This window comes from Falco cherrug, chromosome Z (assembly GCF_023634085.1).
Source record: "Falco cherrug isolate bFalChe1 chromosome Z, bFalChe1.pri, whole genome shotgun sequence".
Taxonomy (NCBI): Eukaryota; Metazoa; Chordata; class Aves; order Falconiformes; family Falconidae; genus Falco; species Falco cherrug.
The window spans coordinates 54,582,134-54,726,312 of record NC_073720.1 but is presented as its reverse complement, the minus strand read 5'-3'; the positions used below and the strand labels follow the sequence as shown (position 1 = coordinate 54,726,312).

Sequence of the window (144,179 nt, the reverse complement as noted above, 5' to 3'; positions counted from 1 at the left end):
AAGGAAAATGAGACAAGCTGCTGCTGAAACATTCTTCTTCAAGCAACAGGGGATTAGATCAAAAGTCCCAACATTAACCAGGGAGAAAGGTCCACCTGCAGAGGTATCTCACAAGCAGAATGTGGGGTGCTGGAGGCAAACATACAAAACAATATCCTAGATGTAATTTCTAATCAGTTTGTCTAGTTTTGCTCAGTTTGTCCTCAAAGGCAGACATATGGAGAAAGCAGGGGAGGGAAGGAAAACAACTGAAATAGAAAGGATAGATAAAGATTTCTCACCCACATTTCTGTCCATACACCCTAGGCATAGCTGACTAGGTGGAATCATCAGAAATGGCCAACAGATTATCAGTATGGAAATGGAACTTCGTCCTCTGAAGTTCCTCAGAAAAATTCATTCTAAAAGTGGAACATCATGGATTATATCGGTGCTTCCTTTTGTGTGTTCCTTGAGAAATTATTTGCCTCCATGAGGGAGCTGGCAATTAATTCCTTTCATAAGAAAAGCCCTTCTACCCAAGTCAAGTTTTGAACACCAGGAGACATTTTGCAATTGCTGCTGTGATCATTGACAGAGCAGCTGTATTAGCAATATACAAGCCACCTGCAGGAAGCTGTTTACAACAGCAGCTGTGTCTCACTAACAAGGATGAAAACATGCCAAGAACAGATGGGAATGAAACACTAAGACTCAGGTCAAACTAAAAAGGCAGAGCTTGTACCTGTCAACCAGTGCCTGGTAATCGACTATTCTAAATTTAGTAATAGCCAAGGAATAGCAGCATCTTCCTAGATTCTTTGACCTAGTAGGAAAGCATTTTTCCCGGATCATAGAATGTTACTTTAAAGTTACTCCTACAGTAGTGGGTGTCACAAGGAATTAACTTGTCTCTAGACATGTAAGAAAGATGGGTCAGCCTGGAGGAGAAAGCCATAATCCGTTGTCATTGCTCTCAGCTCTGCTGAAGTGGAATGCCTGTAAATTTTACACAGGTCTAGACAGTCATTTTTATGTTCTTACTGTTTGCTAAAATTAGAAAAACTGGTAACAAGATGAAAAATGAGCTTGTATTCCACAGTTGTGTTTGTTTATCATTGCACAGCAAGTACATGTGAAGTTTCTACAGAATACACTGGATCATTAATTATTATTTCAAGACCATATTCTTTTACTTTTTCTAAGAATAATTTCTACCTCGTTTACAATAACATAGAGAGCTAATAAAGGTCCTAAGTGAAAGGAGTCCATTTAAAGACCAACACCCCCCAAAGTATAGACATCTTATTCAGCGGATTTCTCCATTCGCATTGATTAATTTAACCTTCTTTTATTTGCCTTTAAAAAAAACCCACACAAGCATCGGTAGCTTTTGCAGCAAAACATTAACGCTACAAATTTTCAGTACCAAAAGCAACCTGTGATTTACGCTTACAAAGACTGTTCTGTTAGCAGCTATACCCAATATGAAACTCCTTTCTCTGATTTCATTAAGCAGATGTTGTTAGCTGACTTGTTACTCTACTTTAGTCTATCTAAATGATCAATTGACACACCTAAATACTACAAGGCTGATAAATACAAACATAAGAATGAAACACCATGTTCTATCAATAATTCCTTTTTTAATCACTTTCAATACACTAAAATGAATTGCATGGAAGAAAACTGAAAAGGGAAAAAAACCGCAAACTGTCTTCAGAAAAGAAAGGCATTACTTTTAGTCAAAGGCTTCTCTCAGAGAAGCTGCATTTCCAAGAAACACAAATTCAGAAATTACAGAAACATTATAAACTGATATACTTTGAACAATAAAAATTAGCAGTCTTACTTACGTGAATTTAAATTTAAAACTAAGTTACAGCAAATCACTGCACAGTGAAATATTAATCTCCACCACTCAGGAGTAGTGAATTTTCTGAATTATATGAGATATAGCAGTTATTAAACACTTCTCTAAGTCAGAAAACTTGCTTTTTAGCTTGAAGGAATATGTCATCCTATAATTAAAGCAATACACTTGCCCCACATTGTCACACAATAAAAAATGGTACTAAAACCACAAACATACTTCAAAGAAACCCAGATTGACAAAGGATTGTACTGCACCGAGAGTGCTTTGTTCAATGGTGCAACACGAGCACTGAAGCCACTGGATTTCAGAGAGAAAGATACAACTAACGAGCCTCAGAAAAAATGGCCAGAAGCTGATTTTAAGGTGTGACTGACAGCTCTTGGCATACTAAGTTTCACAGCAGAAGAAGAGTAAGACATTGCAAATACTATTTCCTTGGAATTCCCTGAATTCTATTCAATGCAAAAATAGAACTCATCAAGGACTTTATAGCAAGTAACTACTTGCACAAATGAGAACATTTCTGAGCATTCCAAGGACTTTAACAAACTCAATTTCTTAAACTCAAACTTAAAAAAAGTAGAATAGACAGATCAATTTTGCTCCCTCTGCTACAGTTTCAAAACTATATTCAAAAAAGCATTAAGAATACCAGTATAAGAAAGGGTACTGGCATACCTTAAATACCTTAAAGCATTAATATCTGTGGTATTTGAGAAAGGACTGACTGTCACTGGTACATGCTGCAAAATATCATACCTCTTGCTTTAATTGCAATTGTGAAACTCCACTGTGTAACAGCATAAAGTTTGTACACAGTGTAATCTGATCTCATAAAAAGGATTGCAAAATAATTTACACCAGAACCTTTCTTAAAAGTAATGTGAAAATAATCACTTCTATGATCTTCATTACAGCAATAGGTATACCACAGTAAATACACATTTCAATTCCAATTTTAAATTATTAAAATTACATTGTAAATAACAATTTAAGTCTACACATAGAAGAATTTTATGAAACTTTATCTGAAAGTATGCCATAAAGAGCAAAACATTTCGAACCATAATTAATGCATGCTCTCACCTTCAGTGGAAGTCTGAAATTCTCAAAGATCTTTGCAATGGCAGATAAAATACCACACATGAGTGCAGAAATCAGCATCATCACTCCAACTGCTGTTAACCAGGACATGCTGCAGAAATAGCATAAACTTTCTGCTGATGTGCATACAATGACATGAACCGCACACAGCATCAGACACATCAAGTAAAACAGCAGAGAGAACAGTGGAGGGGAGAGGGGCACTTCAAATTCTGCCTGGCTGCTCAGAGCTTTTGGAATGCTGAGCAAAAGCAGCAGCAGAACCTGGAAAAAACCAGAAAATTAATACTTAAAGAAATGGAGTTAGCCAAAGCATACAGTGAGAACTCACAGAAAAAAAAAAAATCATAGCATTGTCATCCATGTCACTCTGCTAGTATACATACTTTATTACAAAAATAACCTGTGAAGAACTACGTTGGATTTTTGTCCCCCATAAGATATTACCATATGAATAGGAGAATCAAAGATGGTGGTTTAATTTATTAAGGGCTTGGACACACAAGTTACCAGAGTTTAATAAATTTATCATGTGCCTCCTCACCTGTGGTAACTGATGACATGCATGATCTTCACTCCCTGCAAAAGTAGTATCTTTGTCTCCCAGTATCAAAATAGTTCCTGAGCAAACAAATTTGACCCATCATTTGTCACCTGTGGATGCCTAGAGTTACATACACATTCTGTCCTGGGCAATTTATCTCACAACAAACATACACAGAGAACCTGCTGAGTTAAATAGCTTCCCAGATCAGGGGAAGTTCTCACGCTATCACAAAACTGTATGCTGCATTTCAAGCTTATGAGTTATCCCAGTGGGTTTTTTTGTACCTCTCCTTATCTTAACTTGATTTATTGGTTATACTTTCACTTTGATCTAACCTGCACACAGATCAGGCAGAATTCCAAGTTTCTTCTCTGGTAACTGTAGCAGTGGAGATGAATAATACCATTAATAATTTCTGCTACCCATGTATAAACGTTTACAAGTAAAGGGAAAATTCAGCCACATGCTAAAATGCTTTGCAAGTGGCACAAATGGAGCTAGGACTACACTGAGCTCAATCAGCTTGTACTAGGCAAAGATAAAAACGAATCAGGATAAAAACAACTACATCAGATGACTGCCAACCTGTAATCTTTCACTGTCACTTGTAAAGACTTCTCCCCCTGCCCCCCCCCCCCCCCCCCCGCCCAAATACAGTGAGGTATAGTACAGTAGACCAAAACAAATTCAATGCATTGCAACAGTCTTCCTTTTTCATACTCAACTTCACACAGTTCACTTGGTTATGAAAATATGAGGTTACACAGTAACAAACTGGCTTAGATCTTATCTTTTAACACAGCACTTACAATTAAAACACAGACAGCACTCATGCTAGGAAAATTATTTCATTGTCGTTAACTAACAATCTAAATTTAGCTCTTTTGAGTAAATGCACTGTTATCAATTCATGTCCCAGATGTATTCTCCTCATCTGAAATACAGGATAAATGGCATTTATAGCACAGTGTAGTTTGAAGTCAGCTGTGAGATTCCCTATTCTTCTTTACTCTGTGAGCACGAAAAACACAAATCAAGACAAAAAGATTTTTGGAAAGCAAGGCAGTTTGAGTACTGCACTGAAGGAAAAAAAATAAATTCCCAGTAGTTTTGCACCAAGTCTTACGGTGCAGCTGAGCAAGCTCTTCTCAACCTAAATTTTCATGGCTAATAGGTGCATGTTTTCTTTTGATGAAGGCACATTGAGTAAAATACCTAAGATTTGTTTTGTAAAAAGTGTAAACACCTGCATTCCAGGGGAAAAAAGCAAAAGAAATCAGGTTTCAGGTCCAAAGCAACTGTCAAGAGCTTGAATGCGTAGGTTCCCAAAACAAAAGAACAAAAAAAAAAAAACCAAAAAACCCAGAAGGACTTCAACTTTGTGCTGAGCTTTGTCCACCTCCAGATTTGCCATCTGTAGAGCAGGAACAGAATCTACCATCTCATCTACCATGGGTACTGTTGAACTAACTCCTGTGAAGTGGTTAGCAGAGTGATAAACCCCACTGAGCCATCCACCAGAAAGCCATTTCAGATGTAGTTTACACAGAGAACAGTGCACACAACATGAGGCATACAGCCCTGCCAGGACAAAGGAGACTCAAATACTGAACAGATGATCATGTACTCTTAGTCATTCCAGGCACTGAACAGGACCAGTGCTACAGTAATTACACAGTCCTGTACAGCACCACACACATGCAAGACTAAATTAAGCTTCTAGTATGTATTTCCATCCTAGGGAACAATGCCTATCCTTGAAAAAGTTGACACTTGTGTCATCTAAAAGGTCAGTGCAAGCTTCTGTAAATAAAAGTTCAGTATACAGGCATAGTATCCATTGAGCATCTCAAAGCATTACCACAAAGGATTCTTCCAGCATTTTGAGAATTGCCCAAAATACCAGTTGCAGAGAGCCACTTAAAATTCCAGACATGGGATATCTTATCCTTATTCCTACAGGAGATATGAAGTGGCAGCCCTGCACCTTACAGCAGATATTTATTTCAGGGCTCTACAACTATCAGTACAAAGAACAATTCTTGGAATTGTGAAAATTGCCCACACAAGGTATTGCCTGTTCTGAGCAGCGAGGTTCACTGTTAGACAAAAAGGAACAGGTAGGAACTCACTTACCAGATTTCTGAGGTTTCTTAAATGCATTAAGGCTACTCAAAAAGTAGAAGGCTAATTAATATGGGACTAATTCAAGCTGCAGCACATCTGCAAATTTATTGTAACTAGTTACACAAAAATGTAAGTAGTGTATATCAAAAGCTCTTTTGAACCATAAGGCCAAGCTATACTTTAAAAAGGATACTAACCTCACCCAAGCAGAAAGTCAGCCAACTCTGAAAGTTCATACTCAGTAATTCTGAAGACCAGTAAGAGTTTACACTAAGTAGTCAAAACCCAGAAACTTTCATGTTTGTGCACTTAGCTTTGTCACAGAAAGACATACTTTCATACCTCCATAATGATCACGGTCCCCACCATCATCGAATACATGTCATATTGTGCCACTTGTTTGCTTAGTGAAGAACTCAGAGTCTTCAGAGCCTCCAAGTATTGCTTCAGGACCTTTTTGCCAAGATTTAAGAGTATTTCTGAATTATTTCCCTCTAAATACAACTTGATCCAATTACCGTGGGACTTTTCTGCTATCTTAAAATGTTCATATCCAGGATCTAAGGAGGGGAAGAAAAAAAAAAAAAAACCAACAAAACACAAAACACCAGAGATAAGAGGATCCATGAACAAGAAGGATTAATTACAGATGTGATCATGTCTTTATATCTTCCTGTACAGTATTAGCAAAAAAATGCTATGGGGGTTGACACTTTTCATACCTAGAAAGTTACATTACCTTCCTGCAGCAAGACCACAATGAGCCAGTTACTCAGAATAAAAACAACTAATCCCTAACCAGATAAAATGTTAAGACCTCTAATGGTAACAAATGTAATAAAGCATCCATTTACTCTTACAAAAGGTTTCCAGGAAAAAACTATCTAAATGCTTTAAATCCTGAAAAAAGTCCTGTTTTACACTGGAGCCACTCATTGTCCAGGCCATACTGTACAAGCTGAGGGGGAAATGATCAAATAGCTGATCCCTGGAGGAAACACCAAAGGGGACACACACACCATATCAGGGACCTCCATTTCGCTGCAGAGCTAGCAAGAGTCAGTTGGCAATGTGAAGTCCAACACACAGAATGCAAGATTTTGAAGGAGCACTAGAAAAGTCAACAGCTGAAGCACACAGTCTGGCTTCAGACACGTGGACTATGAAGCTGGTGCAAAGCAATCCTCAGTGGTGAAACTTGGTAACTGTGCTATAATAAGGAAGGCCCACAGCCTAGCCAGATTAAAAACCGAGAAAATCTGATGCTGCGACCAACGTATGGAAGCAAGCCTCTTTGTGACAGAAGTTGATTTCATGATGGCCCATCTACATCTAAAAAACATTCTGACCTGAAGAAAAATAAAAAATAAACCAAAACTGAACAATAAATCAAGAAAAACCCAGAAAAAAACCCAACCTCCAGGACACATATTTGTTTTCTGTATGTAGGTAATATTTTCTTGTATAAATGTAGTTCCGATTAAGTCTTCTGATAAATCTATGTGCAAACAGGACTGCAGGTGAACACTGACAACATATATGAAGACTGTGGTCTGCTTTCAGAATTAGGGATGAGAGCAAGACTAGCATTACACTATGTCCCTGAAGGAAGTAATTTTAAATCAATAACTGAACTGTGCAGGTTCGGGTTTTAATATGAGCATCCTTTTTAATATAGGTACAGAGATACTACAGTTTCTTTCCTTTCTCTCTTATACTCTAGAAATACATCTGTATTATTCTGTTCTCTCTAAATTTATTTTAAAAGCTTGAGGACAACAGGAGACAGACTAAAAAAGCAAACAACCAAATCCTACATTAGAGAAGTCCTTTAAGTACAGTGGCAGTAGCTTTTCTCCTACATGTATTTCCCCTAACTAGTTATTCCACAGAATCCTTACTCTACACCACCTGTTCTGGTTCATACATGCCAAAGGGTAGGTGTGGAGAGACAACAGTTCAAATCAATTCAAAGAACATACGGAAGTAGTCTACTATTTTATTCTCCTGTCAAATACCATTGATTTTCATCATCAACTTTCCCATTACAAAACATTTACACAAAAAGCTGCAGCACAAAAGCTGAGTCTTGATAGCCTTTTTTCTTCCCAAAGATATATTCAGCAGTGTCAATAAACACATTCTGAAGGTGAAAACAGAAGAGCATAATTTTGTTCACACATGGAAAAAAATGTGAACACTCACTACAAGCACAAAGGTAAAAAAAATATAAAGAATTTCTGCCAAAATTATTATCGTGGGTCCTACGTGCACCTGCATTCTATTCATTTCATATAAGTTTGGTTTCAAGAGAGTTTATTTACAATAGAACAATTAGGTCAGTTTCTGTGTTTTACTGTAAAAGTGGAAAATGGTGGTGTTCCTGAAAGCACTTAAGACATGTCTTCACCCTTTATAGGTGCATCACCCCATACTCCAACATGCCATATATTTAAAATACTAGTCACCAAGCATAGTACGCAATCACAGCATAAATTCAGTCAAAAACACAAGAAAACCAAGAGCATAAATTTCAGAAATCTGTATTGTTATGTTATGTGTGAACATTCACATATATCTGTATTTTTTGGAAAAAATAAATGCTTAGTTTCACTTCACATTAATAATCCTTACTATTTCCCTATGATTTCTCTTGAAAGGGCACAACTTAAGGGCAAAACAGCCAATTTGGAAATTTTTATATAAGGAGCCTATCGTTATCTTCCCATGTTGCAATCCTTAGTTAAGAGTAGAGGAAAACATTTGCTGTACACTTTCAGACAACAAGGAATAAAGCAATAACTGAAGTAAATTCAGTGTCACAAAGACTTAAGTCACAGCTGATTTTTACTCCTAGTAGATCAACAGTATATCAGACCTGGAAAAAACGTACCATGTTCTTTGTTAAGCCTTTTTTAGCAAAAGTACATTATTAAATCCAGAAACATTTTTAATTTTATTTCAGGTGAATGAAGAGGAATAAATTATTTCTATTCAAGATTCTTGTACACTTATGAAAGAGTTGTGCTTACCATTTGTAAGCCCCTTATCACTACAAGACACTTTGTGATCTACTATAGGCTGAATTCAGAGTGAGAATCTTAGAAAGTAACATTTCACTCAGAATGTCCAGTCTGGTCTCCCAAGGCTTCTAACAGACTCCAAAGTATGTTGATCCTGCTGTGCAGGAGGCTTGCAGGTATCTGCTAGAAAGTACAATTCAGTCAGCAGAAGACACTTGTATACCAGTGGGCATGGAGACTTCCCATTTCCCTACTGTAGTTCTTTGAACAGTGAATTCCCTAAAAAATTCTTCTTCCAGTATATTTGAAATAAAAGTTAAATATTCATACTTTTGAGGAAATCCAGAAAGGATTGTCTAAAATGAGCTTTAATCAAACTGAGATTTGACATGACACTATTTCATTAAACAGAACATTGAAATGAGTTCAAGATATATTTTGAAAGCTAAATAAATTCTCTCCACATCTTCCACTCCTGTTCTGCTCCCTTTTCATGCTTTTTGCCCAGTCTCCCTCTTCACTCTTTTTAGCATTTTTACTTCATCGTCATCTACCTCCTTCCATGCTACTGCCCACCAAATCCATCCTGTCAATGTTACGAAAAATGTTTGTTTTAGTCAAACCCAGGTTTATATCTCTGATACATATTAAGTGAATGAGTTAAAGATCCTGAAGAAAGAAATAAAGGACTGCAGTTATTTCCTTTGAGAACCCAAAGATACAAGTTCAATGGCACATTTGTATGCAATAAGCATAAAACGAGAAGGGTCATAGACTCTGGGTTGTTGGAGAAGCATTTTGGTAACTGGAGAGTAACATTTTCAAGTCACTCCTGCATGGGATACTTATAAGTTAAACTTGAAGCAAAATCCAAAGCAAGCTTACAGAGTTACAGGTTTCCCAAAGCACTAGCAATGGTTTACTTGAGTAGTATTACATGAGCAATTTCTGCTTCAGCCTCCCTCTAATGTTATCACAAGCAAATGGCTATGCCTCCCAAGCATCTGCTCAATAACAATTTCACTTAGTTCCAGTCACAGGCAGCAATCATTTTAAAAAGAAATTGTAACTGTGAGAAAAGAACAGATAATGTAGAAGTGACTTCTCCAGTTTCAATGTATAAAACTCCTGGTAACAATCAAATTACTTCAATCAACAGATGCATCTAATACAAGTTCAGGATTAGTCCCAAACTGAAAAGTGGACACTCATTTTAGTAACAATATCCAGCTTGCTCTCAAGTGTGACTCCTCATTCCACTGTGAAGTGTCTTTCAAAGAAACACTACTAGTCCATCATTCAGATGCATGTTCAGAAGTTCAGAACATAAGGGAAGCATTGCTAGATAACTACAGCTGCCTACCTTACACTAAGGTATGAACTTGCTGAGAAACCCAAAGTGTGTTCCTAGATGCTTTGCCTAGGTACTTTTCAGCTTCATTTTTGCCAGCTCTTTCTATTCTCCTTTTCCAGACTTTTTTCAGTTGCATGTTTGTCTCTATCAAAAAACCCAAAAACCTTATGTCTCATGTTAGCATTTATTAGTATGTTTCAAAAAGTCATTCTCAAAATAATCAAGCCTTTTATTCCAAGATTCTCATTTAAAATTGAATTTACCTCAAGACAGGTTTAACTATGAAGATTCCTTTGAACCTCAATAAATCAAAACCTGAGTCCCATGAAATGCTCTACCACCTCTTGGTTTGAAAATGCATGTTTGTATGAACGAACATTGTGGGGAGGGGAAGTGGCAAGAGAAAAAAACATTACCAAGCTGCCTCCAATCTGCTCTTTATTAACAGATATACTTAAGCCACACTTGAAGGGGAAGGTATTTTTGTGTACTGTTCTGGTTTGTTCTTAACTTTGGAGTTGCTGAATCTAGGGAACTCCATAGCTGCTTCACATTAACAGCATGTAAAGGTCATTCTGCCTTCCCATCTGACTGTGATTCATCTCAATTGACTTCACCTTTTCGTATTAAAAAGGAAACAAACATTGCACCAAAAATGAATGTATGCATTATGCCATAACTTAAAATGCATGAATCTTTTCTTATTGTGACTTAACCACTATATTCAAGCTACTAATGCCTGGTGCCCTACCTCTGTGCTGCAAATACTCTCCACAGGAATTCCACGTTTTCCCCTTCAGAAGAACCTACTGGTTTTGAGTGGAAGAGTTGAAAATAATAATTGAAAAATAAGCATCAAGACTTAGGCTATCCCTGCAAGTACCCTTCACTTTAAATTGAAGACCAGTCATAGGGGGTTGTCTTAGCATTCAACTGAAATGTTATCATCCACCAGTTGTTACTAGCTGAGAATCTGCATTGAAAAGCTTGAATCTGCAGCAGCAAATGTGAGTGAGATTTGGGGTTATCTAATTGGGTTATCTTCTGGGGGCTTCTTTCCCTCAAAAAACCTGGCAGCACACATTTTCTGTGGAATTCAGAAATGGTACGGCCCAAAGACTTGCCAGCACAACTCTGATGAATGCCCAGATGGTCCACAAATAAAAAACAAAGGCTCAGAGCAGGGTGAGATACACAGATTGCTCAGAACTGTGTCCAGTCAGGTCTTGAATGTGTCCAGGTATGGAGACTCCACAGCCTCTCTGGGCAACTCATTGCAGTGCTTGACAACACTTACATAAAAAAAGTTTTACTTCATTTAAAAAAAAAAACTGTATATCATTTTCTGCCCACTGCCTCCTGTCTATTCACTAGGCACCACCAAGGAGACCTTGGTTCAATTTTCTTTATTCTGTCCCATCACGTATTACCTACACTGTTAAGATCCCTGCTGCATCTTTGCTATCCAGGCTGAACAGTCCTAGAACTCTCAGTCAAGAATCCTGTATAACAGACATTCCAATCTCTTCCTCACCTTAATGGTCATTCACTGCACTCACTACATTATACCCATGCCTTTCTTTTACTGGGGAGCCCAGAATTGGACCCAGGATCCCAGATGTGGTCTCACCACAGATGAGGTAAGAGGAAGGATTGACCTGCTGATAACTGTCCTAACGCAGCCTTGGATGCTGTGAGCCTTCCTTCCACAAGGATGCACTACTGGCTGATGTTCAACTTGATATCCCCAAGAAGGCCTTGTCCTTCTCCACCAAGTGCTTTCCAGCCAGTCAGCACCCGATCTGCACTGGTGCATGGGATTATTTCTTCCCAGGTGTAGTATTCAGCATTTCCATTTGCTGAATCTAAAAAGGTTCCTGTCATCCCATTCCTCCAGCCTGTTGAGGTGCCTCTGGATGGCAGCAGACCCACCTACTGGATCAGCCACTCCTCCCAGATTTGTGTTGTGTGCAGACTTGCCGAGGGGGCACTGTGCCCCATTGTCCAGGTCATTGATGAAGATGTTAAAACAGTATTAGTCTGTGTCAAGCCCTGGGGTTGATCACTGTTGACTGGCCTCCAGGAAGACTTTATCCTGCTGACCACAACCATATGAGCCCAGCAGACGAGCCACTTTTCAGTCCACCTCACTGTTCAGTTATTTAGCCTGAACTGTAACAGAATGGCTGAAGCATCGTATCAGTGCCATGGATGGTGCACATGGGGCTTCCTCAAATTGTCTGAAGACCTACTAATTCTTCCAATCAGATTGTCTGTAGCAGACACCCATAACAATATTGCCCATGCTGGTCTGTCCACTAAACCCTGAAGTTCTCAACTGTTTCATCATCCAGGCAGAGCTCCAGGCGCTGCCACTGTTCTCTCACGTAAAGGAGAACTCTCCCTCCTTACCTTCCAAACTTGCAATCATGGAATCACAGAATAGTTCAGGAAGGGAAGGTGCCTTTAACAATCATCTAGTCCACCCCTGCTGCCATGGGCAGGGACAGCTTTCACTAGATCACCACTTGTTACTGGTTTCCACTTGGACATTGAGCCACTGACTATAACTCTTTGGACGCTACCATCCAGCCAATTTCTTATTTATCTGAGTTCATTTGTCAAACCTGTATCTCTATAATACAACAGCAAGAATGCTGGGGGAGGACATATCAAAGGCCTTACAGAAGTCTAGGGAAATGACATCTGCTGCTCTTCTCTTGTCCACTGATGCAGTTAATCCATCATAGAAGGCAATTAGTCAGGCACAATTTGCCCTTGGTGAAGCAATGTTAGCTATCTCCAGTCACCTCCCTGTCTTCTATGTGTTTTGACATGTCTTCCAGAAGGATCTGTTCCATGATCTTGCCAGACACAGAGGGGAGGCTGTAGTGAGAGGTCAGTAGCTCCCAGGGTCCTCCTTTTTACCCTTTCATAAAACAGGCATCCCTTCTTGAAGATGAATCTGACTACTGAATGTAGTGACTTCTTTGCAAGATAATCCCTTTCCTATAGTGCAATAGGTGGGATGGCATTCATTTTCACTTAGAAGCCACCCAAAATAAAGGGCCATTCATGCATGCTTTTAAACTATGCAACATTATAGTCACTGAGCGACATTTTCTTTAGTATTCCTAGGGCCTGAAGTATCCACATCAATCAAACAACACTAAACAAACAGCACTTCTCTTTTCCCTGCCAATCTTAATTGTCCTAACCAAAATGTTAAGCTACATCCTTGCACTTCTACGATACTCTATGGAAAACAAGACCCTCTAAGAAGTTCACAGCAACAGAGACACTTTAAGACTCTGCAGAATAAGCTACCATGACTTGTATCTAGTTACATGTTACTGAGACTTTCCATTACTGAAAGGAGAGAAGCTCATCACAGACATTTTGCCCCCCAACCCCTTTCCAGTACAGTAGTGACTCTAATAGCAGTTTGCAGTCACGAGCAAGTAGCATAAAAATTTTTCACATTTCATTTCTCAGATGAAAGCTACAAGTTGAAATTAAGCTGGTTTTGGACAAAAATAAAATGAAAGCGAAGGTGTAAACCAGAAGCTGGTAGAAACTTCAGTCTGTTTTGCCAGTATTTGCAGAAATACTGTCAGACGGAGCTCTGTGCTGGAATTTTCAGTAACACAGCCATATCCTGTAACCACCAACAGGGCAAGTTTCCTCACTTGATACAAATGGGCTGAGGAAATCTGTGCAGAAAAAAAATCAGGATAGGTGGAGCATGGATACTGCTATTGATACATTGCTACCATAAGCGGCACTTCTTTTGGCAGGCCTCCTAGACAGGATTTTATTATGATTACAAGCCATGATGTTGAAAGATAATTAATTCTTGAACTACAATGATCATCTTGCTAAACTTTATGTTAGCTCCTTTAATTATTCATAGCTGTAACACAGCTCTGCATTCTCATCCAGTTATTGTAACGATTCAACAGATTACAAATCAAGTGACAAGGACTTCAAGCTTCACAGTTTAAGACAGCACCTTTTAAAGTCCATGGTAAAATGCTCTCCTTCATTCTCTATTTTTTTCACATAATTGTCATATTAACTTCCTTACCTATATTGCAGTTTTATCATGGTTCCTAATGAAATACTACATTTTGCTAGGTTTGGTTCATGTTTTCCACCTGTTTTTTATTCCTTCCTCCAAATACACAGACATATCTATGCACAAGTGTATTTTTAATAAGCAGCTTTGCAGTTCTCCAGGTTCCCTCTCCAAGCAGATTCATACATAAGAATAAAATAAAAAGATAACTCACCCTTAATTATTTCCCAGTTTTACTTCAAGCATCTTTTTATTTATCCTAAAAAATTCACTCCATTATGCTATTCCTGTAAATACCTCAGATTCAGTGCCCTATGTAGAATAACTCACAAATGGCAGATATGAAACCACTGAGACTAGCAATTCTACCTTAATCTTCCTCTTTCATCACTATTTCTCCTCTTTTGACCACTAGGTGCAGTAGTGGTCATTAAAAAGAATTTAGAGGCAGCACCGGAGCATGTTACAGTAAAGACTGAATGCAGTATCATTTCTCTGAACACTGCTTTTAACTGAATAGCTAATCTGCATGCCATGCTATACTGTTGAACCTAAATGCCCAAACAGTGTTATAAACAATCTCCTTTTGTATACATAACTTTTTTTTTTTTGTAGCTGATTTACCTTTTTCATATGCAGGTGTATTCTCTTGCAGCAGTCTGCTAAGCTGGAACCCATTCAAGTGCACAAAACGCAGTTGTTCTCTCATTGTCTTGCCTCCCACAACTGGCAATATAAGGTTCCCAACACTGTTTCTTGAAATTGGTAGACCAAGACCTACTGCCAATGTGCTAGCTAAATCAGTTTGTTGCACAAGTCCAGGCGGGGTTAGAGGACCTAGAAGCCAAAAAAAAAAAAAAAAAAAAAAAAAAAAAAAAAAGGAAAAGAAAAAAAAAGAGGGGAAAAAAGTATTCCAATAACAGGCCCATTCTATTTCTCCAAAGACAGCAGGCATGTTGTTAGGTTCAAAATTTTTTTGGTGTTAGATCATCTATTTCAAGTGATTTACAGCCCTGAGCAATCTTTTTCAGCTGCTGTCCTCTGCTGTTGTAAAACCAAAATTTATTCCATTCTCAGAATGTTATACAAGTAAGAAAAGAGATGGTCCAGATCACCTTAATATCAAGTTGCAGCCTATTTCCTAAGAGGGTTTGATAACTTTTACATTAGAAAGAACAGTAAGCACTACAGTAGCCTAATTTAATGCATAAACTAAGACAGAGAACCTAAAATAATGCTGACAGCATTCTAGATGCTTTTTGATATAATGACAACAGCTCAAGATTTAATTAATATCAGGTTGCTAGGGAAACAGAATTAGAGGTCAGGTAAAGAATCCTGAGGCTAAAATTCATGGCTCCATGCAGGAAAACCCAGTGATTTTTAAAGGGTTCTGTGCAGGATCCCATAACCTTACTGCAGTCATCAGGATTAGCCTTCAGTCCCACAGAATGAGGGAATGGAATCCCACATGTGTGGATTATTTCACTAACATAAGTAACCTTTTGTTTAAGATTGTCTTGCCAATTGTCTCTTTGTGTGCTCTGCTAGTTACATAACAGTGTTTTTCTATTACACTTTTACTTCCTTTTCTTTGTAACTCCAGGCATTGAGTGTTTTGATTTAAGTACACAATTCTATACAGTCTTCATTGCTCTCAAGGCTCCCTTTAAGAGCATTAGAACTTCTCTCATTTCTCATCTAGCCCTGATTAATCCCATACTTGTACAGAATGCCATCTATAATCCCCTAAAGCCTCTTTGCATGAGTGCCTGTATGTCAGCAGTTTTTAGATCTCATCTTTAAAGGAAAGTTCTTAACTGGTTAAAAAACCACAAACTACAAAATGCATTTAGCCAATCATGTGTGACACATCTCTGTAAAAAGGCTACACAAGCAATACTCTGACAGCATACTAAATGCAAAAGCCCACAGAATTACTATTTTGAGGTCTACCAAATTAACCACAGTACATTTTGTTTACAGTAGGACCATAAGGACCAGTCACTAGAATTCTGATTACCGCAGCAATAAGAAGCAAGCTGCTGGATATTTACATGGGCATCATTAGAAATCACAAACTGGATCCCAAAAGACAGGTGCACATACTGTAAAAACTGCATCTTCAGTTTAAACCAAACAGAAACTAACCCTAACAAACAGCAGTTTGCATTTACAGAATCTACATTCATGTAGCCTGGTTGTCAACACATAGAGGTGAAATCTATAAAGCAAAAACTTACCAGTGAGCTTTGGTCAGCTCTTGACTTTGTTTTGTTTTTATATCTGAAGAGTTCAATCACTCCTCAAGCAATGCTTTCTATTGCAGCTGTATAAGAGCTTTATAAATGAGACAGATAAATGTACTTCCACTGTGCTGCAGGAACCTTCAGCAAGATAAATAAGGCAAGGTTCTGCAAACAGGCTTTAAAAGCAAGGAAATCAGATGGAAATGAGCAAGAGGCAGAATGAAAGGCAGAGGGAAGTATTATTTTGAAGAAAATACTCTTGGTACAACTACATTTCACCAATTTGGTCAGTCAAGGAGTTATTTAAGCAAGACTCTACAAAGTAGACTAAACATCTCTACCACACCACTCCCTTCTTGCCTCTTACCTTAACTTCTACTACACAAGCAGAAAATGAGTTTCAGAAACAGCTAAACTCACATCACTGACTTAAAATTAACTGCCTGGCCAATACAGTAAATACACTCATGCTCTATATTCTTCCCTTAACACTTAGCAATCAACAGTCCTATTTTCACTGTTGTCATCTCTCACCCTTTCACAAGAGAAATTCTTCCTCTTTCCCGTTACTCTCAGCATGAGAAACTGTAATTTGTTCCTCTATCCTGGCTGTCTTACAGGGAAGAACAGAGGCCAGGGTAATATTCTGGCCAAGAAAGACAAAACTTAAAATTCACTTCAAATAGGGTTTTACTTCTAATCCTATTCATTTACCAGTATCCCAGGATCCTGACAACATATCTCATTAGCTCTCAACACTCAAGGAGGACAGGGCTGCAAAATGTTATCATCTGAGAAATACCCAGTTTTCCCAGTGGTTACAAAGCTTAAGTCATGGATTCACCATAACACAAATACGAACTCTGGCTAAAACCAGAGTTTTAGGTCAAGAATGGGCCTTGCCAGATATCTGCAGAACAAACCAAAGTACTTTTCAGGAAAAATTCCAGAGCTAATATAATTTAGAGATGGCAATGTATTCTACAAAGTCAAGCTTCTTTGACCCTTACCACTTCTCTTTTCAAAAGCAGAGCTGATAAACAGCAGTGGTGTGTGCACTTCTCCTTCTGAAGAACCACCATGACTACCTGTTTCAGACATCCCATGATCCCCACAAACAACTAGCAAATTGGGCAGAGAAGCTTCTTCCTGCAAGTCACAGAAATTTAAGTTACTGTACAAACAAAATGCATATACATAATGCTTCACGATCATTATCATTTTCACACTCTAATATTTCTCAGAGTAAACTCCATTTTTTAAATCGGCTCACAACACATGGGGCAGATTACAAGAGATGTCTGCAACTAGTGTTATGCAGTAATGTTTAACAGTTAAGGCACACATTAAGTACTTAACATACTTTTCAATGTTACAAAAAACATAAAAATGCTTTAAAAAAAAAACCCTCATTTACAGAGTCACAAGAAACTGACTGAAGGATTAAATAAAGGTCATCATACTGTGGGAAGAAAATCAGGAGTCCAGTAGCAGCAGAATTACCAGAGAAGTAATCCCCTCTCCACTTCTTCAGCTTCACTTAGTTATTAATACAATATAAATGCTAATTTATGAGTATTGTAAATATTAATATAATAAACATTTAATATTAAAATATGATCCTATTTCTAATAGTTTCTAGTCTCTCAAGTGCTTTTGGGGTAGAAATCTAACATGACTGATGTCAAATGACGTTTATTTTTCTGAAGAAAGAGAAACAAGCATAAGTGAGGCCTGTCCAACAATTTTGAGCTAACAAATCAGAGATGGCAGAGAATGAGTATTGTCATTCCATAACAAAGCAGCTTTTTGCCATCTCTAGTTATTACCAGTACCTGTTGTATCCAAAAGTTTGTTTTTTTTTATTTCTGTATTCTAAAACTGAGATAATGGCTTGTATATAGTTGGCAAAAGCAAAAAAAGAGTTGTGGCAAAACCACTGCATTGTTAATGAGATTATAACTTCCACAAGCAGGATTTAACCTCTATTTTCATTTAAAAAATGTATTGATCTAAAAATACTATTTAAATTTCATAGGTAGCTATTCTGAACTGCAGTTGCCAAAAACAAACAAGAAAAAAGCTTCAGGTCACTTGGAATATAGGACTTTATATTTCAACATCCAGACTATTTAGATCAGTGACAACCTATATTTCCAAATCTAAAAACAGATTTGGATTTAGTAAGAAAAACTGCTTTCTACAACCATCATTTCCATTTGAATCTTTTTGATATCTAAGAATTAAGTATGCCTCCACAATTGTAGAAATCAGAGCCATGGGCTATACATGTTCATTATTCCCTCTGCTGAATTTCATTAATAAAAAGTACACCAACCACCATTTTAATTCTTAAAGAGAATTTTGGCATGCATTCCTCTCCTCTTCCTGCACACCAAGGGGGAGTTATTTTCCACAGCTGTTCAGAAGAGACTTAACAGATGTTATTAAGGTCAGCTGGTAAATCCTTAAAAATGGTACACAATACTGTTAACTGGGGAATGGCTTGGAAGGAAAAGAACAGAGTATCTGCTTTGGTCTAGGAGTAAACAAGATATCACCCACAAACAAGCAAGCATTTTAAAGTATTGGTCTACAACTAACAGACATAGATCCAAGAAGGAGCTATATTACCTTTGAAAGAAGAGAAATATGAATCTTCTTCAGTATGTTATCCATTTCACGAAGTTTTGGTCCCACTAATGGGCTGTTTGGCCCAGTCATATGTCCAATATGGTCCAACCCCAGGTAATGTAGTATTAGGAGATCCCAGTCTTCTCTCTTTAACACTCTATCCAAATGCCTGGTAACATTATCATCAACCTCAGAAATAAGGAAAATGGTTAAAAGATAAAAATTATTTCCCTCTTGTAACAAACATAGAAAAATTAGATCAAGCTACTCATGAAAATTCTGAAGAAGCTGATGAGAATTGCAGTCACTCACAATATCAACAAGAAGCTAAAAAAAAAAAAACCCACAACCCACAACAGAAAAAAAACCCCACCTGAAACTCAGATTGAGTAGTTCAATGCCAGGCAGTCAAAAAACCTGTCTTACAAAACAGATTCTTCACCTCATTTCACTCTTTTCTGGTTATGAGGCATCAGATTACATACAAACAGAGAAAATGGGTTGCCACGCTTCCACAGATACTTTTAAAAAAATGTTTCGAGCAATTTTCAGTCACTTTCACACTCCTGATTTATCACTTCACAAGAAATAGGTACAGGGAAAAGCCTCTCTTTGGTGCTTGGAAGCACAGAGGGAAAAAAAACACCACTGCTCTTTCAACTCAGTTTTTTGCTACTGTGCAAACACAAAAAGATTGTACTTGCTGTAAGAAAAAGAACTGATGACATAGCAAGAAAGAAAAATTATTCGAAAAGTGCTATTTGGGGCCTAACTCACATTTTCTCCTACTTAAGTTCACAACCTATTTTTAGTTGCATATATTTCTTCCAAGATACAAAAAATCCTTACAAAATTTCACATGTAATGCTGCTTTGTTGACTCCAGATAATAACTACCTAAAAAAACTATAAAAAGCTTTCCATTTAATGGACTATATTCAGAAAGCACAAAGGCTCATAAGGAGCTTGAGAGCCACATAACTGCAGCCCCAGCAGCATGTTTGCACTTTTCCACTCCATGCTGAAGCTTCTGCAAGTCTTATTAAAGTAACCAATTAAAAGTATCTTCCAATTCACATGTTAGACCTAACTTCCTTAAACATGAAAATAAACCACAACGGTAGCAGCAGGTCAATGGCCTGAGGTTTTACAAACAATAAAAGTTCAAAATATGAATTAAAATTGCCAAACCATTTACTTTAAATTGTGAAAATTCTTATTGTAGGCACACTAAAAAATAATTTACTTTTTATGCTTCCTCTTTCATAACATACTGAAACACTACTCATACTGCAACTACAAAAGCGATTCGATACTATAGAATGTATGCCTCTAAGAGGCCAAGATTATATATTCATGGCCCTTTTAAAGATGGCACACACTTACATAAATAGCAAACTGGAAACATGGATAGTGGAAGTTTTAAACAAAGCAAGTTGTCTAACTTACTACCACAAGTCTTTTGAGAATATTGTATGTTTAGAAAACCCACACAATAACACACTGCTTGTTACTGTATCATCCAAACACTTCCTACAGCGTATGCATGAGGATGGAAATGCTTAGCTTCCACATTGTCAATACTAAAAACACATATAAATCCAATTTCTGTTTAATTACCAGGTTCGTGTTTCAGAACAAGAATACTTTTACTCATTTGTTCTTAGAAGTTGCCACAATGTGTTTGTGTGTAAATAACTCAGATTATTTAACTTCAGATTACACAAAGCCTCTCACCTCTGTAAAGTCTGACACAAAAAAGGATGTTGTTCCATCATGTTCCACAAAATGCTTTGGAAACAATTTAACCCAAGTATCATCACCATAAAAAATTATTCTTTTTCCAGTTGTTTTTGCCTGCCATATCAGATTGTCATCCAACAAGGCTGGAGAATTGAGGTTCACAATAACATCGATGAAGCCAGGTATGCTACCCGTCATCAAAGCCTACATAAAGCAAGAAAAGAAAAGAGACATATTAACAGAAACAAAGAAGTTTCCAGTAGTCAGAAGACAGTATTAGTGTAAGAGGAAGTAATGAAACAGCAGAGAAATTACACTTTCAATAAAGAAATATAATAAAGTAAAAGAACACGTGAGCTGCCATGTCATACTGCATCATCTGCCACAACACAGTGCTAGCTGATGTCAGAGAGAATAAGTGCTTTGCAGAAAGCTAAAAATAATGTTTTCTTAATTAGTGGACAGCAAAACGACTTTGTATGCAAGTTGAAATTTGCTTCATTTACTGGTCATTAAATCAGAATGGTTTGGGTTGGAAGGGACCTTAAAGACCACCTAGTTCCAACCCCCCTGCCATGCGCAGGGACACCTTCCACTGGACCAGGTTGCTCAAAGCCCCATCCAGCCTGGCCTCCAACACTCCCAGGGATGGGGCATCCACAGCTTCTCTGGGCAACCTGTTCCAGTGTCTTGCCACCTTCACAGTAAAGAATTTCTTCCTAGTATCTAACCTAACCTACATTTACTCACTTTCAGTTTAAAGCCATTACTCCTTGTCCTAACACTACAAGCACTTGTGAAAAGCCTCCCTCCAGCTTTCTTGTAGGCGCCCTTTAGATACTGGAAGGCTGCTATAAGGTCTCCCTGGAGCCTCTCTTCTCAAAGCTGACAACACCAACCCTCTCAGCCTTGACTTTGTAGGAGAGGTGCTCCAGCCCTCTGATCATCTTTCATGGCTCTCCTTTGGACTCACTCCAACAGGTCCATGTCCTTCTTATGTTGAGGGCCCCAGAACTGAATACACTGCTCCAGGTGGGGTCTCACAACAGCTGATTAGAGGGGAAGAATCACTTCCCTCAGCCTGCTGGTCATGCTTCTTTTGATGCAGCCCAGGATACAGCTGGCTTTCTGGGCTGCAAGCGCATATTTCTGGGTCATGTCAAGCTTCTCATCTACCAACACTCCCAAGTCCTTCTCCTCAGGGCTACTTTCAATCCATTCTCTGCCCAATCTGTACTTCTGCTTGCAATTGCCCCAACCCAGGCACAGGACCTTGCACTTGGCCTTGATGAACTTCAAGAGGTTTGCATGGGCCCACCTCTCAAGCCTGTCAGGGTCCCTCTGGATGGCATCCCTTCCCTCCAGTGTGTCAACCACACCACACAGCTTGGTGCTGTCTGAAAACTTGCCAAGGGTGCCCTCAATCTCACTGTCCATGTCACCAGCAAAGACATTAAACAGCACCGGTCCCAGTACCAACCCCTGAGGAACACCAGTCATCACTGGCCTCTACCTGGACACTGAGCCGTTGACCACAACTCTTCCGAGTGTAACCCATCCAGCCAACTCCTTATCTACCAAGTAGTCCATCCATCAAATCCATGTCTCTCCCATTTAGAGACAAGGATGTCATGTAGGACAGTGTCAAATGCTTTGCACAAGTCCAGGCAGATGACAGCAATTGCTCTTCCTTCATCCGTCAACACCATAACACTGTCACAGAAGGCCACCAAATTTGTCAGGCATGATTTGCCGTTAGTGAAGCCATGTTGGCTGTCACCAACCACCTCATTCTTTTCCATGTGTCTTAGCACAGTTTCCAGGAGGACCTGCTCCATGATCTTGCCGGGCACAGAGGTGAGACTGTGCTGGTCTGTAGTTCTCTAGGTCCTTATTTCCTTATCTCCCTTATTTCCCCTTTTCCAGTCAGTGGGAACTTCATCAGACTACCACCTCTTCTCAAATACAATGGATAGTGGCTTAGCCACTTCATCTGCCAGTTCCCTCAGGACCCATGGATGCATCTCATCAGATCCCACGGACTTGTGCTCACTCCCTCAGCTTCTGCTTCTTCAGTGCAAGAAATATCACTCAGATCCACCACTGAGAAGCCTGCCTGATCAAGTATTTTGATGACACGGCCACAATTCATCTTTTAGTTACCTGGAACTAGGCACAATTTTCTTAAGCTCTGCAAGAACATCCCTATGACAAAACAGATTTACACAAAACTGGACTTCGTATCAGAAGTTACAAGAACACAGGTAAATACCAACAAAAAAGTTCTTGGAGAGAAGACGACTGAAAAGTTTAATGCCTGAGAGGCTACTGCCTTCCCATCATTACAAATAAAAAAATTATGTCAATCATTTCATAAGCACTAGAGCCTTAACTGCCCTTAACTGATTCTCACAGACCTTCCTACCACAGAGCTACCAAATAAAAGAATAAAACAAGGCAAAGTGATTTAAGTGGAAGGTGCCACCTCTTCCTCTTACTCAGCCTCTCTACTCTCCTTTGTTCCCTGACCTGATGTTTCTTGCAGGAAGCACCTCTGGGCCATGGCAAATCAGGACTGTCACATGCTCTACTACAGCAAAGCAAGTTTCAGCCCAAATTTCAGTAACATGGCAAACCTGCCCTTCATGTCAACTCTGAGCATATGAAACAACACAGCCTTCAAAACTTTCTCAATGGAACAACCCTAAGTAGAAAAAAAAAACCACTTACCTTAATTCGAGGCATTGTCACAGTGGGTGGCTTCGCTTCAGCAATGAAACTGTAGGATGTCCCTTTCTCAACAACTTGTGTAGTATATGGCATGAACTGTTTACCCTTGGATCCAAACACAAAGTCATCTCTCAAAGCATCTATCAGCACGAGGACAACTTTTTTGAAAAGCGGTGGTGGAATTTTGGTCCAGTTAGAAACCATTCCTAAACAACAACAACAAAACAAGGGTATATAAAAGTCATCAGCAAATTTTAACAATGTTAGACAGAAGTTGAAGGACAATATCACAGAAATAAGTACTTCCAACTTCTTTATTAAATTTACATTCAGAAGCGAGAAGTTGCAAACAACAGCAAACACAAGAAGTAATCAGAGGAAGCTGAGTTTTCAGGCCATCCAGTACAGGAATGACATGACAACTACAACAAAAAGTCCAATACAGCTTGTAGGGTGGAAGACAAAATGTGAATGGAATGCACGATGTGCAATTGGAAGAAATAAGGAAAAGCTGCAAAATTGAGAATGTTCAAAGGAATAAGAAATGATAGCTGCTACCTTCTCTCTGTTTAATTTAGTAAAGCTGAACTACATATAACCAACAGACAACTTGTGTTAGAAAAAAGATGCAGCATTCACCTGTGCTAATACCCAATTTTGCACATCAGAAGGTATGTCAAGCAATGCCTCTCAATCAAATCCCACCAAGAGAGAACAGGAAAATTACCAAGAAACAGACGGTTTCACTGAAACATGAAGGGAAAAGATTTGTGTACACTTGCAGCCTTCAAGGTAGAAGGCTGTATGTCTGGATAGTTCAGTGACGGCAGCTGCAGGGCCAGAATCCAATTCCAAAATCCCCTGAACATGCTACATGGGTGGGCACAGCAAAATGCTGCTGTGCATCGGGTAGTGGGCAGTGTCATGCCTTCAAGTCCACGTCTTTCTCTTGTATGGACTTAATGCTGGCCACGGCAACTCTGCATTTGCAGTGAGCTTGGTCCACATGGTGACATTTAGCTTTTACAGCAGCAGTTATTAGCCCAACCTCTACAGGTCCCATATCTCTACCAGGAAAAAAAACCACAGAAGGACAAAATGGAAGCAGAACAGATTCTACCCACAGATCTCTCCTCAGACAGCATTGTGGCAAAGCAACTTCTCAGTACATGCATCATATAATGTTCGGTTAGTAAACACGTCAGAAACTGTATTTTTGAGTACATATATAAGCATCAATAAATTGACATTGACAGTGATTCTCTCAGGTAAGGAAACTGGGGAGGGGGGGCACAGCAAGGGAAAGAAGGAAATCACAACAACAACAAAATGCTATCTGATTAGCATTTTAATCAGCTACCCTGAGTTTTTTCCAGGATGAATTATCAACTTATTAGCAGGCATGCTTTGCTTTGGCTCTCAGCAAAAAACAAGAAGGCACAACTGGATGTACTGTGCTGTCAGTTTTATCCTCATAATTTACTGCTATCCACTTGCTTAGGGAAACAAACATTGCTGGACACCAAAAATGTTCAGATCACAAACACATATACCCTACTCACAACTCCCTCCTACAGCGTTATTCATCAGTAAGTCAAAGTACTGAGATGTGCAAAGGAATTAGGAGTCAATTACAGGCCATCTAAAATAGTTATAATAGATAAGTAGATAGATAAAATAGCTAGAGCAAACATTGTGCAACTCTTGGCACATGGCATGCTTATTTATCCCTGCTATGGTTATTTAGAAAACAGTTCTTTTAAATGAAGCTGAACTTCTGTAAGCACTGAAAAAACCCACAGGTTCTACCAAAAACTTACCACAACAATGTGCTGCAAGGCTTTATAATTATACAGTCATCCCACAGGCAATACAGCATGGATTCATTTTGGCTGTCAGGGCTCACAAAGTGAAACATTGAGGAAATACAGAAGCACTGAATAAATATTATTTTCTGAACAGATCTAAAGTAGGCTGAAAGTCTTATGTATAATGGTTTAGTAAGCAATCCCCTGCCTTTAGAGCTTATCATCCAAACCAAAAGATCACTCTACAAAGCTGTAACCCAAGAACTATAGAAAGGAAGTATTCTTCCACTGTCACTCCATTTTTGCCCAACTATACCTAGGATTACTAGCAACATGCCTAAATTTAAACTGTTTGTGGAGCCCTGTTGTACACATTTATACTTTTCAACTCAAACTAGTCTTTTTAAAACGCAGTTGTCTGACACTTCCCTCCCACCCAAAAAGCCTCCCTCCTTCCATGTCAGTCTCCTGCTAATAATCACATGTGAATGCAACATTTCACTCACAGCAGCCCATCAAATATCTCTGACAGTCTTGGTAATCTCCAGCTAAAAAGCAACCTGCCATTTGGCTGCATCTACTCAGGACTGTTACCAAATTAGATTCTTTCAGTTATTCATCTTAACTGGTATCAGCACACCACACTCTAGTTTACACAACCTTCTCTTCCCTCCACTGTTTCTAGCAACGTAAGTAAGCTTGTCCCAACACGCATAGTATCATACACTTTAGAAGAATTAATAATAACAAGCAGCTAAACACCCAGTTTGGCACTTGCAGCCCTATTCCATCAAGTAACCATAAGCAGATGTTCCAAGTGAGAGCTCTGTATGAGCAAAATACCACTGAATCCAGCTGTCCACTGAACCTGAAGTTTCACCCCACAAGCTCCAAACACTGGTGAAGAACACTCCATCAAGTACACATTTCTTCACATTATTTTAATACAACTTGCCACTGGACATACATATAAGATGGCTATGTATCAGCATATCCTCTACCAACTTTTCATTAAAAAGAAGTTTCACAATTTCAACTAAGGAGTACAGCAGGACCTGTAGAGACCCTGATTTCAGAGAAACAGTAACGGACAGTGCTATTGTGCATTCTGCAACCTGACCAGTCTGTGAAGGAAACCCGTATTACTACAGTTGCTTTCCTCACTACTGAAGCATTAAAAGTCTCACTAAAGTGGCATTAAGACACTCACACACCTCAGTGACCGTCGCAGAAACACTGATCCCCCAAACACAACACAGCCAGTAAGGTAACAGAGCAAGCACGAGAAGCGTTGCAACTGAAATGGCACTAATTAATGCAAACAACTTACCATTAGAGTATGGGTATGACGGCTGTACCGGATAGGGAAAGTGTAATAAAACGACAGAAAAGTGCACCCTACAGAGACGTGACAGGTGATGCTTAAGGCTTTTTGCTACCGCAAGCAGATACTGCTGGCAGCGATCGACAACTGCATGCAAAATTAAGAACTAGTTGCTATTATTATTATTATTATTTAGAATTACTTTAGAACTTAACAGTTCTAAAATATTTCGGAAATGGGTCTGGAAATACGGTGGCGCTACAGAAGCCCGTCCGGCAGCACGGCGGGCCCCGCGGCACAGGGCTCGCACCGGCTGCAGTCCCACAGCCCGAGACCCGGCACAAGCCGGCGGCGGCGAAGGGCAAAGGCGCCCAGGGACGCCGGGGCTCCGCCGCCCCGGCTCCTCGCCCGCCGGGCTCGGCCCGAACCGCGCGGCGCAGCCGAGGGCGGCGAGGCCGGGACGGGGGGTTACCGCGGCCACCGCTGCCCGTAGCTGCGGGGGGAAGGAACGGTGGCCCCGGTGAGCAGAGCCGCGGAGGAGCAGGGTGGCCTCGGCCAACAGGGGAGGGGCAGGCTGCTCCGGTTACCTGGGCCGGGCGGGGCCGGTTCGGCGGGAGGGTCCCCGCGGGCCTCCCTGCGGGGCAGGGACCTGACGGCCACCGGGAAGAAGCCGCGGAGAAACAGCGCGACCCCCAGGGCCTCCACCAGAAGGCAGGAAGCGGCGAACACACCCGACCGCAGCCGCATCCTGCCCCGCCGCCGCCGCCGACCTCCGCCGGCTCTCCGGGGCGCCACCCGCAGCGCTCCGCCCCTTCCACCTCTCCCCACCCCTGCCCGCCGCTGACCAACCAGCGCCCACCGCTCGGTCCGCCGAGCCTTACTATTGGCTAGCGGTCACCCAGCGCCTCCGCGAGAGGTGTGACTCTGAGCCGGAAGTAGGCCTCCGCAACTCGCACCAATGGGAAGCCAGCTGGGGGGAGGGAGCGGCCCGTACCGGCAGGGCAGGGTCTGGCTGGGGGCCGGTCCCCGCGTCCCCGGCGGTGGCGGAAGCCCGGAGGGTTAAGGGATGGCGTCAGCAGGCTGCGTCGGGCCAGCGGCTGGCAGCATGCTGCAGTCCGGCGATCGAAGGGCCCCAGGACGCGAGGCCCTGGCGAGCTACCCAGCCGTGCGGCCTCCTGCGTGCGGCCCAGCGACAGCGGGATGCTGAAGGCAGAGGGAAGTACTGAGGTGTCGGAGCTTCGGCTTCCCATGGGCAACCTGTGCTGCGACCACTTGCTTGTGCAGCCTGTGCTGAGAGCTGATGTTTCCTCCTGGAACTGGGAGTCCTGTGAGCTGCTTCCTGTAAAACACAGCACTGAAGCCTGAGCTGTGATAGGGGGGAGACTTTATGCGAAGTTCCAGCTAAGGCTGTATGGCAAGTGGGGAAGGAGACTGAAGTCGGTGACTATTGCAGGTGTTTGGCAAACAGAATTCTACCCCCGCCCCCCTTTTTAAATAACACAGAATAAGTAATCTTTTAACCTTTCCATTGGTTAAATGGACTGTAGCAGGTGTGTCATGGCAGATGAAAGAGGAGAAATAAGTTTGTAAAAGACTTAACTTTCTGAGAAAGGAATAAAAAAAAGTTCTGCAAAGTGAAGCAGAGTTTATACTGGTCTCGCTGTGTTCATTGCTACAGGAAGGTACCCTGAAAATTTCATTCCCCAAAACAAAACTGCTTCTCATCTGTACCCAGGCAGTTTCTTTATGTCCCACAAAAAAAGTACGTTTTCTTGCAACATAAGTAACCACTCTTCGGCTGCACCTGTGGGTGGCGCGTTTTCCTAGATCTGACAAGAGCAGTGTCCCACCAGCTACAGCCGGCCTGTCAGGCAGCCACCGTCCTGGGGATAGAAGAATTATTTACTTTAAGAAAAAGAAATATGTAAATATCTATAATGAAAATCAGGAAAGAATTGGAAAAACTGTTAACCTTTACAAACAGTTAACAAAACATGGCCTTCGGAGAAGGAATAGACACTGTAAGTACATCAGGCCAGGAAATAACATAAACTCAAGGAGAACCAAATGGTTAATGAGACTAAACAGAAAATTACTTGAACTGTGTGAGTTTTCAACGTCTGTGAAAGTTGGTATTCAGCAGTGAAGTGCAGCTGGCTATGGAAAGTGCAATGAAATTCAGACAGAACGTGCAAGGCTTTAAATCGGTAGGAAAGGGCGAAAGGAAACGTCTGGCTCTTACTGCAGACCATTGTATGTCTGCTTCAAGCTCTGAAATGTCTTTAGGTAATGTGCCTCAAAGTTACATTATTTGTATGTCCAGAAAAACATATTTGTTACTTTTTATGGGCATTTTCTGCTTTCCTTTAAACCTTGAACTAGTAAGACTTTCCAAGCAGAAAACAAGAAAGGTTAACTCCACTTACAAATACAAAACACCCTAATGTAGGTAGTGTTTATAAATCACAAAACAGCAACTAAAAAATTTCTGTCTTCTTTTTATTTCCTGGGCACATACTACAGCACTTTCCCTTTTAGCAATAAGGTTGAAATTTCCCAAACACTGCATCTTTCTCCATTGTTTCTACCTTCAGATTGCCACGTAAGATCATAATTTCTGTTTTCAGGCAAAAGGATTTCTCTGCAGACATTAATATACTAGCTGGCTTTGGTTCACACTCCGCAGAACTTGTGTCTGAGCATTTCCTGAGTAGCATCATTATTTCACCCCCATCATGATTTGGCAAGTTCTTGCAGCAACATGCTTTCAGGTTCATTATTATTGCACTTAACTGCAGTCATGAAATAGCTAGGAAAAAATCTGAGTGCTGCGCAAGACTTTAGATCTGACTGAGTAATTGTCTATGAGTCTACAAGGATATGATAGCATAATATACTCATAATCTCTGCCGTGCATTTCTGTGGCCATTTTACAAGTTTTTGGGTGTAACCTCTTCCACTTCGTGTGACAGGTTTATGCCCTGTGAGAGCTGGTCATTTCATGAGAATTCAGAGGGAATGTTCGTGTCCTCCCTAGTTTGTAAACACACGACCAGTGTTGTGTGTACCAATTTATGCCAAGGGGCACTGACTAACTTGAGTAGCCTTAGAAAGTTAAATGTTCACGTCAGAGTGTCAGGAAAGATTGTATAGTAAAATGCAATCCATGCCACTCAGAAGGCTGTCACTTCATCAAAGCCAGCAAGCATTTTAGAGCACAGTGCAACTCATCTACATGGGAGATGAATCTGCTTCGTTCTCTGCAGGAGCAGCACGTTGCTACTGCAGCTGTTGTGAAGAGTCACTGAAGCAAACAGCTCTCCGTCTTGAGGAAGAAGAAGGGATTTAAGGCTCTGTGCCCAACCCTCGCTAGAAGCATTGCTCCAAACCTACTGAGAAATCAGCAGACAGAAAGCCAACCAAACCTTGTCTTCTCCAGGCTTATCGCTGGTTGTACTAAACCAGTAGGAACACATTTTGGTGAAGCTCTTAGCAACCAACACTTAAAGGATCCAGGTGATGTTGATCTCTCTGGCATTTCTAAAGGCTTTTCTTTACCAGGGCAACAATTAAAAAACAGATAAGAAAAAAATTTTGTGTGTCCCATGAGGGAGAAGCACACCACCTTCCAACAGTCTCTGTGTCCTCTGCCAGCACTTAATGAAATGCCACACGTTAACTAGTACCCAGCATGCCCACTTCCGCAGCTCCCTTTCTCCTGATTTCACTTATGTTTCACATTGTGACTGGAAAATGAGGCCCAGTCTTCCCTTCCACTATAGTTTCAAATACAGCCAATATGCAGCCAGTTTCCTCAGTTTCTTTTTCTTCTTTCCCCTTCTCTTACTTAACCTTATTTTGACTGATTCCTTTGTAGTCTTGCTCTCAGGTCTCTTTAGCTACTGCCAAGTTAATAACTTCTGGGGATCTGCAGCTTACCAATTTGCTCTTCAAACTGCCTCAGGTATTCTCCCTCTCTGGTCCTAATATAACAATTTCACATTTTGGGTGTGTGTGTGTAGGTGTGTTTATGTGAAACCTGCACAATTTTTCCAAACTTGACAGGGTCAGGTATGTTAACATCTCATGCTGGTGGTTTAAACAAGCATCCCTTTTCTGTAATTGGAGTGATACTTCTTAAACTTGTTCCTAATACATTCAATACTGTATTGGAGAACACAAGAGGAGCAGGAATGCAGACAGTGGCAAAATGGGCTGGTATAAGTAAAAGCCACCACTTTTACGTACAGGTGTTGTGTAGCATATCAGTTAAGTCAGGCTGTAATTAAAAAAAGAAGAAAAAAAAAGACTTTCCAAGGTGATCTGACACTCTGAAAGCACTGCTATATAGTTAGAAATACAGGAAGACATATGGTAATATTTTGTCTCCCATCATTTCTCCGTTCTTTAGTACCTGGCAATTTGAATGTATGTCAGGTCTGTGCTGTATTTAAGCCATGGTAAAACATCAGAAAAAGTTACCAAAGACTGTCTGCTGAAGTGTGAATCTCCCTCCTCCATTCCAGTGCACTGCAGAATCTTCAGAGGTTTGTAGTTGCTGAGGCAAGAGACAATGCAGAAGCACTGTTGTTATAAACCCTGCTTCTCAAAGCTGAGACCAAATGGGAATTTCTGCACATAAAGGAGAATTAAACAGCAAAAGTGTATTAAAAAATGATACGCTAGCTTTATGCACATCAAATAATAGATTGTCTATCTTTACACACACGCACGCGTGCACACACGCGCAAAAGTCTACCTCTGGGTTTAAATACTTTGGGGACCATGCTTGCAGAGCTTATGGGATTTGAGATGGAGTCAGCCAGGGATCACTGAAGAAGATAACCCCTGATAACCCCTGAGGTGGTGAGCTGTAGGAAGCCAAAGTCTGTTTTGTTTCTGTAGACTGCAGACTTGCTCCCTGCTGCAGTATGAAATTACTTGCTTTCAAACGGGAAGCAAAGCTGCAGAGCAAGAATTAATTGAAGAAAGAGGCTGGTCATTAGTTTCCCCTAGAGCCTTGCACTCAAAGCTTATACTGCTTGGTAGCAATATCTGTGTCCCCCTTTCTATACTCAGGGTTGTACAGAAATGTAAACAGTCATTCCTGCTTAAGAAAGCCCTGGCTTTAGAACTGCATTTGTGCTGCCACCAAGTCCAGTTCCCTGCGAGCTGCAGGCATAGGCTGGGATTGCTGAGCCTGATCCCCACGCAAGCTGCTGATTAGAACAGATCTCAGGGTGCTCTAATCCAATGTTAGTTTTTCATTCAGTCTAAATGGGCTGGATAAAACATGAATGAGAAAGATTAAGTCCTCAAGGAAACTTTCCCAAACCACTTAAGTGGGTGGACTGATTTTGGTGGTACAAATGTCTGAAACCTCCCAAATGTCACCAGCTAGAGTAATGCCAGCCATTAGCCTTCAGGGCAGGCACTGAGAGAAGGAGCCAAATCAGGGCACAGCTGAGGCAACAGCTTTGCTTTACACGTGAAAACTGACCAGAATCCCTCCTCCCTCTAATTTTGCACCCTTACATTACTGTGTCCTCCTTTAACCCCATTTCCTTTCCCACCCTGCTTCTTATTCCTAAGGAAAAAGCTTGCACAGCCATGCTCTATGTCTGGCAGTCTCTCTCCTGCTCGTCCTGACAGCCTTAGCTTGTTTCTAGAGAGGCAGTGAACAGGGGTCCTGGTTCTTCCAGGTTTAATGAGCAACTGGAAGCAACAAAGAGACGCTATTAGTGCCCCCATCAAGAAAACCCTCTGTGGTGTAAACTGGCCCCTTAGCAGGTGCCAAAGAATCTCTGAAGTGGGAGAAAAGGGGCATGATATGAACCTCCCAACCAGAACACACGCAATAATCACATTTGCATTTTGGTCACCAGGGAATCCAGCAATTGCACCCCACAACTGCAAGAAATAAGACTGCCCCTTCTCCTGCTTAGCTACTCCCTCTCTGTGACATTAATACATTTGTCCTACCATGCAAGTGGTGACTTCAGCCCCCTCCAGCCCTCCTTGTCTGCCTGATCTGCCCAGTGCTGTAGGCCTTTCTTTAGTCACATGGTCTTTGTCCTACTGACAATTTCTCATGGTGCAAAAATCCTCTTTCCTGGGTCCCTGTGAACAGTGGTGATGGACAATGTCGGTAAGCAATTACAATGCTGAAGCAGGAAATGTAGTTACATTCTTCCATGACATATGAACTTACCGATATAACCTTCCTAAGTAAGGAATCCCAGACAGTCTTTTTATTACCTTTATAGCCTTCTTGCCTTACATCTCTCCCTTTTCAGAGCCCAAGTCTTCATTTTAAAATGAACTAACTTCAAAGTTCACCCACAGGTGCCAGTTGTTCAGTAGCACTGTCTTTGATTTACTTTAAGGTTAGGTACTTATTCATAGCTAAACACCACATTCTTTATGTTAAGAAATACCAACATGTAATGTAAGCACCTCTTGTTTTAGAAACAAGCTTCCTCTCTGACACTTCTTCCACAAATACGTGTATACAGGAGAAAGGTCTTTCTGTGTTGATTTTCACTGCTGGGAAATGCCACGCTGTATCAAGCTGGCATCATAAACCTGCTCATCTTAACACTCAGGCAGTATTCAGCTGTTTAGCTTAAGAAAGAAGAAAATGAGAAAGTCTAGCAGGCATAAAGAATGCAGGCTGTTTGCCCATTTGCTGACTGAAGTATGCACTTTGTCAAATTTGATGCCCAATAGCCAAGCCATCACCAAGGGAGAAGCTGAAGCTATACAAGGGTCATTAATAAGACGTGCCAGTGGATGCAGAGAGATCAGAAAATGCTGCTTGTCACGGTGCAGGCACAGGAAACAAGAAACTGTCAGCAGGCAAATTTTTAAAAGCAGGAGTATTTGTGAGGCGGGAAGAAAGAGTAACTTAGCTGTCTTTAGGCACCTAAGGTAATGAATCAGCATTGTCAAACTGCAGCATCAGTCAATTCTCAAAGAGGTTTTCAAGTGCTTGTATTTTCAGGATAAACCTCTTCCAATACCCTGTAGCTGGAACTTCTCACTTTGATAGCTTCATCACCGATTAACAGCCCGCCAGGCAGATGTACCCACTTGCCCCCCTGCGGGGACAGGCTAGCTGCTCCTGCATGGGCCAGCGTCACCCTGCATCAAACCTGGGTCCACTCTTCTCCATGCCCAGAATCGACTAGACCTCCAAGACCATTGCTTGGGGGAGGTGTCCCAGCTTGCTTCTGCAATGGCAAGGTGCTGTGTTTTTTATGGGGTGAAGCTGGGAGTCAGATGTTGTGTGCCCTGGGAAAGAGCAGAGGGTGGCAGAGGGAACTCAGCCTGCCTGGGTGGGTGCAGGGAGCCAAGCCAGGGACAGTGTCACCCGATGGAAGCTGGTCCCTGAAACAGACTAACCTGCATCACTGCGTTTCAGTTACCTGTGTTCACACCTGCCTGTTGCATGTGATTTGCCAAGCAGAAAAACAAAACCGTCCACGTTTTTTACAGTTTCATTTCTTAAAATGGGTGGACCTATTGCTTCGTCTGCCATTGGGGCATTTATGAAGCCTCACAGATTTCCAAGGTCTGATAAGGCAGACATTTGCCTTGCTGCTTCCAGCCTCTCATAGGCCTTCCCCACTTTACTCAAGTCATGCAGCATTGCTGCATGTCTGCCATGTTTCTTTGTAGCTGACAAGGGGATTAAAACATCAAAACAGACTGACATTGACATATAGACACTATGAGCCTGCAAGTTCTATTTCTAGAAGAAATCAGGCAAGGAGTCCTTAAATCTGGTTGCAGGCTGTTAAGCTTATCTGAACTGGTAAACTGACAAAGTTTCCTTGTCTGAGCTTTCTTTTCATTTCCAAAACAGCTTCTGACACATCCATCAAGCCAAAGGAGGATTAAGCAGGATTTCTCCCTTACTTTAGCCATTCTCAGTGCCTATTTTCTCAAAGTGTAGATGTAGAATCAGGTTTGGGTCATAGAAACACTGAAATTGGCTGAGCTTTCAGAAGATTTTTAAAGGTCACCAGTGTTCCTGATAGCGAGGAGGGGGGAAAGAGGACTATTTTGTGTCCCTTTTAATGACTTCTGAAAGCTTTCAGTGAGCACAAGAATGACTGTAACTAAGAAGCAAGAACTGTCAAGAAGATGAGATTTCTATATAGCACTTAGTAATAATGGGTTTCTGTTCCTTGAATGCCTCTACTATTAGGGCAGGCATCCTAGTGTTCTCTTTTATTGAAGCAGAAGTCTTGCATTACCCACTCCATTTTGAACTGCAGCAGACTGAACTGTGAGTTTCATTACCAGCGTACCCAGAACACCAGAACCACACAGTATATTTGCTACAAAAGGAAGGAGGGATTTTTTTCTTTGTTTTTCCCTCTGATTTGTGTGGGCGTTTATTTGTAATAGTAGTTAAGCTCCGACCCAAAAATTCTGCAAGGAAGAACTAATTATGACAAATCAAATCTCTTTTTTCAAGCAAAACGGCACAGGAAAGTAGGTGAAGAGGGCACCCCTCAGCCACTGAAACCATCTCTTTCCCATCATCTGCCTTCTATAAACCGGTCACACTCCATCTTGCTGTTCCAAAAAGATGACTTGCAGTTGCTAGAAAGCTGCTAATTTCCACCCTCAGCATATCGGTGACCCCTTGTTATGTGCCAGCACTGCGTGTCATCCAGCTTAGCTCCTCTCACTCCCAGCTGGTTTTCCACCCCCTTGCGCTGATGACTTTGTAGAGGACACTGTCATTGCACCTTGGCCCCTTTCGGCTGTGCTGCACCCACCCAGATTATAATTTGTCACTCCTGACCTCATTTCAATATTGCAAGTGACCAGCGCTGCTCGCAATGTTTCAAAGGACGCCTCAGTAGGTCACTTGTGACTCTGAGCATCTCTTTCCTCCCTGCTAGCAATGGCCATGACGTAGCTGAAGAGCTTCTCTGCAATTGTGCCCCACCAGTGCTCTGATCATCTTGTAACCACCTGGCATGCTGTCACATGTTTCATTTCTCCTACACCACCTCTGAGGTATTTCCAGCTGATAACAAAGATTCTGGCTGCTGGTTCTCAAGAGCACAATCTTACCGCTTTAGGTTACTGAAACTTATGCTGTATCATTGTTCTCACCTCCTTAAATAATCCAGTTCTAATTCTTGTGCCAAAAATCATTAGTAAAAATGTAAACAAGTTATGACTCATAGGACATCACAGATCGGTCCTGTCTCTGAATGGGCTACTGCGGTCAGCACCTACTGCCTCTGTCCTTCTCTAAATCAGTTGTTCCTCAGCAGCCCAAACTCAATACCAGTAAGTCTGTCTTCCTCATTTTGTTGTTTTAACATGACTTTACAAAACAGACATTTTCTTTCTTTCTGAACCTTACCGTTTCCCTTACTAGGTGAGGAAAATAATCCTCTCCATCTGACAACAGGTTTCACCACCACTATGCTTCTCTCCCTGGACATTTCTATCAATTGTGTTACCCTGGTTTTATCTGGTCCTATGTCCCCTTCCTGAGTACTGAAGGCAACAACAAAAAATATTCTTTGGCTTTTCCTCAAACTGTAGCTGTAGCAATCTTAGTTATTAACTGCTTAGAAGTCCTTTATTAGCTTGCAAGTCTGTCAGGAGAAAAATGTATCAAAGTTGTCTTGGTTTTCCTCAAGCAGTCGAAGTATGAGTTAACAATGGAAGCAGTCATAAAAAGGACATTAAAAGGGGGAAAGAAACAACACATCCTTGACAGCAGAAGTATGGAAATTTAGAGCTGCAAACAAAGATACCAGGTTATAAGCACGGTACTTCAGGATATGCCATCTATCCAGATGCAGCAGCATCTTGCTATCAGTTTCTTGCTGCCTGCAGTACTTGAAGAATATTCAAAGGTGAGAGAGGAGAAAATCTATTACAGGAGGAAGGGGTTTAGGGAGAACAGAGCATTATGAAATACTGACAGTCAGAAAGAATGAAGCCATTTCTACGAGGAAGGCTCCAAAACCACAAAGAAATAATCCCTTCACCAAGCCATGGTTCCTAGAAAGCAACCCTTCCTTCTATATGGGAGAATATACCATTTCTTCAAAGACTGTACACTGTCTATTAACTTAAAAAAAAAAAAAATTGGCAAACAAGAAAAAACACATAAATGGCCAAACAGTGCCATCTGGGGACTGCTGTCATAAAAATAGGATGAGAAAAAGGCAGTAAAGTTATCTAAGGACCTGCTTTTCCCACTCAGAATGAGCAGAACCTTGTTCTGTAAGAAGATTCAACTATTGGGACCAGCACTGACCAGCACACACTGCTGCGTTGACAGCCAGACTGCTCCAGGGAAGGGACACCAACACACCTCTGAAGTGAAGAGCTGTACTCAAACAGCAGCTTTGTTACATTTTCTCAATACAGAGAATTTTTTACATGGAAATCAAGGAAAGGACAACATGACGTAGCACCGAGGGAGAAATTCTTTCAGACCTTCGTGTTTTATTATGCTAATAAACAAGATTTTATTTCACAAAGCCTCCAGAGCACACTGTTCCCCCATTTAAACCAAGTATTTTCAAGTGAGTCTCTGAGATTTTACTTAAGGACTGTAGTGAAATGGCAACAGCTGACAGGTACCTTTTTAAGATTGTGCTAGGAGTCCTGCATTATTTTATCTCTGCTGATATTTGCTGCAATGAAGGGGTTCACCTCTTGGACAAGGCGCAGGTGTTTGCATCAGTGTATCACCCTATAGAGATGTCCCATAAAGATGGGACACAGCAAGCCCAACAATGCAGCTGTTCGTACAAGCAGGGGGAATACATTTGTTCTCCAGGCTGGTGCAGCTGATATGAATCCCGTTCTGGGAGCAGAGCTCTCTTGGAAGGACAGATGCATTGTTTCAGAACTGGCATGGGGCAAAGGCAAGTGCACGAGCAAAGCACCTGGTAGTGACTTCGATCAGCCAGAGATCCAGTCTGGGCTCTTGCAGGAATGCAAGCTTGATAGATGCCTGAAGAATGTAGGGAAAGTTTCCAGGCTTTTCAGCAGAATGTAGAAACCCCAGAGACGGACCAGATCTGCTGAGCTGGGTGTTGTGTGAACACAATACGGAGTGGCTGCTTTTATCACACAGTTGTATATACAAAAATAAGCAGGAAAGTAACAAAGGCGGTAGATTTTTGCATTTCTTTCAGAGGCCTTAGTTTTCTTTGAAGGATTATGAGTATTATGTCAACACTTTCCAACTTAAGCTGGATCAAATAGAAAAGAGGAACCAGAGAATGTGGGCTTCAGCAAGAAGCTATGGAAGCAATGCAGACTTTGTTTGTTAGTTTTACTCAAACTAACAGCAAGGTAGAGAGCCAGGTAAAATGAAGGTAACAAAACTAGACTGTATCAGAAGTCTGTGCAGTGTCTGGCTACCCATCTGTGGTATTTTAACATCTTCAAGCTTACAAAATATTTGGTACAAGTATTCTCTTCTGTTTTATTTATAGAATTTATATCACATGCTATTTATTTTGTTTAGTATTTGTAGTGCATGCATTTCAATTCACCTGCTGTAATATACTGTTCATTTTCAATACATTACTTCTAATTTCAGTTCCTTTGCAAAGTTTGCCTTCTCTTGAGTTAATCCCTGGAACTCAGTTCTCATCTAGAGACCAGAGGCTGGGAAATCTGCTGAATCAACAGCACACGCTCTGCATCCTCACGAACTTGCCTGATATTTAGGGTCACCACAGAGCTGACGTTGTGCCTGCTGAGTCTGGAGGGAGAACAGTAGGCACCAATCTCCTTCCCTCTTACATGTGCAAGGAAAGCCAAAGAAGTCACCCAACCATTTCTGCTAGAGTGAAGCCCATTTCTGCACCTTCTCACTCGGTCTGAGCAAACGTAAGCAATGTTTTGGCCATCTCTCTGTTGTGGTCACAGTCACCATAGTGCAGCCCTGAAGATAACGTTTATTAGAATGACTTGGCCTTATGACTTAAAAAAAAAAGAAAATTTCTTTCTGCCTTTACCTGTCCCATGTGAGAAGGCATATTCTGGACAGTCTGTGACAGTAACAAAGATCAACTGTTTTCACAGGAAGATTTGGCCATTGTACATTTCATGGAAAACTAAAATTATTTTGGAAATTAAAGACTGCTAAAGAACTTTTGTTTCTGTTTCCCAAAAAAGAAAACCTGTGCTGATACCCAGTGAGGTAACCAGATTCCTTTACCAACAGTGGTGGAAGGTATTTCCTTTGGAATAAACTAGAGTATGCAGATATGGGCAGATACACCCCAGCCCACCTCTAGGCTGCCAGGAGGCAGAGCACAGCATTTCCAGTATAGGAAAAGCTGCTTCCCAGGTCTTCTGTGAACAACTCCCAGTCCAAGCCACAGTCCTGCTGACTTGACAGCAGAGAGGTGTTCATAGTGAGGAGCTGCTGTGTCATGCTCAAAGGGACAGGCTGAGTAAATACTCAGACTCCTCCGTGTGCTGTTTAGCAACTGACTCTTGCTTTGAAGAGAGTTCTCCGTACTAACTTACAGGATCCTCTGGAGGGTCCCCTCCAGGTGAGAGCTGCTGAATGCCAGGGTTCAAAATGCCTGAACCCCTTGGTCAAGGAAAAAATGCTGTGTCTAAATTCATTGTCAAGCAGTTCCTCTTTTTTTTTTTTTTTTATATCACTTTATTTGATCAGGGTTCAGTGACTCTTGCAGTATATCATGCACTAGCTGCTCAAACACCAGCACAAACCATAGATATGATAACAGCATTTGCACTTCTAGGACAGTTTTTGTGAGTCTGCAGAGGAACAGCTGTGTCTCACCGTGCTGCAGTTTGTCCGTATCTCATCTTCTCACTGCCCTGTATTTTGAAGAAAGAAAAAAAAAAATCAAAACCAAAGGAAGCTTGTGATGCAGTCACAAGGGGGAGAACTGTCCAGATCATCTGTAATGTTGCATTTGGGTTGCCAAAACTGAGGGAACAACATTTCCACATCCCAGGGTGCACGCAGGGAGTGCTCTCCATTCTGGAGCTGTGGTTCACACACTTCTGTGCATTGTAACAGAGGTGTTTAAGCAGGGGTCCTCAAACTACGGCCCATGGGCCAGATACGGCCCCCCAGGGTCCTCAATCTGGCCCCCGGTATTTGCAGACCCCCCCGCCCCCCCCGCCGGGGGTTGGGGGGGAAACCAAGCAGCCGCAGATGGCTGCCTGCCACTGCATCCGCGCCGGCCCCTGGTTAAAAAGTGTGAGGACCCCTGGTTTCAGGAAGAACTGGTGGTCACCCTGGAGCTCAATTTCCTGAATGAATATCCAGCACTTCTGAGATCCTGTGGCAGCGATAGCTGCAGGTACCAGCTACCAAGGCATATTCAAGGTAGGTTTTTTTGTATTTTCTGCAGCTATACTGTCTGAGGACACACAGGGTGCCTTTGCATCTCCCTCTCTCCCAGTGGCTGTTTGCTGATGAGCTGTCTGTTGCAGATGTACCCAGGGCAGGAGAGTGTCATGTAGAGTACTGTCTTCCTACATCAAGATCAGGCCAGGAACTCATGCAATTTTTGTTTCTGTGCAACTACCTCCTACCCAGAAACCTATTGAAAAGAGGGAGAAACAAAACCTCTTTATTCTCATCAGCAGAGAGGAGACTTTGTAAGCTACTAGGTAACAGGTGTGAGGGGGTGGTGAGGAGTTACTACCTTCATAAGATTTTTTTTTAACAGCTGTTTGGCTTGCAGTGTTGCTTGGAACAACTGAACAAGAGTATTATCCCTGCTCCCTGGGGTTCTCATTGATCAACCCACACGCAGGGATCCAGATCAGAGCTAAAGACCTGTCTAACAGCTTCAAGCCTTTCCTGTATTATGAAAAGGAACTACAAGGCAGTTTTTCTCGGGGGCTATTATGCTACCAGTACAGCTTGACCATTTGAGACCTGCAAACAGGCCGCCACAGAAAGCGCCAGAACATCAGCTGGCCACAGAGCTTAACGGGAGCTCAGCAGAAAGCTGCCAAGTTAGAGAGGAGCAAGGCTCTGCAGGGCTGTGTCTTGGCCTGTGCTCTCCAGCTCCCCACTGCTCTCATTTAGAGATCCCTTTCCAAGAAGAACCTGGTTGTGTTTGGTGGATGCAGCAGCTTCCCACATCTCAAGCACCACCTTGGACACCTTGCTCCCCTGCCATTCTGCAACAGCATTTTAGGCATGTGGTGAGAAACACGCTGCCCTGGGTTAGCCAAAGGAGAGAGTCTCCTGTTTGTCTGTAAGGCAAATCTGAATCCCTGGGTCCAACACCCTCACCAAGCAGGGAGGAGAAGGAAGCAGTGGGTTTCCCTGGAGGTTTTTTTGCTCCACCAGCCTGGGACCCTTTTATCAGGAACCAGTTCCCAGCAGTAGAGGAGCAGGGTAACAGGCACCTGAGAGAAAAGTGCCACTCTGCGATGTTAGTTAGTGTAATACTCACCAACAATCCCCTGCCCCCCGCCCCAGCTTAGCTGGATTGAGATTCAGTTTATGAAGGAAGGGTACAGAGCTCCCAATGAGCCTCTCTGCAGAGGCCAGGCCCCACCACACTCTACCCAAGGCCCATCAGTTCCTTCCTGGGGTGTGCTGGGACTGGAAGAGACACAGCTCCAACCCAGAGTCTGGCAGTGGAGCACTTTGGGGGCTAGATCAGATGGGAGAGGCCCCTTTTCCTAACTCTGAGAGCATTTGGAAGAGGACCACTGACCCCCAGACCTGAGAGATTTTCTTCAGAAGACTTTCTTAGTGCCAAAGCCAGTTACTCCACTTTCCCATCAGTGCCCTGATGAACGAGCCTGCAGGAGCTTTGCAAGGTGGGAGGAAGCCATCACCCATCTGTGGTGTGAGGCTGTGTTTGGGACTCATGCTAGTAGGGCAATACCCTAGCTCCAGCCCCAGCTCAGGGGTGGCGTATTGTCCAAGGAGGGCAAGATGGAGCTAAAACCTACCTGGGATGCTCCCACCTCCATCCAGCCAGAAGGACATGTCAGGGAGGTAGGGCTGTGCCCAGTCTGTAGAGGACTCTTACAAGAGGAACTGGGGACATCAGGATACTACAGGAGCTTCAACTAAAAGTCAGTCACAGGGCAGCTGAGTCATATCTGTTTCTCACGAGTCTTCTCTTTCCCTGCTGTGATGAAGAGGAGTGGAGATGGAGTACTGATTAACCCATGGATGATGCTGGGACATGATCTTGCACGGGACTTTACCAGCTCTTCAGGACAGAACGTGGTGAAGGAAGAAGACGGAAATTTCCAGGTCACTGTGAGGGCTGGCTGGGTTTCACAGACCATTCAGAGATCTGAGAAGTGGCTGAACTTCACAGGGAGGGGAGTTTTGGGGATCTAGGGGGGAATAACTCTTGCCAGGCCAGCAGTGATCTGGCAACTGCATCAGTAATAGCATAAAGGACAGACTGTACGGATAATCATATCAGAAATACCAAACTTGGGTATGAATGTGTTATCCCAAATCTGGGTTCTTCACCCGGTGTGCAAGAGCCAGTCCACACACGGAGCTCAGATAAGTGTTGATGGCACATCTGTCTGGAGATGGGTGCTAGGTGGTGAATCCACAAAGCTGGCACCCCTTCTAATACGTGGTGAAACACTTTATACTCTTTGAGCGATTGTTTACAATTATGTTTAGTCACATGGGTGGATCTTTTAGTCTGCTAATTAGGACAGTTCACACACAGTTCCAGTAATTTTCTGTTTAGTCTCATTAACAATTTGGGTCTCCTTGAGCTTATCTTGTTTCTCCTTACCTTGTCGTATTTATGGTGTCTATTCCTTCTCCCAAGGCCATGTTCTGTTAAATTTGTAAGGGTTAACTAACAGTCTCCGTTTTTCAAATTCTTTCTTGTTTTTCACTATAGGTATTTACATATTTATTTTTTCCCTCTTTTTCTTTTTAAAAGTAAATAATTCTTTGATCAAATTGCCCCTTTGAGACTGTATAAGCAAAGAATTTATATTTCCCCCTTGTATTAGTCTCAACTTTTCATTAATCAATCTACCCAAGATAAAACATCTCCATGTAAATTGAATTAATACATATAGTTACAGATATTAGAACTCTTACAGTCACAATACATACTATTTTCTTTATCCACAAACTTAAATCTGATACCCAAGAAGTCAGCCATTTCCACATTTCAGCAAAGCCAATAGAATTGTCAGCCTTTTGTATCTCATGTTAGATATTCTATTGCTTTGGTACGCACACACCCCTTAGATGCGAATAGCATGTCAGTCTAACTTAACTGTTCCTTCTGGGGGATTGCATCTTTGGAAACAAGTGCAATAATTTTCTGGGAAATCAGGGATAGTTATTTCCCATTCCTGTTCTGTTCCTCAGCTTATAGTAGAGGATGTTATTTGTCCATAATTCTCCCCAAGGTACATTAGAAAGATATTCCTCTTTCCAAGGCTTCTGGGAACTGTGTACAGGCCCAGCAATTGGTTCTGCTTACTATTTGTATTGTTTTCTGCCTTAGTTTAAAAATGCATATTTTCCTCCCAAGGCATCCCTTAATGGCTGCCTCTCAGGGTTCCTGCATTGCTCTGTTGCTGAAACTAAGCAAAGGACAGCCGTTTTAGTGCCATTTCTCATTACAAGGAAGTTAATATTTTTCTGGATGCACTCTGTTACTACTACAGTTCTTATTACTAGCGTGCAATAATACGGAATTAATCCTTAAGTACAATCTAATTCAAGACATGTTTTTCCAGAATCCTTTGTACAGTTCATCGAACTTCAGTAAATTTCAGTTTACAGTCCATGGTTTGTTCAGTGGTCCACTGTTTTGTTATAGGTGCCTTCTTCACATGGGTATAATTATCCAGGAGTTGACTCCTAATTCCACTCCTGTGTAGGCAGTCAGTAAAACTCTGGATGGTCCTTTCCACTTTCCTTTTAGTGGTTCATCTTGCCAATTTCTGAGGTAAACTAAATCTCTTGGTTGAAACGATGTACTGGCAAACCCAAAGGCAAAAGAGCTCTTTGATTTACGTATTTATGTTAAGAATTATAAGATTCGTCACAGAGACGTTAAATATCTCCTTAACATTTCTTCTTTTTCAATATGCATTTTGTCCTTTGTTGTGGTTAGGCTGTTAACTGGGTAAGGTTTCCCGTATAAAGTTTTAAATGGCCTTACCCCCTTAATTTGTTCCAGGAGCAACCCTAAGTCTTACTAATATATTAATATCACAGATAATACCTCAATCCACTTCATATGAGTTTCCTGGCACAGTTTTGTTATTAGTCTCTTAACTGTTTGACTCATCCTTTCTATTTTCCTGCTAGATTTTAGTCTCCAAGGGGTGTGCAAATCACATTTAAACTGGAGGAATTTGGATACTCCTTGGATTATCTCTGCAACAAAATGGGGTCTGTTATCAGAAGAAAATATTTCCAGAATCCCAAATCCAGGAATTATTTCTTTTAATATAACCTTAACAACTTCTCTTGCCCAATTGGTACAGCAAGGGAAAGCTTCTGGCCATCCTGAAAAGGCGTCTACTAAAACAGGTAAATATTTACACTGATTGCATCTTGGTAACTCAGAAAAATCTATTTGCCAGTGTTCCGCAGGAGCAATTCCTCTGTTCACATCTCCTGCTGGTAATTTCTTTCGGATTTTAGGATTATTCATAGAACACATCTGGCAATTCTTCACAGTGATGTCCGCAAGGGTCTGCATTTTTGTTCCTAGTGCGTACCTTTTGATCATGTGTCACCCACCATCCTTCAGAATTTTTGGAGCATTTTAGTGTTGTGGCTAATTCATCTTCCTTTTCAGTGTAGTTTGGTTACCCCAAACTCATTTTTCTTTCAGGTGTCGGTGCTTCCAGTAATGAGCCTTTTATTGCCGTCCTTCTTGACACTGCATCTGCTTGTTGATTTCCCAAGATTAGATTCTTGTCCTGGCAGGGTCAATAGGGTGGCAGAGTTCAGGGACGTTACTGTTTTAAGATTGGTGTCAGCTCGTTCCAGCAACACGGCTTGGTATCTCGCTAGTCACTGTTCTAAAACGGCTATTACTGCATGAGGCACCAGGACAGTTACTGGTTGTCCTAAAGCTGATTTTCAGTTAGCAATGCTATAGAAGCTACAGATCATAGGCAAGCCTTTACTTACTTCATTTAATTGTTTAGAAAAGTAAGTGACTGGCCACTTCCAACGACCAGGCAGCTGAGTTAACAGCCCCAGTGCCACCTGCTGTCTTTCATGTACGTAGAGCTGAAGGGGCTTATTCATGTTAGGTAAGCCCAAAGCTGGAGCTTCCATCAATTTTGATTTTACTTCATATTGAAGCACAGTAATGTTGTGGTATTTACCTTGCTGTGGCTCCATTTCCTTTGCAGATACATTACCAAACAGAGTGGGGCTGTTCTTGAAACCTTGTGGGAGCATGGTCCAGCATAACTGCACTTTTCTTCCAGTGGTCAGGTTCTCCCATTCAAAGGCAAAGACAGTCTGACACTGCTCAGCAACAAGTATGGAGAAGAAAACATCTTTCAAAACCAGAACTGTAAAATAAACATTTGTCTCAGGTACAGTGTCTGAAAGCATATATGGATTTGGCACCGTAGGATGAACAACTACAGTTATCCAATTTATTTCCCTTAAGCTTTGAGCCAACCTGTACTCATGAGTCTTGGGTTTCTTGGGTCCCAAGACCTACCAGATTCCCGATTTATAGTCTTAAATTTCCACTTTTTCTTGTGTGCAAATCTGCATATGAGTGCATGCATAACCCTCAGCAGCTTCAAATGCCCGTGCAGGGAAGCAGGGAGACCTTCTCAGTGTGAGACACTCTTCAAAGATCTCTGGTTAGGTTGATCAGGTCAAAAGCTGCAGTGATACAACAAATGTTGCAGGTGCAACTTCAAACTGACACTCTAAAAATGGATTAGAAGAAAAATAGATACTGTTATCAAACTCATCAGGAAAGCTGGAACACAGAGGGGAGGTCTGCTTGCATTAACTAAGAACAGAAAGAGCAGATGACCAAAAGGAAACCTGGAGTCAAAGCCAGTTGATGAGAGAGGAAACTGATTATAGAATCTTTCTTGAATGAAAATGCAAAGTGAAGTGTGAGCAGCAGTAAGCACCTCTTTAAGTCAACCTTCAAATGTTCCTATTTTCATACACAATTAGCCTCACTAGAGCAGTAAGAGCTGCCTGAAGCCCCTTTAATGTAATCATTGCTTGCGGAAAATTTCCTCTTGCATCTTTGTTACAGTTTCTCCCACAACATTTCTCTCTGAATAGGTGATCATTTCAGTGAGTGGGAGGAAACATCTGGGCCCATCTGGCTCAATTAAAGTGCCTTGTTCCAAAAGCATAACCCGTCATTTTCTGTTCATCTTGTTGTATTTTAACTTTTGTCTGAAATTAGGACACACTTGGAAACGCTAATTATTTCATGAACCATCTAACATCAGAATTAATACATCTTTGTTGTTGTTGTTGTTATGCAGAACCCTTACTTTTGATTCTTTTGTCCACTGATACCCAGTGTAAGGCTCTTGGGCTTATCTCATTTCACAGCTCCTAAAGCCTTCCCAGCAGCAACACGGGCGGGCGGTGCGTACCACAGCGTGATCTGCATACCCAGCACGCCTCCTCACTAGCAAATTAAGTCTGTGTGCACTCTGGAATAAAGGAAGGCAGAGAGGAGAGGGCAGATCATGCTGTGCGGGTGACAGAAAGGAAACGTTAGCCAGTTCCCACCACCCAACAGATGGGGTGCATTGCACCAGGGCTCTACATCATTTGTAACCCATCAAGCCTTTCATGCAGACAAGCATCAAGACTCCAAAGTACATACCTAAAACCTGTTCTGGGGCCAAGGCACACTCATGCTAGGCACAGACCTCACCATCTCAGGCCCAGCCACCGGGCAGCTCCTCAGGCAGACGGTGGGAAGCATTAGAAGGTGCCCTGTGGCTCAGAGCAATCGTTGGATGCAGGGGGAGCAGGAGGGGAGCCTGTGGGAAGTGCAAGCCCCTCTGCAGCACTGAGGAAGGACCAGACTGAACAGCAGAGCCTCTTGTGCTGTTGTGTTAGGCAGAGTTGTGTCTGTTGCAGAAGGGCACGTAGAAGACTTAAGAAATGCAACTTGGGATCATGAGGAAAACATTGTGTCCCATGCTTTGTAGCTGTTGTGAGGGGAAGAAGAGCAGGGATCACCTCCCCCTCCTAGGCATTTGGGACAGGATTTACAGGGCACACAGAAGTAGATAGGTTCCTTTGGTGTCCTGCCCCAGCATGATGTATGGCATGGGGAAGCAGCAGAAGCAGGACAGCATGTGTCTCCACAGGGCTGGCAGATGGCACCCAATTCCTTTCACTCAGTCCCTTGCCCCATGGCACAAAAGGGTACGTTGCCATGACACGAGCCTCTGGAGAAGGGCAGATCCTCTCTCTGACTCTGAACCTGTGTTTGCATGGTTGGCTGTGCCAATGCTTCAGACTCACACCATCACAGTATTATCAGGGAACTTTCCAGAAACCCTGAGGTCTGATCCGTCCACAAGAGCAAATGCACCAAGACCCTGTTCCAGGGGCCCAGACCACACAAGGCAGGTGGTGTAGGACAGAGTCCCTGGGGAAGCAATGTGCAGATTTCCAGGCATCATATGATGTGTTTCCAAAATATCTGCCCTGAAGTCAGAGGTCTGAGACTGCAGCAGGTACCCAGCATCCCAGAGCCACCTTGCTCCCTGCAGCAGCCCCTGCAAGCCATAGAGCAAGCTCCTGCAAACCGTCCTCCCTTCAGTGATGTTAAGCCAGCTCCCTTGTCAGATTTCAGTGCTGAATCTGCAGCAGCAGGAGTAGAATCAGTTCTGCCTAGCAAGGTATTTCTGCTAGCCAGCAGTGGCTCATGCTGCACAGGATGTGCCTAATCCTGGTGACTATGCAAATCATGATGTTGCAAGCAGAAAGGAGGGAACTGGCTCATTCCACCTCATCCTCCATGCCTCTAGAGCTGAACGGTCCGTACTAGCATATCTGGAAGCAGGAAAGATGCTAAGTGGATGTGTTATTTGCTAGAGATCAATTGTGGACCAGGGTAAATAGCTGAAATACTGAATTCACTTATTATGCAATTTATTGGAGGATTATTCAGACAGCTCAGCTGGGTCTTACTAACGCTTCAATATTTATTCTGCCCCTTAGCAAAAAGCAGAACTGCAAAGCATAAGTTTCTTACTAAACTCTCCTGCTGGGAAGACAGCATGTTGCTAATGCCACAGAATCCCTCTCTGTCCTCCACAAGGGGCTATGGCCTCCCACAGACCCACCCCTGGGCCCAGCTTGGTTCACACAGGGACTGCAGCAGCACTGCTCCCACATAGACAGGCCCTGGCACCACCTATAACGCTTTCCTCGCACCTACGTGCCCTTTCCACAAGCTCTCCTATACAGGCTGCAGGGAATTTTCTTGCACAGGACTCAAGCTATTTCCAAGAAAAGAGAAGAAGAAAAATGTTTGGCTTTGCTCACACTGAACCCTAGGGACTCCCTGGGGGAAAGTGTAGGGGTGGCACAGGTGGGAGCTGCAGGGGTGTGTGTGCCTTCTCCTGTGCGCTCTCCAGCAGGGATCATTAAAAATGATGCAGCCTTCATCCAATTAAGGGATGCAAAGGTCACCCATGTTCTGCAGACCTGTGCATGGTCTTTTACCATCTCCTTCTTTGTACGCTTCTGCACAAACAACAAATGCTTGTGCTAGGAAAAGTGCCTTTGGGAAATGCATTAGCTTTTCAGTCTGTCTGCGGAGAAGAGTAAGAAGTATTACATGCCACCGTGGATCACAGCAATAGATCTTCCACCCTATGCTAATCTTCCAGCTGATGCTGATCTTCCAGCATCAGGAGTAATCTTCTAATAGTATTTGCATAGTGTTGAAATTAAAGAACTGCATTTATCATTTCTCAGTTGAAGCAGACATGTTACACTTGACAGCAACAGAATTAGAAGCTGAAGCTCATCTGATTTTATTTACCATACACAAGACACTTGATCATATTAAAGATGCAGTTTCCAACTAGTCCTCCAGGTAAAACTCAAAGTTAGCTTTTAAGGTCTTGGTATCAAATCTGTGTGAATTTCTGTCAGTTAGGCTGAGCGTAGGAAGTTCTACTTCCTGCATGTCAGGTCAAATTTGCTTTGAAGTTGCTGGCATCTTTCTTTGGGCAGGAAACTTCCCAGTGCAGAACTTAATTCAGCACTCTAAGTTCAGGTATTTAACATGCCAGCCAGAGGAATTTTGCAGCATTCATGGTGGGACATAGGAGCACTAGTGACATAGTGGGACATAGGAGCATCTTTTCTATGAGAGCATGTGTCAAGGGTGCCACCTCTAAGCCTTGTGCTTGACAGTGCAGGCAAGCATCCTTCACAGCCACCCAGGAGCAGGTGATGGCTCAACCACCTCAGCGTAGGTGAAGCAGCCTGGGCTGAACAGTCGGCACAGCTTCATTTACTGGGGGCTTCAAGCAAGTATTGGGACAGTATAGCAGACTGTGCCACCAAGAAGCTTTGGCTCCTGAGTTTATTCTTCCTCCCTTTGTTGCAGGCAACTATGTCTGAGTATCTGCACTCTAAATACTTGCACATGTGTACCGAGGGTCACATCTATTCACCATAGCCCGGCATTTCCAATCCACAGCCCTGTGATCTCCCTGCTTACCCCTTAACCCTCTGCTCTCCTACGCGGTTTTCAGTCACATCCCCACGCACCCCAGTTCAGTGACTCCTGTAGTGCACGTCTCCCCCTTTTCTCCAGCTCTAAAGATGACCAACAGCAAGGTAGATTACTTGCTCCTGCTTCAAGTAGTGGATGCCCTGTTAAACTGGGGTAGCAGTTAAAAAGCAGCAGTGGTTGAGCCTGTGGGCTCCTGGAGGGGGAGAACCAGCAGCAGTGCCCCGGCTTGAAACGGCACCAGCGGCACAGCATGTTCCCCAGCAAAGCTTGGGGAGATGAGCCGGGTGCCTCTGCTGCTCTTCCAGCCCCACAGACAGCTGTGAGTCTTTCCTCAGGCATCATCAGCTCTATGAATTCAGACATCCAAAACCAGCCCCTTTTTTTGCAGCATTCACACACAAAACACTGAAACACATGCAAAATGATTAGTGGCACAGGTTTTGTTACAAACAAACAAAAAAAAACACCCCACAAAAACCACAAAAAAACCCAAACCAAAAACCTAAAACCCAACCCAAAACCTGTGAAATGCCTATGAACCTATCCTTCTTCCAGCAGATGGCTACCAAAATAAAGGAACATGATTACATCCGATTATTAATTCCACTGGTCAGGTTCATTTTATTGAAGTGAGAAATGCAGCTGCCACCCACCCTGAGGGGTGCACAGTAGAGGGTTGATGCTTCTCACCCCCCAGCTCCTGCCCCCTCTCCAGCAGGGACTGCAGCTGTCTCTTCTGGCAGAGCTGTGCTGGCCACAGTCCTGCCTGCCATCAGAAGGGCTGGCTCAGGGCAGCTGCCTCCCCATCATTTCCCCTCCTCCTCTCCTGGCAGGATGGAGAAGAACACTTACTGTGGAGCCCACAAGGCCAAGGACAGGCTGAGAAGAGCTGCCTGCATTAGAAAAAGCAGACCACAGAATGGAGCCCTTCTGGCTCTCCTCCTTAGCTGAATTCCTAGGAAGATTTTACAGTCCCAGGAAATCACTGGGTTTTTACATCTAGAGATGGTAAACAATTGCAGCTCAACTCTCCATGGGAGGTGTGCTCCTCACGATGCCTCACACACAAGAAAAGAAATACAGAGGTCTGAAAGTGACCCATACCCTGCACATGTGGGGAAGCAGCTGCAGCAGGTGGGCACAGAAACAGATAAGGAACTGCCAGGTCTAATAGGTGTTAGGCTCATGCTGGTAGGGGCAGCAGAAAAGCCCGGCGAGGAAGCGGGGGAGTGGGAGAAGGAAAAGGGAGAGCAGCTTCCATGGTGAAGTGACAGTTGTGGGGGAAGAAAAAAAAAAAAAAAGGGTATTGGTAATAAAATCCCCGCACTCATCCCTGGTTTCATGATGACCCGGTGAAGACAGGAGAGGCAAGTTTAGTCATAATATACAAAAAAGTCTCAGAGTGAAATTACACAGAACACGCAGTGTTTCAAGAACCTTAATTCAATCCATTGAAACAGTTGTGAGGTTCCGGTTCTCACGGTTCATACATGCCTGTAACAAACCCGACACCTCCGATTTGCTGGGTGAACCACAGCTAGGATTCAGACAGAGCAGGGATGCAGCAGGAAAGGAGGATCCATGACACACCGCAGCTGCTTGCTGCTGCAGGTTACTGTTTCTGGTTCTGCTTTGCTGCCGGTCAGTTTCCACATGACATCTTACGAAACCCTTTGCCTTAGAAATTCCAGAAGCCTGGAGGAAGCTGAAGTCTTGGAACCAAAGACAACGGGAAAGGCTCTGGGTCAAGCACTCCGTTAACAGCTACTAGCAAGGCTGTCAACATCACTTCGCATTTTTGAGCTTCATAATGAAACTGACTGGCCCCAGCTAGCAGAGATCAGGAGAGGAGCCAACCCAACGGAAGCACCGAGCTCAAACACTAAGCTAGGGAACACTCAGCACCTCACAGCACACAACATGCCTACGTTAACAAGCACCAGCTACAACTAGCTCTCCTGATTTCCCTGGGTTTTGAGGCATTTTGATTCTACTTTCTACGTAAGTTGTTTCACAAACACAGTATTCCTCTTTCCAAAGCCAGCAAGGTTTTGGCCGGTGCTCAAAATTCACAGCTATGTACTGTGTATGTATGAAACAAAATTCAGTTTGTTTCATACAGGAGAAATAAACAGATTTAGCAGCTGCAATCTTAAACCTTTGAAGAGGCTTGTAATTTAAATTAGCTTCCTGAGCAACTTGGATGAGCTGTCCTTTCAGGTTTCATCTTGCACATTAGAAGTCTGCTGAATACAATGCATATTGTTTGGCAGGGAGGCAGCACACTGACAACCCCACCTCCTCAGAGTGCTTCTGCTGTCCTGCTTCTCACCCAAACCACGAACAAGGAAGCAAACAGTGAAGTTCACCAGATAATAATGGCCACGTGAAGCCTTGCTAAGCATGAGCCCCCAAACACCCACACAAAGAGAACTACTTAATTCTTGTGTCTGTCAGCAGCATTCCACACCGAAGAACTTCTGAAACATCATTCTGTATGTGCCTGGGCCTTCGATTAGGAGTGGAAGCCAGCCCAGGAGAACAGCCAGCATTGTTCTACAGATTACAGGAGCTGAAGAACCCCTTGCAAGTTTGTTCTAACAGGGATCATTCCAGTTCAATCTTCACCTACCCACATGCTCCATTTTCCCTTCTTCAGTGCTTTTTGCTCTGTTCTTCCATAGAAGGTAAAAATCTGTTTGAAATCCTCCTCTCACCCTCACGACAGAGGGTGGTGCTGAGGCAGGGCAAATCGCATCCTCTTCATCACTCCAGCATCCGGATCAGGTGTCTATGGTGCAAACTTTGAATCCTTTGGCTCGTATTTGCTGCAAGCTGCTCTGCACTCCACAGTACACAGTGCTCTGCACAGCGTTTCTGTCACCTTTTTTGAATCCTCCATTTGCTCTTGCCATTTTATTTGCCCTACCTGAAATTGAATTTAAGGCCGTGCTACTTCTTTGTTACACATTCTGGTGTAATTACTACCTACCTGGTGTGATTACTTACTGACACGTGCCAGCTTGACACTGCAGGGCTTCCATCTGCTGTGGATTGTACCCCCAACTCAAGTCTTTCTAAATACACGTTGGGAGTAGACAGAGGCTTTGTATATGGCAAAGAAAGGTGCAACTGACTATCATTACCCTTCCTTGCTGCAGCAGTAAAGGATTGGAAGCAGCTAGCAATACATTTTTCAGCAGCTTTGCACGCTGAACAGATTAACAGCCAAAGGAGCAGCATGTTCTTTATGGGATACAGGTAGAAAAATTATTTGATAAAAAAATGCTAGAAAAGCTATCTTATATTAAGTTCTTGTAACTTCATCAGACTCTTCAGAGCAGTAAGCAGAATATGCAAAACATTAGCAATGGCAACAGCCTTTCCCTAACAGAGCTTTGCTTTGCTTGCTTCTCAGCTTGCTAATGCTTCTCCTCCCTGCCCTATGCTTATATCCCACCCATGCTCCTTTGGTTATGTCTCCATTTTTCCCTATCCTCCCTGTTTTCCACCCTTCTCCTTGGGGATCCTCTGTGGTAGTTCTACATTGCTATGCTTTTCTTTTTTTAAAAAATAAACTTTTTTTAATGTCACCAAGTGCTTTGTTCCCAACTCTGAAAGATTCCACTTCCCTCATTCTTGTTTGAGAGCATAGAGCCAAAAGACACTTCTTGGCACATTGTAAGTACTGCCCCAGCAGTGACTCCTCCTCCTCCTGCGTTCCCTCACAGTTCCCCATATCCATGAAGTCCTTCATCACTGTACGTTACACACCCCCACCCCCACCGCCCATCTCCCTTCAGGCTGCTCATTCCTCCCTCAGTCTTGTCCACTTGTTCCTGTTCTCCTTCCCTTTGAGTCCTGTCACGCAGATATGCAAGCTTCTTGTTTCTCTTAGGGGATGGGAGAGTAAGTTTCTCTTGGGGGATGGGATGGCATTGCATTACACCAAGTCCTGTGCAAGAACCCCTGACGGCACCATACAGGCAGTCTAAGAAATTCAGCTGCCAAACCACAGAGCACACTGCAGGGACTCTTCAACAGAAGAGACACTTCTGATGGCACACTTGGTTTCTAAGAGGTTCGGTCAACTAATGAGAACCACTTCTCTAACACTCGCATATTGTTCTGAAAGAGGCAGCGTAAATGCTTTGTGTATTCGGGTTGCTTCTCCCTTGGGAAAGAAAGAAACATGCAAAGTCATTTTGTTTGTTTTAATTGATCACTGGTTAAGTTGTAATACATTTCAAAGCAAAATATTCTGTGCAAGGACATTGTGCTAAACATCAAACCTACTTTGAAACAAGGCTTAATTTGACAATATTACCATTATATACATACAGGTATAATTTTCACTATTAGCAAAATTACTCAGTACATTGCATTTCCTGAAAGATTGCAAAGAATGAATATCTGTTCTGTCCTTCCACATCCCCAAACTAGAAAAATCACAGGTATAGAAAGTACAATCACAACTACAGGTAAATACAATAAGGACCTCAGAACAACTAAGTCCTTATCAGAGATGACAATCGCTTCTAGAAGTCTACATTGCAAATATACAGTACATTCCACTAAAGAGTTTTCGGAATTCTCACAATGCCTCTTAATCCTCTTTTGGTAATAAAAAGTTCCTGTGACAACGTGTATCCTTTATAAAAATGACTGAATTCTTATTTTTGGAGCGTATGTTAGAAGCTTAATGCAGTCCGAACTGCAGCCTACAATAAACTCACCCAAACAGAGAGCAAGTGAGCACTGCAAGATTCATCGAGATCAGAACCACAGCTCAGCTGCGTCACACCCTTTGCTCCTTGTCACTGGGCATTCTGCACCAGGGACAGACTCAAGGGGCAATAAATGATACATTCCTTATACAGCTTTCGCAGGTCAATCACCCGCAAATCCTTGACAGAAAATGTCAACCAACTCACAAAGCACAGGCATCTGTACAAGACTAATCTGAACTTATTTACAAAGCATTTGTTACATTGCAATTGTTATACAGTTAAAGGTCACAGCTAAGGAGCAACAAGGTTTCCCCATTTATGCTACCCCGAAATATTCCTGTGAGCAACAGAAAACGCAATGGCCAATCACTACGCAAACATACTGCTGCTGCCGTGGAAACTGCAGCCTGGCCCTGAGACGTGGAACGGTGCATGCAACCTGGCCATCTCAGTCCTGGGCATGCAGCTTTGGGGCTTAGCCTGCGTTCAGGAAGGAACTGTTACTCTGTGCTTGGCAAGACAACATTGGAGGAACTTTCTAGAATTAGCAAGAAAGTGGAGGTAAACAAGCCATTTTTCATGAACACTAGTTACCCTCACAGGTGGAATGCCAAGGGCTTAGCCTCTATTTGAAGGAAATGCACTTCAGTACTGTTGTAGGTTTTCCATTCTGTACTCGCTGAATGAAGTTACCACTGATTAGCAAACTACCTGAACTTTACCCAAACGACAAAGCAGAGGAAGTTTTCCTCCCAGGTTTGATGTTTGGCAATCACTACCCACTAACAATACGGAGTATAACCCTGTGATCTAATATGAATGTATGCTCATTTTCTTTCTCTTCCCTATTGTGAAGTTCAAGGAAATTTGACAGCATCAGGAAACATCAGAGGCATGCCCAAGGTTAAAGACACCAAGCGATTTCCTCCAACATGGTCAAAACACACCACTCTTCCACATGCGGCAGGTTCTAGTCACGTGCACTCCTAACACAGATTCTTCTTCACAGATCTCCATTTTAAGGTGGCCTCCAGATCTAACAGCAATGTAACATAAGCAACTTAATTCAGAAATAACTAGTGGAAACCTGCCCTATCATTTTATAAGCCCTGCTTTATAGCAACTTCTGCAGAAAAGCCTAGCACTTGGTACTGCCGCTTGTCTATAGCTTACCAGTAGCACTCCTAAAAGGCCTGGAAAAGCAGGCTACAAACCTTTCTAGGTTCCTTCTACCAGTCTAGACGACTTTTTAGCAGAGGAAGGTAGGAATAGGTCAACTTTAGAAAAAAATCTGAGATGCAGATTAGAATCGGGATGTTCTTCTCTACTCTTTCCTTAATTTATGCTGCATTGTTTTTCTGTGCTCCTGCAATAACCGTGTCAAGCTACTGGCTTTGAAAAACTGGATCCCGGTAGGCTACAAAGGCGGCATGGTATGAGTCAGTTGTCATTAACAGACAAAAGAACTTAGAAACATGGGCCAAAAGGCACTGTGATTTGCTACAAGAGTAAAGGAGATCACAACAGAACTTCAAGTGCCACATGTGAAGTCTGGTAGACACATTAACCTATTGGCAACATTCAGTCACCTCAACCTCAAGCTTTGCAGGCAGCAGAAGCAGATATAAAGTCTAGCTTTCAGGGCACAATTTCACTTCAACATTTCAAAATCTAACTGTGCAATGAATAATAATATAAGCATGAATGGAAAATATACATTTTAAGCCCACAGACAATTCACAGTATCTAATCAAGTCTCAGCTTAATCATTTTTTTCTGTAGCCTGTTCTAAAAGCTTTTCAGCTTGTGGACATTAAGAATATAGCTACAGTGAAATGGGTATGTAATAGTTTGAGTGCAGTCCTAGCCGGTACAGCAGACAACCAACTAACAATGAAGTACAGAGCATGAGAAAGGCTGAAAAGCCCTCATTCCCAGTTGGTTGTTTTGGGGGTTTTTTACCACTTCTTGGAACTTCTGGATTTTTCTTCCAAATGACCCTCGCCTTTAGAAGGAACATTAAGACCCAACATATGTTTCTAGAGGATTTACCTTAGCTTCCCTCCCCCCAGACTGCTGTAACTAAAAAAAATAATAATAATATAAGCCTTATGAAACATCTTTATTGGTCCTCATGCTGCTTTATCTTCTACAGAAAACAAATCTTCAGTTCACTATGTTCATCAGTGCATGGCAGTGGAAAGCCTCATCCAGAACTGTCCAGTTGGCATTAAAAAAAAATCTCACGTTTTCTCTTCAGATGTTGTTCAGCTGAACAGGTACCTCTGATAACTGTACAGCTTCACTCTCAGTTCAGCATGCAAAATGTATAAAACAGTGAGATGATAAAAATATCCCCTTAAATGCCCAACTGTACTTTCTTCAAGAGACTGCTGCCAAAGCTTTAATACCACAACACTTAATTTTCTACATTTTCAACTAGATACATAAATTGCATTTTGTTATTACACAGAGTATAACAGTCATTGGTCATTTGCATTCATTCACCCCAGCACTAGTGAAAAACCGCCTTCTGGACAGGGATGAGAAAACATGGCAAGTTTTGTTATGAAGTTTGTGTCTACTCTTCTTGCACGGAAGGTAGGTGAGCAGATATGCAACAGTCTACCAATACACTCCGTATTTTCATGTACACTGATGTCATGCATATCTCAAAAATACGTAAGTTCAGACATGCAGCAAAATGTGTTAAAGCACTTCAAATGCTCCCCAGATGGTAGTGAGTAACGGAGTATTACTCAGACAAATCAAAGCAGAGTAAAATGTTTTGTGCTTACACTTCAAGTTTCAGAGTAACATTATTTCTATCTTAGTAGCCGAAAGTCCAATGGAAGGAACGTTCCACTGAAATCAGAAGCAAGAGACACCATTTTAAGAGCTAGGAAAGTAAGTTCTCATCAGAGTACTGCCTTCCAAAGGTTCACAATAAATAACAAAACAGCAGGAACATGCAGACCTTAAATTTAGTCAGGATTTGTTTCTAGATTCATGGTATGTAAGAAGACTAAAGATCAAGAACAACCCTGGCTTACTGTCCCACATTTGGGGTCTTTTTGGCTAAACACCTGTTACTTTGTTATAAGAAACACAGGTATTGCCAGAAAACATTATTTACAGAATGATTATCAGATTGATTACAGAAAATACAGATAAAAATATACACCTTCAGCTCTGAGATAAGCCAAGCAAATTCACTGCTGATAACCAAAACTCAGTAAGGCGACAGGCAGCAAACAAAAAATGAATGACAAAACTACTAAAAGATAGTAAACAAATTGAGGAAAGCAGAGGGAAAACAAAGACTGATGAAATTGGAATGATTTCTAATTAATACTAGTATACCAGAAATCATGGAGCTTCATTAAAAATCTATTTTACCATATACAAATCTGAAAGGAAATCTTTACTCCCAGACCGATTTCTTCAAGTACTAAGCAGCTGGTTTTTTTAATGCATCTGTGTAATGCTTTGTACTCTACATCTTCCAAAATACATCACCACACTAATGAATTAATAGAAACTGCTGAAATCATGATAAAGCTCTTCATAAATCATAGGCACAATAAAGTCACAACAATGCTCAGCTCCAGCTTTTGGAAGCAGTTCTGGAACAGATTAAGTTTTAAAAAAGGGATTTTGATCCCTGGTTTTCAAACTCTGACCATGCATCATTCAATTCCATGAAGATCATTTTGGCATACTGCTCATAAGGTTGTCCTGTGGCCTGAAAAAAACCAGAACACATTAGAAGCTTAAAAAGAACAGAAGTTGTGTGACTCGGGAAAGATCTCACCCCTTTTATATTTGCTATCTTATTCAAAAACTTTAGACTGCTCCGTGAATATAATTTTGCAGACACACAGCTCTCTCCGATCTTATCCAAAGTTTGGCATGATTATTTTAAACAAAGCCGAAGTCTTGGTTTCCTTACATTACTTCGAACTTTTAGTGCAATTCATAAACAACTTAAAGATTCTGAAGCCGTTCTTTTCATAAATAGTTTTAGTGAGTATTAGTTAATGATCAAATCCAGTCATTTTTGGGATTGCTTCCTGACAGACCTTGCAGTAATGTACAAGAACAACATTTAAGCACTATTTAAGATGACCCCTTTGGGATAGATTTCCTGGAGAAAAATCTGTTGCTTATTGTGAATGATACTAAGATTCAACATTAACTGCATAGCACCTTTTGTGCATATGCCTCCATATTCAAATGAAGATGGTATGCTCCTGATTCCCTGCCTGTTTCACATCAGCCCTGCCTCTGGGCCAACCCAACCCTCATGCTTAGTGAAGATTCAGTCCCACAAGACGAGCCATTTTAACAGGTTCTTTCCAACACAAAAAGGAAGCCCCAGAGCCCTCTCCATTATCCTTCCCTTTCTCCTGCTGCTTGGCTTTTGCCAGCTGCAGTACTTTACAGACACTTCTACGGACTGCTTTAAGTCAAAGTGGCAAACAAAAAAAACAAAAAAAAAAAAAAAGAGGAAGAAAATGCCTCTAAAGACCTGCATACTGACACTGATGCACTAAGGGGCTTACAGAAAGCACCAAAAAAACCACCACAATGGTGGAGGAAGGCACATGGGCAAGAACAGCAACATGGCCAAAATCAGCAAAGGACTGGGGGGAAGAAAAGAATGAACAATGTCTTGTTTCTTTGTTATGGATACAGGACAACATATGGCTTAGAATATGGCTCACTGAACCACCAGTGATACAAAACCCTTAAAATTCAAACCCGGTATATTCAATGTTTATCTTTTTATCTCAAACACAGCCTAGAGCAGTAACTCAGGATAAGAAGCTACCTTTATACATTGGGAGAATAACAAACAGCAACAGAATGCATTAAATATTTTTAAAAGACAACTGGAATGTCACATTCATCAAGTATTTTTTAACTGCTAATTTGTTTACTCTAGTAAAGTTTACTTTTTCTGGTTCCTAGTAAAGTTGTTTATTAAAGGAGGCTCAGCAGGTTTTTTCCACCAGTTTTGCTGTGGTGGCCTCCGAGTCTTCATACACTGGTGAATAGTCCTAAAAGACCTGAAGTATCAGCTGGTAGAAATAAAGCAGATTCTACTAATCAGCATTAAACCTGCCTGCAGTCAGTCAGAACCCAGCATAACTGACTTTGGTGCTCAGTACAACCTTAATGGGATCTTTCATTTGTTAACATTTACCTGTTGGAACTCTGCACTGTGACAGGGTGACAAGAAAAATCCTGTACTACCTGAACGCAGGAGGACACCAAATCCAGAAGACAACAGAAGCAAAGTGAAGAGCATCTAGTGTGCTAATCAAGAAATAAGGCTGCATCACCTCAGGGACTAGCATGGTGTGGTAAAAACAGTTCGCATTCCTTCTAGAAGGAAACAAGATCCGAGGCACATGCTCACCTTGTCTGGATGTACTACAAGCACTGCTTTCCTGTAGTACTTCTTTACTTGTTCAGGAGTTACTAGATCTGCCATGCTGACTGGTTTCCACTTATTTTCCCCTTCCCAAAGCACTGTATGAAGAGTGGATATTAATGCTCTGATATTTCTCTCCTTTCCTTCAATCCATTCAAGAATCTGGGAAAAACAGAATGTATAGAATGATGCAGCACTGTAAACGTTCTCAGTCTGTCTGAAGACATAATCTTCACTCTGTACAAGACCACAAGATTAAGACCCAAGTACAGTTGTCTTGCTGCATTCACCCCAGAGGTCCAACTGCTCTACTACATTTTTCTTTCTGGTACCCAGACCATTAACCACCTAAAAGTGGTATTTTACATCTGCCATTACAGAGTAGCTCATTGTTACCAGTTCACTGCAGAAATTCAGTTGTTGCAAGAGAAATTATGAGAGTAACATATTACAAAACCTTGTAGAATTAATGACAAGAAAACTGACTGGAGTAATTAAGAACATCTGTCACAATTACATTAACTCCCTGTCAAGCCACAGCATTAGTTTACTAAAATTCTTTCTTTATTTGTACAAAAGTTTCAGATCATGTATATTAATAGTTAATGTTTACTTACGCAACCTGCAGGGGTGCACAAACTGAAGTGTTCTTTCAGATACCCCCAGGAAAGTTGATTAGAGTAACTAGCCGTTTTAGAGACTTAAAGAGAAATATTCAAGTCACTGTGATACAGTGACACAGTGTCTTCACTGAACACTGGTTTCAGTAATCTGAAAATCTCTGCCCTCTATCAGCAACAAGTATGGTAAATAAAAATCTGTACGTATTTCCATTTATGGTGATTTGTGTCAAAAGGTAACCATGCAAGCTGTGTACACTCTCTTCAAGTAAAACACTTTGTGAAAACAAATTTCATCATCCCTCCAAAGTTCTTTTATTAATATCTGAAGCACCATAAAGACTACAAAACTGGAAGTTACTAATATTTGATATTATGAGTAATACATCAAAAAATCTGAACAGCCGATCAGGCAACACCCCACAGATCAGTTCTACAGCCTATCTCCAGAACTGTACCTTTTCATAATTTCTTAGGTTAGCACTTGTTAACCGATAAATGCAAGGAAGTGGTCACCCTGAAGACAACTACTCACCCACCTGTTTTTTGAAAGTGTAGTTTTGTATTATCAGCCAAACCCACCTTTTCTAAGGAGACCTTTAGGAATACTAGAGATAAAGAACAGTCTGGGCTTCAAGAAATGGACAAAATCCCAGGTTCTTAATTCTCCAAGCTTAGCTGAAACAAACAGGAACTCACGTTCCATCCACACACTTCTTGTGCTATATTCACTGCCAACTGCTTCTTGCTCATGCTAATTAACTTTTACAGTTATATTCGTTTAAATACAGATAGAACTTCATTCTGTTCTATTAGTTTGCTCTGTTAATCATTGTATCCTTCTGCTGTTATCAGTAGTTCCAATCACGAGTGCAGCTTTTCACTATAAACCAAAATCAACATTAAACAAACCTTGAGTTTCAAGGGATCCGTATCTTTGGACATTTCTTGTTTTCTCATCTCAGCAATGGTCTTTGGTCCCTTTTTATCAGATTTAGTTGAAAACCCTTGATTAGATAAAAGATCCTCAAAGTCATTTTCTGAAACTTTTGGCTTTTGACCTATGAAAGAAGAAAAACATTAAATGAAAAGTTTAATAGGAGAATACATTAACGGGGAAAACACACTGCACTTAGACATACCTGCATGAGATCTCACTACCATGACAAATATTCTTCAGTGGCCTGATAAATGAATTACAAGACTACGGAAGGATAAGAACAAGAGGGGTTACTGACAAGTTCTCAGCCCAGCAGAGCAGATAACCTCGTGTGTGTACATGTGACTAAATACTTATACATCCTCTTTTTTAAAAAAATGGAGCACGAGGGAATACACACCTACCTATTTATGATTTTGGAAACAGTTCCACTTCTCCACCATAAAGTAATGCTAACTGCCGCGCAGCAGTTTTTCAAGTGACCATATACTCACTCTAGTCCAAAGTATTTACTCAACATTTAAGTATGTTGAAACAAGCACAATAATGGAGGGATAAAACATGAATAGTCATTACAGAACCAACAAATTTCAGAGAGCTGTAGAATAATTAAATTCTGAAGATGTGTTTGGATGTCATCCAGCCCAATGCCCAATCAAAACAGGGACAACAAGGTAAGTTTCTCAGGTCCTTGTCCAGTTGAGGTCCACCTATTTTCAAGGACAAGGAACCACAAGATCCATTTCCCCATTTCAGCATTTCATGATGCTAAATGAAATTTTTTTCCCTGTTCTCCAGACTTCCCTGGGCTGCAACTTATGCCCACTGCCTCTCTATCCTGTCACCTCTTTGCAGATACAGATCAACAGAATTACTTCAACATACATAAGTACCTACTGCTCACCATAATCCTAATAAAATAAAATAAATTTTTCCAAGAAGGTTAACATAGAAGAGGCTATGCCCATCCCTATATGTCTAGGTTTGCCTGTTCAGTGGGAATATCTTAAGGAACTAGTTCCAGGAATGACTCCACCTGTTCCTGTCCCCATCCTTGTTGGAAACACAAGAATTTCCAGTAAGTTTAACCTCAACCTTTCTTAAGGGTAGCTGCTATTCTTCAGGTAGGAAGAATGTTGCATCCTTTTACCTGTGTATCACAAGTGGACTAGCATGAAGCAACATTACCAACCACCTCCCCCTGGATAGGTCAAATTTACCTTTTTAACCCAGTGATGCAAAACCAGCACCCATGTGGGTTAGTGAATATAGCCTTGAGACTTTATACCCGCACCTGCAAATATTTTGGGGTCATGGCCAGTTTATCTCTGTGATATTCCAGTGTAGTTTTGCAAAAGCAGAACACCAGATTTGCCAAGCTTTTTTCTGATTTCTACTAGATAATAATCTCAACAGATATTAAAAAATGAAGGTACAAGAGTGTCTGCAGCTAACAGAGCATCTGACTAACTTCAGCAGGCCATTATAAGTGATGCCTTCAGAAAACTTACCAAAGCTTAGGGTTCTGACTCCTCTTTCTTCTCGTCCCCCAATGACACTGAAGTTTACTGTGTAATTGGGTTTAGCTGCTGTGCTGGATTTGGGCTGGGACTGCCATGAAGTACTTTGTGGTTTCATCGATTTCTGCCACTGATTTCCCAGCTTCTGAGATGGAGCAGTCTTCTGACCAAAGCCACTACTTGAAAGTCCACCACTGGAGGAACCTAACAATAAACACCTAATTAAGTTTTTCAGCTCAGTATCTGTCACCTGTTTAATACAAGTAAGACAGTTTAGTTTTGACATCCAACCACATAGTTTATAGTGATACCATTATACAAGAGAACACTTACAGAAAAACTTGTCTAAAATGAATTGAAGAGTCTCATTAACGAGTAACTTGGATGGCAGGAGCTAGAACTGTTACTGAAAGTCTCTGTCTCTTACCATTAAAGTTCTCAACTGTTAGTTTTAGCAGAAGCATCTGCTCTTGCCTGGTCAGCTAGGCATGTGTAAGGTCAGAAAATAATTTGGCATTGACATTAGTTCTGCCTCCCAATTCATTATACTTCAACAATCGTTAATATGCGGAGGACAATAAAATATTCTCAATATATTACATTTTCTTGATCATAGAATTAGTTTTTCAAATGAATGCTTTCCAAGTTTCTAGTGATTTCTTGCACTACTGTTTAAGAAAGATGAAAACATTATCCTACAGCAGCATTAGCAGGGAATGTTGCACATGAGTAAAAAAGGCACTGAAACCTGCAGGAGACTGTTGTAATCACCTTGGTGTAATCAACAAGCCTCTGTATCAACACAATATTGACTCAAATTTTAGTATCCCATTTCCTTTCATTAAACCAGTATAAAATAACCCTGCTTAGCAGCTTCACTGCTCCTTACTTTGGGAAGAACGTACAGGGCCTTTTCTCAACTCTACAATACTCACTGTAAACAAATTGAGCAGAATAAAGCTCCAACCTTCTAAATTCATTATTCAGCTTTTTGTCTCACTGAAGAAAATAAACCTGATTTTTTTTTTATTCTAAACCAAGCCACCATTCAGTTGCCCTTGACTGACTTCCTTTGGAAAGATTCCTAGAAACCGAGTTCCCTTGACAAGTTGCATATACCTGGCATTATACCGAGGCAAAAAATAGAATGATGACCGAATTTAGATACATATAGATTTTTTTTGTAAGAGAAACATTTGATATATGTGGCATCCTAAACAGCTTAAGACTTCTTCATGTTGGAAGAATTCCCTAAAAGTGAGAGAACCACAAATTCAAGACTAGTGGTCAAATATAATTACACACCTGAAGCCAGTCAGGAAGTCTAATATGAATGAAATACCAACACTTCAAAACCAGAAAATCTTTATCACTGGTCTTGAATGACAAACTTATGATCCCATCTCATTATTTCTTGGAAGAAGGTAGATTATTATTTGAATCTCCACATACATTACTGATCAGCTGCTGCTGCTTAGAACCGAACTTTCAGATCAAACATATCCCAAGCCAGCTTAAACTTACTTGTTCTTATTTTTATCCCCTTTGATTCAGCCTAAAGCCTCAGAAAAAACACCCAAGCTTGTCTGTGTAGACACAGCAATGTAAACTTGTTTTCTTCTTTCAAAACTAGTTCCCCACACCTCAGATCTCTTGATAGCTCTTTCTGGTAGCCACTGCTCATAGCTGTAACAGTTTACACAAAAAGTCTCCCCAGGGCCACCTACAAGATACCATACTATACCTCTAATACCATACCTGATAAAACCTGGTACTGCAATACAACACCTGATAGAATCTACAATTGCACTAGTTTTTTTATGAAAGCATACAATTGTATAGAAGTGATTGAAGACTGAGGTAACTAATGTGTGAAATTCACAGGAAAAAAAAAAAAATAGCCCCAGCACTTGTCAGAGTACATAACCTTCCACACTGAAAAATAATCTCATTCTACTACTCTTTCCAAGCATTCTACATTCCTTATTTCATTCTTGAAAGCAAATAAATTCTTCCTGTAGAACAAGCTAATGCCTCACTAGCAACTTTTCAACACTACACTCCTACTTTCTGGTACAAGATCATCCCTAGAAATGAAGGGTGTGAGAACAACTATTACAGAACAGTCTTGGTATCCCACCACTAGCCTCATACACTACTAACACCTCCCTCTAGCTATTGCTTGTTTTCTGTTTATGTAGCACTCCCAATTAAGCAGCTTTCATGACGACTTTTATGTGAAGGCCAAAACTCCTATGAAAAATACAACACCGAGTCTAAACTCCAGTTGCTATAACTCCCTGAAAATTCTGTTCATGCCTAAGAAGGTTAACTAGCACAGTGACATCTGGCTACTTTCTAATGCAGTCATTTTTCCTATTGAAAGTTACCTGAAAGAATAACAAATTGATCTAAATCCTGCTAAAACCAGTAAATTTCTCCCACTGGTTCAGTATGTCAAAGATAAGTTGACTTTTTTTAATGTCACACTATCTATAGATTTTATTAAAAAGTCCATACTAACCTAAATTATTAAGCTAGAAAGTTTTTGTAAACTGTTTACTGCAGAGCAGCCTTATTGGTACTGCTTCAACACCAGAATTTTGCAAGTAGTTATGCACAGGCAACATAAAGAAGCCAAATAGTGTACGTTACCTATGTTTACATAAGATAATTCCACCAAGAGGGTACTCAATGCAATACACAATGCTAATTGCCAAGGCAACAGGATAAAACCTCTGTCAGCTCCAAGCTAAGGGAAAAGCACATTTCTGTAATTCAGCAGCTCAACAAATACAGGCTGTTCCAAATCATTCCTTGGACTCTTGGCAGCTAGGCAAATTTAGCAGCTACAGATCAGCCATTTGCTATGGCAGTGTGGTCCTGAAATGCACGGACCTCAGCTCTTTTCATTGTCCTTAGTTTTTCTGCTGTTTGAGAATGCTGCAGGGCTAATTCCTGAGTCTGGGGTGAAGATAACATCCTGGAACAAGTGTTACTCCACGTTGTGTCTTATCTTCCATAACTTCTTGTGCACAGCAGTGCAAACCGACAAATAACCCTCATGCTATAGGTGTACAAGTATGGGCTTGATTTGTGCTCATCTTGAACATGACATATTTGAGCAGCGGAGCTACAAAGGCCTACTGAAATAAAACAACTGCTGCTTTGGATCTAAAAGAATTTAACTCAGGTTTCACTTTATATCCTTCACAGCACAGCATCAATCAATGCTGGATAAGAAACTTCATGCTCAGTTACTTAATCAGCAACCCTGGGTTTCTCTTACCCTCTGAACTAGATTCTGAAGCACTACGTATTACACTGTTTCTAAGTCACAGTGCGGTTATCTTCTTAAATACTATTCTGGATGTTTCATGCAATCTGAGTAAAAATTCAGTCTTTTCTTGTTACTTGTCTGCTCCCAGCAACTGCCTCAAGCTGTTTGTTAATTAAAAGAAAATGGTTTACATAAGCTATCAGTTACATTTATTGGTACAAGAAACAAATCAAATGTTAGTGGCATTATGTATAGTCTCTTAAAATTAACATCTTACCTGGAAGACCAGATCCAAGATTGGCAAGATCAGCAAAAGGATCAAAGTTCTGAGACTTAGCCTGGCTGAAAGACAGACCTGAAGACACACTGGACTGGCTCCCTGTGGTAAAAGCTTGGCCTATGTGATAAGAAAACATATCATGCACCTGGTGTATTTGGAAATTGAGAAAATGAGTAAACACACTATTTCCACAACGTCTCATGTAAACCTCCCCACCATTCTGCCCCACAACATCTTTTACCATGGCAAGAATCACCATTACTATAGACAACAAACTATTTGGTTCCTCAGCCTTGAATGTACTTTGAAAAACTACACAGGTGCCTTACTGAAGAGGCATTTAAGCACAAGAGCATGGAGTCCTTTAAGCAACAGAGCAAAAAGGCATGAAGGCAAGTTCAGCAGTATCAGATGATTAAACTGACTAAGTCTGGAGTATTTCTTATTCCCTTTAATGGAAGAATTTAATACCTTCAAAAAGAGGCTTCAACTGTGGTGATGCTACATCACTCGTTGCCGAGGAATCTGCCCAAGAATCCCATCCACCTAAGAGATCTGGATGGCTTGCAGAAGATGCTATTTTAGGTGGCTCTGGTGTCAAATTCCCTACAGAAAAAGAAAACCATCACAATAATTGATATCCTGCCAATACCAATAGAACTGTGTACCACATTGCCAGCTACAATGACCAACTACACAGCTTGCTTAAACTTCCCCGTAACACAGCCATGCAGTCTTACACAGGACTCAGAAGGGTTTTACCACTGGAATTCCTTCATTTGTATTTGAAACATCTCATGCACTTCATAGAGGAGGTATTTTCATGCATAGGCAGTGCTACGATTTTAACAACTTCGGTCTCCGGGGCAAAAGGACTAGCTAAGGGTTGGCTTCAGGGCACACTGATGATCCTGACAACACAACGGCTAACGAGAAAGCAGCAGTGCTTATGAAACAGTGCTCCATATCACTCAGCAGTCTGGGTGCTAACAGGTGGAGCCAGGTCATTTCAAACTGCAGGTTTGACTACTCCAGGCCTCGTGTGACAAAGGGAGCTCTTGACAAACTAATAGCCCTTTTCAGTTCAATACATGAATGAATGCATGCAATTAAAAAGCAGAATACAGGAAGAGTGATCTCTTCTGCGAAAAGATTGAGAATCACTAGCTCAGTGGATAGAAGCTGCTTTTCTATGTGCAAAGCAAAAGCACCATGCTAACTGAGAACAGATAATGAAACAGTCACATTCAAAAGGATGCAAGGCTGCTTCCACTAACTTCTAGAATGTGCCCTATCCCATACAGGGTTATAACTGCCACCACCTGACAAAAAATGATTTTGCACTTTCTGACACACAGAGTATGAGGTGAGCCATCCTCGGAATGAGAGGTCCTAGATAAGGAACACTCAAAAGCTGCACGCCAGCTCTGAGCATTCCCTTCAAGCACAGCTTGCAGAGACAAAGCAGAACCGCCCCTTCAATGCTATGACAACAGTCAGTGCTACAGAGCAAAGGTGGTATTTCAAAGCCAGTATATTTAGTGGTACTCGAAGACATTTCCAAAGACTAGAATTTGGAAAGCTAACCCGGCCATCCTTTCAGAAATTGTGATGTTTTGATGCTTTGGATGTTCAGACACTACATCACAGCTTTTCACTTTTCTCAGCTTTACATTCTGAATAGCTACCAAGTCACAAAAACTATTTTATCTTACTTGAGGAAATAACTTGAAGCAAATTAAATATCCCTTCCACCACCTCAATCCACTAATTGTATTTATACTTAGATCTTATGGTTGCAAACAGAGAACATTAAATACTCTGCAGGAAATGTCTGCCGAGAGCCTGTATTCCAGCATTATCATCTCTGCTGCATGTGAAGGAAAATATCAAAATAAAATGCACAAAGACTCCAAAGTCTTCTGAAGGTATGGTACAATTTTCAGCCCTTTCTCCAGACTTAAGCTTGAGAGAAATAAGAGTAAGCTAGACTAAACTACAGCTGAATGCACTTGAAAGACTAAGAACACACTATGGGGATCAGCTGTTTTATAACTGCTGGTTTAAGAGCAATCAAATTCATCACATCCCCCACCCTGAACAAAGCAGGGAGCAGCCTACTTGTTCAGCAGTAAATTCACTATAAATAGTACAAGCTTACACTCATCCGTTATGCTTTTATCACAAAAATCTGAAACAATGGAGTACAATGTGCAATACACTGAACAGATAAGATGTTCCTTCTGCAACTGTTTATTCTTATGCTACATTCTTTCTAGTTGTACAATTTGGGCATTACAATAGATTTTCACATCAAGAAATAGTGCTACCAACATGATACTCCTACCTCTACATATTTTTGAAGAGACCACATGCTGAATCCCTGATTTTTGTAACCTGGCACACTGGAATCATACAGATACATTACGGTAAAGGAGCAGAATATCTAAAGAAAGAGTAAAACATGAAGCATAGCTAAACATTCAGAAAGTTGAAGCAATTTATTACGGGCAAGGAGATCCATAGCTGCTTGCCCCTTAAGTTCTTCTTTAACGCACATATGTATAATCCTTAGCCATAAAGCAGTAAACTGCTGAAGGTCAGAGCACAGTGCTTTACTAACAGTGCTCCAACCAAGCTAAGATACAAGAATAAGTTGGTGGTAATCAGATCACACTTCCCAGCTTCCCAAAATAAGAGCCCTACATTTTAGTCTATCAAACACACCACCTCACATTAGGTTTTCTTTATTTAACTTGTCATCTCTACAGGAAATCCTTTAATCACAGAGGACAACAGGATTTTCTGTGGACCAAGAGGCTGGTTTAATATGACACAAGGTTTTTTTAACCTTCTCTAAAGCCTGACTGAGAACAGCCTGAAACTAACTTCTACACAGGAGAATACTACATTGGTCAATCAGGTTTCTTTTGATCACCTTCTGCATCTCCTGATCAGATCAGTTCATTCTTGCAAAGGGAAACACATTCCTGACTCAACTTGCATTAGAGATGACCACCTACTTGCATATCCAAACAAATCCTTTCTGTTCTCAAAAGCGCTCGCTGAGCAGGTACCTACTAAGGAAAAAAGGATACTCCTCCAGCTACTGGTGACAGCTTGTTTTTGCAAGTGTGGCCACTCAAGTGCAGGTTATCGATTCTGAACTCAGTCATCCTACTAGCTTCTCTAAATTACTAGTTTTTTCACAGAAAATTAAAATACCTTGTTAACATACTGCCATTTAGCAAAATTGATCAACATTTTTATAGTACAGGATAGAATGCCTTAACAGATCAGATATTCTTTAAGACCCATTTTTCCTACAAATTGAAATCACATTTTAACACTCCTATGATTTTAAATTTCAAGGCACCCTAAGAAATACAAGCCTAAAATTCTAATTCTTGATTACGCTCACTGAAACCGCTTTTTCCTGTTATCTATAGAGGTTCAGTAACTGTTTACTACTCCAGAAAGCTTACCCATCGCTAAAATTTAATTCTAGACACGTATTACCGCTCTAACAGTAGATTCACCATGTCTCATGGCTGCAGCTTATTTTGAATGAACACTGACATTACTACTAATTTTTTTAGTGTGTTTAAAATTGTTCCTCACTTTAATGACTTCCTGTTTGCACTTTCTTCTGCTTGCTCAACATAATTCTTCCAAATACGTCATTTGAAAACACGCCCTCATTTGCCCTCTTCTCCAGTTGCTAGTTACCACGTCCTTTCACTCACTCATGTTAGAAGCATTACAGCTATTAATTTTTCAAACTTCCCTGCTAAATACCTGAGCCTTTACCATTCCATCTGGTCACAAATACATACTCCATTTCAGCTGAACACAGAAAAGTCGTCCATTTTAAAGTCGTCCTTTCGGTAAAGATAAGGAGCATGAAATATTATCCCAAGTCCTCCACTCCCACAGGGTTTTTAAAGCCTGAATATCAATGGAGAAAGATTGGGAAATCCCTGTATAACTGTAGACTAAACAAGAAGATGGGTACATTTTAAGCATCTTTTCCTTGTGTTGACAGAAAGCTCCAGAAATCACATTAAAATAGCAGTATGCTAATGCATTTACCACAGTGCAAGTTTTCAGCCAAAATAAGGAATAGTACACATGAAACAGTAAGCAGTGAAGTCATGTGTCAAAATATTTCTTTTCTTCTGTACTTGCTCAGATGTTACTAACAGCTGAACATTGATGGTGGTCTCCTAGAGGTTGCAGGGAAACATTCAGAGAGCAGAAAATCACGTTTATGTATTTTTACAACTTAAATTTAGTATATGAAAGAGTCCTCTGTCATATAGGGATTGAAGCACCTCTGATATGAGGACAGGCTGAAGATCCTGGTATTGTTTAATCTGGAGAAGAGAAGGACTGGGGGTGGGCAATCTTACCAATGTGTATAAATACTTAACAGGAAGAAATAAAGACAGCCAGGCTTCTTAGTGCTGTTCAGTGGAAGGACAAGAGGGCAATAGGCACAAACTGAAACACAGGAAACCCCATTTAAGCAGTAGTTTTTTCTGTAAGAGTAGTCAAGTACTGGCACACAAGTTGCCCATAGAGGTTGTTGAGTCTTGTTAAAGACTGCATCCTTGGAAACAATGAAAATCAGCAAGGTCATGGTCTTGAGCAGCCTGTTCTACCTGACCCTGCTTTGTGCAGGTCAACTAGATAATCTTCAGAGGTCCCTGAATCTGGAGTGAGATGAGATTTTTTGGCCAAGATGATGCTCCACAGATCAGTATTGATTAAAACTTCTGCTTTACAGAAAAAAAAAAAAGTATCATCTGCTTGGTAATCTCATGTAGTGACAATGAAAGTGTCATAATTAAAAGCAGCATAAAACTGGCAACTATACAACTATAACACACAGCTGTTACTGTATCCAGGCCAGAACAAAAATGCTGCAAAGAAAGCAGCAAGTGGGATCTTCTCAGCAGAATCAACCACAGCTCAAATATAATGCTTAAATACATGGTAGAGAGGCTAATCAGCTGGCTAGTCTTATTTCAAGGATGAAGGCCTCATCTCAGACAGGCAAATACTGCATTTTTTTAAACAAGTTTCTCTGTAGCTAACACTCAGACTGCATCACTCAAAGGCAGGGTCAACTAGACAAGACTGTCCAACAATGATGGCAACTCAAAACTGCATGCAGTAAGTGCTGGGAAGAAAATGCTGCTGGATTCAGGGTGAGGAATGTGATACCACCATTCCTAACTACATCCAATTTCTAAGTAGGGGTCTGCAAGGGCAGACTCTGTGAGGAGAGGCCTAACTGCTCCATGCTGGACACAACCAGCTCCAATAGACCTACCGCAGGATACAGCTGCCAAGTGCTGCTCAGCCAAGAGGGGTTGTTTTCACCTCTGGAAACACATACATAAATAAGAAAGGGTAAAAAACACTGCACAGCAGCTGTGAGTGAGAAAAGCAAATGAAAACCAGCCCTGCAGACACCAAGGCCAATGGATGAAGGGGAGGAGGTGTTCCAGGTGCCAGAGCAGAGATTTCCCCACAGCCTGTGGAGAAAATCACAGTGGAGTAAAAATATCCACACTGCAGCCTGTAGATGAGCCCGTGCAGATGGATGTACGCTGGACACAGCCACAGCCCATGGAGAGGAGCCCACACAGCAGCAGGCTCCTGGCAGGAGCTGCAGCCCCTGGAGGACCCACACTGGAGCAGTCTGCTCCTGAAGGACTGTACCCTACAGAGACCCATGTTCCTGAAAGCCTAACCCATGGGAAGGACCTACACAGGAGCAGGGAACAGTGCGGGATGAGACAGCAGCAAAGAGCTGTTACAGACTGGCCACAAGCTCCATTCCTATGGAGAGGACCCACACTTGTCTTTGAAAGTCAGATTTAAAATGCCAACACTTCTGGCTCTACCACTCCATTTCTGTAAGGGTATGCTTCTCTAAAGAATGAGCATGCTCAGAAGCTCTACTTAGTAACACTTTGAAAATAATGTGTTTAGCAAGGAGATATGAGAAGACCGAACAGATCACAAAGCTTTTTGTTTAATGACAAATAGATTTTAAAATAAATGCATGAGGAAAAGACATCACCAAGAATACGTCAGAAATTAAATGAAAGAAATAAGATTAGAGTATTACATAATGTACTCCACAAGTGTATTACCAGAAGACGTTCAGATCAAGAAGGTCCAAGCTAGCTTCAGCTTGCATTTAAATAATTGGCTACATTATAATTTGACTTGCTCATTTCTTTTCCAAGTCTTTCAGAAAAAATCTTTAAAAACTGAATACAATCAAAATAGCATCGTCATTAACTTTGCAGGTGTTTGTGTACTCTCATTTCTAAGTACTCTCAGAGGAAACTCCAGCTCCCAACAGAAGGTGAGCAATGCTAGAAATCCTCTCACCTCATAAATAATAGCATGACATTATACAGGAGACTCTCACTACTTGGTGCATATGTATTTGCATTCCCAGAACATGGAGCTAATTAAAACAGCAGTCAAAACAAGTGCATCTGTTAAGACACTAATCCACCTTGACTAAGCTGAAAGACAAATGCACAGAGCAGCAGCAACTGTTCAGAAACAGAACACCAGAAGCACACTTACCTAAATTTAAGAAGTCTGAGCTGGAAGAAGGCGGAAGCGAACTGTGTGTGGAAGGAACTGTACTAGGTGTAGATACCGAGCTTGGATTAAGGAAGTCCCCAAAGAGGTCTGGACCAGACAGGGCTTGATTCTCTGAAGTTGATGACATTGTGAATGGGTCGAAAGGATCAGCTAAAAAAAGAAGCAAAACCAAAAATTATCTTACGACAAATTTCAGAATAAACAAAGTTGAAAAAGCCTTACTCCTCTGGAAGCACAGACAAAAAGCAAAGTTCATGTCAGTAACTGCAGCAGCCTTCTAAGACTTTTTCCTGGTACAGAGTCACCATTTGTCCCTTCCTCTAGACATCTGTACTTCAATGTTGGTACATACACAATACGAACAGCTACGTTTTCAAACAAAAGTCCTTGAAAAGGCTGCATACTTTCAATAACATTGTTAACTTCATCCATGTAAGAAACATCTTAAATTTTACCGATCAACTGCAAACAGAAGAATTACATTTTTTAGATGCTCTATAATGCCAAACCTCCAAAGAATTTAAACAAATCTACTATCAAACTACTAAAAAGATAAACTAAAACATTCATACCACCGTTTCGACTTGAAGGCATTAGTGACTGGGGTAGAAAGCACGTCAACTCAAAAATGAAAACCAAAAGAAGCCAGGCTTTCAACAAGTCTCTAGTGATCACAATGAAAAAAAACTAAGTGGAAGAGTATTTATAGTCAGCATGGGGTAACACGTGACAGTCAGCTGGAATAAAGGCTCGAGATCTTCTGCTGCCCTCTAGGGTCAAAATCCTCAAAAGCCCAGGGGCTCCTGCCACAACTCACTCAAACTGAAGAAAGGAATAACCCTGCCATAGTGCCCTAGCACATCCTGAGGCGATGGCCACATTGTACAAGACTCAGTAACACTTCAAAGAAACAAACCCTGGATTGTCATCAAGCTATTTTACTATAGTATCAGACGTACACAAAATCTCAAGTACAAGTTTGATGTGTAAACTAAAATACAACAAAGGCCAAATATTCTCACTTCTGCCATTATCTTTCTCTTATCCAATTCAAAGGTAAAATTAGATCCATACATGGCTACTACCCAGGTGTTTCCTGGAGTAGATATAGGAAAGGCATAGTTAAAGTATTAAAGATTCTCTTTTATGGACTTCTGCCAGTGTAAAAAAGGTAAATTGATTCCTCATTCATCACAGTATAATACTGCACTGCTTCAGAATTACAATATTTGAAATCACCTAAATGTTCTACAAAAACACTTTACAGTTGTATGTAGATCAAAGCTTTTAGTCTAAATGAATTATCTTTGTGCAAATAAGCTAAATCTTGTAACAGTTACCCAGATTATTAGACTTAATATTCTCAGAAATCTTAGCGTTAACATCAGGCAGAGAGTTGCTGTTCCCTAAAGTTTAGTCATGTGACAGGGCTAATGATCCATTGCTAAGAGGAGCAGAACCTCTGAACTGAAATGTCTTGTTTCAAATACCAAATACAACAGGACGTAACATTCTCTTTCAGGATACAGACCTGCCAACATCATCAGTAAAAACAGCAAGAAAACACCTTTTAGCAGTACCCTTATCCTACTGGTTTGAACAACAACCTACAGAATTTCCAGCTGCCTAGCAATCTTACATGATTAACACAAAAAACCCTCACAGATGCTTGACCTAAACTCACAGCTCTGTACCACACCTAATGCTACTGCTTTCTCCCACTTCGTGTAAAGCAGTAAGTTACTACAAGTCTATGCCTTAGTAGGAAAAGTTATTTACACAGGGATTTAGAAAAGGATGTAGCATGTAATGTTTGTATGGGGAGGTTATGGATTCTTTAAAAATACCGAGTCCCCTTTAAATTCAAAATTTGATTCTTTTCCATTTACATGGTTTGAAGTTAACAGGATACTAGCAACATAACAAAATACTTGGGTAATATACAGCAACTTCTCTCATTCATGCAGTAAAACACCTGCTCTATGTAGATTCTTGCTATAGACCAACAGGGCTTCACTGGACCAATAAAAATACAGTACTCATTTTCCAAGCAAAATGCAAGCAGCAGCTTTTATCTTTTGGCCAGCTGAAGAGTACTAATGTTAATTTTATGTACCTGAAGACATGGTTGCTGCTGAAGACACACCCTGAGTAGCAGCTGGACACTGACTGCTGAAAAAGAAATCTGTTCCTTGTCCAAGGAGATCTCCAGTGGGCCCTTCTGAAATCTGTGATGCATTATTCACAAACAGATTGTTCAGCAAGTCTGCATTACTTGATGAAGAGTTTACTTCTGAGATAGGTTGTTTCTGTTCTGGTGAAATGTCGGAATGTAGTCCAAGTAAGTCTACATTCTCTTCAGGAAGAGATTTTTGTAATGGTGCAGATGGAGCTTCAAAATTTGCTTCAAAAAGCAACTCGCCTTCTGGAGTAACACAGTCTTTTTCATTATCAGCGACTGCACTTTCTTCACCTGGAAATGTAGGGAATTCCTCATCTGAAGGATCACTCTCCTCCCTATCATCAGATAGTTGAACACGATCATTTTTAGATGAACTGTCCTCTACTCCACTTTCTGGACTTTTTCCTTCTTGAATAAAAAGAAACAGCTTTAGATTACCAGGATTCTTCTGTCAACTAGGATAAGACAGACTTACACAGTGACATCATATGAAACCAATCATTAATTAAACAAAGCTCACAAAAGCACTGACGAAAAAAGAACTTTTGCCTACCACCTCTTTATACAGGGCAGGCAAAGGGGCAGCTCAGTACCACGCTTGCCACTCTGCATGGTCAGGTGTTAGGAACTTTTTCAAAATGAGACTGACTTGGACATTCACCTCTGGACATAGTACCACTTATGGCTTAGAAGATGTCCTGGTTTCAGCTGGAACAGAGTTCATTTTCTTCTTAGTAGCTGGTGCAGTGCTGTGTTCCGGATTTGGTGTGAGAACGGTGTTGATAACACACTGATCTTTTTAGTTGTTGCTAGGTAATATTTATACCAGGACTTTTTAGTTTCTCAGGCCTTGCCTGCAAAAGGGCTGGAGTGACATATGAAATTGGGAGGGAGCACAGCCAGGACAGCTGACACAAACTAGACAAAGAGGTATTCCATACCATGGGACATCATGCTTGGTACATAAACAGGGAGGGGTCAGCTGGGGCCTGCCAATAGCTGCTCAGGGACTGACAGGGCATCTGTCAGTGGATGGTGACCAACCGTACTGTGCATCACTTGTTTTCTTTTCTCCCTTCCCTTTGGATTTCATTCCTCTCCTCTCCTCCGTCCTTTTCACCATAACTGTTATTATTATTGTTCTTTGGGGTTTATTTTATTTCAATTATTAAACAGTTCTTATTTCAACCCTTAAGTTTTACATTCCAGTTCTCCTCCCCATCCTTCTGGGTGAGGCTGGGGTGAGTGAAAGACTGTATGGTACTTAGTTACCAGCTCAGGCTAAGCCACGACAGGATAACATACTAACATTTCCAGTTGTTGCTAAGTAATGTTTATAGGAAGTCAAAGACTTCCCAGTTTCTCAGGCCCTACCAGCAAGAAGATTGGAGGAGCACAAGAAATTGTGAGGGGACACAGCCAGGACAGCTGGCCTGAACTAGCCAAAGGGATACTCCATACCACAGAATGTGATGCTAAGTATATAAACTTGGGGGAGTTGGCCAGGGCCCACCAATCACTGCCTGGGGACTGGCTGGGCATCAGCCAGCGGCTGGCAAAGCAATTGTACATTACTTGGGGTTTTTTTCCTCCTTTCCTTTGGATGTTATTCCTCTTCTCCCTTCTTTTCATTACAATTGTTACTATTATTATTAATTATTTTATTTCAACTATTAAATTATTCTTATCTCAGCCCTCAAGTTTTACCCTTTCCCTGGTTCTCTCCCCATCCTGGGGCAGGGTGTGTGTGAAATGAGCAAGTGGTTGTGTGGTGCTTAGTTGCCAGCTAGGGTTAAACCACAACAGATCACTAACTGCTGCTCCAACTCAACAATAACATCAGCGACAGCATGAGCAGTTACTGATATTTTTGCCAATACAGCAGAACCCAGAAAAAGGACTTGCACATGCACTACAAATTTACATTTTCTCAGTCCAAACACTGATCTGGACTCCACCGGCTAGTCTACTTTTTCTCTGTTCCTCAGCCAGCCTAAGGGGGCTGTGGGAAGGCAAAGGTTTCCTTGCAGACCTTTAAGGTTAAGATTTGTGCAGAAAAAGAAAAACTTAGCTCAGCGTTTAAGCCACACACAACACCAAAAAAACATTACTTTACACAAATGAAGCAGAATGGCCTGTAGACCTCACTCTTTAAATAGCTTTTTGTCATGGTCTGGTGAAATAGTGACTTCTGCTGCATAAGAAGGTTTAAGCGCTCATTGGAAGGTGTATAAGACAACAAGCACAATAAATAGTTACTTCAGAGGAAAACCCATACCTTTCCAGTCCAGAGAATGAAAGAAGTTATTTGCATCAGTACTACTGCTGTGTGGGGATTCTGTATCAGTAGGTGCACTTTCTGAAGACTGCTCCAGCTGGGATGCTTCTGCTTCATATTGTGCAGTTGAACCTGGTTGTCTAGGCAGCTCTGGTTTCCCTATAAAATAGAATTTAAGTCAGAACCCTTGGGGAGAAACTTCCAAAACTCAATCCTGGTCATAGCAGCTAGTATTTGGCTTACAGAATGACTGCTGTACCACAACAACTGTCTCGAAGTGCCTATTATTCTACAAAGGCACAAAATTCCCTCCCTCACACTCCATTCGAAATTGGCATTATTGTTTCAACTGCAAAAGCTATCAAGACCCTGTTTTCAACTTTAACATCAGATTACATCAGATTCATAGCAAAGCACTCAAGCATTCTGACATTTGAAGGAAAATGTAATTGACACCTCACTTGTGCCATTGTATAGAATATGCAAGAGCTAGGAACAACATCCGCAATACAGAACAGAACAGCAGGAAAGAGCAAATGCAGCTACAGGAAAAAAAACAACCAAGCAGAGTATAAAGCCAGAGAAGAACATGGCAGTTGTTAACAAACATCTCCAAGGAGTTAAGTAATACACTGTGTTCTGTGATTAACTACTCCTTACATTTATTATTTTACTGAGGTCACCAGATTATGTGACTCTCGTGTAAGACTGAGTTAGGCTGAGTTACCTACTGCTGTATCAGCTCTCAAAAAGGAGATTTCTCCAAGGCAAGTATGTAGACTCCCTAAATTAGTAAGTGTTCATTCACTGTTTGAAAAGAATGTGATGAATCCTTGGAAGAAAGCTAGCTGTCTAAATCTAAATACCAAACCAGTAGAGCACCCTCTTTCCACATACTCAGCTGTAGCTTACAGAGAAGCTGAAAAAAGTCTGTCTCAGAAAACATACATGAAAGGTCATTAATAACGGAATAGTACAAATTCAATTTTAATAAGCAAGTTTTATAAAACCTATCGTCCTTATCCTATATCCTTCCCACCAGTTTAAAGAAATATTTTTAGTGAGATTTGAAACTCTTACATTTCATTTATCAGAAAATGAAAACAACTTTAAAAATGAGTAATTGTTACAATCCTCATTGTCAATGAAACTTTAGTGAGCTGTGTTCAGAGATTTTTAAAATATACATAACCTAAGTTAAATAGAAAATTATCTATATCATAACACTAACCAAACATAACCTGCTAAAAAAAAAAAAAAAGTAAGACGGCAGCAACTACCTTGTACCAAAAGAAATGTAATTAAGATGTACCATATTAAGAGCAGAGACTAAGATCTCGTGTATGGTGTACTAAAACCACCACAGTAATCTCCATCATGCTTTTTATTCTGGAAGCACAGAGAAGGTTTAAGAGACTTAATGAAAATGTCAAAGCTCATTACTGATACCAGGAGAAGAAGAAAGATCCTGAACAGCATTAACCAGAATTAATGCAGACATCTACAGATGAAGCACAGAATACGTAGTACCAGAAAAACTGAACATCTGCTGGAGCACAATAGAAGAAGTTGAGAAATTGAATTATGACATTACTTGGCTATACGTAATTAAAAATATTTTTATGTTTTATTCTTAAGACCATTTGTGAGGAACGCTCAGATGATTTTAAGTGAAATAATGGTGCTGGTTAGCCAAGTGAAGTTCTTTCAAGACATTTTGCCTACAAATCCTGGTTGTTACAATTCCATTTGCTAAAATCCCTGCAAATAGGATATTCATAGCTATCAAATAGTAAAGCAAGCAAATGTAATGACAGTGGATAAAGTGTAAAGACAAGGAAAATTATAATCCCTTATTGAAGGATAATTTATACTCCTTCATATAATGGAAAATTTTAAGTGATATTTACAAAAAAATACACCTTTTAAATTTCTTTCATTTAAAGGAATGTCAGAAATGAAACAAAAGCCTCAAATGTTAAGGACATTAGAAACTTTAGCATGTTCTCTAGTTTTTCAAAAGATTCATTACCAAATTTTGATAAAATCTCTTGTTGCTCCTCTCGGGTGGAGAAGAGGATCTTGGGATTCAGTCCCTTTATATTCATGTTATCCCATGGTGGCTGTTCACAGCTAGGTCTGCCTCTGGGCTCCACCTCTACTTCCAGATTGACTTGAAATAAATCAGGATATTTTTCTTGTATGTCACAGGCATCCAGATCATACCTGAAAAGATGCATACAAGTAGGTTCTTGATACTGATTGCTAACTAGATTAAGTTCACCACAGTCCAAGGCAAATTTTTAAAGGAGTTAGTATCAGGCTGTATCAGTATCAGTTAGTATCATGCTGTATTTGTATACTTTTTCTACGGATTTTAAACCGATGGTATATTGGTATGTGGGGTTTTTTTGCTGTATTATGAACAAAACCTTCAGTTTCCTTCAGATGAGAAAACAAAAGAACCGTATTGCAATCAAAGTCATTTACTTCCTACACTAACCATATTTCCTCCCCCTGCCACGTTGGTTTGGCAGACTAAACAGTTTCAAATAAAACTTCTGCCAGTTTCCTACATAGGAACAGGTGTCAACATACTTGGCAAATTTCACTGTGGTAGCATTTCGGGGCACAAAACCTGTGTGGAACTGTATCTGAAACATCTTCATTGAAGCCATCTGTTGAAAACAAGAAATACAGGGAAAATAGATAAATCCACACGATTAGTATTCTGCACAGTGTTCTGCCTTCATTACAAAACAAAATATTTTCAGTATTAAAATACTTTAAAGTGTTTGTTTTGCTACCATTTCACCTTAATTCTACGTATACTTTATCTTGAGAGACTTAAATGCAGCTTGAGACAGAATGTAGACAAATCTATTACTACCAGAAACAAACCAAAAGACCTCAAACCAGCTATGTCTCACTAACCTAAGGCTATCAAAGTCTGTTAAGCACTTCCAGACCCTGTTCTAGAGGCTGAAACTGCATGACCTCTGTTGCTTTCCTGAATATCATACATCCAGAAAACCTCACTGTGCAATACACTAATCAGGAAATACACATATAAACAGGAGTCCATTCAGAACAGTTTTAAATGTAGCACATTCTAACGGACACTTCGTAAGAAACGCAGAGCTCTTTCCTATGCAACTTCAAGTCAACCATCCATCCCAGAGAGAATTATAGGGCTTGTCCAAACTGATTCATTATAGCCTTTCAACTTTCCCAACTCATTTTTTTCTGCTGACAGAAAGACTACTTTCCCATGCCTGATCAGCATATGAGAGTCCAGAAAATGCTACTATAGAAGTTTAATGTACCTCCTGGTCTTACACAAATCTAAATTACAGCAAACTGATACATCCACAATGTATTTGTTCACTGGCTTCAGTTACAACACAAGTGGAATAGTCTTGCCAGTCCTTACAAAGAAAGTATTACAGTAACAGTCAAGTAAATATGACAGACTAAAATAGAATTATGGAAGTTCTCCTTGTAAATGAGCATTTATTGAACATCATAACCAAAAGTCAAGTGACAGACAAAGCACTGCTAGCAGGTTGAGGGAGGTTATCTTTCCCCTCAATCCAGCACTAGTGAGGTCACATCTGAAGTCCTGTGTCCAGTGCTGGGCTCCTCAGTATAAAACACACATGGACATACCAGAGAAAGTTTTTCTGATCCATCCATCCCTACCCTGGTCTACACATGAAAACCTGAACATCCTATTAAATCAGTTTTCTTAATCCCTTGCTATGCAAGACATTTCCTGGAAGATAAAACAAATCCCCCCTCAGATTAACTGTGAGCCAGTGGGAGCCATTCGCAATGCCCAGCTCTAGGCATGTAACAGCAATATTGAAATGTGGTGGTTGATCTCTGTAAGAGTTCTGCACAGAGCTTCAAGGAGCAATTTAGAGGACATGCACCTATGGACACATTTAATACCTTTCCACCAAGGCTCCACACCAGGATCATTACAAACACTGTTGATGTATCAGTTACAGCAGACGGATGGGAAAATCCTAATGTCTTCCAATCAGTGACTAAATGCCAAAGAAACTTATCTCTGAAACTGAGATCGCACAAGGAGTATAAACTCAATTTTCCCCAGCTGCATGCCTTCTTCACTGATGATCTTGAACCATATACTAGTTATTTTTGTGCATTAGAGAATCTTTTCACTGAGCTTTCAGGTTTAAAGTATCTTGCATCTGTCCCACAGCACTCTGGTGACATTAAGAAAGTTCTGAATCTCTGCAACATGACAAGATTTGATACTCACCTTTCTACGAAGTAGAAAAAACACAGGGGAAACCATTTATTTCAGTAGTAGTAGATATGTATGAATATGCTTGTTTGCCCCAGATGTATGGAAACTGTCTGAAGAACCCCTGGATCGATTTTCACAATGCTTTAAGTTATCCTAAACTTTGCACTACCCCTTCCTATCTTCTACATGGATCTCCAAGTTTAATTTGGGTTACTCATCTAGAAGAAAAAAAAATCCCATGCTTCATTCTTAGAAATTGGAAGACAGGCTTCATTAGCAAGTTTTTGGGATCCTGCAATACACTTGCATCCACAGTTGAATTAAAGGAAACATGCATTCTGCCTAAGAAAACAAAGACTAGTAAGAAAGCTTGCTATAAAAACTTGACCTAGCTCTAGAAACAGGATACAAAACCACATGGTTTCTTCTAGCCTCTTATGTACAGGCAGTCCCTGAAATTCCACTTTTTTACTGTGTGGAGGCTTTCTGTGCAAATATAGTGAATATCACTACTGAAGTAATCTCAAGAAATGCTTACCAAAGCACCTACATGCAGAGCACTAAGAACGAACATACACATTAGCCTTGAAAAAGCTGAATTCCCAAGTGCATGAAAACCTCACATGTCTTTGAACAAAGAAAAGGAAATAAAGCCATGTACTTAATGAGATCACAAACACAAGTATAATACAAAATTGTAACAAGAAAAAGCAAATTTTCCATGCAGGCTGTTACATTTATCATTACCTTAGCTTGTAGTCGGCCTCCTAGGGTTGACCTGGCATGATAGATCACAATGAGAACATCGCCCTGGACTGTTATACCTAGCGGAATTACTGCTTTCCCATCTTCAATTTTAAACTCTCTAAAGAAAAAAACATAACCACAGTTAATTTCATTTTTTAAAAATAATGTATTACCTTATGTTTTGTTTTGTTTCTCCAAGGCCTTCAATATCAACCCATAAAAAACTGCTTCAAGTTCTTATTACAGAGAATTTGCTCTAAATGATTAAAATTTAAAAGCTGCTCTGTAACACCCCACAGCTGTTTCTGTTCCTGCTCTCTTCAAATTCATTAAACTCCTTAAGGGGCTTGGATTTATAGGAAAGCTAGAGGTATTCTCTCATCTTTCCTCTCTCTGTGACTACCTACACCTAATACTGTTCGTACCCTTTGCAATTCCTGTGCTGTATTACAACTGCAGATACCAGAGCTGTACAAGGGCTAACAAGCACTCCCCTTACAGCTACCATGCCTGTGGGATCCTAATTGTTTCCATGACTGAAACATGGTGTTCAATTCAGTACATGTACACCAGGAATCAGTCTTCCCAGTTCACATCACATGGAGTGAGAGGGAAGAGGCTCTTGTTCACCTCTGCTGTGCCATGTCCACTGTGCCAACCCCACCATCATCCCCACTTTTTGCAGGAACAGATATAAGCTGCTATTGTAACTACGTTGTCTCTTCCACAAGAAAAAGTGGACAGAGGAGCTGTTGTCACATGTTAAAGAAGCTTTGGGCTCAGCTGGGACACGCAAGATCATGCTTTCTCTTAACAGTGAGCACTTAATATTTAAGGCGGTCCAGAAAAACGTAATGTGCTGTTTCAGAGCAAATCATAACCTGTACTTACCTCATTTTGTCATATTCCTGGGAGGTAGTGGTTACTCTCTCATCTCCCACATAAACTTCACAGAAAGGCCTGCAGCCATTACGCTGCTTACTGAAAAGAGGAACTGGAGTCATGACTATTGATCTCACAAGGATGGGCTTGCTGTGAGGAATAATGGGTTCTTCAGCCATCATGTCACACATATATTCGATGTATCTAGCAAAAACAAAGAGGTACTCATTTAGCCAGAAAACAAATTGTAAAAATAGGTAAACACACAGCTGAGTTACTTCTGTTCATACCCAGCCACTAAGCAGTGACAAATGGTAACAATAAAAACACTGGGAACAGCATTTTCAGCAACCACATTTTCAGGTCTGATAGGAATTCACAACAGGAAAATGAAATGGAAACATGGAGAAATATTTATGATCCCTAGCTGGCCTCCCAATTTAAGGGTAGAAACAGTTTCTGTACAAAAGCCTGATGGCTGCACCACAATGGAAAAATGCACTGCCCAGAAAACTGAATACAGCACTGCATATGAACTCATGTGCACCTGTGTCCCACCTTCCAGACAGCTCTAGACATTGCTTTAGGTCTGCAGCCTTACATATATTCAGTTGTAAAACAAACTAGCCACTCTTTCCAAAGGCTTTAAAACACCAAACAAGGAGAACTATTTATTATCTTGCACATAACTGATTGAAGTTGCATAGCAGTTCTGAAGCTAGTAACTCAAAGCTTCCTAAGGACTTTAATTCATCCTCATTAATATGTTATCTTGTAGACAACCCATTAAATATACTAAAAGTAAATCTGCACAACAGCATAATGTCACTTATATTTAACTAATCCTTACTTCTCACATTTCTAAATCTAACCCTTTTTGTAGGAATCACCCTTACTGCCAGTGTCACTTGCTACTAAGACTTCATTGTTATAAGATCAAATTAAATCTAATAATCAGTTTAAAATATTCAAAGTATATGAAAGTCACCTCTTCATGCACTCCTTTAAAAAAGCAGAAGGCATCCCCTACCTAAACAAAAATTCTTAGTGGTCTTTCCATAGAACCTGCAGTGTTCAGACACAGCAAAACCTGTTCTAATAAACTAGTAAAAGTGGAATAAGCCTTACACACATGCAAGAGGATTTTATACTTAAGAGAGCATTCAAAAGCACTGCATACCCTTATTTTCATTCCTGACATTTCTTCACTACAGGTCATACTTGACTCACTTTTAATAAAAGCATCACAAGTAACTCAAGGGCTCACAAAATTCAGAATTACTTTCCTTACTCATAATATATTCCAAGCATTTTGCCATTCAAACACAGACACAATTGAAACAATTTATTTTCCTAAAAAGCATCCTGTAAAAATAGTAGCATATTCACAATTGCATAATGACTTGCTTCAACAGTACCTACAGACCGATACCATACCTCTTATGAGAGGGCCAAATGCCAGGAGGACAGCGTTTCATACTGAACATATAAACTGCAGCTTCAGCAGTAGTGAAGAGACGGCAGAAACACAAAAAAGAACAAACTACAACAGCAGATGCAGCTCTCCCATCCTACAAAAAAAAAAAAAAAATAATTGTGACTTATTAAACCCAGTGGAAAAAGCATTACAGAAGTTAGTGAAGAGCATGCTATCTCCCTATTTAGTGTAATGAAGTCCAAGGACTACTGCAATCGTCAGATTTGCACTTTCTGTCTGAATGTGCAATGTTTTCTTTTTATTTCTACACACTACAAAGGATACTACATATTATCTGCTTGCTCAAATGCGAATAGTTGCTTTAACTTAACACTGATATTTCCAATTGATGCTTATTACCTTACTACCACTACTATCTTTACATTTATTTCCTGGCTGCTACCTGTAACTCCAGCTCAGTGCTATTTTTGGCTGATAACCATGGATTTTTGCTACAAGAGGCGTCCTAAGATTCAGAAGAACTAAGCCACACTAAAAACTCTTTAGACTTCTGCCTGAAACTGCCTGAGGTAATAGATTACCATGAAACGCCGAGAAGGAAATTAAAACACTGAACATCTTTCTGCAGGGCCCACAGCTACACACAGCCCAGATTAATCCCTACATCATAAAAGACTGAAGATTCAGAAAGAAATAATGGTTCACAGAACAAGACCTGTCAAGTTTTTTCGCTAGCAACACAGAACAGATTTTCTTTTGGTGATCATTTGGCATGTAAGTGTGGAAATGGGAAAGAGGGAAGTGTTTTTCCTCAACTTGTTTTAACAGGCATTTCCCTCAGTGCCAGGCTTTAATTCCAACCATTACTTACATCAGTGAAGAGAAGATCTGCCAGCACCATAAAAGCCAGATCTTTAAAGATCAGTTCAACAAATCAGTATTCTTACTGCTGGTGTACCTAGCAAGCCCAATGATTTCCAGAAGTCACTAAACTAGTTTATGATTACATGGTCTGGATCCGGCTTTTCAGTTAAATTTCACACAAATGCAACAAAAACATGGCCCCTACGCTGAAAGGCCTACACTTAGGACAAAACATTAATGAATGCAAGGGAAGAATGAAACAACACTGACCAGCATGACAAGCAGTGACCTATGTACCCTTGCATTAAAAACCCACTTCCAAATTACAGCACCACACCAAGGGGAGAAAAATCATTGTCCAAGGAGGTCAGCTTGCAAGTCACAGCAAACCCTTTGCAACTGCAGCAGGTAGTCAGACAACAACTTTACAAGATTTAAAAGACAACTTTACAGCTAAAAATACATCATTCAAAATAAAGAGTATCTTATTCATTAGTAAACAAATTTGATGACAGAACTTTGCATTTCAGAAAGAAGCTTTCTAAGTTGCAGAATAGAAACAAAATAAACACTCCTATAGGGAGATGAGACAGTAGGAATTTCAACTTTTCCTTGTATGATTTTACAAGGATGATAGATCTTGGCTACGAAAGTATAAAATCCTCAGGCATAAACAATCACGAAGGCTGCCGTAAAAAACAATGATTGGAAAAAGATACATTTTGAGTTAAGTTTTGTTCCAAAGCCTCAAAAAGCCAGAGGAGTTTTGTGTCTGAACTATTTTGAAACGAAATAACCTTCATAAAATAATATTAAATAAATATTAAACATAACTTTTCATAGTGCATGCAAGATTATCTCAGCTTGGTTGATTTAAACACAGGTCAGATAAAACTACCTGAAGGAACACTCAAGCACACTTAGAGAGCAGCAGCACACCCAACTGCAAGCCTCTTTGCCATTAAGTTCCATGAAGATGATCTTTGTACTCACACCTTCTTAAAGCTGTGCGAGTTTTCAAGGACGACCATCACTGCATGGCCCCAAACAATTACACAAAGTATTACTGCATGTATCCAGGAGTTACTCCAGCCTCTGGCATACGTGCTACAGTCTTGCGATATCATCAGAACAGGATGCCCCTTAAAAAACTGATCCCAGTCACTGCCAGTGGAGAAAGACATAACTAGCTGAAGCAAGGAGCTGTCACCTAAACCTTGTTTTCAACTGCTTCTAATTTGAATAATCCAGTTGAGAACAAGTAAAAATTTAACAATTCACTGTATTACTGCAAACCTCTGCAGTAAAGATCAAAAGACCAGGAAGCCCTACCTGAATCTTGGCCATCTAGAAGCAGTTCCACCTTTACAAGAAGCAACTCTTATGTTTTGTTATTCAAGGAAGTTTATTAGACTAAAATATTCTATCTCTACCAGACAAAGGAAATCTAGGTTAAAAAAAAAAGAGTGCTAACTTTTAAATCTACAAAATTTCCAGCTAAGTGAATCCAGGACACATTTTGCAACTACTATTCATTTCTAGTAGCTCTGGTCTATGCTCTTTACATCACATTGGGCACGCAGCCATACATATACAAGCTTCCCTCACATCTGAAGAAAATTAATGAGTTAGGTACCTTAAAGGAAACAAACACTTTAAGGGAAAGATGTTACAAAAACTAGCGCTAATTCACCACATCTGTCTCTTCCCTACTTGATAACATACGTATCATGTTAATATAGAACTAGATTCCTAACCTCACAGCAGCACTGAAAATCCGATTGGTTTTCAGGAGCTGGCATTAACCAATTTTTTCCTTGCAAAACTCTGTTTAAGGAAGTACACTATACCAGATTAACAAATCCTCTTTTAGGCTCTTGATAGTGATATTCCATATAGACTACTATATCACATCAAAGGACTGGTTTTGAATGCTTTCTAGCAGCATCATAAGCCTTGTAACAACTGTCATGTTTCTCTTTTTACTCTGCAGGAAAATAAGAATATCAAAATACCACATGCAATACTCTTACACAAACATAAGAGTAACCTCATGTTTTCAGATCCTGAGTATAGTAAGTATTTTTTAAATTATTTCCCACACACACACACATTTGACATGAATTGGCTCTACCCAGAGATTTACTGCTCTTTTGGGTTATATCAAGGTTAACAATACATTAGAGAACAGCGGAAGTTATATAGCAATCTGCTGTCAGCAAAAGCAAGTTGGGCAAAAAGTCTCAGTCACTTTCTGCAATTCTGCAGATACAGATTACATTCCAAGCAGACCGTAGTGGGAAATGCTGTACACACTCAGCTGTCACTCAGAAAATATGAACAATAAAATGGAGCAAACACAGAAATAGTAGAGCAGAGTGTTTCTCCCAAAGGCTGTTTTGTCTTAACCCCTCCTATATACTTACTGCCTTCCATGCTACATGCAAGTAAGCAAGGGCTAAACTACCTTACTAATTTGCCTGAAGAGAAAATGTCTGCAAGTAACTTTCCTAAAGACACAGCCAGATAGAACTGCCTCTTGGCCTCACAGTGAAGAAAGCCAGTAATCTTCACAAACTGAGTGAATACTAGCATACAATTTATTATTCACAATTTAAAGCTGCATTGAGCAACACACTTTAGATTCAAACCAATTTCTTACAAGGCAGTGCACAATGCAAACATTTTTCTGGTCCTGTTTCAGCCACAAATGCATATTCTTGCATATGCTATAAAGATTCTGAAGATTTGGCGCTCGTCTTGCTGGCCAGCCACATTCAGAAACCTGCAGTGAGAGAGACAGCAGAGGTGAGAAACAAGATCACATCTTCACATACATTTGCATAGCATAAACTGTGCATATAAGAGGCAATTTTAGACTTTAATGCCACCTTCAGGTAGAAATTAAGCAAGCTGCTCAAGAAAAGCAGTCTCATACAGTGTAAGCACGACTTTATAGGATGCAATGCAATAAAACTCCAGTCCTGTTTATCATCTGCTGCACTAGAAGAATCAACAACTCAGATTCCTATCTGAAATTTTCTTAGAGCAAGGAATAAAGTAAAACAGCTTTCAACTCAATCCATGCACATATTCCTAACCAAAAATAGAAACCAAACCAGACTTCGTTTGCTTTTACACTTGTTCATTACTCAAAAAACCTCAACAGTTGATTAACATCCCTTCTGCAATTAGTATTGCAAAACACTACTGAATAATCAGCTTCATTGCTGAAAGTCTATATTCTTAGAATCAGCTGTCCAGTTAGAATGCAGTATATGAAACCTGATCCTTAAGCACTTGCAACATCTGAAGAGCAGATGTTGTGCCAGGACCAAGAAAACAACTTAGCAAGATTTTTCTATTTCTTTTTAGCTAGGATCACAACTGCTGAATGTAGAAGACCAAGTTTTTCTATCAGCAGCATGTCTTCTTACCCAGATAAAAGAGTTCAAGGGTTATTCTGAGATGAATTACTGAAATAACCAAGTATTACAGAAAATTCTCAATGAGATTGTTTCTTTCAGTCTTTTGTCCTCAGCTTGGCACAAAAACAGTCTGATATACAAAGACTCCTATAGCATTTCACTATATTCTAGTATTTTAAATAAAAATGAAGGCAGTTTCAGGAAGTGTCACTCTGATGTATTTAAATTGAAAGTTCTTTTGTTAGTGAAAGTTTATGCAAAATCACCACTGAACGAATAAAAGGTAACACAAGCAGTCTTTATATTTCTGTTCATAACATGATTCGATGTGGGCTTCATTACATCTCAAATATTAGAACAGCAGTAAAAGATTCATACTGCAATGTTACAACTACAAACCAGAAACCACTCTAGAAAAGCAAGCGTATTCAAAAAGAGCAAAGAGAACTCACTTTTTTCTGATTTACCATTTACTTTCTGCCCAAACACTAGTTCTGTTACACAATGCATACCATAAAACAGCCAACGCAGAGAAGGTAATGTCGTAAGTTCAAAATGTTCTGATCATTAGCAGAATGATGGAGAATGCGCAACCTCCTTGAGCAAGCAGGACTCAAAACTAGCACAGGCTTCCAGACTACCATTAGCTTTAACCACGGTTAAAGAAATTTGTAAGAGTTACGTACAAATAGCATACAGCAAGAGAGCAAGGATACATAATTTCATAAATACTTACTAAACAAAATGTCAGAATTAAGAATTTCAGAAACAATTCTCCTTTGATCATGTCTGAGACTTGCCATAATCTCTTTTGCAGGTACTGAAGAAAAACTAAATTTCCTTAGCTTCCTATGTGGCTGCTCTCACTCAGCACTGAATAACAAAGTCAAGTCAGTCATATTGCTCGTTGTGCATGTGGGTTTCAAAGATGGACAGGGAAAATTTCCCCAACATCTTTAAAGAGTATGTTTTCCAAGTAAAACAGCTGCCTGCCTTAAAAAACAAAACCAAACCAACAGAAGGCAATGTTTTGTAGAAACTTCGTAAATACTCCCAGTCAATGAACCGGCCAGGAACCTAGAATATTTTGACAAAGTGATGATCTACTATTATTTCCCAGCAAAACAAAGATGGTAAGACAAAATGAATGTCAAAAAGAGTAATGTAGACCAGAACAGTTCCAGGTCACTGCTAGATTTATCAGTGCTCCTATTTGTACTGTAAATGGTAACGTATCAGGAATATCAATATATAGGTATCTCAGACTTGCATAACCAAAACACCATCCCCAGGGTAAACAATTTCCCAGTCACAGAATTCATCGTTCCATAAACAGAGATTGTTAACATTGTTGGATGAGGAATAAATGTATTCCCTATGTCGGCTTCAGTGGGCTTTCCAGCAACATAGTGCTAAAGATTTTGCTTTGAGGTACCTGCTCTAAATAATCATGCAGGAGGAGGCTTCCTGTATGATTAAGCTTTGCCTTCCATGTTGAACAATCTCTGTCTGAACCTCATACTGAACCAGATGCAGATAAGAATTTGATCGCCTCCACCCAAAGAGGCAGTGTAGTGGGCTTGCATGGCAAGGTTTTAGTAGCCGGAGGCCTACAGGAGTGGTAGTTCCTCTGTGATAACATATGAAGAAATAAAAAATAAAACAAAAATAATAGAAAAATATCTGCACCAGTAAGACAGAGGAGTGAGACAATGTGAAAGCAACAGCTCTGCAGACACCCAGGTCAGTGCAGAAGGAGGAGCAAGAGGTGCTCCAGGCACCAGAGCAGAGATTCCTCTGCAGCCCATGAGTGAAGGCTGCAGCCTTGAAGGTGAAGCCCACGGTGAGGCAGGCTGTGCCCCTGCAGCCCATGGAAGTCCACAGTGGAGCAGATATCCACATGCAGCCCATGGAGGAACCCACACTGTACCAGGTGGGTGCCTGAAGGAGGCTGTGACCCATGGGAAGCCTCTGCTGAAGCAGGTTTGCTGGCAGGACCTGTGGACCCATGGAGAGAGAAGCCCACGCTGACACAGGTTTGCTGGCAGGACTTGTGACCCTGTGGGAGACCCACACTGGAGCAGTCTGCTCGTGAAGGGCTGCACCCCGTGGGAAGGACCCACAATGGAGCAGTGTGTGAAGAACTGGAGCCCTGGGGAAGGACTCATGTTGGAGAAGTTCATGGAGAACCGTCTCTCGTGAGAGGGACCCCGTGCTGGAGCAGGGGAAGAGTGTGAGGAGAAAGAAGTGTTAGAAACAACCTGTGATGAACTGACTGTAACCTCCACTCCCTGTTCCCCTGTGCCACTCTGTGGGAGATACAGAGAAATCAGAATTAAGTTAAGCCCAGGAAGAAGGGAGGGGTGGGGGGAAGGTGTTTTTCTGATTTGAATGCTAATAAATTAAATTTGTTTTTCCCCAAGTTGAGTCTGTTTTGCCCATGATGGTAACCGGTGCATTATTTCCCTGCCCTTATCTCAACCCATGAGCTTTTTGTTACATTTTCTCTCTCCCCCTGTTCTGCTAAGAAGGGCAGTGATAAAGCAGCTTTGGTGGGCACCTGGCACCCAGCCAAAGTCAAACCCACCACAGGCAGTAACCTTTTTTTAAGGTGTGACAATACTTTGTTTACAGGAAACAAAAGGAAGTGACAAGCACTATACAGAACACACTAGACATGCCTCAGTCTGACAGTTTAAGTGAAGTTGGGTACCTGAAGTAATGCTAAGGATGGCTCTGCAGGGTGAAGTCCAGAAGGGGATTTCCTGTAACAAATAATGCTTCTAGACTCTCTTCTGGACAGTTAGTGTCGTGGGGAAGGGCCATGACCACTACAGACTGTTCAGGTGAGGTCTAATGTGGCCAATGCTAGACAACTCACAACACAGTAAGCTGTGGACAGGAAGTGGAGAGTAAGTCTTCACTGATGAGCTACTTACAGGACAGCTGAGGTGTATTTGGCAGCAAACAGTGAAGTTCAATACCTCAGCACCTAACAAGCTGTCCTTACTACCTTGTTACTAGGCAAATGTCTTCATCCTAGTATCAGAGAAATAGCCAGGAAGGCTAACAGAGGCTCAGCTAAACTGTATCAATATTTCAGGCAGTAGCAACAAGCAGTCAGTTAGGGCTGAGTAAGCCATATAGTAGTCAAATGATAGTGGCACAAGGAGAAAGTCCAGTAAACAGGTTGTGCAAATCATTTACCAAAGGAATACTACCTCTGATGAAGAAAAACTTCTGAATGTAGGAGAGACTGAAAATTTAGTAAGATTTTAAGTTTTCTCCATTTAAATCTGAAGCATGTTCAGGACCCGTGCATGTTTTCAAAGATATCACTAGCCTAAGAAATACAGGCTCTAGTCGGTAAGATTAAAGATTAGTCTTTAATCAGTTAAGTTTGGATTGAAAGCACACAAGCAGAACACAGGTCACTCTTTGACCTCATGTTTATACTTATTGTCACCTTTTTGCATTAGGCAGCCTATTTTAACATATTTCATACTAAAATGTTGAAGGTATAATCAAGACATTGTGTTGAAAGACCTTTTAAAGAAATACACAAAAACTATACGCACCCTATTATGGAATCTTGAAGGCCTGTATGTTCTCGGAGAGAGATTGTACACAGCATAGTGGCCAGGGTGTTTAGAGTCCAGATATAACCGCACATCTTCTATGTTATTTTTGATGGCAGATTCTACACCTTCAGCTGGAAAGGACATCACTGAAGACAGAACAACAAACACCATGTAAAGTATTGATTTTTTAATATATATTAAGAACAAACAGAAGTTATTCTGAAGACAGACATAGCTATCCTACCAGCAATTCTGGAAGTGATGTATGATATGTCCAAGTCTCCTTTTGCATAACTGAAACAAAATATATTGGAGTTAATACTGGGAAGTAGAACCATTCAAGCTGTAAGGCTAAACCCCAGTTCTCTCAGGCTACACCCACTACTATGAATATTTCATTTCTTCCATCAGAGGCTTGTCACCTCACATTTGAAGGTTTTTAGAACAGGGGTTGTATTTGAATTGTTATGCATTCACATCAGTCACAACAAAGTAATTTCTCGTGATTTTGCACAGATGCCTTCAGTGTTTAACTTCCTTAACTCTAGCCCCTGCTCCTACAGATAAATGTTCATAGCAGGTATATAATGAGGATGCATTAACAACTTTTATAGAGGACATCAAAATGCTTAAAACAATGACCATTTGTTGAAACATTACGTTTTAAATTATGTAGTTCTCGCTTATTACTATCTGGCCTAGATGGCCAAGCTGCCCAATTTCTGGATTCCACATGAATCCACAGGTACCTGAATCTCTTTCCTCATTTAAATAATTCCTCCAAAAATTCACTTCCAAAACTTTCAGTGAGCAAAGCATTAATCATTACTCATCCCCTTCTCATATAGTTGTCCACAGTTTTAAAGAATAGCCTTTTTTGAAAAACAGTCTCCCAGTGATTTTTTGTTGTTGTTGAAGTCCATTCCCTTCATCTCTACCCAATTACCCTCATTATGCCAGCAATTTTAAGACCACTGTTATTTTTTTGTTCCTAGCGTATCTGCTAGACTATTAACTATAGGCCTGTCCACCTGACCTTGATGCCAGGGAAGGTTATGGGGCAGATCATCCTGAGTGTCATCATGCAGCATGTGCAGGACAGCTGAGGAATCAGGCCCAGCCAGCAGGGATTCATGAAAAGCAGGTCCTGCTTGACAATCCTGATCTCCTTCTATGGCAAGATAACCTGCCTAGTGGATGAGGGAAAGGCTGTGGATGCTGTCTGCCTGGACCTTAGTAAAGCTTTTGACACTGTCTCCCACAGCATTTTCCTGGAGAAACTGGCTGCCCATTGCTTAGATGGGCATGCTTTACACTGGATAAAAAGCTGCCTGGACAGCAGAACCCAAAGAGTGGTAGTAAATGGCTGTACATCCAGCTGGCAGCCAGTCACAAGCGGTGTGCCCCAGGGCTCAGTACTAGGGCCAGTTCTGTAATATCTTTATTAGACTATCTAGACAAGGGGATCAAGTGCATCCTCAGTAAGGTGGCAGACACCACTAAGTTGGGCAGGACTGTAGATCTGCAGAGGGATCTGGACAGGTTGGACCAATGGGCTGAGGCCAACTGTATCAGGTTCAACAAGAAGTGCTGGGTCCTGCACATGGGTCACAACAACCCCACACAATGCCAAGGCTTGGAAAAGAGTGGCTGGAAAGCTGCCTGGTGGGAAAAGACCTGGTGGGTGTTAGTCAGCAGCTGGCTGAACATGAGCCAGCAGTGTGCCCAGGTGGTCAAGGCAGCCAACAGTATCCTGGCCTGTATCCAAAAAAGTGTGGCCAGCTGGACAAGGGGAGTGATCATCCCTCTGTACTTGGGACTGGTGAGGCCACACTTCAAATACTGTGTTCAAGAGGGATGTAGAGGTGCTGGAGTGTATCTAGAGAAGGGCAACGAAGCTGGTGAAGGGTCTGAGGCACAGGTCTTATGGGGAGTGGCTGAGGGAACCGAGGTTGTTTAGTCTGGAGAAGAAGAGGCTCAGGGGGCACCTTACTGCTCTCTACAACTACCTGAAAGGAGGCTGTAGGCAGGTGGGAGTAGGTCTCTTCTCCCAGGTAACTAGCAACAGGACAAGAGGAGACTACTTCAAGTTATGCCAGGGGAGGTTTAAGACTGGATATTACGAAAAATTTATTCACTGAAAGGGTGGTGAAGCATTGGACCAGGCTGCCCAAGGAGGTGGTGGAATCACCATCCCTGGAGGCATGTAAAAAACACCATAGATGCAGTGCTCAGGGACATGGTTTAGTGATGGACTTGGCAGTCCTGGGTTAATGGTTGGACTTCATGATCTCAAAGGTCTTTTTCAACCTTAATGATTCTGTGATTCTATGCTATATAGCAGGGCAAAAAAACTCGAAAAAAAGACTGAAGAGCCAGAGTACAAGCCAATACCCTTGAGTATAATCAGAGGTCTGCACTCCTGATCGGCAAAGTAAGAACAAGCCTCCACTACAGAATATAAGTAGCATATTATCTTCAGAATATCAAGAAGTCATCACAACACTATAATGCAGGTTTAAGAAACGCAGAGGCACTATCAAACCAATACTTCTATATCACTACAAAGTTTCAAGACACTGCTTGAAAGTGCAGACAGACCTAGGATACTGCACCCAAATTTTGAAACATTGAAACAATATTATGCTTTAATTCCTTATTGTTTGCTAGTAAAGGTGAAGGAGGCTGGAGGGACTGATTTAAAGATGATTGAAGATTGGGAGCAGGATTTTAGATAAGGCAAGAACATCTGTTCAGAAAGCAAGGACATTAAACGTTTATGTGGAATGGCATAATCAGTCTCCTAACAGTAGTAATGACCCAAGGTCTCAAGGGAAACTGGTATCACCACAAGGAAGTTTGAGAGTCTCACCAGACAAAGAACTAAAAATCCTCAACCTTGAAAAGTCTTGCATAAGAAGGTAGACAAAATGGCTAAGTAAACACTATTTCAAAATTCTTTCCATCTCTGGAAGGACGTAACTTCATCACCTAGTTCAAGTTGCAATACTATTGCAGTCAACAGCAAACTAAGGTAGAAATTTACGTTCAGAGGTAGTGATGAGCACAGTCCTCCATATGATTGAAGTGTCATTAGTTGCTTACATGCACCAGCTTCAAACAAGAAAACATGCAGGTAATTCTAATGATATCAGCTTTTTTTGACAGCAAGGTAAAGAACCACCTAATACGATAGCCTGAGAACAAAGAACCATCAGCACTTTGATGCTATATGCTCAGGTTAAGGAGCAACTTGAAACAGAAGTACAGAACTATTAAGAGCAAAAAAAAAAAAATTATAGTCCTCACACCCATACACCCATTCCCTTGAGAACACTTTCAGAGACTGACTTCTTGCTAGCAACACCACTCAATTCAGCTTTGCTTTTTACATCTGTGTAAACTGAAATGCAACATTATTAGAAGCATGGATCTCACCATACATACACCTCTGGAAAAGTGCAGCTTTGTACGTCAACAACAGAGCACAGCCAATTCAAGCTTGATGTCCTGCAGGAAAAAAATCTGTATGCCTGTTACAGACGAAAAAGCTTTAGAATGGTTGTGCTGCCTTAATTAAAATGTAGCTGCTAAACTGTGAAATCAACACAAGTCTCCTAAAACACATGAAATTGTCCTTGAATTACTATTCCTTGTACTTTATTCTGAAGATTTCAGAACTATTCCAGTAGTTAAGACTTGAACACAAGGTACTCTTTTTAGTGGAGTGTTTCATGTCAGATTGGCAACTGAGATTGCTTTAAATGGCAGGGAGGTGGGAAAGAAAAAAAAGGGATATTCTTCACACTGGTAAGCATTCCCACACATTTCAAGATACAGTCCTGTAACTAAGAATCAGGAATAAGGACTTTCTTTTCATGTTGTTAACAGCAGACATTTAATTTACATAGTGATGTTGCTGGCAGGTGTTAGCAGCAGAACATGCAAACAAATCAAGCGACTGCACAGAGGGTTTCTGGCTTGTGATCCATATGGAAAACTGTGTGCTTTTTAAGGCTCTAATTAAGCTAGACAGGACAGTAAGTTATGATGCCAATATTTAGTCACTTTTCTGATGATATCAGGCTACTTCAAGTTTTTAGTGAGAAGTCTAGTGGAAAATGTAGCAAACAAGATATGAATTCTCATTTTGCGGAATAAATACCTCAACCAAATCATAAGTTTTAATTAAATGTTAAAAACTTTTCACTATGTAAATGGTTGGTGTCATCAGCCTTGCCAGAGAACAGCTGCACTTAAAGACCACAACTAATAGTAAACAAAAGACCATTCCAGCAAATTAAGAACAATTAAGTTAAAATTAACAATTCACAAAATAAACTAATTAGCATGCACCACAAAATTCTACAACAGCATATAGTTACCTTGTATTACTAACAGCTGAAGATGGGAAAGAATAAATGACAAAACTAACCAGCACAGCTACAATGTGAGCACACAGTTATCTTCAGTTAAATAATGCTCTTAACACCAAAAAATCTTCCTCCAGACATCTCTACAACTCATAAGAGTAGAAAAACATCTATTCATTAGCTAAATACCACCATTTTAACAGTTTATTTTCTAAAAGCCAGGAAGAAACATAGCACTGAAATTCACATAAATCTGTTCCCACTTGATTTTGCTTCATAAAACTGAATTAATCATTCAACTACTTAGTGCCACACAGATGCATGAAATAAAACATTAATGCAGCATCAAATCAGAAAGAAAGTTACCTCAGGAGCAAAGGAAGCTAGCAATAAAAGGCAGCTAATTGTTCCCTAGATTACTAGATCATAGACTCTTCAGTGAAGGAGACTGTTCTCACACACCAAAACAAGACCGATCATAAGTTTTGCATGCTGCTTTCGATACCAGTGAAGATTGGATACTTAAAACTAAATTTAGATACGTTTTTTGGCAGGGCATCTGTAACCCATGTGGATGCAGATATCACTAAGCTAAAAGCTGGTTAAGGGCACAGCAGCATCACAAGCAAGAGATGGATAAGCTGAACAGAGGTATGTTGAGGCTGCAGACTGAGTTGTCAGCCATACACAGGTACATCTGCTGGAACCAAGCTCCCTTGTATAGAGACACTCCTGTGCCAGTATCAGGCTCCTCCAAAGAGCAGGGTATATCTGGTCAAAGCGTGTATACACCCTAGTACTTCCCTTTAGGTCAGTTGGTATCAAAGGAGGGCAGAACCTCTGTTGCTCTGTGTTCTCTCTCATGTAGCTATAAACTGCTTCTGCCTGACCTGAATCTGCAACAGAGGTTGTGACACCTGCAAGTGAGGTGGCCTTGGGGACAATCAAGATGGCCCTCATTCACTCTCCTGTTTCTAGTAGCCTGTGACATATGTTTCAGTTTTCAGACTTTATTACTTATTAGAATAAAGAAGATACCAAAATTTGAATTAAGATAAAGGCAGCTATGGAGGAGAAGAAAAAAATAATTTTTGTAGCAACTACACAATACTAACTCTTCCACTGTGGTTTGGATTCAGTAAGAAGTCTGTCCGCAGGTAAAGGAAATAACTCCACAACTCAGAAAAGCAACAGTAAGTAGGAAACAGGGAGCCTGCCTAATGAGATGACTCCAACACAAGAAGTGCTTAAGTGTGGCGAGGAAAATGCATGACAAGGAAGAGAATGTCTGCTTCTCATGTTGGTTGAAGAGTTTTGGAAAGGCAGTCAAGAGTACAACAGTAAAGAAATATTCTCACATCCCTGATGGTATCAGCTGTAGCCACAGCACAAGTTTGCAAAGGCAGAGAATGACTATAACAGAAAAAGCTATGTCCTATTTTAGATGTGAACAAAAGCATTAACACTTGGATTGGTTAAAGCATAAATAATTTAAGAATGCACAAGCCCAGTGGTGGGACTCTCAGCAGCATGGTGAATGTTAAATGCTAAAGACCTGAGGCTACCTTAACTATTACATTAAATACATATCATTAAGTATTGCTTACATTAATTCATGTTTTGCCATTTCAGTGAACTGTTAAATACAGTTAAGATTCAAAATACAAGACGGACTTATCAAGGAATGAAAATTACAGAACAAAGAGCCACTGAAGAATATTGGCAAATTACAAGTGGACAGTTTCTCTTTCGGTATTGATTAAGTATTATCTGGAAATTAAGTAGTGAAGTAACTGGTTCTTATTAGTATAATTATGTATTTGGTGTGTTCCCTCCTTTTCTTTCACTCCCCAACCAAACAACTAAATTTACTCAGATAACACAAGAATACAAAAAGGCAGTTGTATGAAGACAGAGGGTCCTCCAATTAAACAAAAATCTGAGTTTCACATACCCTGTCAGAGATGATGTGCACAAGTCACTTGAATACAAACCCTTATTTAATCAGCTTAATCCAAAACATCTGGTGAGGGACTGATCTCTTCATGATGAATCTTGGGACTTAACACACACTGACAATCCTCTGTCAATCCATCACAGCCCATGGAAGTGCTATTTTCCCCATCAGCTGGAAAAGGCCTGTGGTTCTTTGATTGAATTTGGATATTACAATACTCTCAAGCCATTAAGAGGTACAAACCAAAACCTGGTCAGTTCTAGCGAATATCCACATGACTAATTAATACAAACAAGATGTAAAAGTAATGAGCTTTTCTTTGACTAATATTTGATAAGTTCCGCAAGACATGAACTGTCTCCAACAGTACTTGCGTTCCTGACAGAGGCTCAACCACTACCACAAAGGAAACAGTCACGCCAGAAAGTTTGAAGCAGCATAGAGGATTCTAGCAGTTCCTTACGTTCCATACAAATTTAAGGCACACATGATCCTGCTACAGGGCTCTGTGCAGGACTCTAGAGACTCAAGTTCCATCTCAATCATACTTTCCCATCTTTGCCAAAAAAGATTCTAACTCAAATGCCAAGCATATAGTTAAGCTGCAGAACACCAACTAGAAATTCAGAAGTAGCATAGTAGAAACTTCAAGACAGACGCAAGACTTATTTGGGGCAGTTACTATAATCTAAGCAAACAATTGTAGAGAAGAGCATGTGAACTGAACCGCATCTTTTCAGACAGCAAATACTCACTGTCCCATACTTCAGAAGCTGCCACATGATCTCTGCAGATGCATCTGGATGTACAGTTACCATTTTATTCTTTGCACGCTACACTAACTACAGAACCAAAGGAAACCACACAGACCAAAAACCCACACACCCCTGTTAGGCAAGAGAAATAAAAATAAGGTGCAGGCAAAAAGTAAACCATTCCATATTAAAAAGTCAATTTTAGACAGTCCTAATCCACCACTATGAAAATAGCACAAGATTAAATTTAAAAAAGTAATTAAACTTCCAGTGTCCTTTAAAAGGAAGCAACCGCTTGCAAGAGTGGGAAGAGGAAACTTCTTCACACGTAACTGACTGATGGAGGCACAATAATCCAGAAAGTCATGTGAAGACAAGAGCACAAGAACGTGAAGTATAGGAATACTTCAGAAGCACATAGTGCACAATCAAAATACAGTATCAGAGTAAGAACTAAAAGAGGAACACAGGCATGGGAGAGTAGGGCTTACAACTGTCAAAGGTAGAGAAGAATTTAAATGTTATCTGTCCCAAAGGATGAAAAGTAATTTCTCCACTGTGAGCCTCAAATCTAAGCAAAACCGGCAGAATTTAAGACAAAGAATTTAAGTACCTTTGAGTTTATAAATAGTAGAGCTGTCAAAGGCAAGGAATCTGCAGAATATTTCCATGTTTTACCACACAGTAAATTTCATTTAACAAGATACCACAAAAGGAACAGAAGTAGGACTGAAGACCAGTTCCACAGAAGGTAGCAGGTACAAGAAGGTAAAGAACAGAAGCCTGCAAGACAGCACAGTCAAAGAAATAAAATGGAGAGCAGTTGCTTAAAAGTTGTAGCTCATCATGTTACTTCATACATGGAATTCCTACAGTTCTGCTAAGCTGTTAACAAGTCACCATTTTTCATCATGCAAAAGTTCACTCCCCTTGTACACCTCCCTGTTTTCTCTTGAGTCAGTGTGGTTTAGTGTGGTTTCCACAGAGTGAGAAGTTTGATGCTACTGTGCCAGTTGCTTCTGTAGAAAGCTTAAGGACAAACCAAAGCTGCACAGCCTTTAAAAAAAAATACAGGACCTGGCCTTTCTAAGCCAAGCATAGGAAATTTAAACAGACTTAAGTGTAAGAGCAAACCCATAAAAATGCACTTGAAGTTGCTACAGAGGTGCAAGATCTACAGGTCTACCTTATATGATCATTACAAACATTTTAGAGCAGCATTATGAACAAATTATATTCAGTCACAGAAAAACACAATGCAAGCAATAGATTTCAGAAACCATAGTGCAGTATCCCAATTAAAGGGCCACAAATACTACAGTGATGGATAAGGTTCAGTATTCCTTAGGAGGTATTCAGTAGTGACTTACCTGCTCTTCCTAGAATGAAGAAAAATGTTTTACACTGCGTAAAATTTTATTATTAAAAAGTTATAAATCATACATATTGATCAATATTGATCATACAGAGGTACTAGAACATTTGGAATGGGACTGCAAGTCTGATTAGAAAAAAATAATCACACACTAGGTATGTGAGTACACATACATCAAAACAGGAGAGTATTGTTCTATGCAATACAGTGCAGATCCTCTGCCTTGAGGGCACAGGATTCGACCTGAAAACTAACCAAAAGAGCTCATACAGTATTTCCCCGCAGTTTTTCTTCTCACCTCCATTCCCTTTATTTGTACCTTTCACCACTCCATCTTTCTTATTTCCTCTCTTATTTATGGAGGCCCTATCTACTAATTCAATTCATTCATTTTGAATCATGATAGTCCTGTTCCACACCTCTCCACCCTGCTCCAGCCCCACCTGCTCGTATCTCTCCCCAGCTTTCACTATCTAAAATACAGCAGGGAAATTAGTACTAATGGACAGGCTTTTGCACCCATTCTCATTTCTAGTATATGACTGCTATAGTAACTTTTGTATTAATATAATTCATAGTATCTTTGGGCTGGCTACTAGAGCTCATACTTGGAAAAGTATGCTAAATCTTATCACTTCTGGAGTAAGCTCCTGACCCTTCATTTAGAAATCTTACCAGCAGAACTTGGTTTTTGGTTTTTTACTCACTTGGCCACAGACTGGATAACTTTAGAAGATGTATCCTTAATATTAGTGAAAAATCGCTCTGTTCCACCCCTCAGAATATCAAAGAACCCTCCATAAGTCTGGTCACATTCCGCAACGGTCAGGCCTAGAGTAGTTGAATAAAAATAATTGTACTTTAAGTCATATCCTGGAACGGGCTCCATACTAAAGCAAGTTGCCTACAAAGCTGGAAGTGAATGCACATACAGCCTATGCCTTGCTGTAAGGCTCACAGTTCTGAAGCTCGCCTTCATTATGACCTATGCAAAAAACAATACCTCCTGTGGTCAGGAGGTACCAGCAAACTACTGAACACATTTTTAATAAACTGTCTGCATTTAAAAGAAAACAAAGTAAATAATTTCTTTAAGTCAAGCATATATTTCATATTGCCAGTGAAGCAAAATACTGTATTTTTTTTAGCATTAGTCTCTTAAAGTGCAGCTTATTATTAGCAAATGCACTCAAGCACCCCCAGCTGACACAGTTTAATGATTTAATGCAGGACTTCAAAAGCAGCTGGTATAATTAAGTTTACTTCTGAAGCACAACATCCCAGCTAGCACAGCACCCCAGCATAACATCCCTATTAATATGACTGTATACAACAGTACTTATTCTTGCACAAAACAGATGGCCAGACAGTCTTTTGACTATAATCCTATTAGGAAGCTGGATTCTTCCACAGGAACTGATACACCGATAACATTACTGCAACAAATATTAACCAATTTTAAAAGTTTCTCTGCAACATTAATATCCTTTGTCTCATTGGCAATTCAGCACAAGTAGTATCAAGAAAAAAATATCAAGCTGGAAGGAAAGTTGAATACAGTATGAAATATTCCCTCAGTATCTTTTACTTAATTGAAATGTTCTACATTAATATATATTAAGATGCGTGCAGAAATTGCCTTTTAAGAAAAAATCAGATGCAAATAAGCTTATCAAGCTTCTAATTTTCTTTTTTTATTTTAAATGAAGTGCAGGTATTTTCACCTAAATGAAGTGTAGAATACCTGTTTTTACAGAATAGGTATATCAGCCTTCAATTGTCTTTCTAGAGACGTGTTTTGGTTGACTCAATTTATTACTGCTACTCAAACTACCATTTTACAGTTTTCTTAGATGAAACCACACCTTCTCACCGCTGATGTCCTACGGTGCAACCATCTTCTGAAGTCCTCCCTGCACAATCCTCCCATAATTAGCTGGGCTCAAAGCAGTACCAGCTATGTACAGAAAGTACTGACTCGACAGCCAACAAACTGAGTTTAGGCTGTTGCTTTTTCCCTTTTAGTTTTGTCGTTTCCTAAAGGCTCATGTCTGACAGCCTCAATAGCTTTAGTCTTTGATCACTCTATCGGATGAACTTCAAACTATTGCAAGGGGTCACAAATCTTTTTGGCAGGGGAGAGAGGAGAAGAGAGCGGTAGATCCCCGATGCTTACAGAATAATTTTTTCCTTATACAGGCTTTCTGCAGGCTCGAAGAAATACATGTCAGGTCCACGACTACTTGGCATTAATGAACTACTGTGGTCCATAACCAAAATCCCTACAACTGCTTCTGTTTCTTTACTGGACTACCTCGACTGTTAGACACCAAGCCTGTTTTAGCATACAGTTATACCAAAAGCCACAGAATGGCTACTATCTTTAAGTTTTAACCTATCTGATGTTAAGTAGCATTTATTGGAAAATAAAGACAACTGTCATTTTCTTACACCGAAGATCCAATATTGTGCACAAACTCAGGATATGTAGTGATTTCAGTAACTTCTGCCACAAAGTAACATGGTTTCAGTTAAGACACAGCAATAAGATTTTTTTTTTTGAAGAGAAATGTAAACTCTTAAATTCTCTTTAAACAAGACACTTTCAAGTATCACCGCCTCACTGAACTGGAAGTTTTGGATTTAAAATAAGCTATTTTTGTTGGTTTGTCATAACCTGAAGACTACTTTCTCTATAGCTTTTGTTCTTAAGAACATTATTGCTTATTGTATACACCACCTCCATCAAGTTTTAGCTCACTTATTTCAACTCTCCCACATCTACAGGTCAATAATGCATTTTAGTTTCAATTTTACATAGGAAACCAGATTTTAACTTGCCCAGCAATGAAACTGAGAAATTCAGATATGCATGTATCTATGTACAACCAAACCCTGCAAAAAAATTAAAACAAGGTTAGAAACAATGATATAAATGCAAAATAGCTAGTACTTGTGCAAAGTGTCTAAAATCCTCAAATTATTTTTTTTTTTTCACATAGAAGATACACATTTACAAAGATGAAGTCTTTTACTGCACTCACCTGCATTGTACATATTGTTGAGCTGTCCTGCAGGCTTGGAGCTCTGTGAAATGGAGGTCACTGATGTCCGAGGCTGAGCATTGTTTCCATAGCCTCCATTCTGTTCCAGGAGCTGAAAACATTAATATTCACTGTGAGTATTTTCTGGCCAATTCAGCCAACTTCTTATGCTTTGTAATTTACTACTTCTTGGTGAGAACAAGCAAGCTGAACCTCAGCAGAAACCAGGAAGTTAAGAAACACTAATTGATTAACTTGCAGTGTTGTGCAAATTAAATATCGAACAGAAGACACCTAAGTGGGTTTCGAGTTCCTATAGGCATGGTCTTCATATACTAGATTTTTCTGTGGAAGTTCATTATGATTGAATGCAGCGTGTCACACAGAACTTGCACATCCAAGAATGACCCAGTATATGAGAAGTTTTTCAACAAGAAGTAAGAACAACTAGTTTCCTTTGATGTCATGCAAGCTCTGTGCTTTAAAAGGCATATTTTCAAAGATCCTACAAGTGATACAGATCAATTCACAGTTGAATTTCAAAACAAATGAGTGTGAAGTTTACAGAAGACTAAGGAACAGGGGATCTGCTCTGACATCTGTTACTAAACTCACACTCACTAGATAAGAGAGGAGAGAAAGGAGGCCTAATCAATAATACTCCTTATAAGACATCTTTACCTCTGTGATGGGGGATTTAGGATTCACATTCCTAGCTGCTGCAATCTCCTGCAGTTGATTCACAAGTTCAGTGATTGACAGTCTCTCCTCTGGGTTCACCTTTAAAGTGGATCCTAAAAAAGGAGATTCAGACAATGTAACAGAAACCCTTCAGAACTTTTCTCCCAGTACATAATAATTTCTTCAATGCACTCCAGTGCAATAAGCAATCAAACACATGAACAGAGTGGAGGAACTGCTACATCTATATCAAAGTATCATTGCCATAACAGGTATCCATGAAAAAACACCATTTAGTGTAGAAGAATGGCTGCAGAAGCGTGGCCTTAGAATCTCTGAAGATCTGCACAATCCAGGCCTGGTATTAGAACAGGCCTGTAATCAGAATTGTACTGAAGTTGCTGTGCTGAAGATAACAAGAAAGGTGGCCTGGAGCTGTTCTTGAATCCTGAGACTAAGTTATGTTGTGCCAACAGGCCGTGGCTGTAACAAGCTACAGCTGCTGGGAAAGCAGGTGCAGGGCCAAGAAAGATGGGGACCAGTATGGGAAAATAGGGAGTAACAAACTACAAGGCTGAAGCACAGCAACACAATTACCTACATGGATAGAATGCTTATTTTAGTCATGATAACGTGCACGTTTAGAGACTACTAACCAATTATATTTCTGCTTTACGAATATGCATGTGTATCAGTTCTATATAAGTAGTGCTAGAAACTAATAAAGTTGAGCAAGATGCATAACTCATATTGAGCGTCTTCTTGACTCCGGTGAACCCTTCTTCCAACAGTTTAGGACTCAGAGTATTTCTAGCAATATACTTTAGGATCAGTCAATGAACAACCTCAAAAGTAACTTTATATCCAATACTGTTGGAGCTGGAGACATATTTCTGGCACTGTAATTAAATTTTCCAGTTATCTATTTGAAATTTAAAGAAAATAGTTTTAAAGCAAATTCAAGGAAACTATATCAAAACACGAGTTGCTCCTACGGACTAATTCAGATCCTAATCAAGACAAGCAACAGCACTAAAACAACCAAAAGTTTCACTTACAATTCCCAGATTTATAGATAATGGATTAAAATTTTTAATAGAACAAGAGGTTGTTGAAGTTAACCTTTTTCACTATAACATGTCAATAACATTTAAGTATCAATAACACAACATTGTCAATAATGAGATCTATGCATAAAGATATCAAATTAAATAAGACTGTAAACTTACGAATGAGATCATGAAACACAGAATAGCGGGTGTCATTTTGTGGGAAGACATATTTCCCATTCACTATGCGAAGCTTCGCTCCATCTTCGAATGGATGTTGCCTAAAGCACAGCAAGTACAGGATACAGCCCAGAGCCTACACAGAGATAAAGGTAGAAACATTTCATAGAATCATGAAATTATTTAGGCTGGAAAAAAAACCTTAAGATAGAGTCCAACTATTAACTGCCAAGTCCATCACTAAACCAGGTCCCTAAATGCAACATCTACACGTATCTTAATACCTCAAAGGATGGAGACTCAGCACTTCCCTGGGCAGCCTGTTCCAATGCTATCGTAATAACCAATTTCAATTTCCCCTGGCACAACCTGAGGCTGTTTCCTTCTGTCCTGTTGCTTGTTACCTGGGAGAAGATACCTACCCCACTTGGCTACAACTGCCTGAAAGGCAGCTGTAGAGAGCAACAAGGTCTCCCCTCCATCTCCTTTCCTCCAGACTACACAACCCCAAGGATTAAGAAACACCTTATCCTGTACCTCTCTACACCTTATGTTGTGCCCCATGACAGATAGCATCGTGGTCCTACAGGAAGCTGGTAGGTCTCCACAGCCATGGACAAAAGGAGCTCTGCAGCATCCACCTTCTTTCTGTGAAACTTATCACAGAATGAACAAAGTTTATAAATGTAAATTTTCTGATTCATGAACCCACTGGCTCGTTCTTCTTCTTGTTTGTGCTGTGTTTAATTCAGGCAATGATATTTAAAGCAGAATTTTAGACTATGAAATTGATTAAGCTTCCTAATACTGTCTGCAAATCACAGTTTTCCATCAACTGCTGATTCATGCAACTCTATGTATATTCCCAGTGCTTTAGAGATCAGCTTCGTAGGCTTTTAGAAATAATTAGCATTGATGTTTCTCTGAGGACAGAACACTTAGTGAAACATTCATTTGTTTGGCATGTCAATTAGAGAACTCCAAGCAGCAGTACTGCTACTAAATAGGTTTGTGGGGTTTTCAGGTTCAGGGATTCTCCTATTCCTGCCTCTAAAAATCCATTTTATGAATTTCTCAGTATAGAAAAAATTACTAGTCTTACAACACTGAACATGTTCAAGACCAGGATTTTTCTTACAAAAAGTCTCAGAAGTTTTATTTCATATCTTCATCCTGTGCTTCAAGAAGACTAATATTATTTGTGGGGACAGAATTTGGTCTTTTGTGTTTCTAACTCAGATGCATTCTGCTATGCAATCCACCAACTAAGTAAACATTTCAGTATAAATCAGTTTAAGTGACACTAGGGTGACAACATCATCTCTAAAAGACTTGCTTTCGTAAAGATTTGAAGAAAATAAGCCTGAACTGACAGCCCCTTTATTCCCTACAGTCAGAAGGCTATTCAATTCTTGTACAAAATTTAAGATCATTTTCAGACAAGTTCATACAAGCCTCAAAAATCACAGAACTGGGACTACCACTTTCTGGGAGCTCTGAAATTCCTTGGTATGCCCAAACCCAAGACCTGTGCAACCTGACAAGGGAACAGCCACCAAAGCTAGAAGTCAGTTTGAACTCTAATCTGTGAATAGTCCAGGTGTTACAGATTAATTCGGATAATCTCATCTGTTACTTCAGCAAAAGTTTATATATATATTTTTAATATAAATTAACATATGAAATATACTGGCAGAGATATACTATTGTAGTAAAACCATCTCCATCTGACCTGTAAAAGTTTAACAATAAAGCATCCAATACCTCCAAGAAAATGTTTGCACAACAGAATAGAAAATTCCTCCTCAAAGTTTATGCTGAACCCTGTCTTAGTTGCTTGACCATATGGGCTTCTACAGCACCCACAAATAAAAAAAGCCAGTGACTATGTTAGTTAAGCAATCTGCTCACTGTCTCCAGTCCTCTACATGGACCACCTCCAACTGTCCTTGGCTGTCAATTGATCCCAAGAACAGTTTCAAAGATTTGAATGTTATTAAAGTCTCAAAGGTTTAAGATTTAGTTACTCCAGAACACTTACCAAGTCTCTCAATCCAAGGCCAGAAATAAACTGTATATATTAATTCTGTATTATTGTATAGCAAGTATATTTTGTCAGTCTGTTGACAAAAAGCTCTCCGTAGCGTATACACTGAGGCATCATATAGTCCACATTAATTAAAATCCAGCAGGGGAGTACAGGAAATACCACCTCCTCTGTTACAGAAATGCCTGTTTACAAGCATGTAAAGCAGATCATAATTTAGTTGGGAGGAATGAAACTACTCCCTGCGCACCATGCACATCAGAAGACAGCAGCCACAGAGGAAAGCACAAGGGCAATCAGCTGAGCACACAGAAAGTGAAAAGACCACTTAGATTTTATCTTTAGTTTAATTGCTAGAGAATGTTTTTCATTCCATCAGCTTTATCTGTAATTTAGGACTGTAACAGTGATACATTTAGAATATTTTAAACACCAGTTTCGATTCCATGTGGCTAAAAGGCAATTCCAGTTGCAGCAAGGCAATTTCTCAAAGCCAACATCATGCACATAGCCTCAGCACCAATACACTTAAGAGAAGAGCCCATTATCTGTAGATGTTGCTCAAAAGCTGCATCTATACATCTACTGTAGTCCATCTACAGAAGCTACCTGGATCAGTCTGACACTCGCGTGCCAGCACGTAGAAAAGCAGCATGACAGAGTGACCAAACATAACTAGGAATTACTTTTTGACCTGCTGCTGGGCCTTCATGAGCAGCTAATTTAACCTTTCCTTAAGGGGACAGTGGGGTTGGGGGTGTGTGTGTGGTTCTAGTAATGTTTGGCCTTGGCAGGGGTGCTTGAAACAAATCAAAATTCTGTTATTTTTCCACTGACCAGCTTCAGGCAATAATGAGCACACTTCAAATGATGAGAAATTCTACAATATAGCTGCAGGATGACACACAGGTTTTACAGCAAAGTACTTTCTGCATAGAATTAAACTACATGAAATCTAAAGAGATCATTCGGCTCCTGCAGAATTGAAACCTGCAAGGTGACTCACACTGATCAGAACAATTTTTTACCAGATATTGATAAGGATAACCTAACTTTGAAATTAACACACGCTGAAATTATTCCAAAGCACAAATTTCTGAAAAAGCAAAGAAGTGCAAGAGTGGGAGTACACAAAAGGCCTTTCAAGCCAAAAGACAATGTCAATGAAGAAGAATCTTCATGCCAAGGTAAAGCCTGTCATTTTAGTGAAATTCAGTTGAATTTCAGTTCCACAGAACTTCAGAAACCACATTAATTTGGAAAAAATGGAACTAAAGTTATTTGAGTTTAGTGTTTATTTTCTGAAGATCTCTAGACTTAGGTAGGAAATGTACAGAAAGCAGCTGGCCGAGCCTAAGGACCTCTGCTCTTACAACCACTATCTAACCACATTCCCACTGTGGCATCTATGTGGTTGATAACTAACGTTTCATCTATGCCACTGTTCTAAGAAAGGTATTTCTATCTCCTTTATGCTTTCAAGCCCACACAGTAGCAAGCACACAGGCCTTACAACCATGAGTGTTACTCACCCTATCTGCTCTCTTCTTGAAAACTACTTTGTTTATCCTAATCACAAACCACACAACCAGTGATGCTTCCTGAGACAGCGCCATATTCTATTGCCAAATACTTTGCATGTTTTCACTGAACCCAGAGTGCAAAGGAAAAAACACAGAACAACATGTTCCAATAAAGGCATGGTAAATGGAACAGCTCTTCCAAAGATACAGCAGGAGACAACCACTACGTTAATTCTAATGGATACAGAGTCCTTTAAACAAAAAATAAACTGCAAACTGCCCTTCCAAGTGTGGTTTTTGTTAAGTGCATTTGTAGCATTGTGTTTAACTGGGTGTAATATTGGCTCAGACTGCCAGCATTTAACACATGCAAAGCAGCCAAATGGACAGAAAAATGTATTTTTCCTGGTGCTTCTTCACATATCAGAAGAAAACCGCTAACAGCTTTTGTAGTGGAATAAGAGTTTCCACAACATCTTGTAACTAAACTGAAGTTCTGCGATTCCTAACAAAAACTTTTAAAGCACCAGTATTTGTCTTTTGACACACTCCCAATGCAGACAACAGCTGAACATCCTGACACCTGCCTGTATGAAAAATATGCAATAAACAAAGTCCCTAACCACAAAGTCACTGGGCAGTACCTCTGTACTATTACAGTGTTACACAACTGGAAAAAGGTACAATTGAGGATTTAAATATTTGCCTTTAATTCTAGCTACAGATTTTTTAGTGAATGTTAACAGCTTATCATGCTCCCTACACAAAGCATGAATGATTTCTGCATCATTCTCATCCTTCCTACCTGTCAGTATTTTATCTAGATTCAGTACCTAGACATAACCATTCTGAACCCAGCAACAGGCTGTCTCACTCATGGCAGCACATGAAAAGCAAGAATCTGAATCTAAGGACTGTAAGTATTCTGGCTCTATGGCAGCAAGTTCCAACTAGGCAACAGCTCTACTGAATGTCAAATTTGTTGAGCAATGTCTCTCATAGTGGAAGTCAAGCTAAATCTGAGAGAAAATCTCAAATATGACATCTCGTTCTTTTAATACTTAGATACACCGTTCATACTATTCAAGTTTTATTTTGACATGATAGTCTATTCTATGTTTATTAAGGTGCTTTTATTTATTTAATAAGCAAATTAACATGAAGATGGCAAAACCAGTTTCACTATGACATAAGCAGCTATGATACAGCAAGAGAAAAATTTCTTACCCAAATGTCCTGTTTTTCACCAATTGGAAAATTTGAATACAAGTCTATCATTTCTGGTGTCCTGTACATCGGCGTTGTATTCCTTGTGATCTGCAGAAAACAGAATTGCTTGAAACCAATTTGCATAATAAGTTCTAACTGCATTCAACCACGGAAACAGTCTTAACTTTGAAAATTGATTACAGAAATACTTGTCAAGGCAGAAGCCATCAATTGAATCCTGGAAAAGTCACAATAGCTTTGATTTAGAGGCCAGATAAAGAAGTTAGTACTCAAATAACACTGTGATATTCAAGAGTCCTTCCAAAGTGTAAAGCACAAAGTAAAATGACAGTTCTTCATGAAGGAAAAAAAGCAGTATGAATATAAAGAACATAAATCAACAATAAAACAAGAAGTGAATTCATGCTCCAGTGTGTATTTCCCACTTCCTCATCACATTTAATGACAGTGCAGACACATCCAAAGAGTTAAGCCATGCTCTCAAGCATCCTTGAAGAGACCTTTTCTACCATTTTCTGGCATAGATTATACAAGACAGTGGTACAACACCATCATTTCTTCTCCAGAAACTGTTGGATTGCTCTCTAAGGATGCTGGATTCAAAAACAAGCAGAGTTTACAAAGACTTATGATATCACAAGTTGCACACAATTTGAAGTGACTGTATTTTGCTACACTTGAAAGTCTGAATCCAGTTGATGTAATACATGAGATTTACCAGCATTACTCTCAACTCTAAGAACAAATGCACTTTGCAATATTACACTGCGTGCCTGACACCACCACTGTAGTCCTAAAGGCACTGCAATACTGCATATTCAAATCCTGCTGAGCAGACTCGCCACCTCTTTATATATCATTAAACTGAGAAAAACAGATGAGAATGTGAGAATCACTTCGGCATAACCAATTTTTGACTTCCTGTTAAGAATGCAATCAGAATAAACTCTAGTAAACCCTTCTGCTTTCACACGAGATTGCAGAATGGACACTGCTCAAGTTGAAGCAGTGTTTGTATATGCAGCTACAGAACACAAGCTGTGATAGTCTCCAGTCAGTGTTTAAACTCTGGCAACACAAATACAAAACCAAAACTTTATGAATGGAAACAATCTTCGGTTGCCTTTGAAGTCCCATGAATCTGTATCAGATTAAGAGCAACAGTTAAATGAATCCACTGTTGATATTAATTACATAAAAACAGTCTCACCTCTTCTTCAACCAGCGCTCTCTTTTGTGCAGACCAGTTGTAGTCAGGATAGTAAGCTATAGTTGTAGCACTACCGAAGTCACAAAGTTTAATTGTTCCTTGGTTACTAATAAGCAAGTTTTCCACCTTCAAAAAGAGGTAGAACAACAAATTAAAGATGCCTTTATTTTTATTTTTCTACACTAACACACATGCTTTTAAACACCAACTCACTTGTGCATATATATAAAAAAAATATACTCACTTTAGCCCAGAGAGTTTTCAGACTGTGCTGTAGATTTACATGGTAGCAATACAGCCAGTTTTTTTAAAAGCAGCACCAAAGCCACTATGAGCAGAAAATAAACCCCAGGGAAAAAAAATCGTTTTGTTAGTGCCTAAGAGGCCAGTTTTTCAGAGGACCACTTCTAGAAGCAGTGTCTTGGGATCCAAATATTTTCATGCATAAAAACTGAACACTGTTAGCTTAATTGCAGTGGATTGGATGTTAGGACTGCTGCAGACATAGAACAGGAAGGTACTAGTAGAGAGGTAGGCTGCTGGGCGACACCCAGAAAGATATAGCTGTGACCCTGTGCAGAGATAGAAACCAGCGATTTGAGGACCATATGCTGCCAGAATTTTTTCTACTTCATAAAATCCAGCCTTCCTGGATTGCTAAATGGAATGCAGAAGAAACTTAAAGGGAGGGTAAAAGTAGGCAGAAGTATTGTGGAGTCATAACCACCAAAGGGCTGAAAAAAATTTGTACCTCTGGATAAAATCAGGAAAATATGTAGAAGTTAAGAGGCGTATCAGTAACATTGCAACACCACACAGAGAGCTAAGTTTGTCTTCCCTCTGAAACCACAACTTCTCTGGACTCCCTTCTGTAAAACCTGTTTTCAGAACATCCTATTAGCCTCCCCAAAAACTACACTAGCATCTCAGGTCTTGTTGCAGGTTGGCTCAAAACTCTGACCTACAGTTTTTTATGCTGCTGACCTTAGTTCAACCTTCTAGAAAGCATAGCAAAGTTAAGTGATCCCTGTTTGGCTCCTGGTTGTAGTAAGGTCTCTGCCTGTTGCAGAACAACTATCATTTGATCTTGCTTTGCAGCCTCTTTAACATGAAACCAACATGCAATCAAATTCCTGCCTTTTCCCGTATTTTATTTCTGCCAGGAACTTGCATTACTTGACAAGAAAAAAATGAATTACAGCATCAGTTCAATTTCTGTGGAGCTGGCTATGTAAGAAATTGTGTATTTATTTGCAAATAGCTTTCCACCCTGTTTTCAGAGAAGAGATGCATCTTTTCTATGAGCTTTTCTAGGGGCTAGGGTACATGAATTTCAGTGAAGAATAAAAGATTTTATTTTAGAAAGTAATGCCAAGTTCTATCCCAGCTGGGTTAAAATTTCTTTGACATGACCTTGAAGCCTGCTCAATGGTACTGAGGGGAAAAAAGTGCATCATAATCGAAATTATTTTTATATTAAGAGGCTATACTAGTGCCTAACACGAAAGCTTTCAACAGGCTTGAAAACACTTAGCACGTATTTACTTTTAAAAAGCGGCTTGGTTTTCTTCTCCCCAAAGTAATCTAATACATACTTAAGAAGAAACAAGTTTTCCTTTCTTTTTATATTCAGCTGATATCACATCAAGCAGCTGACATGTAAACTTCAGACACTGTTTCAGGAATAAAAATCTTCTCTTATTTTGTTTATATTTACAGAGACCAACTCCTTCCACTACGTTCAAACGTATATGTAGTACAGCAGAGACTCACTGATGATTAGAGCTCCTTTCTCTAAAGGGCAGCATACATGTAAAGGTGAACTCCCTGCCTTCAAAATACAAAATTCAAAGACAGATAGAAGTCCTTCCAAATCTCCAGAGTTTCTAAGGGAACACCACCTTCTACAGCATAACCCCAGAGCAATCTTGGTAAAGGCAACAGAATGAAAATTAAGAAACAAAATAGATCGTGAATTATGCCTACCAAACTTTAAAATTCAAGTTAAAAACAAACCATAAAATGCAATGCAAGTTGTTAGTTCTAAAACTAAGAGCTTACTACACATTCTTAAAGACTATGTAATCTTTCACAGAGAATGTTATTTCTTTCCTCCTTCAAATCTTTACCTCTTCTATTTAGCAATGTTCTCACCTCTAAACTGCAACTCACAAGTTCTAACTGGTTATTTTATCAAAAGTCAACTACTTAAAGACTAACTCAACCAGCTAACCATGATATACTACTTTTCTGTCAGCATGTTCAGAGAGAGTACAAGTAGCACTAACCACAAGGAAAAGACATGAAAAGATGCAAGTATTGCAGTGAGGAAATTCAAGTGAGTGACATCCAAGTGGTCCTGGCAAGGCAATACACACAAGCACTATGCTCAAGGGTGTCCACTCTATTCGATCAAGTCTTAACACCGATTCAGCCAAACATACTCTCTGCTGTTTAAAAATTCAGCCTTTATTTAAACGTTGTAACATACCTTTAAATCTCTATGGATAATAGGAGGCTTCTGTTTATGCATATGCTGCACTGCTCTGCAGGTCTGATAGAAGATCTTCAAAACTGTGTCACAGGAAATAGCTCCTTTGGACTCTACTTTCTTTAAGAATTCCACCAGCTGTCCTGCAGGAAATCAAAGAAGTTCACATAAGCACACACAGTACACCACAAATTCTGAAAACTTGGCATGAATAGACAAACACTTCTTGTCAAGGAAGATTTACAGTTTCAAGTTGTAATATTAGATGAATATTCTGAAAATGGCAAATTCACACCAACTGCAATGCCATAGGAAAAGGTGCTCTAAGGAAGTATTCTTTCCCTTCCTTCCTCTGTCTAGTCTCAAACACTAAGAACTTGATGATCACCTCATATTTAAGATGAGGTTGAACTGTAGTCTTAAAAGAACATGATCCTTTATCTTATGAAGGATGCGGCTGAACTCCAGCTCACGAACTGAACTATGCTATCTTTAAGAGGATTTCAAAGCTTCTAAGCTGTGAAGAAACCTGGGCAAAACAGCTGTCAGAAACAACATGCACTCTGGGAAAAGAAAGTTTACCTTTACACAGCTCTGTAAGCAGAAGAAACTCTCCCTGTCCTGTATCAGATTCTTCTTTTCCAATAGATGCAGCAGAACAGAACTGGACAATGTTGGGGTGACCGGAAAGTTTTTTCTGGAGATAACACGTTCAAGGAAGACAACTGCCAAGTTTATTGATACTACTGTATAAAGCAGTTCACAGCCAAGTCATTTGAAATGTTAGCTTAAAACCACAGAAAACATCACAGCTGCAATTAAAATGCTAAGTAGAACAGAAAAATCCATGCCTCAGCTGAAAAAAAAAATACTTCAGGGGAAGACACTGAAGGTAATGTAATAAAAACATAACATAAAACATTAAAAAAAATCCTTGTGATTAAGGTTCTCTAAGAAAACTGGACTTCAGTAACTAACAGGCCTAGTTACTTCTTTTTCTCTTTTGACAATGACTGCAAGGTATTAGGTACAAGTACAAGAGAGATTTTTAATTGTCAGGTGCTTCTTTAGTTGGCTGATCAAGAAAGGGCTGTTATATCAACACCTGTCTTTACAAAGCAAGTATTTAACCAAAACAAAGTTCAAAACAAATGAAAGCTCTAAAGGACCCAGGATCTTATCCTCCCATCATTAGTAATAATTCTGTACACTAAAACCTTAGCCATGCTTCACTTCCAGTTCAAAAATTCAAGGTATCCTTTTTTAAATATGTAAAGGGGAGTAAAATGTGAGTGATCTCAGACCCTGCCAGTGGAAGTAACACTACAACATGCCCCTGTGTTGTCCCTGGTATGCACCACCTCAGCCATATGCTGAGACTCATGCCTATGAGGAAAACACACAGTATTTACAAGATGCATTCACCAAGTTTGGAGAGAAAAAAGTGAAGACACAGTAAGTCAAGCAAAGCTATACAAAAAGGGCAAGCTGGATCCACCAAATTAGAATGACTCCAATGTACTACTTTTATCTTACGCATTTCTTCACAACCTTTTACTCCAAGCTGCAGGAATTAATTTCATTTCAAAATTATATCTTGGAAAGTCAGCAACAGTTAACTCTCGTTCATGTCACACATATGCCTTAATGAGCCTGAGCTGTGGAAAACATCCAAAGAATATTCAGGTTCCCTACTGCTGGCAAGATACAGCGTAGCTAGAAAATATACAGTGCTATGGTAGTCTGTTCTTTGCAAGTGTACCTCTAGCGAACAGTATTTAGTGTTAAGATTTTGCCAAGCATTTCACTAATCATAGGAAGAGATGTTTGAGTGGCTTAATTTAGTATCAGTGGGCTTGCCTAGTAACTTAAAATGAAGCTGAATACTAAAGAGTAGAAAATAACAGCACACCACAGCTACTCACTGACTCTTGAAATAAACTGAGGGTCAGAGTAGATGCTGTGGAGCAAATACTGAATTTTCTGAAGCCAGGGATTAAAACACTCTGAGATTGCTTTATACCCGCAAGATTACATTATACCCTACCATCTAATGTCACTGAAGACAAAAAGGACAGCAACAACACTGAAAAACATCTGCTTCTTGTTTCTGATGCTGAAGTGCTGAGGCCTGAGCAACAGGCCCTGAGCTAAAGTTGGCCTCTACATGAACCTGCCAAACAAACTTTTTATATATATATATATATATACATATATATATATATATAATTTTTGGTATCCTATCATTAGCAAAATATGCTTAGTGAAAGATGTAGCTTCAATAAAATGTAATCATTAGTGAAGATACAGTGCATCCCTCCTTGCTTAGAGGCAGGGGGACAAGGCTGTGAAACCAATGGTTGGCCTTGTTTGGAAACTGGTGGTTAAAATCCAGTAGACAAAGGAAACTCCCTTGGTTCCCCCCTGAGCCCTGGCCAGGCTTGGGTGGGATCTGAGGGGAGTAAAGCCAGGTGTTTCCACATTTGATATTAAGTGAGCTTGTTTATTCAACAGTATAAAACAGGGGCCCTCACACTTTTTAACCAGGGGGCCGGCGCGGATGCAGTGTCAGGCAGCCATCTGCGGCTGCTTGGTTCCCCCCCCCCCAACCCCTGGCGGGGGGTCTGTAAATACCGGGGGCCAGATTGAGGACCCTGGGGGGCCGTATCCAGCCTGCGGGCCGTAGTTTGAGGGCCCCTGGTATAAAAGCTGGGCCCTCCTGCAGTGACTTTGGAGACATCACCTATGAGGGGATGCCCTGTGTAGGACTTCCCCATTGCTGGGTCAGGCTTTCTAAATTGTCCCTGCAACAGGGGCTCCCCAGTGACTGCAGATCTGGCTGATGGTAACGTATTAGGGCAATGGATGATGTATCTTTCTTGCTCACTATAGCTAATCTTGAGTCATAATAACTAGGTGCATTGCCTTGCTTATCTGTTTTATTGCTTGAATCAGGGTATCATAGGCTAATCCATTTGTATGTGCATACTGCCTTATTTTCTGTATTAATTTGAAATGAACAGTAAATCAAGGTTATCTTCTCTATTGGTGTCTGTATGCTATCTATTGACCCCATCAACTGGTAAAACAGATGCACGTATCCTACTGTAATTTCTTCCTTAATATTCAGTATTACTTTTTAAAGCCAGATGTACCTGAGGCAGAAATTAAGAAACATTGTGAGTAAAAGAAGTTCTGAATAGTCAAAAAGGCAATAAATCCAGTGCACGTGAGGGAAGTGTACTTAAGATCCAAGTATCATCTGAATGGTCAAAAGGTCTGTTTACCACAGTCAGAGGACTGCAAGAAAGCCCAAATACGAATTTCACTTCTGGCTAGATAAAGTCTACACTAGCTACAGAAGTTTTCTGCACACATTGAATTCCTGCAATTTTTTAACAACTTGCTGGATGTTGGTGTCAGATTCAGGACAAACCAGGAACCTAGACTTTCCTCAGAATGTCAGTCCTCTTAAGCATTGTAGGGCATAGAAAGAACTGAATCTATAGAGCAGTCCTCTATTTCCCAGAAACATTTGATAGCAGGCAATTAAATCAAAACTTTAAGATATGTTCCAGAAAAGATACCATAAAACAAACTTCCTGAATGATGGCTTTGTTCTTTTCTTCTTCATTGGACAACAACCGCTGTCAAAAAAGAAGAGTAATTGAGAAGATACAGTTATTAAAACTTAGAGAAAAACAGTTCATTGATTTTTTTTTTTCCAGACCACAAAAGATAAGCTACAGTCAAAAAACTAAGGAAGTGTGATGGGACAGTAAACAAAGTGGGCTTGTTGTACATTTGGACATACTGCCATAAACATACCACCCAGTTCTGCAGGTACCTGTACTATTCAGGTTTAGTGATAACTGAGCAATTGTAAACTTTGACACTCAAAAAGTAACTGCTCTGACAGCTCTGTGATGTGTAAAACACTAAAGTTTGAGCACTGTGCACTGACAAAGAAAAATTAATCTTCTGCCTCAAGTCTTTAGACAGAACTTTCAACCTCCTCTAACCAAAACTTCTCCAAATTAGGCAGCCCAATTTTTTTCAACAGTACTCAAGTAATCATCAGCAAAATCAACCATAACTATTTCCAATATCTACTTGGATTTAGACTAGAATCAATCTGAGCATTTGCTACAAAAGTACCAGTTTTACAAAACACAGAATGTACAGTAATTGTTCACCTTCCATCTATTATTTTTAACTAGGGCTACTTCTAGATGACATTTTGAACATACATACTATATGGATTTGGTCACATTTTGTTACTGTAGGATGCGGTATGAAAAGTAAAAAAACAGACTAAGTAATTACTGGTCGTGTAATGCCAACTTACCTCTCCCAACTCTCATACTACTACCCTTTCCACTTTCTCTCAAGATAGGTACAGGCACAGGATATCCCCACCCCAAAAATGAAGCCATTTTGTGGTAAAAACAAGTGACATGATATTTTTTTGCAGCAAAATATGACCAAGTAAGTTACTTCACTTTATTGTCCTTTACTTCAGTTTTTCAGCTGTTACATGATTATTATAAGCTTTCAGAAAACAAGAATCCAGTGGCGTGTCTCTGAAAAGTGCCAGGATTAACATTTGATGAACGAGTCAAGAGTGTGGAAACTTACTGTGTAAGTACAAAGGTAGGCTAACCAGCAGCCTAAATCTGCTTCTGAGGAGTGAAAATATTCCCATACAGGTAACTAGGAAAAATTCCTTATACTCATGTAACAGAATGCTTGGGAAGCGTCATGGATTTCTAGACCAAATGAAGACAAACAGCAGTAGTACCCAACAGAGCAACTCCCATCTTCAACATCTAAATGTAAAGTGCAGGCCCCTAACAGGAATGACCATTCTGAATACAGGTATGGTGTGCTAAAAACACCACTTCATCATTCTGATGACTTGTTCAGTGGCATACACAAAGGATTAACTATCATGCTAAAGCACCAAGCAAAAAGACAGACCTTGTAAACTTGTGGTGAAGTAAATTTGTTTTACCTTTAAAGCATAATCTTTGCCACTTCCAAGGTCTTGAGCTTCATAGACAAAAGCAAAACCACCTACAAAAAGAAGGCACATAAAGTCAGTTTTAATCTCAATATTCAGGTAAACAGTTATTTTTAGTCTAACAAATCTAGTACAAGAGTATAGACACGTCTCTGAATGCACAAATTATACGTATTTTTCAGTGGCTTGCCAAGAGCATGGGTAACCTACATACAAGAGCTAAAATATTCTCTTCCTTTCTTTTACATATGCCAGAAGCACTGTTACTTTCGTGCACTCTGTCAGTCTGCATATGCAGATTTCCTAATGAAGCAACCTTTTTTTTTAACGCAGGTCCCTATGCAACCAAGATTCACTACCGCCAATACTACCTAATGATTTTAAGTAAACTACTCCTTTGTTTTACACTGTTAGGCTTCGTATAAAAACAGCAATAACCAAGGGAGATAAAATGTTAAATACATACCTCCTCATACTTTTAGGATAATTTCCATGCTTCAGACTTCATGTTAAAAGTGGAAAGCATTTTCAAGCACTGAAGCACATAATTCCAATGACAGCGATACTGTTACTAAATGCAATTTGTCACTGCATACAGCATTATTTTCATTCCAACTTCTTTTGTCAGAATATCTATTTCATCAAACACTACTAATTTGTTCAAGAACACTGCAAATTTCCACAAAGTAAAAAAGACTGAGAAAAAGTTACAGGTCTACTAAATTTCCTCAGTTGCTAATTATGTTAATCTAACTATCAAAAGAACATATTTGAACAGTTCTACTCCCATTGTAAAGATCCTGGTATTACTCCAATTTCTTCTAGGAATGTCATCTTCATGGTTACACAAACACTGTAGTTGCATACATGCTCACTGTGTATTACAGAGTATCTTTAGTAGATTAACAACCAAAGTGACAAACTTCAATGATTTGCCTTTCCACTCTTTTAATATAAATGCTATCTTCATTGAACCACATAGTGATGTTTTCTCTAGCAATAATTTGGAGAATAAACACAGAAGATGTCAGCAAACCACATAAGCCTAAGGGAATAAGGTAACTAAAGAATGAACCACCACAGACAAGAAAGAAGTTGACAAGGCCCTTTTAAAAAAAGATGCAGAATCCAGGTCAGTACAGTCACATTAGTACCCAATACCTTCTTGTGGATGGGGAATATTAACAAAAGGCTTGAAGTGGACACAGCATTTGCTTTCGCAATTCAATAAACACAACATTTTTCAAGAAGAGTTTTACATGGCAATTGACCAGAGTTCTCCAAGTACCATTCTGAACGGTACTGCCCACACACCTTGTCATTTTTCCAGTAGCATGCAAAACACTAAATAAGTGACAGGCTGCTGGATATTACCTTTGCTTTTGATATCTAAATAGGAATTACACACAAAAACAGCAAAACCAAGACTGCACTTGCAGGAAGGACAAGCAAAAGACAGGAAAGAGTTAAAGTACTAATGAGAACACTGAAGATGACAGACAGTAAGGGCTGCTGTTCATTCCCACCATGTATCACCCATGCATGCATTGTGCTTATCCATTTACTTTGACCTATCCTATAAAAACAGTTTTGGTACTTCCCACAACAGAAGTTTCCTTAGCTTTTCTAAAGCCCCTAGTGCAAGTCTTCTGATCAGCAATTACACTCACCATTTCAGGCACAGATGGGAGAGGGGCCAAAGACAGAATGAAGTCCACACTTACCATCATCTTAAAAGCATTACCTCAAGATACTTTGCTTCTTTTTGAATGAGAACATACGCAAGAAGAACATGGTTCTGGACAGTGCTGATCAGTTACGACTATTGCTTACAGATCGCATAGAGCTGGTGAAAGAAGCATGGTAATTTGTGAGTCATCCTTCCACTGAAGCTGGATGCTGGGAAACCATGGGTTTTGACTGCTCTTCCCAACCAGTTCCCTATTCACATCTGGGGGCATGTCCCAGGTTTCAGAGGCCGCTATCCTAGTGAATTGCAAGCCCCCACACCAGTGTGTACCAGTCACTACATTACAGAGCTACTGCCTACACATCTTTGACCTACACAGATGCTGCAGACTACCTACACAATGGAAGTACTGCTGGCCCTACAGAAGGAAGTCATTACATTCATCCTGATCAATGTTTGATTTTATTCTAATAACCCTTCAAACCCACCTTGAAAATATATGCTTCCATTTGCAAAATTAGGGACTTCAGGCCAGCACAAACTTCTAGAACATTAAATCACTCTGATCAACTGTGTACACGGCCAAGGGTTCCAGGAGGGCTGGAATGGGGCAAGACTGCTCTTAATTGCAAGCATACACCTTGCTAGTACCTCTACAAATGTCCACAGACCTACATGCATGTTGTAAAAAAAAAAATCTATCTATGCTTCATTCAAATGCATTAAGGGCCCTCCTGGAAATCACACATGTGAAAGCACCTATGCATCAGAATTAAGTCATCAAATCAATTCAATGCATCACTTTCAAGCATGTACCTGATTAACACCCAAGCTGATCCAAACTCTGAAGAAAGGCCCTAGAAGCACTGCTACCTTTCCAACTACTTCAGCTGGTCTGATAACCTTTCCTACAAGCTCTTCCTACAATACAAGAAATGTTTACAATATAGACCAAGTTTCACATTATCACTAAGCTTAATCCTGTTGACACTGAGTACAAAGGAGTAAAAGGAGGAATCAGTGTATACAACTAGAAAAATATTACAGCGAGTCTTCAAAAAGAGGTATTTCTTAAACTTTCACAGAAGTCCTGATCATCATACAGTCCTCCCAAAACTCTACACACATTCAGTTGCCCCAAAATTTTCTTTCTGTTCACAAATCTTGAAATTCATGCTTAAATCTCAGCCACTTTTATGAAAACTACACAAGTTCATTTCTTGATGGAAAAGGCTGTGTTTTTAACACTTAGAATCACAACATTAAAACCACTTCAGAAGGGCTCCTGAAGTTTAAGTAATTTCTGTTCAATTTCAATAAACCTCACTTCAATCAAAAACAATTAATTTCAATTCTCTTAATAGCTAGCTAGGAATCTAAAGAAATCTTATATTCAGCTTCAAAACATGCACTGGATGTAGGTTTCACTATTCATTGAAAGTCATTAATGTTCATTTTGGCCTAGCAGCACAAGTGAACATTTTGGGCAATGCAAGCCATTTAAAAATTACTTCCTGTTATCAACAGAAGTTAATACAAGCTCTGCTTCAGTTAAAGCACAGGTATTTAAGTGAAGCATAATTACCATTAACTGAAAATCCAGTGGAATCTCCATAGAAACTGCCCATACTAGGATTTTGCTGCAGTTAAATACAAAGCTGGCAAGACTCAACTTGTGTATTAGCAAAATACTTCGTTTACTTACTACATTTTCATAGAAGGGGTCAACAAAAGGAAAAGTAATGAAGAGAGTCTTCTTTAATGTCATTTCAATGGTGTCACAGCTTACTAGAGCTCCTCATGCAGTAAGATCTAACAATTTATTAGAGGTATTAGAATAATAAGCTGAAAGGAGAAACTTCATTAAAATAGTGATAGCTTCAGAGTACACAAGTAGTTTAAAAGATGCACTTTTAGTTCAGTGATGGTACCTTAAAATCAAGTACTGAAATGCTAAACAGATAGTTAAGTTCATTAAACTTTTCGGAACTCCAAACAAAAGCCAGTGGTATCATGCCTGATTAAATTCCTAATTCATTGCACTGGTTTTATAGGTAAGTTCACTGCTATGGCCTCTAACCCCACCCTTTATAGCTATGCCCCTGTCAAAACATCAGTTTTAAGTTTCTCATTCAGTCACTTCATTGTTTCACCTGAACACAATTCGTTCCCCGCAACACTGCTCATTCCAGGTGGTGGTTAGTTCACAACTACTGCAGCTCTACAGCTGATAGCAATTTTAAATTATGGATTTTCTGGGGTACCAGAAGAGGTATAGTAAGTTGCAAAGATGGCTTTTAAAAAAAGTAAATTAAAAGTATCTGTTATTGGTGAATTTTTTTTTTTTTTTTTTCCACAAAAGGCAAAATTAGTCCTACCTGCTTCCTTATTGTTTTGTTTAGGGTTTGAAGCTGGCTTCCTTGTGGAGCTAGTCTATTAAAACAGTTTTAATATAACCTGAATAGGGACAACTTCACTGACAAAACTTCTTTGCCCTAACAGCTTACTCCAGGCCTTCTGACCAATGTAGTCTGCAATATAATTCGCAAAAATTTTAAGAAAGTTTCACCTGTTTAACTATAACCACACCAAGGATTTCACAGTCAACACAGCCATGGCAGTTAACGATCACATTCCTACACCAACATACCTGTATGAACAAACACCTGTATACTAGACCCAACTGAGGCAAATGACAACATGAAAGTTAAGAGTAGGAGGACTTTGGTTTCTTTCCTAGGGGTGCAGAAAATATATTTTTATTTGGGGTGGTTTTGCTCATTATTTCCACTCACATAAACACCTGAGACCATTTTAAGTCAGTTTTCTGAAGTTTTTTACATCAGCAGAATCATCTTAGCATCTCCCCGTACAGGTTACCAGTGTGCATATATGTACACAGCCATCCCAGCTCTTGCCCTGAGACACTAAGTGAGAGGGCTGGAGGGGCACAGGAAATCGGGAGGGGACACAGCCAGGACAGGTGACCTGAACTAGCCAAAGGGATACTCCATATGACAGGACATCATGCTGAGTATATAAACCGGGGGAAGAAGGAAGGGGGGACATTTGGCATTATGGCATTTGTCTGCCCAAGTAATGGGTTACACGTGCTGGAGCCCTGCTTTCCTGGGGATGGCTGAACGCCTGCCTGCCCATGGGAAGTGGTGAATGAATTCCTTGTTTTGCTTCGCTTATGTGCACAGATTTTGCTTTACCTATTAAATTGTTCTTATTTCAACTCTCAAGTTTAACATTCCTTTCTGATTCTCCTCCCTATTTCTCTGGGGGGGGGGGGGGGGGGGGGGGGGGGGGGGTGGAGTGGTGCGTGAGCGGCTGCGTGGAGCTTGGTGGCTGCCGGCTGGGGTTAAACCATGACACTAGTTTTTCCACTGACTAAGCATTTCATAGTCCCTTTCTCAGAACACAGCCCAAGCTCTAAAAATGGTCTCAGATTATTATTTTCTGCCACAAAAATTATCACAGAAGAAAACTAGTTTTCTTTCTTTTCTGCAGCGCAAGCTTAAACATAAGAGGTTCACTATAGCGTACCACACCAGCTCATGAAAACGGAGTAGCCAAAGTACAACAGTCCGTCCCGGAATCAATCTTGGCTCGTAGCAGATCCAGAGAAACACGCTAGACCACAAAGCTTACCAGCCTCACCTTTCTGGCCCACGCTGAGACCATCTGATGACTTCCTCTGCATTAGGAAATTAGCCCTACCTCATTTGCTTTAATAGGAAACAATCTACACTCCTCCTTACACCACTGCAGCCCACAGGCATTACTCCTGTCAGTATTTTAGCATCCTCTTGTAAAGATTAGAAGACCCTTTCTTTTCCAACCCAGAGGTTTGCCTTCTCCCTCAAGTTAAACCTTGGCATCAACATAATATTGAATAAGTTCACTGTACTATAAATCAAATTGGATTTAAATCTGCTCCTTTTTTTATCCTGTCCTTGTTTTCTCTGTCTTCAGTGATTTTTTCATAGAAACCATTTCAGTGAAATGACAGTTTTCCTACTTATCAGCTAGTGAAGCATCAAAATAGGGACATCAACCACAACATAAAACTGCTTACCACTGTAATGTATTGTTTCATTGCACACTTAACTAGTTATGAGAAAAGGGTGGTGTGAATAGCTTCCTGTTTATAACAACTTGGTATGACTTGTCCACTCCCTTCCCAAATACTGACCAAATTTGTTCCCTTATCAATACTAAGTAGCTTATGTTTCAATCATAACTTCATTAAAAATCTGTAATTTTAGCCTGGGCTCCATGTTAGCTGTTTTTCCACCAGAGTACAGGCAACATCCTTAATCAAAGCAGAAAGGATGCTCTGTGATTGTTGCCAAGCATTGATTCATAAGCATGTTTTTTGAAGTCCAGTCACATAATTGTGTCAATTTCAAAGTCCTAATGATATCAGCAGAGTTCAAATTAAATGTAAATATGCTCCAGTTACTGTAACTTTAGCTATTGTGCTGAGCGCTCATGAGGTCAAGCATGGAATTTTTTAACAGGAACTTATCTTAGAAAGCAGCTTTTCTTTATTAGAAAAATAAACACCTGAGCAGTTAAGGAAGCACAGGATACTTACAGAATGCCTACAAAGCATACGGTGAAAGTAACAGCCATAAGGGTATTTTGGAGTTAACTTTGAAATGAATAGGGGGCACTGACTCAAGTGACCACCAATGACCAACCAGGATCCGCATGCATGCATAGTATATATAGCTTTGCAATGATAGCAATATGGAAACGTAGTAGCTAGGAGGAGTCAATGTGACATATAAGCTATACCAACAGTTTATGTAAATTTGAGCATATAAATTCACTAAGTTTTCTGTCCAACTTTGCACTCCATTTGGGGAGTTTTTCCCAACTGTCCTGATTCTGCACACAATCAAATAAAGCAATGTCTCCTTCCTAAATGTAGTCTTTTCTGCATTTCAGGAGCTCAGGTAAAACAGTAACACTAATAACAAGATTAAACAGGCCTCAAAAATGAAGTATGGCTCTAAAATCTGGATTTTTTCCCATGACTTGAGAAGTAGAGAGGTATGACACCCTAAAACTTTCAGCGCTCACCTGGAAGCAGGAACTGCTATACCTCAGAAACATCAGTTTTAAAAAACGGCACTGTTCCACTTAACGTTGAAAAACTTCTCTACATCTACAGTAAAGGGAATGCAAACTGGAAAGCTGCTAGGTCAGCATGCTTCAGTTCTTCACAGAGATTATCATATTTTTCTCCTACTTCCAAAAACTCTGCCTCACACATTATTTGCAGAGTAACTGTCAGTTCATCCTTTACATGACACGCTGTTGCAATTTCTCTTTGATTTGATACAAGCTCTCCTCCTTTCATAGTAACTCCAAGCATCTGTCAGCAAATCAAACTAAAACGTTTGCTGAAACTTGACCATTAAGTGTCCATTGTAATTCTGCTGCCCAGAGTTTTATGAATTACTTCCATTAAAAAAATAATCCACATTTAATTATGTTACCACCATCCTATAAATCCAGAAGTTGCAGAGACCATGAAATTGTATCTGTAAATTTGGTAAACTGTAATACTGCCTATTCACACTCAATTTACTGAAGGAACCTTGAAGTCTAAAGCAGCAACTTTTTGATACTTTAATGACAGATGCAAGTTTCACTTTGTCAGAATGCAGCTTGTAACAAGTCATCTACATGACTTCCATTCAATGACAGCTTTGTAAACTCCAAAAAAATTGAAGTCTGTAGCTGCTACCTTTCTGACTAAGGAATGATGCTTTCTTCATAGTGAAGAAATGCATCAGCAGTCTCTCAACAAATAATCTGAGAGCCCAGTGACCAGGTTCTATTCCTTCTACAGTATAGGTAGAAACCAAGAAGTTTCCCATACTTACTTGTCCACCATCTTTTAAGTGTCACCATTATCAGGTAAACAAGCATAAGGTCTTATCAGAAGACCTTATGTCCAACGCAGGCAAAAATGAAAGCCAGCAGCATCTAGCATTTGAAAAACACATTTGCAAGGTTGGTTGTCTATGCAAATATGCCAGTTTACAGGAGCAAGAAACAAGAAATTTCTGAAAACTACTCTTTAGCCTGCTGTGGTCACTTGCTCTCCCCATTCTCACCTAAAGTCAAATGTGCAGGCTGCAAGGATTCCTGAATCATTAAGAACTACTTTAGTCCCTCAACTACCTAGTACAGATTGATACAGGAATCCTGACATTCCTGAATGAAAGCGATGGATACTCCAGGATGTTAAATGATGAAGCAGAGAGTCGGCATAAAAATGCACATACTGTTCATGTGAACAGTAAGCGATCTGACTGAGGCTTTTCAAGAGAGTTTAAGCCTCTCTCACCTAACCCTACAAAACCCAAATGTGTTAGCAAGCATTTGGAGAATTACCACATATATCTGGACTATACACATGCAGTCACCCTGGTGACAGCAGACATCCATGTTGTGATATAAACAGGTACAGTATACTCAGACTGCAATGACTTATGGCCATACAAGAGAGTGCCCTCTGTCACAAGAGTGTAAGATAGTTACTTTTACTAATATTGTCTACTTCTATACGCAATCAATGACTATTCTACTTAAGTAAAATTGTGTGGCAGTCTGTGCACTTAACTGGAGGACCCAAAAGAACCACAGCTGAACCAGCATCACACAAAGGGCAAGTAGGGATTACATGTAAAGGCCCCAACCCACCTTCTCTAAAAATTTCTTAACTGCAGTAAGCTACCAAAATACCCAAGTAGAAAATACAGGAGACACTATTCTAGGAACACTCAGTCTGTCCTGTGACACACTTCAGTCTGCTCATGCATTTGGAGGTAGTATCAGCACTAGAGATCATCACCAGCCTGTCCCCCCCAGGTTGCTCTCAACTTCCTGCAGCAGCCCACCACGAATCCAAAGGTGGTGCTGCCAGTTTCTCAGCTTACAGCTTGGCCAAACGTGTATTGCACCGACACAGATGGGCAGCACACTCCAGAGCTGGAAAGAGCTGTAGAGTGCGAGAACAACTGAACTTACACTGCCATATAATACTCGGTAATGCTAATCCACAGACTGTGTTCACACCAACTGAAAAAGCACCAGACTGTACGATCTTATGGAAAAGGCTACCCCTCTGCACTGGCTGATCACACACAGTTCATCACTGATTTGAAATCTAAATTCAGAAAGCTGCACTTTACGTTCTAGTAGTGAATTTAGCATGAAAGGACTCCATTAAAAAGTAAAACAGATTCTGGATTTTTAAGTACAGAAGAGAATGCTTATAAACCACAGTTATGCAAGCATGTATCAGGAGGTGTCAAACACAGGTTCAGAGCTCAAAGATGAATTCAAGTTCAGCCACAAAATAAATTATACACTAAGACAAATACAAGTCTGAAGACAGCAAGAGGCTGGGACTTTTGCATTTTGTATTTATACTGAATTTACGTTAAGGGTTGTTCTAGCCCAGCTATGCTGGCTGGAAAGTCTTACTTTCTAGGTAAAGTAAGCAGTTAGGCCCAATTTCAGTCAGGGAAATACAGAGAAAAACAACATGAAATGAAACATGGAACACAAAGCAGTGGTTACAGATCAATTCTCAAGAACACCAGACTTAAAGCATGTCTCCATTTGCTTTAAATCATCTAACCTGGCATCCTTCCCCTGACATTTTAGAAAGCCTGTGTCAGATCGTGGGAGACAGCAGGCTGCTGCCAAAGTAACATATGAAATACTTGTTTCAGAATCAAGAACTGAACAGCAGATATATCTCAGATAGAGCTTCCTGCCCTTCCTTTCCTTTGTTGTTCTTTGGAAACTGCTGTGGTCACTCCTGGTAGGAATGTCACAATAACAGCAGCACCAGCCAGTTCATTCAGCATTCACGCCACATTGAATGCCAACATTTCACTTGCAACTCTCTTTCGCGAAGAGCATCTAAGTAAAGGCTGAAGGCAGCATAGGACCTGAAGTACTGTTTTAAATGCAACTCATTACCTACAAAACTGCCAGGTTTTGTCTGAGATCATATGCCAGACGTGTTTAAGCATTAAAAGTAACAACTTATTTGTCCTTAAGAAAATAAAACATCAGTGAAGACCATGTCCTGTTGTTTTACATGAGCAAATTTTTGGGGAGTTTAGCTAAAGTAGCTGGTCTTGAAGAATCAAATTTTTCTTCCACGCTGGTCACTAAGATTTCAATGAAAAACTACTCAGGGAAAAAGATAATCAATACATCTATTTATAAAACTACTTAAATACAAAGACAATAAAAAGCAACTATAAAAAACAACTTAAATAATGGAAAGGGGCTCTGAAGAGAGCTTTGGGATATTTAACCTAAATAATACTAACCATCTGTATAAAGTTAATCAACTATAACTGCATTAATATGTACAAATTCACCTTTTAGTCTTTTGAGACAAGCTTCCAATGTCTCTTCTACAGGAAAAAACTAAAGCAATTCCTGTGACCACAAGCACAAGATCCAAATCTGCGCTAATTTCCAAGTAGTGTGCACACCCCAAACATAATACTTATTTTAAAACAGAGCAGCAAGTAGTGTGCCAAGGTGCCTACCCAAAAATCCACTGAAACTAAAAACTGTCCAGACATTCAATTCCTGTGCTTCAGCAAAGCCTATATGCAGGCCGAGATCAGCTTCCTGACATTTGTGTTTAAAGTTAATGTATTTTCCTGCCTTTCCGCTTTTAAACACCCCAGAACGGCACAGGCAAACATGCACCTCGGCATAATATTATACATCTTTGCTTATTTTTTGTAATATACACGCAACCCAGCACTTCCATGAGGACCTCCCGTGGATCATGAACTCCTTGGAGAGTTGTATTACGCGGTGAAAGCATTCCACCCCGTAACGCAGGCGAAGCTGCGGCCGCACAACACGCCGGCCCGCAGCGGGTGCTCCGAAGCCCGCTAACAGCGCCAGCGCCGCGCTCCCGCACCCGGCCCTCGCCGCGCACCCCCGCTAACCCGCTGCGCGGCCCTCACCGAAGCCGCACTCGGAGGCCGCAAGCCCCGCGGCGGGGCCGCCTGCCCTCGCAGCACGAACCCGCCGGCCCCGGCCCGGCCCGCGGCGCCGGCCCGCTCGCCCCCACAAGGCCTCCCCCGGCCCAGAGGGCAGGCCGCCCGGCCGGGCGAGGGGCGGCGGGAGGCCCGAGGGGAAGCGCGGCCCGGCCCTGCACGCCCCCGGGCGCGCCGCCGCCGCCGGGTCTTACCTTCTGCGATGACCCGCTTGATGCGCAGCTTCATGTCGCCCAACTCCACCGTCTGCCCCACGAAATCGTTCTGGTCGCGGCTGGCGGCCCCCAGGGAGCCGGGGCCCGCTAGGAAGTCCAGGGCGGACTGGAAGAGCGACATGGCCCAGGCAGGCGCTGTCCGGCTGGCTGCCGAGGAGGCGGAGGGGCCAGGGGGGTCGGTGAGGTGAGGCGGGGCGGGGAGGCGAGGCGGGGTAACGGGGCGCGGCGGCTCCACCAAGCTACTGACTGCGACGGCCGTAGGCCGCCACCGCCTCAGCCGCCATTGCCTCCGCTCCTGGCTGCTTCCGGGAGCGATACGTCCTATGTGACCTCACGGGGCCGCCTCCCGCCAGCCCGCCCCGCCGCCGCAGCCCTCCCGGCCGGCCCCGCCCTCCCGGCACGGCAACCGGGGACGGGCGGGCCGGGGCTCGCCTTCCCGCCTCGTGGGCGGGGGCACTGGGCCGCGGCGGGGCGCAGGGGCCTCCCGCCGCTGGAGGAGCCGAAGGCTCGGGGCGGGCTGGTCCAGGCGCCCCCGGCTGCCCCCCGAGGCACCTTGGATGCCGAGCCGCCGCGGCCTGGCTGAGGAGGAGCGGGCCGGGGCGGCTGGGCCGTGCTCGGGGGTGGGAGCAGGGGCTGGGGGCGGTGGACACCGGGCTGGCCGCCGCCGTGAGCAGCCGGCAGCTAGGCCGCCGCCGAGGTAACGCTCCTGGCGTCAGCCGCTCAGCCCCGCACGGGTGGCACTCGGGCAGGACATGCGCGTCCCCCACGGAGGCTGCCGTAGTCCTGGCACTGTGCGTCTGCCCTCGACACCGCCCGCCTTCGCTTTTCCCTGCAACCCTGGCAGGCCGGCCCTTTGCCCAGCCTGCATCCCTGCCGCCCGCACCTGAGCGCAGAGCGGAACGTGGTGGCGGTGCCTGGGCAGCACGACAGGGACATGGGTGTTGGTGGTGGCTGTGGTCCGCGTTGAGCGTTAGCCTGCGTGTTCAGGTGTGAGGCCTGGCTGTTGGGTTCGCACCAGCAGGTCAGTAACTCGTGGGGCCTGTCAGCTGCGGAAGGCTGTATGGCCTGGGACAGCAGATCGCACAAAGCAAGGCTGTCTAGAAAGCTCCTTTCAGAAACAGTCCTGCTAGGCGGGGCTCTCCTTCTAGAAGCTGTGTCTCCTCACATTGTGGTCTGCGCCCTGCTAGCAGCTGTCACTTTGAGACAATCCCAGACACGCCCAAATTCCATAAGATTTCAGGTGGCTGTGCTTACTTTCTCCTGCACAGATGAACAGTCAAATGTTTTAAAGTTGTATTTCTCAATCAACCTCCATAAGCCAAGAACTTGCTGCTCTTCATGCTACTGTGTCAATTATGAGGGGCATGGCTCTTGTACTTCCCTCACTGTCATGCTTCCCTCTCACTGTTCTGTAATGCTGTACCAGTCAAAAAGTGTGGTCCTAAAGGCCAGTACATTTGTCCAGAGATCCCATGGTTTAACATCTCTTATAAAAAAAAAAAGTTTAAAACATCGAAGTCAGATTATATGAATAATCTCCTCCTATCTGTAACGGAGGTCAACTGCTATTTTTCAATTCTTCCTATAAGAAAACCTCTTTTGCTATTATAAATCATACCACCATCACCACTTTGAGAACAGCAGATTGTATTCACAGCAGGAACATTCTGCCTTCAATCCCATTTTGGTTTCTGACTTTTCCAATTACTTTTTTTTCAGGCAAAGGCCAAAATTCTTTTGGACAAACGAAAACTGCTAGTTAGACTTGCTACGCCATGCTGTTACACTCATTGTCTGTTGTCCTATCATTTACCTGCATATTCCTCTTCAAAGACTCATTCACAAGGCCACTGGAAAAGGAACAGGATCCATTATAAGGAACCACAGAAGTAATCCTTCTGTATTTGAAAGTCTAGATTTTACGTTAGCAACTTTCTTATTCCCAAGAGCAGGACTCTGTTGTAGATAGAATATGAGGCAACTAAAACTCCGGCTTAAATGGAGACTGATGTTTCTGCTATACCTTCAGTAACAGATGGAGTGACCTGGGCTAAAATGACCTCTTCTTTCGGGTGATTGGTTTTGTGTTTTTTTACTAACCAGCTTTAATATGACTAGTTCCCTGACTGTTCCACTGCTAAGCCTCACCTCTACCTCAACACAGAAGAGACATCCCAAAGGTCGGAAGAAACAGCTGGGGGAGGACAAGGCAGCAGGACTATTTATTTCTTTCAGCAGTAGTACAGGCTTATGCCTGCTTGGAATGCCCATAAACCTACTGTCTCAGAATCTTGATTTTCTTATCAATGTGTGCATTTTTAGTGCATAAAATTTGGCAAATAAAATCCCTTCAGTGAAAACTGATTGTATGTAAAACTTTGCGTTTTTACTATTTACACAAGAGAGATTTAATTTGACTGTTCAGAAAGAATCTTGGCACAAATAATCCAAAATTTCAGTCCAAAAATTATACATAGATAGGCACCAAGTGTGAGGTATGATACTAAAAGTTCAATCCAAAGATTTGTACAGTTCCTCTGGTTGCTTGAAATTGCTGTAATAGGACAGTCATAGCTTACATTGGGACTTTGTCCTAAGAAAGACTGCAGGAGCGGTAACTATCTGTTACACATGAAGGAAGTATAAGAAAAAAATGCAGGATAAGAAGCAGGAATGTTACATTTGAAAAGATGAAGATGGATTTGGCACTCCAACTACTGCAGATACGCTAGAAGAGAGCCTTGATGTAGATGCAGCTTTTCTGGCCAAAAAGTTTGAAAGAATGCCTAAGTAATATTTTACTGACCTGTCTTTTTAAATATCCAAGACTATACTGGAGAGGTCAAGCAGACCACTAAGTAAGATGCAGTCTGAAATGTGTGCAGCTGTCTAGAAGGTTCTCCGTGAGTGGGGCTGACATTTTTATTTATTGCTGAGACAAAAGTGTGGTAAAATACTCTAGTTTTTAACAGTGCTTGGCCAAAAAGAGTAATGTATTCTTTTTATTTATGCAGCTTGACAGGCCTATAGATTTTTTCCTCAAGTTGTTAAAGGCAGTAAGACTTACCCATTTAAATGCTGACATCATCCCTTGAAAAGCAGAGGAAAACCAGGTTGTGCCATCTGTTACTAATTTGCATCCTAGTTCTGACAGCCACAGTGGACTGCTGCAGGATGATTTTGCTCCTGATGAAAAAAGCTCTGCTTCAGCCTTCCCATTTTAACATTCACCCAGTCTCCTCTTCCTTCTACAGCCTCACCCAGAATGAGCCAAGAGTCCTTCTGGCCAAAACTCCTGGGTAGGGACGGTGGTAAAGAAGGAATTTCTTTTTGTATCATAAGGTCAAGGCAGGACAGAGCTATAAACTGGAAAATTATTAAATTAAAAGTTCATTCTGTCTATTACCATGAAGTAAAGATATGCACTTTAATTTCCATTCCAGTAACTGCATTCAGCTCCTTAGGAATTAGATGAATTAAATAGTAAAAAATTAGCATTCTACCTTGCATTTCTTTATATAGCATTTAATTGAGATATAGCTAGGAAAATGTTATATATGATAATGTCTGCATGGCTCTAAATAGGCTTTATTAGGTTCAGCACAGCTGAAAATCTTTTTCAGAAGTACATCTTGGAAGGAAGATTAAATACATCTCCAAGGTTTGTATTTTTTAATGCAGCTGCTCTTGTGATGTACTTTGAAAGCATGTGTCACAAAGCTAATCCTGTCACAAAGCACACAGAACAGGTTTGACCTGTCTTATTTAGTGTCCTCATTTTGCATGCTGAGACCCTTCCTCCCTTCTGTTGCCAGGAAGATGGGAACGTCACTTTCAGAACCAAGATGACATTTCCGTTTCAGTCATTTTCTTCCTTAATTCGCTAGTCTAGGTTTATGTGAAACCATGCCCTTTTGAAAGATTTGGGTTTAATTTTGCCTCACACCATCCAGTAAGAATCATCAGCTTTTGAAAGCACGCATCCAAATAAACTATTTGAAAAAAAAAAATTCTAGAACAGCCACTACCTCTACATGTTACACCCAAGTAATTTTGTGTAATAGATTTTTCATTCATGTGGCTTTATTGTATTAACTGAATATCTGTGCAGCCTGCTACTTTGGATGAAGTTGCAAAACACAATTCATAAACAATTGTGTTCTTCTGATGTGCAGTTACAATTTTTTTTTTCTTAAACAGATTATGAGCTACTGTACTTTGGGTGATTTTTACAACATATTGTAACCACATATTTCAAAGAAGGGCCTGTTCATTTCGTATTAAAATAGCAAGTTTAATAAAGCAACAGTTGCAACATTTGGAAATACAAATATTTTGATTGATCCCTGTATGTAGGCTACATTACAGTTTAGCTAAACTGTCAGCAATAACTGCCATCTTAATGCTTATGCCTGATTTGGGAACCCTTTTTCATTTTTTGAGGTTCCAATTTAAGTGATTAATTTCTAGAATAAGAATGGTAAAACATGCCAATCATTAAAAAATAATCACTGATTTTATGGAGCAATAGTTTTATCTCTGACTTCGGACTAGACACTACAAATTTAGCAGAGGTAGCTTTTCTCTGCTTGTTTCAAACAAGACGTGTGTCTTTTTCTGTTCTTTGGAAAAATTTTACATAGGGCAAATAAGCTACACTAAATAAAATTAATTCACTAGTTATTAGAAAACTTGCTAAAATTTGTATACAGGATCTCTGGAGATTGGTTGTATAACATAGCTGTTCCAAACTGTGGTTCGGGGTCTCTTCTGCAGCTGGTGTTCTCTACCATTTGACCACTCCCTTTTCAGGCTGTTTAGAAAATGTGACTCATTTATATTGGAAAGGGAGAATCCTCACTTTTATCCTAGATCGAGAGCAACAAGTAACTTTGTACTAGCATCCTGATATCTTACCCCAAAGTAAATCGAGTATATCTTTGGAACCTTTAAAGCACATTTTGAAGGACACTGAACACATGAGGAAACATTTGGCTACAAGAAATAAAACCTTGACTGATAGTCAAATACAGACTGTGATAGTGGGTCAACAGCTAGTCAATTTTGGGCATCAAATAGAGCATGAAACTGCCCGTCACTGGTGGGATATAGTTATTGGATATTCACCTTCTGCAACTGAAGTGTTAAATATTTTACTTCATCCTATAATTGCAATTTTTATTTCTATTACATTGTTAACATTGTGGAATTTTCATATACGATATAAAATTTGTAAGATGACACAAGATCCTATGATGATACCTTTATTCTATGTTTTTCATGAGCAATAATCAAAGGACCAAATGTGGTGAAAATGTATTAAATCAATTACTGATTATGAAAAAGTCTTTGTATTTCATTTGGAATTGTTTAACTTGGACAGGGAGCTCAGAAGCTCAAGGACAACTTTAATGGGCAGGTAGGGTTTGTCCTGAGGCCCCTGAACAAGCAAGATATAAGCAGGAACATCCAGACAATAAATACTGCATGCCGCTCTGGCCAACATCCCTGGCATGTTTGAACCTTGTGAATCATGAGATAGTACACATCTGCACTTAGCATAACTTAAAAGGTTTTTTTGTTATTTTTGTTAATTATAACTTATAAAAAGTTGTTTTTGTTTTCCACTGAGTACAAAGGCAGGCAAGCCCCAGGACTGGGCCAGAAGCCTCATGTACAGGTTGGATGCACTGCATAGGAATTTCCCAGTTACAGGAAGACTCCTGGCACCAGCTGCAACATGGCTTCACAGCTGAGGTGTGGGCCTGGGTGATGTTATTAAGGTGGTAATCGGTGATGCATCCTTTTCTTTGTAACACTTTGCAGTAATGGTTTGATGCTTCACTCCTATTGCTCTCTTATCATATTGTGTATAATAACTGTTTCATTTTATCATATTGCATATTTTCCTTTATTATACTGTAATACATTAAACTGCATTTATTCTTATATTTGTTTTAGAGTTCATTTTCGCTTGGTATCCAGTCAATCAGCAAAACATACTCCTGGCTACTTTGAAACACAAATCAACAACAAAGGGAAAGAAAGGTTTGTAGTCTGGAGACAGGGACTATCCAACTCCTTAAAGAAAAGCTCTGTCACTTTGACCTCAAGTCTTTTATAGGAAACCAGAGAGCAAGGTGAAAGAAGTGTAACAGAAATGTGTTCTTACTGTCTGAAACTCACCGTGGTCCAATTCGGCTCCTGTAGGCTCCAGCTTTCTAACAGAAAAGCCTAAGCTCTGCTTTTTCTTTTTCACAATAAGCAGTGATTAAAAGACACCTCCATTGAACAAATAATTTCCTTGTTGAATTTAATAAGAGACTTTTTCATTATCAAAATGGTCTTATCCTGTGAGAAACAAAGCATCACAGCTTCTTACCAAAGCACTATTCAATTCTGGAAGTGTGAAGCATCATGACAGTAAAATTCATACTAGCTCTAATTGAACAGCTAGTAAAATTGAGACTACATGCCCATTTAGCGAAATCTCTTTCAGAAGGTCATTATAGTCAGTTTACTATATAGTGATCTCTGCAATCTCTTGCCAATTAAATATTGTACCCCTGTATTACTAAAAGCATTTAAAAATTTTTAGCAAGTTACATTACTATTTCCTAGACAATACCAGTTTGAACAAATTTTAATGAAGTTTAAAGACATATTTTACACCTACATGGCCATATGCATATTAAACTGGATTAGTTTCAGGCAAAGACAAGTGTCCAGGATCCTATGATAAAAACAAGTTTTCATTAAATAAAAAACTCAAAAAAAGCCCACAAAAGAATTTCAGCTTTTATTCCAGGAACAAATTTGGTTTTCTTATGGAAGCAAAAAAGCACCTTTTTTGTAGGTCACAAGACTGACTGCAGACCACTGTTGGGTTAACTGTACCAGGCCACAAAAGGTGCAGGTACAGCTGTACAATTACTTCATTTCAGCTCGGGTCTGTCAAAGGAGCAGTGGATCAATCAGTCTTTACGTGAAAGGAAGCAGCTTTTTAAAACTTGCTCAAGACTAATGCTATATTCAACTACTTCCATTTGATCAGACTTACCCCTGAAGCCTGTATTTTTCCCTTATTGAGGACAGAGTAGCCATATTGTTTGTCTATTAAAATTCCCTGATATTGAGTAATTGCAGCTAAGTAATGCAGTTACAGCGTTTAACATTGTTATACTTCAAAATTTTATGATAAATTTGCTTGCCAGAATTGCTACTTTCTGTATACAAGCCTTTTCATGCTCTCTAGTCCTTGAAGAGAAGCTAAATGATTTTGAATTCTATATATATATATATATATAGTGCTTTCAGTCAGAGAAGTCAAAGGAAGGTAATATCCTACATGTTTTTTTTACAAATTGTTTTACATTTTAGAAGTGGCCAAATGAAACTTAATTGAAACTTTATACAGCCAATTGCAATTCACGCAGACATAGACAATTTCAGTTTGCAAAGGAGTAACTATAAATTAGTAAAAGATTTGCAACATAACAGTTGATTATTTTTCACAGATATGCCTACAAAACTGTAAAGTTAAAAGCAAACAGACAACACTATCTCGTAGCTAAGTATATTTGGGGTTACAATGAACAGTGTTCCAAAATGGGTATTTTGACTGATTTGCTTGGACTAGAAGGACCATAATTAACGCTGTAGTTGTGGAAGTTGGCTCAGATAATTAGAATGTCATTTAAAAAAGAGTAGATAGTCTTTCCTTAAACAGCTTGAAATTTTACCTGATTATTAAACCACCTGTCTATTACATAACACATTCTGAAAAGCTTAATACACAAGCTTTTTGGGTATTTCCCATGTAAATTCTTCTCTCCCAAAGTGCCCATAGCATGCTGTTTTTTGATAGATTGGCTTCTTCAAATCCAGCTCCCTTAATGGAAAGAAAAAAAAACCCAAAACAACCAAGTCTTACACTTAACTCCAACATATACTAAGAATTAGACACATGAGAGGGATCATCAGAAGAAAGACGATAAAACTTAGGAGTTGTTCCCTTTCCCAGTCACTCAGATTTACAGCAGGAAAGGTAATGGTTGGTTTAAGGAAAGGTAAGAGCTGATGGTTTCAATTTTAAGGTGACTAGAAACAGTCAGCTTTCTTCAAATGTATCATACATGCAAATGTATCAAAAGTATGCAGTTAGGTTTTATAAGCCTTACAAAGCAGAAGCATTACAATTGGAATAAAGTTAAACTATATCTGTGCAAGCATCCAAGCATCAATGTGTTTCCTGTTATTGCAAGTGTAATATAGAATATTTTCTAATACTACTGTGCCAGAAAGACAACAGCAATCTCAAAAGAAGCAGCCAAAGATGATTTAGTAGACTGAGTAACTGTGGAGGGTTAACGGCTCATACAGATGCACAAATTCACTGTTTAGAATAGGGCTTAACGCTGATTATTACTAGATAAATAATGAAGATGCAAGTCATGTTTATTGCTTTTTGGCCTGCACAATATAGCAGAATGCAGCTGTGCTAAATGATTAGGCGCAAGTATCTACACAGAAGTTTCTCTTCATTTCTTGAAAGGCCTGAAACACTTTTTTTCTGCTTGAGCTTTCTTCTATTTGGTATTATGTTGTTTAATTACCTTTGAAAGCACATTTAAAACAGATGATTCATATCATAAACTGCTGGAGAGAAAATTGGTGGAGAAATGGTAAAGCGAGGAAAGAAGCACAAATACTAACAGGATAATGAACACATTTCAGACAGTGAAGAGATTACACATTCTCACACTTATGGAGTCATTTATGATGTACAGCAGCTTAGTCTTGTTTCAAGTAATATTTTGTTCCAACATGATCATGTGTTCCAAGGGCTACTACAATCATTTGTGCTTGACCATAACACAGAAGCCATCAAAATGTGAGTGCTGACTAAATGAAAATTAAGACATCATGAAGTACTTTGGTGCATAGTTGATTAGAATAGATAGCCAGCACCATTTACAGGAGTTTAAATGAGGTAATGTTTAACAAGGAAATATTTTCTAAACAATGTTCATGTTTTCACCTGCTTTCTTCCCTTCTTACTGCCCTACCACTTCCAGGGCTATGATGACATAGTTTAAAAATGAAGCATTTCTGAGCGCACCAAATTGAGGAGTGTGTCTGGGAAACACCACACAAATTTCTCATGGTGTTGAACTGCCATAATGACAAATGCAAAGAAGAGTTTTGATTATACTTGTGAACTTATAACACTTGGAAAACATTACTTAGCCACAGAGGTTGCCATAATGCCTTGCCTTATGTCATACTATTGAAAATAAGTCCACTCTATTCTCAGTGTGTATGTTCAGGAAACATTATACAAAGGAGTGCAAAAGGCTGGCTACACCAGAGAAATGTTGACAGAGCTTGTCAGAAATGTCTTACATTTTTCAACGGACAAAAGAGACTTCCTATTCACTGAAAAGTTGACATTTCTCCCCTCAGAGTTAAATATGCTCAAGTTTCCTTTGGAATATAGAGACTAGAATGATATTAACAGCTCTAGATTTAAGAGAGAAGTGAATCATTAAAAGAATTTTCCTCAAATAATGAGATAGCTAACATGTATGTTTTAGCATTTAGAACAGAGGTTTTAAAACCTGCGTTGCTCAAACTGACCAAGTGACTCCTCTGTGCATGTAGTCAGATTCTTGCTGTTATCTGTCTCAGGCTTAAGCTCCGATGTTAATTTCACAGAGTTGAATAAGGGGTGAACTCATAGTATGGCTGCTCCATTAAGAGTGGACAGAGATAGTGTTTCTCTCCATTAGTTGCAAATTCATGGAACTTTTAAGAAGTTCAGCCTGTAAAGTTTGGTGAAAATCATCCAAGAGGTTCAAAAGTTTTTCAGGACTGAGAAGATGAGCCTGTACCATTAGGTCTTAGGAAGCTGTACTACAAATAGGCAAGAAGCTCTACCTCCTAAAAGTACACATAAGGAATCATATGAGTCACAAAAGGGAGAAGAAGAAGGAAAAATATGAGGGTCAAATTACAGCTCCCTGAAATATAGGTGGGTAACTGCTGGTAGGGGCAGGTGCTGATCTGCTTCTGTCCTCTAGCCTTTTCTTCTCTCAAAGAAAAGGGTAATTCCCATGCTTTTTTATGTCTAAGGATGATGTTTGTCTAAAAGACCTGCTTTTTTGGGTCCAGCAATATTCCATAAAGGAATATAGCTGGATTTGCTGCAAGAGGCAATGTAAGTAGGTTTGATTTTTCTTGTCCTCTCTGACTGCATGGTAGCCTCAATGACGCTTTTGAATACAACTGAATTTTCACTTCAAGACAGCCCATCTCATAGTGGGATTTTTATTCTTGTTCTGGTTTTTAAGTGAATACAATAATTCAATGGCTTGCCAAATCTTAAAAGAGCATTTGAGAAACTCAGATTCCTTTCAATTAAGTTTAGTCGCCTTCAAACAGGCTGCACAAGACTGCATGATGACCAGAGACAGGCTCTCAGTGTTCAGCTTTTCTGATGCAGAAGGTAGATTACACTTAACACCTAATGAAGAAGCTAGTCACTTAATAGTGTTCTTTTCTCTTCTGGGCTAATGGCCAATGGAACACCATACTGCCAGGATTGTGGTACCGTGACACTCAAATTCTGTGTGTGAGCAAGGAAAGATTACAGCACATAACATCCCACTCATTTCAATAGGCTTGCTTGTGAAATGAGAGCAGCAGAACCTTTCTGTCTTGTGGCAGGTGTCTCACAAGTTGTTGCCACCTAAAGATCAAAGGCAGGAGACCATACTTACACCAGTACTCCTTTCAAAGAATCACAGAATGGTTTGGGTTGGAAGGGACCTTAAAGACCATCTAGTTCCAACCCCCCTGCCATGTGCAGGGACACCTTCCACTGGACCAGGTTGCTCAAAGCTCCATCCAGCCTGGCCTCCAACACTCCCAGGGATGGGGCATCCACAGCTTCTCTGGGCAAAAGGAAGACCCAGTATTTCTGGTGCCTTCCAGATAAGGCAGGGATTAGGAGACTTACATATCCTGTAAAGAGACTGGAAAACCTAACTACATTTAATGTTAAATTCTAATTCTACTTTACCAAGCACATTACCATCTGGCTAATGAGCTGCAATGCAGCACACTACCAGGGCTACTGGGAGATATAACATGGTGTGGTTTAGACCAGTCTTACTTATTCAGTACATCTTGTGACCAAATTTATGAATTGACCCTTGTATGTTGTACTGGGTGCATGGGTGAGGGAAGAGCAGAAATGACGGCAATTATAGATTTATGATGAAGGTGAATTTTGTGAAGTTAGGAGCCAGAAACTCTAACATTAAACTGTTAAAGACAGCATTAAAAATTATTCTCTTCAGCAAATACTAACACACAAACCTTATGATAGCTCCAAGGCGTAGATCAAAGTTTTTCTGCACAATCTCAAGCAGTTCTTCTTCAGATCTGTCTGACGTTCCGTAATGAAACACTGAGATCGCAAGAGGATGACTCAGACCAATAGCATATGACAGCTGTAGAAACAGGCATACAACCCAAACACAGTTAAACCAGTCCTTCCTACATTTTGCTTAAAAGAAACGAAAAGCTTATTTTATGTATCAGGAAGATTTTATATACATCTTTTCTGCATAAAGAAAGCTAGGAGATACGTTTTGGGTATTTGTCTTTTATGTTAGAAGATTATCTGTTTTCCTCAGAGAATACTCAGCCTAGGCAAATATCAAACCTAAGTGACATTCCTTAAAAGCAGAAGGGGCACTTTCTAATCATCCTCAGACACTACCATTCTGCGTCCTTCAGCCTCAACTAGCCCACAAGGATTTCATGCATTTGAGACTGGAGACTCTGAGATCTACAAGTATTTCTGGGGTTGGTTTGGGGGTTTTTTTTGGCTGAGGAAAGATCATGTAGGGCAAGATGAGGGAAAGCTCCATGTTCCTAAAGCACTCTCAGACTTGTTTTCCCAGAGTGAGTTATTTCCAGTACTCCCTTGAACTTCATTCAGTATTTCCACCTACTTTTACAAACACAGTTATCAGAAGTAGACAAAGTAACCCAGGAAATATTTGTTGTAATTTCACCTCATACAAAGGAAGACAGAGGCACTCTATAGTTCCCTTCTGACAGAAGAAACACATTAGTTTCTTTTCACCACAGCACTGAACAGCATAGCACTGACAAGTTCTCCTGAAATATATTTGGTTTTATCATTCAGCCCCCCTCCAAAAACACAGCCCTGCTGCAGTATAGGCCAACATGCACTTCATTTTCTTCCGTCGTAGTGTATTTGGATGAAAATATGTTTTGCTTGAATATCACTTAGCAACACAAACCTTTCTGTTGCTTTAACTGGTCTTCCTCGTTGTGTTTGCTTCCTACAGATTTCAATTAGTAATAGTCCAATGGCTCAGTTCTACCTATATACTTCTTAGTAACCAAGAACTGATTATTGTTAAAAACTGCCCTAATCACGACTATCTTCCCCTTAGCTAATTCTGAGATTGAGCTAAGTCTGTTTTTCATTAACCAATAAGATGACAGTTCTATATCACACTAAATAAAGCGTACATGGTATTTGTGGTAATATACAGCTAATTAGTCTGCAGTTCCCTCCATTATCCATTTTGCCCTTTCAGTATGAAAAGGTGGTTAGCATGGAAACAATATCCATAGCAGAGCCAGCTCAACTGTCAGCCTCAGTGGAGGCTGGCAAGACCTTACTATAACACACAGACACTAATGGTTTGAAAACACATTTGCATTTCCACTAGAGACCTTTTTTCCTTTTCTTAATCTTTAATCCAGCCTTCAATGACTTCACAGGACATTTGCTTTTCTGCTTTCCCATCCTCCTCTCTCCTCCCCCATCTCACCTTCTTTACTAGTATCTGACATCTCCATAGTTTGCTGTTAACAAAATCAATCTTGCCCCATCTAGAGTCAGGTTCAGGTATTAAGGAGAACCTCTGGGAATTACTGGAAGTACAACATACCCAACTAACTCAAGAATTGACAGTGTGTGTATGCTCAAAAATGCGAAATGTGCTCAAAGTGTGCATACCAAGAAGTCAGAAGTTTATCTTCTGTCCATTCAGAGAAAAAAATTATCAACAATTTGCTAACCATCACTATTTGTGCTTGGCTTATTCACAATCTCCCCTTTCCTTGACTAATTCAAAACTATAATTTTAATCAGCTATTGAACGCATGCACAACATCTAAAGCAAGAGCCCTTGTTCCTAATTGGGATGTCTGGATACAATGTCATTGATCATAACCACATCCAGTGGGCCTCTCTGGTCCATGGAGAAAATAAAAGGTTTTAAACACACTGCTGCAGCAAAACATCAGCCAGATCACTGCTGCTTTTTACTGTAGTAATTTGTTATATTAGGATAAAGTTATTACATAGCAGCTACTTAGAATAAGTATGTGTATAAACTAGTATTGCAGACTCCCTTGATAAACCTCAATTGTTTAGCATCCACTTGGGTTCATGTTTAATGGTGAAACTGTCCAGGGGTCAATAAAACACCTCTTTCAGCTTCTTAGATTTAGTAGTCCCAAAAATTCGTGCACAAGGAAGGAAGAGTATTTCTTCTGAACATGTAAGACTGATGATAATTGTTCTTGTTTTAAACTTAAAAACAATTGAATTTTGCTTTTAGTCACACCTCACACTGTAGTACTATACTAGGAACACACAGCAGAGCACTCATTTTAACTTTTAGGTATTTTCAAATACATCTTAAAATGGTTAAGTTACAACTAGTATGACCACATAGTACAGCAAGTTGTACAACTACATCCAGACACTGCTA

The 144,179-nt window shown here is 40.4% G+C and overlaps 3 protein-coding genes across 11 annotated transcripts in view; all 3 read right to left on the bottom strand.

Moving 5' to 3' along the window:
• Positions 1 to 27,356, bottom strand: part of PIGG (phosphatidylinositol glycan anchor biosynthesis class G) — a 98,624-nt gene extending 71,268 nt beyond the window's left edge. For 3 of the 7 annotated variants that reach the window (XR_008730166.1, XM_055698550.1, XM_055698552.1), the window contains exons 1-9: positions 27,163 to 27,356; positions 26,582 to 26,722; positions 23,444 to 23,649; positions 20,708 to 20,917; positions 18,972 to 19,160; positions 17,348 to 17,486; positions 14,713 to 14,925; positions 5,976 to 6,193; positions 2,942 to 3,223 (exon numbers count right to left, since the gene is read on the bottom strand). Coding sequence is in view for 5 of the 7 variants with exons in the window: in XM_055698550.1 (XP_055554525.1) it covers positions 2,942 to 3,223; positions 5,976 to 6,193; positions 14,713 to 14,925; positions 17,348 to 17,486; positions 18,972 to 19,160; positions 20,708 to 20,917; positions 23,444 to 23,649; positions 26,582 to 26,722; positions 27,163 to 27,322 (1,758 nt within the window). In the remaining 2 variants the exon portion in view is untranslated. Of the gene's footprint in view, positions 1 to 2,941; positions 3,224 to 3,503; positions 3,581 to 5,975; positions 6,194 to 14,712; positions 14,926 to 17,347; positions 17,487 to 18,971; positions 19,161 to 20,707; positions 20,918 to 23,443; positions 23,650 to 25,263; positions 25,283 to 26,581; positions 26,723 to 27,162 lie in introns of those variants that run through there. The other 4 variants (XR_008730167.1, XM_055698551.1, XM_055698553.1 and 1 more) reach the window with 4 other exon arrangements.
• Positions 27,357 to 53,517: 26,161 nt separating this feature from the next.
• GAK (cyclin G associated kinase) lies at positions 53,518 to 130,640 on the bottom strand. Of its 2 annotated transcripts, none has more exons than XM_055698856.1 (28): positions 130,333 to 130,640; positions 119,372 to 119,433; positions 117,945 to 118,004; positions 114,940 to 115,054; positions 114,358 to 114,500; positions 111,867 to 111,992; positions 110,654 to 110,743; positions 105,857 to 105,992; positions 104,628 to 104,740; positions 103,947 to 104,058; positions 101,610 to 101,733; positions 92,687 to 92,736; positions 92,440 to 92,588; positions 88,096 to 88,218; positions 84,569 to 84,702; positions 83,141 to 83,335; positions 82,250 to 82,367; positions 79,822 to 79,901; positions 79,256 to 79,449; positions 77,224 to 77,382; positions 74,880 to 75,353; positions 72,743 to 72,913; positions 66,599 to 66,733; positions 66,125 to 66,244; positions 62,559 to 62,771; positions 61,020 to 61,168; positions 59,473 to 59,649; positions 53,518 to 57,792 (listed from the first exon to the last, which is right to left on the bottom strand). In XM_055698856.1, the coding sequence occupies exons 1-28, from the start codon at positions 130,472 to 130,474 to the stop codon at positions 57,691 to 57,693; spliced, it is 3,966 nt and encodes a 1,321-aa protein (XP_055554831.1). In that variant the 5' UTR covers positions 130,475 to 130,640; the 3' UTR covers positions 53,518 to 57,690. The 2 variants fall into 2 exon arrangements, with proteins under 2 accessions (XP_055554831.1, XP_055554832.1); XM_055698857.1 differs by having other exon boundaries at positions 74,880 to 75,350.
• Positions 130,641 to 135,601: 4,961 nt separating this feature from the next.
• The window catches only part of LOC102054878 (S-adenosylmethionine synthase-like), a 22,044-nt gene continuing 13,466 nt past the window's right edge, over positions 135,602 to 144,179 (bottom strand). For both annotated transcript variants that reach the window (XM_005446862.3, XM_027816193.2), the window contains 2 exons: positions 141,736 to 141,869; positions 135,602 to 138,244 (listed from right to left, as the gene is read on the bottom strand). In XM_005446862.3, coding sequence (XP_005446919.2) covers positions 138,142 to 138,244; positions 141,736 to 141,869 — 237 coding nt within the window. In that variant the 3' untranslated portion in view covers positions 135,602 to 138,141. The remainder of the gene's footprint in view (positions 138,245 to 141,735; positions 141,870 to 144,179) is intronic.

What these genes read in the sequence shown, in the direction of transcription:
- GAK (XM_055698856.1), bottom strand. Translation starts at nt 130,474, where the DNA reads ATGTCGCTCTTCCAGTCCGCCCTGGACTTCCTAGCGGGCCCCGGCTCC. An exon ending in CATCACTTCCAGAATTGCTG is followed by an intron (nt 92,589 to 92,686) that starts GTAGGATAGCTA and finishes TTCTGTCTTCAG; the next exon opens with TGATGTCCTTTCCAGCTGAA. An exon ending in AGTCAGAACCCTAAGCTTTG is followed by an intron (nt 61,169 to 62,558) that starts GTAAGTTTTCTG and finishes CTTCTTTCATAG; the next exon opens with GTCAAAAGCCAAAAGTTTCA.